The 143,730-nt window shown below is 46.6% G+C and overlaps 3 protein-coding genes and 1 non-coding gene across 5 annotated transcripts; 2 read left to right on the top strand and 2 right to left on the bottom strand.

The window, feature by feature from the left end:
* The first annotated feature begins 13,023 nt into the window (after positions 1-13,023).
* Dhc64C (dynein heavy chain, cytoplasmic) lies at positions 13,024-95,823 on the top strand. Of its 2 annotated transcripts, none has more exons than XM_084582355.1 (77): positions 13,024-13,402; positions 20,442-20,541; positions 21,643-21,816; positions 22,537-22,792; positions 24,202-24,609; positions 25,261-25,481; positions 26,655-26,823; positions 30,498-30,589; positions 31,061-31,364; positions 31,556-31,837; positions 32,992-33,126; positions 34,440-34,511; positions 36,307-36,390; positions 37,163-37,342; positions 37,901-38,218; positions 39,603-39,838; positions 40,768-40,840; positions 41,404-41,514; positions 42,128-42,247; positions 43,278-43,641; positions 43,730-43,875; positions 45,655-45,765; positions 45,959-46,168; positions 47,401-47,547; positions 47,793-47,959; positions 48,524-48,697; positions 49,278-49,443; positions 52,680-52,865; positions 53,536-53,739; positions 54,569-54,851; positions 56,631-56,882; positions 58,833-59,070; positions 59,214-59,400; positions 60,029-60,241; positions 60,907-61,059; positions 61,540-61,625; positions 62,053-62,641; positions 63,382-63,549; positions 64,546-64,782; positions 65,029-65,203; positions 65,856-66,009; positions 66,210-66,375; positions 67,076-67,239; positions 67,543-67,729; positions 68,015-68,110; positions 68,236-68,708; positions 69,873-69,966; positions 71,079-71,273; positions 71,690-71,869; positions 72,274-72,339; positions 73,066-73,153; positions 73,355-73,550; positions 76,335-76,452; positions 77,222-77,437; positions 79,096-79,335; positions 80,122-80,306; positions 80,466-80,535; positions 80,946-81,092; positions 81,765-81,854; positions 82,008-82,068; positions 82,219-82,472; positions 82,749-82,883; positions 83,332-83,426; positions 85,778-85,952; positions 86,703-86,942; positions 87,974-88,146; positions 88,680-88,917; positions 89,560-89,730; positions 89,826-89,927; positions 90,264-90,388; positions 90,810-90,913; positions 91,301-91,563; positions 92,502-92,598; positions 93,028-93,170; positions 93,666-93,776; positions 94,234-94,428; positions 95,271-95,823. In XM_084582355.1, exons 1-77 carry the CDS (start codon positions 13,159-13,161, stop codon positions 95,406-95,408), a joined length of 13,980 nt encoding a protein of 4,659 aa, XP_084438481.1. In that variant the 5' UTR covers positions 13,024-13,158; the 3' UTR covers positions 95,409-95,823. The 2 variants fall into 2 exon arrangements, with proteins under 2 accessions (XP_084438481.1, XP_084438482.1); XM_084582356.1 differs by lacking the exon at positions 73,355-73,550 and adding an exon at positions 74,636-74,831.
* Positions 95,824-103,461: 7,638 nt separating this feature from the next.
* TRNAT-AGU (transfer RNA threonine (anticodon AGU)) lies at positions 103,462-103,535 on the top strand. Its single transcript has one exon. It is a non-coding gene; the product is annotated as a tRNA-Thr (tRNA).
* A 3,918-nt stretch (positions 103,536-107,453) lies between these two features.
* Positions 107,454-112,658, bottom strand: LOC146176010 (neprilysin-2-like). The gene is made up of 2 exons (XM_084581237.1): positions 112,629-112,658; positions 107,454-109,457 (listed from the first exon to the last, which is right to left on the bottom strand). Exons 1-2 carry the CDS (start codon positions 112,656-112,658, stop codon positions 107,454-107,456), a joined length of 2,034 nt encoding a protein of 677 aa, XP_084437363.1.
* A 6,307-nt stretch (positions 112,659-118,965) lies between these two features.
* Positions 118,966-132,809, bottom strand: LOC146176011 (uncharacterized). Its single transcript, XM_084580899.1, has 7 exons — positions 132,598-132,809; positions 128,121-128,277; positions 126,544-126,665; positions 124,162-124,279; positions 122,099-122,272; positions 120,904-121,014; positions 118,966-119,173 (listed from the first exon to the last, which is right to left on the bottom strand). The coding sequence occupies exons 1-7, from the start codon at positions 132,807-132,809 to the stop codon at positions 119,027-119,029; spliced, it is 1,041 nt and encodes a 346-aa protein (XP_084437025.1). The 3' UTR covers positions 118,966-119,026.
* Between the last annotated feature and the right edge of the window lie 10,921 nt (positions 132,810-143,730).

Genomic DNA, 143,730 nt, shown 5'->3' on the forward strand with positions numbered 1-143,730 from the left:
GGGCATGTTAATAGGCTTATTTTCTTCGCATGTAAAGGTTTTACATCCATTTTTTTTTGCTGTTATATAGCTGTAAGTTCTGTTGCCAGCCTTCAGACAAGTTTGTTTTGTGCATGCGGCCTTTTTTTTGTGACTATTTATTTTCTGTTACCTGTAAATTTCTTAATGCCCCACTTCATTGTTCACTTCATCTTTCATATTTTCCAGGAGGCACAAGCACGGACGCAAACTGAAACCCATGAAGAGGGGAAGGTGTTTGAAAGCTTGCAGTCCTTTTGTGAATAAAACTATAATTCACGCTATGTGTTCTGTTCAACAGCTATCCCTAGCTCCGTTGAAAGTGCATGCTTGTACATCTTGGCAATGTCCATGCAATGTCCAGAGACTGATTTGGCAATGTCCTCTAGACATCATAATGAATGTCCATGTGGACGTCCACTGTGAGGCAATAGGGACATCTCTGGAATATCCACTGGACCAATTGTGGGTATTTGTGGAGATCCTCTGAATATTAAATATTTTGAGGGGTGCATTTTATGGACATCTCCTGGATCTGATATGGTTGTCTGGGCTGATAATGTAGTGGTGGAACATCTGCAAGGAGAAAAAAAAACTATGTATGCACCCTGCTACCGGCAGGCAAGCATGTCGCAGTCATGAATACTCACCGTGTAATCAAGGTAAGCTAGCTGCTTCGCCAGAGAACGTGGCGGCGGTACAGGCCTAAGCAGCAAAGTTGCCAAGTAGAAAAAGTTGTTTACCCACCTTGGCTGCAGCGGAAACGCGATGTGCCGCAGACCGCAGGCATCGTCCGTTCTTCAGAGTTGCTAGTTGGGGCTGGCGAGAATTCCGTGCGCCGTGTGCAATCGCAAACCACATGTCGACCAAAAGGCTAATCTGCGCCCATCAGTCGACATACTGGCTTGTTAGCAACCGGGCGTTCGGAACAGGTTTTCGCTCCGTGACGCAAACGCAGCGGCTCGCATAACTAACCCCATTGAGGCAGCTAGCAAAGATAGGTCGGCCCTGCAGTGTTTTACACCAATCACAACAGGCAGAGTTCGACCTCAGAAGCCGCTCAGCCGTGCTGCCTGGAAACCGAAGCTCAGGAATTGGTAAATACGGAGAAATAGCTGACCGGAGGAAGTTTAGAAAAGGGAAGAGACGGGCGCATACCGTCAACCAGATCTGAATACGAATACCGATGAGAGAAAAAAAAACTGGATCAGGATGAGCCAGAGTCTGTTCGGCGCTCTTCTTCCGAGCATCGGCATCGCCGAATCCCACTCATTTCTTCCATGAAGCGATCCCAGGTGGTAAGGGATGCTTCATGATTGTCAAACCATGTTAGTGGTAGTTTCTTCAGGAAAGAATACCGCATTCGCCAGCTTGATATTCGCATCCCAGCGGTTGTATTTGCTCACCCGATTGTAGTGGGTGAGCCAGTCATCCACGTCTTCCCCAGGCTCGCCATAAAAGTGTCGGGGTTCCCGATAAGGCAATGGGGTGGTCGGTTGTGCTGCTGGCATGGGCGGCGTTGAAACATCTACTTGCGCCATCTCCGTCCGTAGGGGGGGTAGCCCAGTAATTATTCTGCTTCGGCGGTGTAGGAGAGGTTCCGTTGTAATCTTTACCCAGCACCTCCACCACACTTGTTACGAGGTTTATTTAGACAGATCTTAGGATGCGCTAGAGATTAGCACACCAGAGCAGGCAGAACCAGCTTCCTCTTCTGCTTATCCCGCTAAGCCGCCTCCACTTCCAATACAGGACCGCGGGAAGTGCGTGACCGTATCATCCATCTGAATTATTTCCGAAGACGCCGAAAATTGGCGACGAGGGTAGGATATCGAAAGTGATCCCAAACGACGAAGCAGAGTGCCAGCACCAAGTTGAAAGAAGACTCGGCCTTGGGGCACACCCATGTGGGAGCAAAGACATTTCTGTCGCTCAGATCAAACCCACATAAATATGGACATTTCGTGCATTGTTGATTTTGATCCGCACGTAGACTCCCCGCAAATCGGCATGTAAGGCTGGACATGATGACATGAGATATAGGAGAATCACGTCATTGGTGCCACCATCACCAAAGATAGCAGAAGAGCGACATGGTTGAATCTTGCGAAAAGGACCTTCTCGGACTTCTTTCTGACGCTCACAGGCACGGAATGTTTCGTACGAAACTGCGATTGAATGAATACAATTTTCTACAAAAGATATCACCTAGGAGGCAGTCTTCGATCGTCTCGTATTTTGCCAAGCGAAGCAGAAGGAAAACAATAGATGAGTTTCACGCACGTCAGGACAGCTGGCGGCTACGTGAAAATTTGGCGACCGAGACAAAGAATTCAGTCGCAAATTATACAAGGCACTGCATCATTCAGGTTAAGATGACTCGCCTTTCGAGAGCAGTCAGGGAGGCAGTTTATAGAATGCCGAAAACAAAAACTGCCGATGTAGAGAATCATACGACAGTGGAGGTAACGAATGAGTCCTAAAGTAGCTGCAGCACAGCCGCCAGCAGACAACCTACATAACACCTAATCGTGCTATGGAGGACCGTAGCCATATACGTGTAGCATGGGGTTCCGACCCGCTACAACTACAGCAAGAAAAAAATGAATTTTCTCAGAGGGAATGATCAACGTAAGTAATGACATTTTCTTTCCTTGCCGCTGTCTCGATGAACACGGTCACCAGATCCACTTTGTGCTGAAGCATATTACAAGAGGTCGGACTGACATCAACAAGTGCGCAATCACGACCACAAAAGCAAAAGTATACGGAGTTCAAGCGACACAGCAGATAATGACAAGGTTGAGGAAGTGCATGACTGGTCAGAAAGTAGCAGCAGCACAGCCGCCAGCAGACAACCTACATAACAAGACCTAATCGTGCTATGGAGGACCGTGGCCATATACTGGTGGAAAAAAGTGTAGCATGGGGTTCCGACCCGCTACAACTACAGCAAGAAAAAAATGAATTTGCTCAGAGGGAATGATCAACGTAAGTGATGACATTTTCTTTCCTTGACGCTGTCTCGATTAACACGGTCACCAGATCCACTTCGTGCTGAAGCATATTACAAGAGGCCGGACTGACATCAACAAGTGCACAATCACGACCACAAAAGCAAAAGTACAGAGTTCAGGTGTCACAGCAGATATTGACAAGGTTGAGGAAGTGCATGACTGGTCAGAAAGTCCCCATAACGAGTGAAGTTTGCTGGGGATGGTTAACTGCTGTGGCCGATTCATCCCACATATGGAGCAAATAGTGGAACCACTTCGTTCGCTCACTCGAGAAAAATCACATTTCAACGTACAAGATAAAAGCGAGGGAAATAAACGTCAAAAAAGAATTGGCTGCATGAGAGCCGCGAGCAAAGAAACCTGCCACATCACAGGCACGGAACCGCAAGAAGTAGGCGCAATGCTCAGGCAAGAGCCTAATAGAGAAAAGCCTAGTGTCCTCGTCGCATTCAGCAGTAGAGCTTCGACTCCTGCGGAAAGGCGCTATCTTAACACCGACAATAAAATTGGCGATCTTTAATACTATCGCCGGCATTTCCTTGTTAATTCTGGGATATAGCCTAGGTATATTTTGGAGTGCACCTGGCTGGATGAGCTCTGACAATTAAAATTATTCACAAACCGCTCGCTCCATGCTCCAGAACTGACTATAGGCAAGACTAAAGAGCCTAAACCTACAACTCCAAAAGTAAGACTACAAAGCGGAGCACGTGCCGTAACAAGGCCGCCCGGCAGCCCATTTGTCAAAAACAAGCCAAAGATACCAGCACAGGAACCATGGAAGGCCAATCCACTCAAGAGTACATATTCTTCGTCAGCCTGTCAGCTGTACCAAAAGCCATGACAATAGCCGAAGTGGAATGGGCCGATATACCAGGATGACGCCATTCTCGTGAGGATCCAAGAAGACAAGGATGCATCAGACAAAACATGGCAAACACATACAGTGATACTTCTTGCTCAATTTCGTCAGAAGTTGACAGCAATCGAGTCATATGAAGAGGAACTCAATCATTCCTCCCAGATATAGCGATAAGGTACTTCAGCGCCTTCCATCGCGTTCGAGGTGGGGAACATTGGCGTCGATTTTTTTGGTAAGTTTTATGTGGTTAAAAATTAAGGTCACCACTTCACTTTTGTTGAACTGAAGAACTCGACGACCGGTGCACCCGGATACATCAAAAGTCTCAATGGTAGGCCGAGTTAGAAAATTTCAGAGCGACCTTGCCGCCGGTGAGCGGCGATACCAAAGGGCGGCATCGGCGGCCATGAACGCATAGGCTCACAAGCCGACAGAAAATGCTCACAAGTAGAACGTGAGTGCAAGCAATGTATGTCCGAGAAGGACCAAACTAGTATTTCGATTTCGTTTGATTCATGTACACAAAAAGGTACAAGGTTGTGGAGCAAAATAAGGGTAGAAAGCTGCATATGAAGCAGCTTGACTGGTCCCAAGTTCCGTTTAAAATTAGAGGAAGAAAATGGAAAAAAATGGTCAACGACGATTCTGGAAACTGCCACGACTTCGTCGTCGAAAAAGGCAAGGAGCAAGCAGCCGGCCCGAGCAAAAGGAACGAAGAGCGATGCAGTCGAGCCCTCGTTCAGGCAGCGCAAAATAAAAAACACTAATAAATAGGACATGGTTGGGCGGGAGACGGCGCGGACTCGACAGGCTTACTAAAGCAAAGGAGCCAACTTTTCATAATGTGTCAGTCATCTTCCCCGCGTCTGTTTCGACTCGACCTTGATGCGCAGTTTGATGACGCACCAATACAACGGGGATGCGCCATCTTTGTCGAAGACGCATCAGGCCTAGAGTACCGGTGGCCGCCATATTGCACGACAGCGGCACTGAAATATTTGCGCTGTTAGCGCTGGCAGGAATTTGACTCCTACTTGCAAGCTTTCTCTCAAATCGAGGTGCTGCGACGGTCTTTCGGCGTAACGAGAGCAGTACACCACGCGTAAATCTCGAAAATGCCAGAATGGACAAGCAAGCACCCGCAAGAAGCAGGGGCGGTAGCTTGGAAATGGCCGCCCATACGAAGCAAAAGGGCTGCATCCAAAATACCAACACACGAATTTAAAAACTCGAACCCGACCGAGCATCCAAATCGTAAGTATATTCCGTTACCAGAGTCAGCGACGGTCTTAAAGCAAATGCGAGGACTGACAGAGGAGTCCATAACGCAATCAACACGCATGCAGCGGCACCCGAGGACGTCGTCCGGAGAATTTTGAACGAAGAGTCTTGCACGTAGAGGATAGACTAGCTGTTTAAACCAATTGTCGTAATTTGGAATAACCATGAAGGCACCGCAGGTCTGCCCCATTTTGCCAGCTGTCTCAATACCTACACCTACCTGCCTACAGTGCGAGCTAAACCCCTACAGCGTCAGATATCCTTGCTCACCGCGCTTCCGTCACGGAGAAAGAACCCGATGGCGATGGCCCAGGAAACCTCTGCATGTCGGTACTTGGCATTTATCGAATTCTCGGCGAAATAGCTCAATGAACCTTAAATTTTTACTATAGTAACCAACAGGAGGTTTCCGCGGACGCAAGTCGCCCTCGCCGCGAGAACTCAAGTCTCGCCTCACCTTAGATGCCGACGGCCTGGCTCGTAGTATCCCTGGGGAGTTGCTGCACCGTCCCTGTGTCGGTCCCGAGTGGCGTAGACGACCCGAAGGCGAGGATGGCTGCACCACTTTGACAACACACGGTAGAAACCACAAGTTCGGCACAGAAGTACAGTCACCGGTCGAAAACTTTCAATTACAGTCATATTGTCCTGTCAATTTAGACGTCAGTGCCAAATGCTTTCATAGCGGCCGAAGAAGGGCTGACTGAACTGGAGCGCCATTTTGTTTTTAGGGCAGCGGCACCCAACAGGAGCAAAACTTCAGCGCAGGACAGAATTCGAACTAACTGCGGCGAAAATAATGCAAACGTCGTTTGCATGGTGTCTCCGGCAACTCGGAAACCTACGCACGGGCTGGCACTGCATACATGTAAAGGAAATAATGATTCCTGAACATTAACTTCCCTCCAGTCTTCAAGTGCGCAGCATGGCGACAATCAGCTTCGAGGTATGCGAGTTCTTCTAGCTCGTCTTGCCCCGTAACGAACTGCGCAGTTTCTGAGTGGGAAGGCAAGCTGCTCGCCCGTTAGGCCCGACAGCTTGCGCATGCGCGCTACTGTCCCACACAGATTTCTTTTTCTTTTTAAGGATGGCTGTCTCGTCTGACTTATCAGCGACAGATTATTGGTGCGCTGGCTAGAGGCCGTGAACAGTGACTGTGCACCCCGCCACGCCGATGCTCCTGCGTGCCACAGACGGTCGCCTTTACTTAGGCCAGGCATTTTGTTTTTGCTGTTTTGTCTGTCTGGCGAAGTGCGACTCAAGATATCAAGATCTTGCGCTTCGCATTGCTTGCTGCATGCAGGTGCGCGCTTTAACCGTTCTTAATTTTGAACGCTGCGTCGAAGCCTCCGACGTTCCGTGCGCTGCATTTTTCGATTTCATGGCGAAAGGATACGCCTTCTAACGAGTTTTATTTTCAGACATTAAGTGGAATATAATTTAATATGGTCTTGACTGTTGTCTAGGGTGCCGCTCGGTACTGACACTGGCATCCAGTGATGCCAAGGTGCGAGGAAAAACAGCAGAGACATATTGAATATAGTTTAGACTGACCACACTCTATTTGCCGCAGCCAACGTAAGCAAGGATTGCGCAGAAGGCTTGCTAAGAAAAGCAAATCGGAGGAGGCTAAGTTTCTCTATTGAACGCATATCTCGATGTGGGGTAGAATCAGAGGCGAACCTTGCAAAATTTCGAACACGCACCGATTTCATCACAGCGCCTGCATGCTATGCTTAGAGAACTACGAACAAAAAATACTTCCTCTAAAAACAATTCAAATGACACAAAGCCTATTTAAAACCCGCCGGGATGGCGCAGTGGAATTACCGCGCTCGACTACTGCTCCCAAGGACGCGGGATCGAATCCCGGCCTCGGCGGCAGCTTTTCGATGGAGGAGAAAAGCAAGCGTCCGTGTGCTGTGCGATCAGTGCACGTTAAAGAACCTCAGGTGGTCGAAATTTCCGGAGTCCTCCACTACGGCGTCTCTCATAGCCTGAGTTGCTTTGGGACGTTAAGCCCCACAAAACCAAACCAAACAAAGCATATTTAGCATAGCATACAGAAATCGGCGTAATGCATAAACTCCACCCAAAACTGCCCTCACTTAAAAAAAAAAAAGAAAAGCACTGCTAATACCGGATTTATGTTTTTAGCTGCACTGAGTGTCATTGAAAAGGTGGCTTCCACCGTGTATTTCAAAATTAAGAAATATATTTCGTTACCTTTTAAATAATTCACTTTAAGGTGCATGCTTCAATTCAGCGAAATTGGAAAGGAGGGATAGCGTGCGGATGCACCAGCTGCACTATAAAATGAAAGGAAAATACAGTTTCTTTCTTCTACGCCAGAAATTATTCCACCGCCTGCAACTGTTTTCAAACCTAAACCGGTCGGCAAAAAATTTGGGGGACACTTAAGCTCCCTCTTTAAGGCTATGAGACGATACCTTAGGCAGGCACTCGACATGCATATCTATATAGCCCTGTTTTATTCAAGCTAATGAACGTTCCTGCGTGGTCTAGGAGTATAGTGTCCCTGACTAGGCATCCAAGGGCGACTGAAAGGTTGATTCTTATTCCACCTTCCCACCTCAAAAGAGCAACCAGAGTTGGCAGCCCCTCCCGACTTCCTGATACCATATATGGTCTTCTTAAGCCGCACAAACCATAGAAGAATCAGAACCTCGGCCATATCAGCTGCTAGCGCCTTGCCATGACTTTTGCTCAGAGCACCGACGTCGGATTTACTGGTAAACGGGGCCTTAACGTGTTTAAACATTGGCGGGGACGTCGGTGCCTCCGCCTTAAATAGTGACGCAGCACGGCATCACCCGTGATGCAGCCATAATTGACGGGTGTCATAATGACAGCTGCAGTGTCCAGAGTCCCGTTCGCCACCATTGTTTTCTCGGCCATTTCTATCAGTCGGCGCTGGTTGGTCGGCTTCGTCGTCTATGGCCAAGTAGCCAAGGCCAATGCTTGTTCCCGAGAGGACAGAGTACGGAGACATATAAGTAGAAAGCCGCTGGGTTGCGTTGCAAGGCCCAGATTTAGTTATATCGTGTAGCTCTGTATTGTTTTGGCCGCTGGGACATTTCTGTGGCCATTTCTCTGGGTGGAGATGTACAAGTGTTTGCGGTATAGGTTAGGATACGTGTTGGTCTATCGTGTTTGCATGAGGTGGTAGCAGTGTTCTTCTTTGTGTGCGGCAATATTGCGCGATGTGAGTATAAGAGTAGAGACTACAAAGCCGCGCAGGCACTATTTGTTTCATATACCATTTCAGCTTCCTTCGACAGCGCCCGGGAGGTTGTCGACCACCTAGTAATTGTAAGGGGCGGCCCCTTAAGGCCCGCTCCTGTCCTTTATATAAAAAAAAATATATATTTTTCATCATCATCATCTGCCTCGTCTGCCGTGTTGTGTAGGCGCAGAATCTGTCACACTTGTTCTGTGGACACCTGAACCGCGCCGTAAGGGAAACTGGTTGCTTTATAGGAAGGGAAAGGCGCGGTAACTGTCTCACTTGATTTCTGTGGACACCTTAACCGCGCCGTAAGGGAAGGGAGGAAGGTGGGAGTGAAAGCGGAAAGAGAGAGAAAGCGGAGCCGTAGTGGAGGACTACGGGGTAATTTCGACCACCTGGGGATCTTTAACTCTCTCTCTCTCTCTCTTTCCACTTTAACTCCCACCTTCCTCCCTTCCCTCACGGCGCGGTTCAGGTGTCTGCAGAAAACGAGTGAGACAGTTACAGCGCCTTTCCCTTCCAGTAAACCAATTATTATTATTAATATTATCTTTAACCTGCGCTGCGCCGTAAGGGAAGGAATCAAAGTGGGAATAAAAGCGGAAAGAGAGAAAGGGGTGTCGTAGCGGAGGGCTACGGAGTAGTTTCGACCACCTGGGCATAGGTTTTGGGGAAAGGAAGGCGCAGTATACTTCTGGTGGACACCACGGAATCGTGAGCATCCACATTTCATTATGTCAAGGTCATTTGAAGGTCAAATTAGTGCCACGCGAAGACCGACTCTACCTAACGTAGTAAAGGCGCAGTATCTGTCGAGGTCGCTTGATGGTGAAAACCTCCGTGACGATGACGGCTCGAAAAGCTGCTGCAGTGAAGCTTTCGCTTCAAAAGTTTGATAGATACTGCGCCTTATTTTTCCTGTAAGAAAAAATTAACAAGTGAGACAGTTACCACGCCTTTCCCTTCCTATAAATAAATCAGTTTTTTTTTTTTTTATTTAAACTGAGCGGTAGCCCTGTGTTGTGGCTTTCGCTTCATAAGTTTGGCAGATACTGCGCCTTTCCTTTCCTGTAAAAAAAAAATAATAATAACTGAGAGGCAGCTGTGTGTTGTGCAGTGTCAGCGCACGTTAAAGAACCCCAGTTGGTTGAAATTTCCTATCTTCCACAGCCACGTGTCTCATAACCCGAGTTGCTTTGGGACGTTAAACCCTGAAAACTATACCAACCTCTTTCACTCTTTCCGCTTTCACATCCCACCTTCCTCCGTTCTCTGAGAAGCGGTTCATGTGTCCGCGAGGTCTGACAAATATTTCGCCTTTCCTTCCTTATAAACCAGATCACAATTTACAACAAAAATATGAAAACGTGACCGGGTCGAAGTCGTGGTTTTTTCAACCATAAGCCAGCTATGAACGGCGTGTCCTTTCGTGTACATGCCCGTCCTCCGGAGCTATTAAACAAAATTCCCTTTAGTGTGGAAAAAAACAAAAAAAAAAACATTGGTTACAATTTGAAGGGGTGCCTTCCGAAAAATAAGGAAATGTGTACACCCTCCCCTTGCCCCGCCGGGGTGGTGCAGTGGTAAGACGCCCGACCACTGTCCGGAGTTCCCGGGTTCGAACCCGACCACAGCGGCTGCGCCTCGATGGAGGCGAAAGGAAGTGGCGTCCATGTGCTGTGCGCACGTTAAAGATCCCCAGGTGGTCGAAATTACTCCGTAGCCCTCCACTACGGCTCCCCTTTCTCTCCTTACTCTTACACTCCCACCTTCATCCCTTCCCTTTTTTTTTCATCCCTTCCCTTACGGCGCGGTTCAGGTGTCCACATAGCAAGTGTGACAGATACTGCGCCTTTCCCTTCCTGTGAACCAATTATTATTATTATTATTATTATTATTATTATTATTATTATTATTATTATTATTATTATTATTATTATTATTGTACATCCTCCCCGAGGAGTGGGGTGGGAAGGGCTGTATGGATGTCCCTGGCTGAATTTAAAATAGTCGAAGAAACACCTAGATAAACTGGTCAAAAAGAACTAGAATATCCTGGTTCATCAGTTACAACGCCTTTGGCCACCACTGCTACATGCTATTCGTCGCCTGTCCAACCGGCACGGCGGTGCGCGGCAGCATGCCTGCCGTGCGATGGCCAGAGCAGCGGCGGTCGGAAAAATCCTCTATGGCACACCGGTCCTCCAACTGTCGAAGACTGACTTCGCTAAGGTCGAACGCCTTCATCGAGCAACACTACGCACTATTACCGGTCTACCTAAGCACACTCCTATAGCCGAACTTGAGCGTTTGGCCGCTCTTCCACCGCTCACTACCATCGTTACCGAGTCACAGACGCGTCATCGAATACGTCTAGAGAACACTGTCCAGGGGCGTCGCCTGCTGGCCTGGGATGAACAGCGTAACGACAAAACACCAGCCCTATATGCATCACTTCCCCCTTGGGAGAGGCCAGTAGTCACACGCGTCCATCGCCGACCTATAAACCGCGATTTTGTCATTCCCCGGGAGCTCCTAGCTGCCCATCACCGACAAGAGCGAATCCCCGATACGACTGACATATACACCGACGCATCGATTACAAGCGAATTCGCATCTATGGCCTGGGTATGCGATGACAATCCTTCCCTTTCAGGCGCTTATGCCTGCCATCTACCTCAGGGTACCCCTCTTCACGCTGAACTCCTCGCGATTTGGGGAGCCTTGTCAGGATTGCCTTGCACCGGAACTGGGTCACTGCGTATTCTTACTGATTCCTTTGAAGCTTACAAGGAAATCGCTACTCCGGGTTCACAAGATGCAACAGCTACGTCTATACAGCGCCTCCTTAAACGCCACCAACTGGCGACCAGAACTGTCGCTATTCACTGGACCCCAGGTCACTCGGACGAATCAGGGGGCAATGCGGCGGCACACGCCGCGGCTGCCTTGGCAGGTGGGATGTCCACATTTACTTCCCCACCCCCCTTGCTTCATCCTTATTCGACCTTGGGCGGGCAACTCACCCCTTCTCTTGCCCTTATGCACTATACTCGGACCAGTCTTCGTAGCCTCAGTCAGCATCGCATGCAGGTGGCCACACCAGACCCACCTTTTACGAGAAGAACCCACCTCACCCGAAGTCAAGAAGTATTTTTGAATAAGCTCATCGCCCATGCGGCTTACACGCCACGTATTATGGCCCGCTGGCGTCAGTATAAGGAGAAAATGATTACGTGCCCCCCCTGTACGACTCTAACCTGCGGCGGCATATCTCATTTACTTTGGGAATGCCGTGCTTTTTCTACTGGACGCCCCGAGATCGAACCCTACCGCCTGAACTACCGTTCCCTTCTAGAAACTGATGCTAACACACAGATGATATTTGCCAAGTATGGCTCGCTTAGTGGCCTGGTTAGAGCAATGTGATTCGAGTGACGACCTAAACAATGAAGATTATGTCTACTCCCCTTTATCCCCATCCATGGCCATGAGCCTTCCCATTCAATAAAGGACATTCAATCAATCAATCCTGGAACCATGCTATGCTGAAACCGTCGGGCTTAGCTGCGATCATACGAGATACTACATCTCGGCGCGTATTGCGCTACAATAAAGTTATAAGCCATGTTTTGGCAACGCTCTAGGACGCGTGATTCCGTTCTCTCAATGGTAGGGTCCTCTGAGCAGCGTCACCTGGCGACAGATAGTGGAAATATTCTAAAAATGAATAAAAGCACCTTTAAAGCCTGCCGTACTCGTTGCCTCAATGGCGCAATGGATTAACGTTACCTGAGCACTTGGCGAATGAAATTTATGTTCGAATCGTGTGTTTGTAATTTTTTTTCGAAATTTGTTTTTTTTTTTTTAAATTGCAACATTAAAATAAGCTACTAATATCTTTCTGGAGGGTGTTCCCCTTTAGGTTGCATCATGTGATGTTTTTAATTCTTAACACCCACAAAACCTGCAATGAACACAACCGCAAGACAACAGAATGACAACGCTTACACTATTTAATAATTTTCAATGTAATCATTTCCTGCCTTTAGTGAGTGTATGTTACTTTTAGGTTGCGTTCAGACACATGTCTCAGTAACAATCGCCGTTTAACCCGCTCAGAGGCAACCAGTGACGAGAAAGAAGTTGCGGGACCCTACCGTTGAGAAGACGGAATTACGCCTCTAGGACTCTGGGCAAACAAAGAGCACAATATAGTTCTGCGCGGTACAAGCAAAGTCATAAGGCGGCACGTTTCCTGTTTTTCTGAACCACAACCGCCACAACCATGTTCAAATTCACCGCCTGCCTATGCAGTCTGCAGTCTCCCACAGCCTATTAGTGGCGCTGCAAATGCTACTGATGCTGCTCAATAATAAGATAAAATAAGATAAAAAAAAACCAAAAGTGAGTGCTGTGCTACTTTCAACACCTGGCTAGCCTAGACTAGCGTCAGGCTCAGCACACAGTGGTCGTAGGACCAGCAAAACACCAGTGGTTGTAGCCACTGGATTGCGGCGGGCGGGCGCATGCGCGCCATGCGCGCATCGCACATCGTGGCGGGTGTCGGGACTGGCAGTACAAAACCATGGGCGGGACGTGCCAGCGCGTCACCAGCGTCACTTCTCACATGATCGCTGGGCGCTGCAGTGCTCGGGCTGCAGTCCAGTGGTAAGGTGTAATCATGTATGTTAAATCGTCGTAAGAACATCGGCGACTGATTCAGAACTATGGCGGCCGAGGCCGCCGAAGGAGCGGCGCCGCCAGTCGCAACCGAGGACGTCGAGCTCGCCGACGTCGGTCTGCTCGTGAAGTACCTCCGTCGCGTGGTACCAGTGCTTCTGGAAGAGGATGAAATCGTCCAGCCGTCGCTCGAGACTACTCTCAACGACAAGGCTAACCTGGAAGTACTGCGCAAATTCATCGGTGATCCCCAGGTCAAGACGTTGCTGGTGCAGCGGTCGTCCAGCAAAGGTGGGCTGACCGCTCCCTAAACTGCCTTGCTTGGGTTAAGCCTAAGGTTGCCGTCGCCACAGTCATTCATTGCCCACGATTGTTCAATTCGCATTCATTTCCTTGGCGACAGGTCTAGCAGTCAGTGTTCCAAGGTACCCGGTGTTGTGGGCTGCAGGTGCCATCACCTGTCTGCCACACTTTTCATTCATTTTCGTCGCTGCCTATTCAGAGACGTTTTGTTGCGGTAGGCGTGCCTGTCAAAGATGCCGGGATCCTGCTTTCCAGAACCGGTTGCTGCGAAACGAATGAATGGGCAGTCACCGCGGAGAGGGGGCGGGGGGGGGGGGGGGATTAGGTAGGGGTAGGGTTCATACTCCCTTGTTTTTCGAAGCAAATGTCATCCGAATACCCGCATTTTTGACACTGTACGGGGAATTTTGTTTAATAGCGCCGGAAGACGTGCATGATCGTCCGTAGTTGGCTTGTGGTGGAAGAAGCCATGCAGAACGCAAGCATTAGGGGCTTGCTACAAGACTGCCCTAAACCGTGTTTGATCGTCAGAGCGCAGCCGCCTTTCCCCTCCCTAACCACGTCAATGAGCTCCCGAGAATCATCACTGAAGGCGCGGAACTGCCAAGCGCTTGATGCCACTGGCAGCGACCGACGTGTTTTCACATCGCTAAACTGGTGTGCAGGAAAAGTCCTAGCGCTGGCCTATCGCTCTAGAAAATGAAGTTTCCGCCCCTAAGGCGGCCGAGACGTAATTTTTCAGAACTGTTTGGTCGGTGCTCGAACCTTTCCCGCCGTGAACAAACCGGCCAGACAGGTTTCCATAAAGCCCTGGATTTTAAAGGGCTGGGATGTCACAACAGGCCGATGTAACGTGCACATTTATTTCTGGCGGTTTAGCTTTATCAGTAGGAAGAACATAGATGGTCACATCTTCATTTAGACTCCTTTTCCTAGTTTAGTTGAGTGAATGGTCAGGGTGTGCAAAGTGCCTGTGCTTGCAGTTATTTTACCATTTCTTGCGTTTAGCAGCCATAAATTCAATATCTGTGGATGTCAGTGTCATGCAGGTAGTTGGAGCTGATATCAAAGCTCTAATATAAACCTTCCGTAGTTATGTACAGTGTGAGCACGAATTTGGATTCCTCATGCACGTCTGTTCATTTGTTGTGTTGATCTGTTATACTATAATGCAAATGTGCAGTTTTACAGCATTTCCACGTCTGTGTTGCACTTCGCAAGCGATGTTGAACAGCTAGTTTTTTGAATAATGTTTATTGCTATAGGAGCCTGTACTGCCACCTAGTCTGTCGACACATTATGTGCAGTCCTTGTTCTTTAGTTCTTTAGGTTGTCCTTTTCATAAATACTGCCTTTGTTCTTATGCAGAGTGAAGTAATTATTTTCAATCTTCCCCTTGAGCCTTGAGCGTAACACTCATAAAATTTGCTAGCCCTATGTGAGACATAGAAAGAAATACGAAATTAATGATGACAACTTCTCTAAATATGCATTCAATTCTTGAGAAAACTTGTGAATAAGAATATCGTCATGCTGATCAGATGCTTTTTCTAGCCTTGCCTACCATTGGGGATCTGTGTTCATGCAAAGGCTGCCAGCGTATTGCTCCCTGGGGAAGAGTTTTGCTATAAGTGCTAATTTTTATGTACACGTCTCAAGCAGCTCATAATTAAATGACTGAGTGTTCCTAAATTTTTTAGGAATTTTACTTGAACCATCGTGGCTGTATGTAATTAAAGGGCAACTCCGGGGGATTTTTGACATTCAAATATTCTAATAAAAATTTTACTGTAGATTCTCCTCTCCGTCCTGACGCATTCTACAAAATTTGGGCGCCGTACGATAATCCGTTCGTGCGCAACACGACTTTAAAATATGCTGTTTTCGTGGCTTAAGATGAGACTATTTCTGCCCGCAACACTGAGTTTCTGACGTCACAAACAGTATACCGGCGTTACTGTCCACTGCCCGCATGATTATGAAATTGTGAGCCTTATATTGAACTACCTCAGACATTTTATGCAATGCTTCACGATTTCCATACTTTATTTTCACCATCCAATGCACGTACGAGTGTTTCTCTAATACTGAGTGTGACGTCACCATTTCGTCACCTGGGACGTCGTTTCTGGCCGTGAAAGCAGTTTCGGTTTCGATTTGCTGTTTTTTTCTTTTTAAAAATACTTCTAATTGGAGTTTCGAAAAACGGTTTTTTGTGTTCGAGTCAGGACGTGCCGAGAAATGTAATTCAACCAAAAACACAAAATGATGGAAAAACCACCGGAGTTGACCTTTAAGCTGTTGGCAAATCTGGCCTAATTGCTCTAGCTGGTTTTTAAGCTGCTTTAATGCATGACTAGCACCTATTAAGCCGATTGGAAATGGTGTACTCTTTTTTGACACTTTACACAATTGTGAATGTTTTTTCGTTAATGTGAAACAGCTCTGGCTGATGCTGGGTTGCTGCGTTGCATGTGAAAGCAAAGTTTCTAGCGTGATTTGCGGTTAAGTTTGTATAATTTGCATTTGTAAAATTTCAAACTAGTGTGCACTGCCAGTCCACGGTGAGCATCTCGCATGATCGGAAAATGTGAAAACTTATTTAGTATGCGATTAGCATCATCTTGGCATTGCTTTCATGTGGCTTTACGTTTGTTTGACCGTTTTTAGTGCTGGATGCTGATGAGCAAAGTAGTATCAAAGCTTTGTGTGGTACTACGACTACTGCTAAACTTATCTCTATAGTTGCTGCTATCTGACATCTGGCTTTGCCTCAGATTTTACTTGTTGCCCTTCGATGCCTAACAAATTGTATGAGAGTTTTTATCAACGGTCACATTCAAAGTAATTGACAGAAGTGCGCATATGTATAGTCTTCAGTGCGTTTTTACAAATCAGTTTTTTTTTCATTTTTGTAAGACTACAAAACCCATTGTCTGAACTTGTAATTCGAGGATTCTTGTTTTTCTTGAGCTTTTTAAGTGGAACCATTGGAGACTTACCAAATGCTGTACAGTCTACTTCACCCTTGTGTGCAGCGCTCAAGCAGTATGCACCATTCAACAAAATCTGAAATCAGAAATTTAAACAGCCTATTGTTTCCATGTTAAGTGCTCACATCCACCTTATTTGGAGATCTACAGTGCCTTATTTTTGTACTACTATTGGCAATAAAAGCTCCAAACCTGGAGATGTTGGTTTTTGTGCAAGGAAGTGTGCCGCTCCAGCACTCAACACAAGTGTGATGCAAACTGTACATATGTCTAACTGTTCTATCATTCTGGAATGTCTTGTTTGTGTTCATGGTTATGTGTTGTGTAAGAACATGCATTTTAACACTCTCCATCTTAGCTTACATCAACACACATTCTGTACCATACATGTCTTGTATCTAATTGCTGCGTATGTTTACAGCACAATTTTATGGCTTGTAAAGTTGCGTCTTACTGGCATCTTTATTATTCGGCATACACAGGCTACCGCGCAGGGGTCATCTGTTAAAAGTATGTTTGTGTGTACTGTACTAAGCACGGAGCTCGAGCGCCCGCGCTTAGCCATGCATAGCGTTGCCGTGTCTGGTGGTGGTTCTACAACTACGAGTACAAAAAATTGTCTGGATTTACTAACTTTAGGGAAATACCAGTGACTCTCACTGAACACATTACAAGGAGTGATATCAGATGACCTTAAAATAATGACCAAATTCGAACTTCAGGAATGCCTGAAGCATCATAGTGTCACCAATGTGTACCGAACAAAAATGCGGCAAGAAACACTCTGTGAGTCTGGAGTAGGGCCATCTGTTCTGCTGGTGGCAGCGGCTGGCACTGCGCCACCACCTGTGAAACAAACTACTTGAACCTCCAGACCAATGGCCCCCAAAGTCTCCGTACGTGGAGAGAGCAAACACTGACCTGGCCGCACGGTCTGTATGGATGTCCGGCATTTTGAATGATGCAATGGACACAAGCCAATGTAGTTCCCTGCTGTCGATGTCAGACAGACGGCAGGACTCCTTGGATCGAAGGAAAAGAGAAATAGCTTGAATCACAGGACCTGAAAAGACAACCTAAAACCTAGCTCACTCACTCGACTTATATCATTGTACATTGGAGTTGCAGAGGACTTTTGCATAACCCTAGTGATATAAAGGACACTACATTCCATCTAGTGGCCTAGTGCCTATAAGAAACAAACCTGTCTTCTAAACACGAAAATGCTCGGAAAATGTAAAGACTTCTGCTGTGACCGAGAGCACGCAAATAGACTCTCGGATGGCGTTGCCATCATAGTCCAAAGTAATGTCCCAGCTCATGAACATAAGCTTAAAACCAGGCTTGAAGCAGTGGCAGCCACCTTATATTTCAAACTATTAGTGAGCACTATATATTCGAGCCACAATTGAAATTAACCCCCCATGAATCGATTTTAAGTCTATTGCCGGAGCCGTATCTCATAGTTGAAGATTTTTAATGGCCAGTCTAGTTTTTATTGAAAAGAACCAACAGGCGTATGAGGTAGGTTATAAAGAATTTCATTCTATCTAGCAATATTTCTTTACTCAATACAGGCAAACTGCTCCCCAAGCGAATGTAAAATGAGTTTTTTTAGATCTATCCTTTAGCTTGCCATATGTTTTTAATGGCATTAGATGACTGGTTTTAGATAATGCATGTGGCAGCCATCATTTGCCGGTATTAATAACATCATCTGCATCATCAATCATTCCAAATAAATCACGTTGCTATAAGTTACACCTAGCCACTAGATGTAAGCCGACTGGGAAATGTTTCAAGAAAAGGCCTGTTTTTAAAGTATTTGTTTGGACAGTAATAATGATGAACTGAATAAAATATTCAGCATCCTTGCAACTGCACACTTTGCCGTTCCTCGATTGTTGGGAGTGGTAAAACAAAATCCCAAATATTGGTACACACAGGAATGCAGAGCAACCAAAAAACAAAAAGCATGAGGCGTCTTCCGTAGATAGCCAACATACAACTTGACACTTTTTAAAAAGGCAAGAGCTAAAGCTCTGTACATTCATCATGGTTCAGAAGAAACTTCCTGGCTCTATAAATAGCTAAATATCATCGAAGGAAATGTAGGAACGGGTCCACAAATTAAGTGGCACCTCTTCACCCTTTTGACATGTGCAAACAAGCATAGGTGAACAGGCAGATATATTGGCTGAACATGTCTCAAGTTTCTCACACTAACAGAATCCTCTTTAACATATAAAAGAACAGCTGAAAGACAAACACTTCCAGAATACGGCAGTGGAAGTGAAGAGTGCAATAGTTTAATTACAGTCCAAGAATTAAATGAGCTTTGCCTGCAGGTAAACAAGTTGCACCCGGTTCCAATAGAATCATCAGCAGACACATTTTTAAAATTTTTTAACAAAATATGGATTGCTTGAATATTCCCAGATGCTTGGAAGGAAGCTATAACTGTACTGTTCCTAAAACCAGGAAAACCACAGACATCCCAATGCAGTTATAGGACTATTGGCCGCACCAGCTGTCTAGCCAAATCATTTGAAAGCATCCTTAATATTAGAATAATGTTGTGCTCCTGAATCGCGTATACTTCTGGACATCCACCAGTGTGGTTTTAGAATGGCATGTTCAACAGCATACCATTTGGTTCGCCTCTGAAAACTCCATCTGAGAAGATTTTATATACAAGCAGTACTGTCTTGCTGTATTCTTTGATCTTGAGAAAGCACACGATACAACTTGGTTCGGAATCCTGCTCAACTGAGGAATCCGAGCCATAATGCGGAAAGTTCCAATTGTACATTTAAGGCCAGTCTCTGTACTACTCTCAAAAAGCTTTACTCAAGTAAATGGTGTTCCACAGGAGAAAAGAAATGTAAAAATCACAGAAAAGTCTTGATTCTAAAACAGATAGTTCTAAAATAGCTTCTTATGTAGGTATAGGTGCAGTGGGAGTATAATCCACATCGACTCCCTCAGTGTAATCACTGTGCTACTCTGAAAATGCAACAGAGTTCTTAGTAGCAAATATTATACATTGCATTACAGCAGCCAATAGACAAGGACAAGAAATTTAATTCTGGGTACCTAGCCATGTTGGAATCAGTGGTAGTGAGACAGCTGATGCATGTGCTGCAGCTGCCTGCAATGCTAAAATAGAAATAGTAAAGATAAAGTTTGTACATAGATAGCTGAAATATTAGCAAACCTTTTGGAACAATGAAAAAACAGCAAGCTACACATTGTGAAACCAATCATTGAGGAATGGAAATTGTGCAGTCATCAAAAATATTTCATCAAAGTAGTCATATGTCACATTCGCATCGGATAGACATCTGATACACAACTTTATTCTCAAGAAAGAAGATAAACCAATATATGAAGGTTGGGGACATCAGCTTACAATAAACTATGTTTTATTCTCTTGTAGAAAACTTGAAAAGCTGAGGAAAAATAAGTTTACACAGTTTTACATTTAACATAATACCGTTCCATCCCTCATTGCTCCTAGAAGAGAATGCACTTGTTAATACATCCCATGTACTTTGTTTCTTTGAAGATGCAGTGTTCCCTAAAAAGCTACGGCATTCTAACAATAATCTTCTGAAAAGAAGACACAATACACTTTGTGCTTGGTGCATGATAACATGAGATACTTATGCGCTGTAAAACAGAACAAAACACGCATACAGATTAGCAGCTGAGTTTACTCAGCAACATGGCATGAGCATGAAGTCATGTTTGATTTGGTAGAACATTGTGTTGGTACATATTGGACAGGATGAAACTGGGGTAAAAGATGCTGGCATAGTAAGGGAACGTGGAGCTACTCTGGCAAAATAGAGGCTGCTGCATACTGAAATTTCGGTTTGGTTTAAAGATTCGAGGGTAGCAGTAGTAGTTCTCAAGCCTTCTTGGCTTTCAGGGGGCGAGCAGGGGGGGATTCACGTAACATACACGCGGCAGGAACAGCCTGCACAAGTTCCACCTGGCAGCTGCTTATTGTTCTTTTGCACTCTGCCCAGATGAGGAGCTTGTCGGCGAAGGAGGCGGTGACGTGGAAGAGGAGACTGTCTCCTACACAATTTCGAGTGAAGTTCACTTCACGAACCCCAAGATTAACAGGTGAGTTGGCTTGCGTACACAGTATGTTCCCTAAAGTACCTCAGATGGTATAGGTTCTTGCCATACTATGGTTATCTTTGCCTGTGCAGATTGGCTACCATGCTGTTTTTGGACAACGGCTTTCTGCTGTGTTTATGCTGTGCAGAGTATTGTAGACAGTTTGCTGTTTAGAAGCGGGGTATTGCTCGCAAGCTTATTAAGTGACAAACATGTTATTTAACTGGTGTCACCTGTATTGGCTAATCCTAGCTGTAAAGGTGGGTTTTTCTTCTATTGTGGTGGATCTTGTGTAGCAGACTTCGGCCTGTGTGTTCTTTTCTGATATCATACAGGAGGTGGTGGCCATTTTTTAACCAGGATGGTGAGATTCTTGTTCTGGCTAGGGAGTCAGTGTCATTGACTGTGGTTGCCAGGATCTGACAGCACCCCAGGCTTGGTTAAGCAATTCCATCCACACGCAAATTGTTATACTATTTTTCTTTTCTGTAGAGAATTCCACTGCACTGAGATTCAAACAGCGGTCTCCTTGCATGCAGTGGGTGTAGCCGGGCTGAAGATGAGTTTCTTGGAAACATCTGATTAAGCTCAACTTTTAAGTGACAATAGTCTAACTTGCTTTTACTGAGGCCACTAGTGTAGGTTACATAAATTCCAATGTGTTTGCCACCTAGTTGTGTTAATGAAATATCACCGTCTCGAACTTGGCAGCAGTTTGTGATGTCGATTATTGCGTGTGATGTCATTTGAGACTTTATCGCATTATTACCATAGTATTGTTGGCCGACATTACAGACCGAGACAGGTGCGGATGGGTCGCGTATGAGCATAGAATTATGGTAATGGGGTGGTTCTGTACTTATACAGTTTGGTGTGCAGTTCAGAGCTTTGCAGAAATGATAATGGAGTAAATTGTGGCACAGAGTTTATACAGTTCCTTGTGCTCGCTTCAACTGATCTGTAATGTTGATAAAACCGTTTAGTTTACATGATATTGATTTTGACGATTGTGATCAGGTTCTCAGCAAGCCATCAGGAGTAACATATTGTCGGCAATGGTTATTTACTAAAATTTTGTGATTGATTCTGCCTGTTCCTGCGCAGTTTGGTCGTCATCAAGAAGTATGCGGTCATCGAGGCAGACAAGAAGGTTGCCGCGCAGCTGCGAGTGATGAACCTGAATGATGCTTCACCGTACGAGACGCTCCACTCGTATGTCAGCAGCGCTGTGGCGCCCTATTTCAAATCGTACGTCAAGGAGACTGGACGAGCTGAAAGGTACGTGCCGGCTTTGCATAACAGCTGTATCTAGGATTTTGCATCATTTGGTTGACCTTGCAGTTCATTGTTGTATGAGGACTCTGTAAGGCCTCTGTTGCATAAGGATGCCTTCTGTTGTAAACATGTTTTTGAAAAAGCAAGTGTTACTGTTTACTTCATTGTTGACAGCATCTGCACGCAGCATTGTTTTGGATCATTGTGCTCTATGATGATGTCTTCTGTGGCTACTTGCTTGTTTTTCATATGAATCTAACATTGTATCCGTGTTAAGGAATGCGGGCTGAATGCTTTATTATCCTATTGGGGTACTGTAATGATGTTTCACACATAATTTTGTAGCTGTGTAAGTGCAACAAAAAGCATTGGAGAGCTCTTTATGTTCAATCAAGCACTATTAGCTCTGTGCTCATTTCTTTCCTTCTCAGAGGCCTGGACACGAAGTTTTCATTGCTCAGTTTTGTAGGAAACTGAAAAATTTGTGTGGCAACTTCTGCTGCTCATTGGACAACGATCTGAAAACTTTCATTATGATGAATTCTTGTTTTAAGTAATGTTTGTTCAGCTCACAGGAGGATATTGAAGTGTATACGTTTGGTTGTAAGGTAGAGTTGTTGACAAGCAACCGCATAATCTAAGTGTCTAAATAAGCAGAAAGTAAGCAGACGTGGTAAACTTTGCCCAGAAATGATTTTTACTTTCTTCATTTTTCCGTGACAGGGACGGAGACAAGATGGCTCCCACAGTTGAGAAGAAGATAGCAGAGCTGGAGATGGGCCTGCTGCATCTGCAACAGAACATCGACATTCCCGAGATCACGTTGGCCGTGCACCCGGTCGTGGCCGCCACCATCAAGCGCTGTGCCGAGGAAGGGCGGCGCGCCACTGCTGCAGACTTTGGGGACCGCACCGAGGACTCAAGCTTTCTCAACCAACTGCAGAATGGTGTCAACCGCTGGATACGAGAGATCCAGAAGGTACGCAGAGAGGTGGCGTTTTTTTTCTGGTGGCTGAAACTGGACGTGAAAACAGCTTAGTTTTCATTGTCATTTTCAGTTTTGTGTTGCATTAGAATTTGCTGCTTAGCGCTTGGTTAGAATCTGCTTTGAAACTTTTTTGCCTGCGTTGAGTTAGCTGTTAACTTTCAGTACAGTCTTGTTGCAGTTGTTTCATACTCATGGTGGACAATGCTGTTCAATTAATCATCGTGTAGGGTTAATTGGACTATGGCTATGCATGATTAATTGGAGAGGGCTGTGGAACGAAAAATGGTAGGTAAGATGATAGGAAGCATGCATACTCGGTCAAAGAAATAACTCGAGTTAATGACATTTTACGGAAATCAAGAAGAAATGGGCATGGGCAAGGCGTGTAGTGTGAAGAGAGGGTAACCGACGGTCACTTAGGGTAACAAATTGTATTCCAAGGGAAGGAAGGTGTAGCTGGAGGCGACGGAAAGTTAGATGCGTGGATGAGGTTAAACAGTTAGCAGGGGTCAAGTGGATGCAGCTAGCGCACAGGGCAGGGTTAGTTGGAGGAACATGGGAGAGGCCTTCGCCCTGCAGGGGGTATAGGCTGACTGATGATAAGTGCAGGCGTTAAGGGTTTTGCACACTGTTTCCTTGGACCACTGACACAGTTTTGGTCAGTCTAGTACTACTCCTAACAGACTTGTAGAATTCATTGTAAAATTTTAACGAGGGCTTTTATAGTTCAGTGTTTTCTTTCCGATTTTATATGTCCATGCCTTTGATTATTGACTTCAGTCATACTGGGTGCCTGCCATTGCTGGAGTTAAGCGAATAATGAAGAGCAGATAGGATGTACTGCCATTGATGAAATGCGAGAAATTAGTGGAAATAGTTTCATAGTTGTTGCATGTTGTCAAAGCTATACTTTCTTTTACTTCAAAGCAGCTTGCCTTTGAAAAGCATGAGACTCTTGCACCTGTTTCTAGTCAGGCTTTATCATATTGTTCTTCGTGTGCAGAGATTTCGATGCATAATTATAAATCTTTTGAAAGTAATATGGAGGCTCCCGTTTCAGTGTTCCAAGGGTTGTATCTGATAGACCTGCTCATTTATTGCGTGCATAAAAATTTGAGTAGTAATCAGTCCGTTAAGTGTTTGGGTGATGGTGAAGGGTTCTGCGACAACAAACCTAGTTGTGTACAATGCCTCAGGATGGTGCTATTGTAGTTGCAAGAACAGACTTAGCAAGACTTAGGGGTAGGTAGGGTCGAAAGACAGTGAAATAAAGGTTGTCGGTGAGAAAGCCATGCCAACAGCATTTACACAGCAGCAACCTTTATTGAAGTTTGTGTAACTGCTGAAGCACGGCATGTACTTAGCGGATTCCGTCTCCCCTTGTCTACTCCTTGTGGCAGGTGACCAAGCTGGACCGGGATCCGTCATCCGGCACAGCCCTGCAGGAGATCAGCTTCTGGCTGAACCTGGAGCGGGCCCTGCTACGCATCCAGGAGAAGCGCGAGAGCCTTGAAGTGGCCCTCACACTGGACCTGCTCAAGAAGGGCAAGCGCTTCCATGCCACGGTCAGTTTTGACACGGACACGGGCCTCAAGCAGGCGCTGGCCACCGTCAACGACTACAATCCCCTAATGAAGGACTTCCCCCTCAATGACCTGCTGTCAGCCACCGAGCTGGACCGCATTCGGCTCGCCCTGCACGGCATCTTCTCGCACCTCCGCAAGATCCGCTCCACCAAGTACCCCATCCAGCGGGCGCTGCGACTCGTCGAGGCCATCTCTCGAGACCTCATGGCCCAGATGCTCAAGGTGTGTGCGTCTGCTCATCTATCCATTGTACTGAGGTAGCAGTGCCACCCAGTAGCACCAACAGCAGAATTAACACCGTTTTATGCTCACTAACTGAAGAGAAGAAATCCACCGTCTTTTACATGGTGCCTTGAGAGGAAAGAGGGGGTGGGGGGGGGGGTATGATGGGGAAGCATTTGAGAACTAGTTGCAGCTATGAGCTTTCATACGGTGGATCATGCATTTCTCAGGCACACTTTTTTGTACGTTCTTAGAAAACATGTACTCTTCGTTCTTCATCCAATGTCGATGCTTGCACTGGATTCTTTCGTCGAAGTAAGAACTTGAGCTGAGCTTTCTTCTGATTTTCTCATTTCCGGGTGTGTCAGATATTTGTTTTACTTGCTCTGAGCAATAAATACAGTAGTACTACTAATTGTGTAAGGCTGAGTTTCTCCTAAGCAGCCAAAGCTGCTGCCAGAGTTATCTTTTAAGAAAATTTTTGCAAACATGCTGTTCCAAGGGTTCAATCAGCTGTTTAATGTTAGATAACAATAGCTCTGAAGAATTGATTCACCCAATCAGGCATGATAGCCAGAAGTTCAGAAACCATGCTTCCCAACACTCGACAAGACGAGTTGCGGCTAACCTTTCATGCTTGTGTGGCCGCAGGTACTGGGCACTCGTCGCCTGATGCACGCTCCCTTTGACCACTTTGAGTCCGTGATGGGTGCCTGCCTGGAGGTGTTCAACGCATGGGACGAGGAGTATGACAAGCTGCAGTCGCTGCTGCGAGACATTGTCAAGAAGAAGCGTGACGAGCACATCAAGACGGTGTGGCGCGTCACACCCGCCCACAAGCGCCTCCAGGCACGCATGGAACAGATGCGCAAGTATGTGGGCCTGTGTCTTGCTTTGTTTACTTGTTTGTTTCTTTCTGGTTTCTTTCTCTCTTTATTCCTTTCTCGTTTATCAAAGGTCGTTTAAATGCCTAAGATATTGCATGCCTAGGCATCCACCTTTTACGCAGCAGGTCTAGGCTTGTACTGATCATTTAGAAGTAGGAGTTTGCAAACATTCGAAATTTTTAATATGAATTGAATATGTTTGTTGGTCGATTCGTATTCGAATAACTGATATTCAAAAATTGCCGAATATACACTGAAAAGTTTCGAATTCACCGCAGTCTCCCCCATGCTGGGCGCTTCATCACAAAGCTTGACCAAGTTGGGTGTGGAGTGAAGCATCCTCAAAACGCGAAGGGGTCTGTTTAGTGAAGAGGGACCTTTCTTTTGTGATGAAGGCCTTCCTAGTGTGCGCAAAGTGAAGCAATCAAGAAACAAATGTTCTTTACACTGTAATGTGCGTGGAGAAATAAACTTTCAGATCAATTCAATTCAATTCAATTCTTACTTCGGTTTCATCTCAAATGCAGACATTCATCGCACGGGTGTTTATCAGATGAAATTATGGTGATGCCAACAGCTTTTGGCAGTTTTTCAGGTCCATTCGATAATTCGAGCCTTCAGTTAATTCCGGAGCTTTTTTTCTAGTCCCTTGAAAGCTGAATTAACGAGAGTATATAGCCAGCGATTTAGCAGCTCCAACCCGTTTTATGCAGGTCCTTCCTGTACAAAAAAACTGGTGCACGGAATCCTGTGCAACCCTTATACTGGATTTTTCAGTATTGTATGCACTTCTGTGCAATCCTAGTTTAATTTTGTTTGCAAATGTAATGCGAATTCTAAGATAGAAAGGTGAACAGTGTTTGCTATTTTTTAATTTAAAAATTTTTTTCACTTGGTATTTGAAAGCAATTTTTTTCCCCATATTCGTATTCGATTCACATTGAAAAATTACAGTATTCGCGCTCTTCTTTAGAAGAATTGCTGCAGACTGTCTCACTGGCCTAGCGGCGTGGTTTTCAGATTTTTCATGTTTTGGCAGTATCGCGGCGTTTGGTTCCATTCAACTTTTTCTTTGGAAAATGTGATCTCTCTTCGTAGTGCAGTTTGTGGATGGGGAGCTTGCTGACATGGGGGCCCCTTTGGCTTTCTCTCGAGCAGGTTCCGTCGGCAGCACGAACAGCTACGTACTGTCATAGTGCGTGTGCTCCGGCCGGTGGCAGCACCACGCGCACTTCTGCAGGGCAGTGCCACTACCACACCCGATACTGATCAGCCGGAGCTGCCCGAGGCAGCTGTGCTGGACTCCGCAGACAGCAATGCCATCGAGGTGAGGGGCAACGGCCCTGCTCTTGGCAGTAGGACCTCATTGGGATCTGATTGGGATCTTGTAAGACGCAGAATATCTCAAATCCTATTGCTTGACTGGAAAGGGGGCTGCTGAGCAAGAAACGGGTGGAGTTGGGAGCTCCCGATTTGAGTATTTGCCGTCAGTTGGATGCAGTCTTCAGTATAAGGCAGGCCTATAGGTCCAGGTCTATTATGGAACTGTTTTTATTACTGTATTCAAATGCTTGCAAGTTGACTTGAATGTAAGTTGATCCCCCCCGCAAATCGCATGTCCAGAAAAGAAATAAACATAGCGGCGGATGCTTTCCACGGCAAAAATTTATTGCCTGGCTGGACTACTCATTCCGACTTCAGATCGCTTATTTCGGTGATATACAGTTAAACCTCGATATAACGAACTTCAATATAACGAAATCCTCAATATAACGAAGTTACAAGGCATATTCAACTTATTCCCCATTGGAAACCATGTATATTTTGCCTCAACATAACGAGGTAATATTGCTGCAATTTCATTACAACGAAGTCGCGTATCCTAAAAAAAATTACCCGGAAGGAAAATGTCGCCGTGACGATGACGGCCGCGGGGAAAGCGGTGCTAGCGTGAGTGACTTGGGTAACCCACGCGGATGGGCCTCATGGGGTGCAAGCGGGAGAGAGAGAGAGCAACCCTCTCTCTTCCCCCCGTCCGGGCCCGTCTTTATTTTTATTTTTTTGCTCGGTCGCCGGCGACAGCGCACTCCTCTCCCCCCCCCCCCCCACTCCTCCCAGGCTTCTTTGCTGTGCATGCGTCAGCTTACACGCCCGTCTCTCATTGGATCTGCCAACCCATGTGATTGCTTGCGCACATGCGCGGCCGCCGTCGCCGCCGTACTCCCTTGTCCGCGTTGTTGCGTTGTTCACTCGCTGCTACCACACGTACTGGATACATCGCAGGCGTTGCTTTGGTTGCCCTCGTGTATGCCCGCGTGCGTCGCCGCCATGAGTGGCAAGCGGAAAGCTCTTTCGCTTGAGCAAAAAGAGGCGATTCTGGACGCAGTTTCGAAAGGCGAAAAGAAGGACGTAGCGGCTCGATTCAGCATATCCATGAGTACGCTTTCAACAATTTTGAAAGCCAAGGAGTCTATCCTCAGCTCAGTGAAGTGTGGAACGAGCGCCCAACGTAAGCGATTGAAGCCTGCTACGTATCATGACGTAGATAAGGCTGTGTTTGCCTGGTTCATGGACGCCAGAGTGCAGAATGGGCCGGTAAGTGGCGCAATTTTGCAGCAAAAAGCAAAGGATTTCGGTTGCCTGCTCGAGAAGGATTCATTCAAGGCAAGCAGTGGTTGGCTCCACCGTTTTAAGGCCCGGTACGGGATCGTCGGACGGCTGCTGTGCGGGGAGTCAACGTCGGCTGACGCGCCTGAAGCCGCTAGTTGGCTGGAGAAGGAAATGCCAGCAATACTGACGCGATACCAGCCATCGGACGTTTACAACGCGGACGAAACTGGATTTTTTTATCAGATGCTACCGAATCGGACGCTAGCACTGAAGGTGATCGCTGCCATGGTGGCAAACAGAGTAAACTGCGCATAACTGCTCTGCTGTGCGCCAACATGGATGGCAGTGATAAGAGAATGCCGCTTGTGATTGGCAAGAGCAAGAAGCCGCAGTGCTTCAGAAACGCTCGGAAGCTGGAAGTGGAGTACACTTCTAACACGAAAGCGTGGATGTCCCGCGACATCTTCCGTGACTGGCTCCGGGCGTTCGACAAGGATATGAAGAATGGCGGCCGCAGCGTGTGCCTCTTAGTGGACAATTGTTCCGCCCATCACGTCGACGACCTAGAGCTTACCAATGTCGAGCTACGGTTTTTTCCACCGAACTGCACGTTGCTGCTTCAGCCGCTCGACCAAGGAGTCATCAACAGCGTGAAGTGTGCGTATCGTCGCCGGTTGATCGACAAGCTGCTGCTCAATCTCCGCTTAAAACGCCCCACTAAGGTGGATATTTTTCAAGCCTTAGAGATGTTTTCCGCATCGTGGAAGGCGACATCAAAGGAAATTATCAAGAACTGCTTCCGGAAAGCCGGGTTTGAGAACAGCGTGGCAGCAGCAGCGAGTGCCTCCGAAGACAACAGCACGGAGGCTAATGAAAGGGCTCCGTTCGATGGCGAGGAAGGCGATCAAGCCGGCCTTGAAGAAGCATGGAGGTGCCTGGAGAGTGACGGGGCCGTTCCTGATGGTTTCGCTCTGGAAGACTTCCTCTACGCAGACTCTTGCGTCGTTGCCACCGAGGAAGTTACCGACGACTCCATCGTGCAGGATGTGCTAGGAAGCACGCAGGAGGACCCAGGCAGCGATATCGATGCTGAAGACGACGATGCCCCGAGCAGCCGCGAAGTGCTTGACGCAATTGATGTTCTGCGGCGCCACGCGAGTTCGATTGGGCAGCAAGATGCAATGCAATCCTTGTGGGCCTATGAATGCAGTGTGAGGCCATCTCTGATTGCAATGCAGACGCAAAAGAAAGTCACTGATTACTTTCAGAGAAAATAAAGGATGAGTGCTTACAACTGGCAAGTGATTTGGTAATGTTTCCGCATGCTAGGTACGAAATTTCGATTCATTATAACGAAGTAAAGTGCCGATTTTTACGACTTCGTTATATCGAGGTTTAACTGTATACGCTGTAAGCTTGGCCTCCAGCTCTGGACGGACTGTATCCCTCGGAAGCCTCCTTGTTTGGCATCACAGTTGAAAATTTTGCCACCCTGTCACCATTGCTCTCACAGGACTCAATTAGAAGCTTTGAACTTGCGGCCTATTGCATAGTAGTTTCTTCAGCATAATTGATGCCTGCCTTCTTGCATGCTGCTGTGAATGAGCGCCGAGTGCTTATTGGACTGGATAGCTCATGACGAAGCATGTGGCTGGTGGTCAAGTCATTGAAAAATGAGCGAAATTCAGGCAGCACTTAAGAATTGCAGAACAAATGATCAGTGTCTGCTCTTTCATCAACCATCGACATTCCCTGGAAGGGCTGCCATGTCACGTGACCAGGTGGGGCTGACATGCAAAAAGCAAATGTGTCCGCATTTGAAATAGCGGCCCTTCCGTAAACTGTCGACACTCCCATAGGTGCGGTGTGCGCAGTAAAAGGAAACAAAAATATTAAACACTCTTCCTAAAAAGCGTGCACAGTAACTGAACGTTGCACCTGGAGCCGTAGAGAAAATAAACTTGTCACAGCCTCCCTGAAAATTTTCTGTGTTAGTCTTATTCGCAATGCCTTGCTCTGTTTCAGTTGTAAGTTTGCCCTCCCACTTCTGACCTTGAAACTTTATAAAGGAAGTCGACCTACTGTCATGTAAATATGGTAAACGATGCCACTAATGTACTCTAGCTGCTTCGCGAGTTTCACTTCTGAACCCTATTTCTGGCAGTCACATGAAGCCTAGAGTCTATTGATTCTCATTCTTACAGCCATGAGAAAGTGGTTTCACGAGGGTGTGAGAATAAAGAAATTTGTTGTGCTTTTAAACATGTGGCACTTATCGGATTCCGCAGTTGTCTAACTCAACTTGGTGTGTTTCTTTGAGGAGAATGCACCTCTTGCACCTGTTGTCGATTTCTTTTCCTAGAGGTGCGTCATATTTTTATTTCCACGCAGGAGGTCAACTTGGCCTACGAGAACGTCAAAGAAGTTGATGGCCTGGACATTTCTAAGGAAGGCACTGAAGCTTGGGATGCAGCTGTCAAAAGGTGCTAGTTTCATCTGGTGTATGGTGGCGAAGTTACGCAGCACGTTCTTTTTTTTTTTATATATATTTCCTGGAAACCGATCATAAAGAACTATGGGACAGAGTGGTTCTGATGTCCCTTCATGTCATTCTTTTTTCTCCTCAGCCCCGTTGCTTAGTTCATGAATTCAGTCTTTGGAACATACTAGATTTACTTCTTTCTTCAATTGATGTACTATCATGAGCAATATGAGAGGGAGCAAAGTTTGAGCATCGATTTATTGGTTACTCTATAATTATATGTGGCAAGCTTTTTTTTTTTTTTTTTCAGTTTTCTTGCTAGTTTTCCTCTGAATGCATCATATCCAAAGGTCATTTTCATATCTAATAGAGGAATAACGATAATGTTCGCAGTTTTGTGCAAAAAGTTAGTTTCTTGTCATATTGTTCATGACTGTACATGTGCTGTTGTTTGTGTCATGCCTTTCTCCAGATATGAGGAGCGCATTGACCGGGTGGAGGCTCGCATCACGGGTCGCCTCAGGGACCAGCTGGGCACGGCCAAGAATGCCAACGAGATGTTCCGCATCTTCTCTCGCTTCAACGCCCTGTTCGTGCGGCCGCACATCCGGGGCGCCATCCGCGAGTACCAGACACAGCTCATGCAGCGCGTCAAGGACGACATCGAGGCCCTGCACGAGAAGTTCAAGGTGCAGTACACCCAGAGCAAGTCATGCGTCATGAGCAAAGAGCGTGACCTGCCCCCGGTCGCCGGCTCGATCATCTGGGCCAAGCAGGTTAGTGTTGAAGACATTTTTGCATTGTGATCGATATAGCAGCACAGCTGTTTTGCTTGTGCAAAATTTATAAATTTTTTTTTCCGTTTGAATGGCTTGGGGCATGGGGCATTATAAATTTAAGCCGAGTTGTACCAGACACTGAGAAACCCTGCCACACAGTATGTGATGCCACATGGTTACTCCTGCAGATTGACCGCCAGCTGTCAGTGTACATGAAGCGGGTGGAGGACGTGCTGGGAAAGGGCTGGGAGAACCACGTGGAGGGCCAGAAGCTGAAGAGCGACGCGGACAGCTTCCGGGCTAAGCTGTCGACGCAGCCCATTTTCGACGAGTGGTCGCGCCTGGTGCAGCAGCGGCAGCTGGGCGTCACGGGCCGCATCTTCGCCATTGACAACCAGCGCTCACGCACGGGCAACCTGTTGCGCCTCAAGGTCAACTTCCTGCCCGAGATCATCACCCTGGCCAAGGAGGTGTGTGCGCGGGCGCTGACCCCAGATGAAAATTTCGACCACTGAGGGTTCTTTAATTGAGTTAGTGCGCGTTAAAAACTCTGGGTGGTCAAAATGTCTGGAGCCCTCCACTACAGTGTCTCTCATAGCCTGAGGCACCCTGGGACGTTAAACCCCGTAAACCAATCCAAACCAGACTGTTTTTTCTTTTCTTTTTTTCAACCATGAAAGTGTTCAAGCATCCCTCTTTGTTTGGCAAACCACTGCGCTTTTTAACGGCTGAGAAATAAATTGCTGTTCTTCCTCGAATCACTCGGGTGGTTTTCGCGCAGCATACTCCTTCTAAGTGCAGTTTGAATGATCCATAAAAATTTTCTCGTCAAAAGTCTATCTTAAAATTTAAGTGTTTCAAAATGTGAGTGAGCATGTTAGGTGAATCAAAACATGCAAATATCATTATCGTTAAAATGAGTTTGGTTAAGATGAAAGCTGTCTTAACCGAGAGAAAACAGTCTTGCGCACCTGTATAACAGCTTTTGTTTAGTTTAGTACGAAAGTATGCAGAAGCCAGCTTGTTAAGGTCACATTTATTTTTTGCACAGAACCAATTTATTCATTTCTTTACAGTAGTCACAGATACACACACACTATGAGGCAGGATAGCAACTTGGGCATGTTGGCGATGCAGTTGCGACAGAACAGTGCAGAAAAAAATGGGACAAGAAGAAGACAAGTTCTTGTCTTTTCCTTTCTGTCCCATTGTTTCAGCGCTGTTCTGTCACATATTCCATGAGTAGCATTACTACACCTAATTGTTTTTCTTTCATGGTCACTGCGAAAATTCATCTTACCGAAAACGGTTTCTCTCAAGCTGATTCTTCTTTTTCTTTTTTCATTGAGTTTATAGGAAACCAGCCAAATGGTCTGGCATTGTCTTATTCAAGAATTCGACGTAACCGAGTTCACTTTAATGAGGGTCTTTAATTAAGGGTAGAAGCGTTACACATTTCTAAAACAAAAAATAGAACTTACATTAGATTTATTTAGTGATGCTGGCATGAAATTTCCTTGCGAATACACTTCCTCAGTGGTTGCTGAAATTTCAGTTTGGGCAGCTTTCTTTCGAGCGGTCAGCTGTAGGCGTGACTTCGTGTGTATCCCTTGTCCCTTTCTAGGTCCGCAACCTGAAGTGGATGGGATTCCGTGTCCCTCTGGCCATCGTCAACAAGGCACACCAGGCGAACCAGCTCTACCCGTTTGCCATCTCCCTCATTGAGAGCGTCCGGACATACGAGCGCACCTGCGAAAAGGTGCTCGCACTTTATCCCTCTGTGATATTTTCTTCAGCAGTGTGGTGGGTGGTCACCTTGCAAGCCGATCGTTCATGCAGGTCCATTGTTAAGTGCGGCGTGATGACTGAGACTGAACTAGGCTTATCATATTAGGAGAATTGAAATCATGTCAACACCAGGAACGCCTCATCGAAGTGTAGTCTTTTGTCGTCTACGTGTAGGACATGCACGTTAAGCGCAATTTTTTTTTTTTTACTGACAAAGAAAGGTAAACCTATATGTGAATTCTGTGGTGATGAGCTCACTGTAAATCACATTTTAATCACATGTATAAAATTCGAGAAGACCCGTGAAAAAAAAATATTTGACGTTACTGTACAGTCGTCGCATCCCATTTTATCCAGCACTCCTTTTGGGGAAGAATGTGCGCTTGTCAGTTTTTCGCATGCTTGAATGTTTCTCAAAAAAGCCAGTTTCTTACGTCAACTGTAGTTATCTAGACATTTCACCTTGTGTTTAGTGCATGATAGCCATAGTTGCTTATTTATTTTTATTTTATTTATTTATAGGTACTGCGATCTGGTACAGATCATAGCAGGGTGGGAAAACCAAAAAGAAATACAAGCAAATAAACGCACTCAAATTCATAAAATTTGCAGGCACTTTTCAAGCATTAGTAAAGAATTCTGAGTAAAGAACTATGCATCATAAGACCCCATATAGCTAACTGAACTGGGCTTCACTGTATTCGCTCACTGTAGGTAATATGCACTGCAGAAAGCTAGCACTTAAAACTGATGAACAAGACAGGAACCTAATGTTGTTCCTGTGTCGTTCATTTTATGCGCTGCTTCATTGTGCTCTTTCCGCGCAACTAAGCTGCTGTTTGTCAAACTATGCACTGATGGGTCATCATTGGCCTTTTCCTCCTAGTGGAAACGGGTCTTGTTAAAAGACTGTCAATTTTATGCTTTTAACTTTCGCAAATCATTGTCTCACTGCCATTAACGTTGCCGCTGATGTATGAATAGCCGGCAAAGTGGCTTGTTCATCACACCTTTTGCGGTGTTTTGCATATCTTGCTTCAGCAGACTTGTTCGTAAACTCCATGTGTGTGTGTTCCGTCAAGCGTTGCATTTTTGTGGCACTTTTTCTTTGCTCGTTATTGCCTACCAGCTGCTACCCATCATTACTTTCAGATGGCACGCACTGTTGTAAGTAAACACTGTCTTGGTGAGGCATCTCTGCCATCGCATGGCTTGTCTCCTCTGTGCATGTCATTGTGATGCTCGTTCACATAGTTATCTCCCTCTGTGACGACGTCCACTCAGGTCGAGGAGCGTCCCTCCATCACCCTGCTCATCGCAGGCCAGAAGCGGGAAGTGCAGAACCTGATTGCCGAGGTGAGTTAATTGAGAGCTCATGCGGGACTTATGCTCTTTAGGGGCATGCAAATATTGGGAATTTCGAATGCAAATTGGATATGTTTGTTATCTGATTCATATTTGAGAAACTGATATTCGGGATATCCGAATTCTCAAATTACTGAACGCGTCGAAAATTCGCTGCAGTTCTTGCTTTGGTTTCATCTCAAATTCAGACATTCATTGTACAGGTGTTCGTCATTTAAAATTAGTGATGCAGAATAATTTTCGACAGTTTTTTCGGGCCCATTCGATAATTTGAGCTTTTGGTTCATTACGACATTTTTTTACTCTTGAAGGCTGAATTAGGGAGAGTTTACTGTTTCTGCAGTGATGTCACAGCTCCACCCGGTTTCATGCAGGTCCTTCCTGTGAAAAAACCGGTATACGAAATCCTGTATACAATTTATAAAATTTATACTTGATATACACTTGTAGTTTAATCTTATTTGCAAACACCGTCTGAATTCTGGAATAGGCACGATGAATTAGTGTTTGCTATTTTCTAATTTTTAATTTTTTTTCGCTGATGAGATTTTCGATATTTCGCACACCCCTACTGTCATCTTAGCTGACCAACCCTACCACGGTGTTTGTTTTTTTTTTTTAATTCGATGCCACTTACTCGTTGCAATTAGAAATTGAGTGACATTAGAAGCCACAGAGAAACACTGTGTGGCCTCGGCTGCTTGAGCACAGCTGTAATTTATCTGCAGCCAAGTTTGCGTAGTGGTATTTCGAATTTCAAATACACGCATGTAGGGCACACAATGAGACCGGGACATTAGCATCAGAATGCAAATCTGGAGACTTCTCAGGTAACGGTAATCAAAAGCAGTTGTGCATAATAATCGGGTATTTTACTAATTAATGTCAGGTTTTGTAGTCTACGCTGCATTCTGTGAAGCTAGGCTCTCTGGACTTGCATCTTTCAGGTTAAATACGTTAGAGACTTACAAAGTCGCCGATCGATTTTTCGGACCGTCAACAGACCGAGAAAGCATTCGAAAAACTGGGCAGTCGGAAAAAAAAAAAAACGAATTCACAATAAAAACTTCACTTTATTTGCTGAACAGCTTTAAAAGCTGGGCAGTCTGCAGTTTTCTCATTCTCGAAGCAGGTCTCCTCTCCGGCACGCGTTGATGATGGGGAAAACCACGCAACGGTCGGAGCGGTGCGATATTCAGATAAAAGTGACAGCAGCTGAGACCGTGCCGCTGGACTGAACTATGTACCAGGGGCCGCCTGATTTCGGGAAGTAACGGGTGACTCTCCACAGCTAGCAGTGCCGGCCTTCGAGAGTATGGGGGGTATGCGGGATGCGTGCAGTGAGGGTTTGAGGTTACAGAAAAAGCTAAAATTGCAGCGATGCTATTGCAATTTTTCTTAGCTTTTGACCTCTGATCGAGAGAGTAAGTCTGGATAAACGAACGAGAAAAGTTTCAAACGCCAAAATTTTGGTCGGTGTTATACTTTGACTCTGTATAGAGCGCAGTGACGATGCATCGGACAGGTGCAGGAAATTGGGCGCCTGAAAAAATCGGTCTGCGACTGCATTGATTGTGGGCTTTCAAAGAAGGGCTCCGGAGGCAGATAGATGGGAATCTGTATGCTGGTTTGCATTTCAGGCATTCTTGTTGAAACGCGTAAGTTGTAAAGCTTTAAGCTTGTATAAAGCTAAAGGATTGAACAGCTTTGATTGTCAGTGCTGGCTCACTTTCCTGATTGTGCGGTGCATTCTTTCTTTTTTTTTTTTGCTTTACTCACATTCTAGGGCATCGGACTTGTGTGGGAGTCCTACAAACTGGATCCGTATGTCCAGAAGCTCGCAGAGACAGTCTTCAACTTCCAGGAGAAGGTGAGGAAGGGAGAAAGCTTGGCACTGTGCTCCATTTTATGCCAGTAGAATCAAGCTCTTCTGCTGGGTATTTTGGAACGAAAGAATGCTCTAGGGCTGTCCGTGCATCCGTGGACAGTGACATCAACAGCGAGACGTCACTGAGATAACTCCAAGACTGGATGTAGAGAAGGGCACCTGTAGTATTGCTGTTCTCTCTAGATGTGAAGAACTCAAAGAGGATTGCAGAATTGCTGGATAATATTGAGAATTCAATGCATAAAACGTCACAACAGAGCACCTCATCGGTAATATGGACGCTTCATGTGGTACACTTCTTGCATTGACATGCTGCCCGCCAGCATGCCGAAGCGCATCCCCCCCGTGCGATGCCGCTAGGCCTAGTTAGGCCTAGTTAGGCCTAGTCATACTCAGAATAGCTGGAAATTATTGATAATTCAGTGCATAAAACGGCACAACAGATCACCTTATCAGTAATACGGACGCTTTATGTGGTACACTTCCTGCATTTACATGCCAACAGCACATTCCCCCCATGCGATGTCACTAGGCCTAGCTAGGCCTAGTCATACTAGTGGGTGGTGCTTTAGGAGCAGCTGCCCCACTAATCGTAAGAGGCTTAATTCTGTTGGTTAAATATCTCAATCGCATTTGGGATCCAACAGGATAGTTTTACTCATGAGCACAGGGAACATTTCTTAGGAGTGTAGGCATCGGTATTCGTAAGAATTTCCCTGCTTCTGATGCTTCTGGATTTCTGGTTGATGTTCAGGTTGATGACTTGATGGCCATCGAGGAACAGATCGACATTGACGTACGCTCGCTGGAGACCTGCGCCTACAGTGCCTCTACGTTTGCCGAGATTCTCAACAAAATCCAGCGGGCTGTCGATGACCTCAGCCTGCACCAGTACTCCAACCTGCACTTGTGGGTCAGCAAGCTCGACGAGCAGGTAGGTGTTGCTATGCCAGTGGTGGTCACAAGTGCATTGGGAGACTTCTTTGCAAAAAACTAAAAATCTGTGTGTGATTGTGTGTGTGTGTGTGTGTGTGTGTGTGCACTTTCGTGTGCGTGTGTAATGTCTATTTCTGCTGTTCTACAGTGATTTTTAATATTGCAGTTGAAGCTTGATTAATTGGTTATCTTCATCTATGTACTATACGGCACTTTTTAGAGAGAACTGCTGCGGCCCTGTAATTACTCATGTATTGCCCATTAATAAAAGTTGCTCATATTTAGTGATTTTGAAAGGCCTGTTTCATATCTTTTCTTAAATCGAAATTGCCACACAGTCGTTCGTAAGTTTGATACAACAAAGCTATAAATATCTGACAAATTTGACCTAATGTGTCATTTCTAGCCCTGTAATTTCATCAGCCACGGCTTGGCGGCAAGTTCAACATCAGCAGCTCATTTGCAGTTTGCAATTTCACGTGTTTTTGTTTTTGAATTTTGTCATGGAGGCATGGTAGAGAATTGCCAAGGTGCAGTTTCTATTGAATTGCTACAGGTGGAGGCTAAGCTGGCTGGTCGCCTGGAGGCTGGAATCCGGGCCTGGACCCTGGCCCTGGAGGGCAAGAAGGGTGCTGCCGAGTCAGAGGCGGACGCCTCGACTACCACGCCGGGCGAGAAGGAAGGGAGCACGGTCCACCACCCTCCCGGGGGTGAGCCTCAGGTGCAGACACTGGTGCATGAAGTGCGCATCACCAACCAGGTGATGTACCTGAGCCCCAGCCTGGAGGAGTCTCGCTGCAGCCTACTTCAGCAACTCTTCGCCTGGCAGAACATTGTGCTCTCCCAGACTCGCATTCAGAGCACCCGGTACCAGGTGAGATTCGTTCATTCATTCATTCATTTCATTTTGGTAACTACCATATTTCCGCTATTATAAGCCGACCTGCTTTTCTAGCTTAAAAGTGAATAGGGTATGAGTATTTCAGTTAATGCGAAGGGATGGGTCGAGGGGGGTCCCTTTCAAAACATTTCTGTCTCACCATTCAGACATGTCAGCAATGCTCCCTTAGTTGCTTTTGAAGTGAAACCATCACTAGTACTAGGCAAAGCCAAGATCACCGTGGCCGCGAGTTTGACCTTCTAATGACTTTCAAGTGTGACCTTGACCTAATTGTGGCTGTCCATAATTCTGTGATTTCCACCCAAAAGTGTACTGTGTTTTCCTTTCCCCGAAATGTAACTTAAACTGAGCAGCAGCCCTGTGTTGTGGGATGTCAGCACCTGTTAAAGGCCCCCAGGTGTCCCAAATTACTCCATACCCACTACCAGACCTCTTTTGCTCTTTCTGCTTTCACTCCCACCTTTCTTACTTCCCTCTTAGAGGAGTTCAGGTGTCTTTAAGAAGTCTGACAGATACTGTGCCTTTCCTTTCTTGTAAACCAATTTAAAAAAAAAAAATGAAAATGTGACCTTGACCTGGTTAGGTCAGGTGTCCACCCAAAAGTATAAGGTGCTTTCTTTTCTCCAAAACCTATCTTGGAGAAAAATTGCGAAAAAAACAAACAACCACAGCTTGAAAGGCGATGTTACAGGGGCTATCAATGCAACACTCACAGCTTTCACTTCATTACTAGTTTCAAGCCATGCTACCCCAATAATTTTTAAAAATTGACATCCTTCAGGCTTCTGGTGCTGATTTTTTGTCGTATGTCACTGTAGAGGTGCACAGAGCTCCTATCGAATTCTCTAAGCCCACTTATTTTTATCAAGCTAGTCGGGAGGGGCCTAGGGGTTGTGACAGTAATCAGGAGGAGTGGCCTACTTATGCAAATGGCTTGTCGTGTTTGGCTTAGGATCGCACATGTAACTTATAACATGTCAGTAACCTTCTTCTAGCATTTCTTGTACTTGTCAAATTCTAGACTTCTAATTGTTTTCATTAGTAGTATTAAATGAACTCTTGCGGTATCACCACATTGACCTTTAAACGCTGCATGTTTTCTAAAATTTCAATACAGACGATTTCAGTTTGACTCTGTTGATTTATAGAGTTTAAAATTCCAAAATTACTGAGGCTACGGGGGATGCCTTAGTGGAGGCATCGGGAAATTTCTACTACCTGGCATCTCTCAGTACACGAGTGCCTCGCTTTCCTTCTACACCAAAAAATAGCTGTCCCGGATCCCGTGTTTTGGATTATTTCATGGTTCGAGGGCTAGAAGTTTGACTCTTTCCACTCGGTGGGCATCTTCATTCAGGTGGGGCTGGAGAGGCCTGCGGCACAGACCTACCGCAGCCTGCTGCGGGTGATGCAAGATGGCACCAATGTGCTGGAGAAGTGCTACGGCTGCATCGAGACCTTTGTGAAGGATGTGGACACGTACGTCAGTGAGTGGCTTCGCTACCAGGCCCTGTGGGACCTCCAGCAGGACATGCTGTACGCCCGGCTGGGCGATGACATCGGCCTCTGGATGAACACCCTTGTCGAGATCAAGTGAGCAGCGCCTGTCAGCCATTTTCCTTTTGGAACAGGGGTAGAAGTAAGGGCATCGAGTGACTGTACCGAGAATGGTGTGAAAGAAAAGGCCCGAGATGGAGCAGCGTGCCACTTGTTGTGCAGGGCAAGCTACTTCAATCTTTTGAGTCTGTTTCTTTTAAGGCGAAAGCCTTTCTTGGCTCATAAGTAGCGTCTGAAGAAATGTGTCAAGCGAGACAGATCTATAGCCAATCCAACAGTAGCCACAAACAAGGCAACATTGGCTAATTTGGCTCAAGTGTCTAAACATCAGGTAATCAAAAGCCCTAGACAAATCCAGAAAAGCCATAAACAGTTAAAACCCAATCCAGTAGCCACATAACAAGCCAGCATTGGCTAAATTGCCTGGAGTATCTAAAGATTGTGTAACCAGTAGCCGAAAGCCATACAAAAAAAGGGGAACAATTAAAAATAAAATAATAAAAAAGGCTCTCGCTTTACTGCACCTAAGCAGTCTTGACTGCTTCCTAGAATTTTTGTCCTTTACACGAAAACAGACTGATGATAGTGGAAACCGCAACTTTCATGTCAGTGGTTTGGCTGTAGTTTGTTCAATTGTAAGGCACTTGAAAAGCTGGTCAATAAAAAATAAATACTATAGAAGAACAGGCAGTTCTTTATCACGTCTCACGGGGAGGATGCCCTCCTGCATGTGTTCAGAAGCATTTAACAGATGGTGTTGGTTCTTGCACAACACTGTACTAGTTCAGATTCAGGTTGGTGAAGTGGTTCGATGAGTACCTTTGCTGGCTTTCTCTTTTTATAACCAGTTTCTGTAGATAATGTGTTGAGAGTAACAACTTTCTTCTTTGAGAATGTTTATGTTCCTGGCAGCTGGGAGTGATTGCAAGCATCTATTGAAATTTTTCCTCTTGCCTGCATTGCAGGAAGTCTCGCACCACTTTCGACACAACCGATGTCCGGAAGAAGATTGGTCCAATCATCATTGACTATGCTAAGGTATGTTTTAGTTTCATATCCCTGTTAGAGTTTTCTACCTGCCAGATGGATAAGAGCTTCTTGTCCTTGAGGGACTGACGCCACTGTGAAGAAATAATCAGACATGAAAGCTTTCATATTTGCTTCACGATAGCTTTAATCTTCGCATAAATTAGAAAGGGAACCGAAGCAATTAAAGCACTCGATCTTATTACTACCCTACGCAAAGTTTTGTTAACATGATGCAAAAGAGGCAGATCTCTGAACGTCAGGAGTTCGAACAGTTGTTACAGCACACTGGTGAGCTCTGTCCAGCATTTGAAAACATAAACACTGAAATGACGGATTGGTGCTCTGTAGGGTAAAAATTTGTGAGGAATATGTTATTGCCCACAGTCACCGTGCATGTATGTTGTGTGTTTCCAAGTGTAAGCATGGAGTAATCTTTAGCACCTCCCTGTTATTGGTTGCCCCCTGTGCTTGTTATGTCTGACCACATTTTGCCCTTGATGGCACCTCCCTGTTATTGGTTGCCCCCTGTGCTTGTTATGTCTGACCACATTTTGCCCTTGATGTCACTCTAGGTCCAGTCCAAGGTGACCCTGAAGTATGACTCGTGGCACAAGGAAGTTCTGGGCAAGTTTGGCCAGCTTCTGGGCAATGACATGGCCCAGTTCCACACCGCCGTCTCCAAGGTAACATAGCCCTCCCTTGTTTGGCTGGAGCTCTCAACACCACGTCTTTACTGCTGTTGCTGCTTGCCACATCATGACTTTTTTTTTTTTTGGTCTGCCCCGTTTCCATATATGTATTAGCTGCAACTTCTTCACTCACTTGATCCTATTGTATTCCTGAGCTGTGTTCTCACTTTTTCTATTTAGTCACATCTCTTGATGCGCGAGCTGTTTTAGCATCCTCTTTCACATACTGAGACTTCTGGAGCAGACCACCTTTCCAGGCTTGTTTTTTTTTTTGTTCTTATTTAGCCAGAGTGCCTTTCATGTATTTGATTTCATGTAATTATAATTCCTGAATATGGAGCCTTTCTCTAGCCAGCTTCTTGAGTTTCTTTGTAGTTCAGCTAGCACTGAGCCATCTCAGGTTTCATATAAAAAAAGTATCTTGTCATTTGTGGAAGCCACAGCAGAAAAAAAAAACTCAATGACTACATTTCATCACCTCAATTCAATTCACTATAATGGATGATAGCTGTAAAACATTTTGATTTGAGTTAGTCAGGGTTGTGGCAGGAATCCCTGTAGAGTTAGTTGTTGGGCTCACCGTGCCTTCTCTTTGGTTCGCTGGCAGTCTCGAAGCGAGCTGGAGCAGCAGTCTATAGATACGGTAAGCACATCGGATGCAGTGGCCTTCATCACCTACGTCCAGTCGCTGAAGCGTAAGATGAAGACGTGGGAACAGCAGGTGGAGGTGAGTCGACAACCTGAATTGCCAGTCATAGTTTGCTGCGGATGCATTGCTATGCGTCTAGTTATGGTTAAAGCCAGCGGGGCAAAATACCTGTAGGGAGGGCGGCACCCGACTTCATAAGGGTTATAGTACCCGTGGATTATAGCTGGCCAAAACGTCATTTTTGTTAATTGTACAGTCTAGTCTAATTAGTCTTTTTATGGCTATAGAATGAAACGTTACTTTGGTGCTGCCTGCATGAACTGCAGAGATAATGTGCGCAAAGGGCTGGTTGAAGTGCAGAAACACTGTAATAGTGTGGTATGTGTTTCCTCTCTCGAACCCTGTCGCGTGTGTAAAGGGGACACTATGTTTTTGGATAGCTTTTCCTAACTATGCAGCCAAGGCTAAGGGTTCAGAGGAGCTTTTGTCATGGTGTAGTAACACGATGTAGTAGTTCTGGTATATCTGGTGCCAGTTACGGTTTTGGTTTGGGTTCAAATTTTGTTTGAAATTATAGTTTTCAAGCTACCAACTACTCGGCAATGTCTTTCTTTAGACTGCTTGAGGCCTAAGTGAATGTAAATTCGCGGCTAACGAGTATCACATGCTGTGTACGTTGCTGAAACGAGCATTATGAAAGCATGCAAAAACCAGTGGGTAAACCCAGCTGAAGCATCCGACATACTCTTTGGGAGATTACCTTTGCTCAGCCTACTATACTGATTTCAAAATGCGCTGAACTAACATTGTACTGGCTTATGTTGTACAATCGCGATGTAACAATAGCATGCATATTTCCTTAATGGTGTAATATTCCAAAGCACTATCCGCGGGCTATATTCTGCAGCGCGGTGAAGTGATGCATTTCAGCTCTGTAGCTCTAGCTGCGTAGTCAGGAAAGGTGATGGGCCATTTGAACGGTTCTGTTAGCTCTACCTTCTTTATGGGCTGCTGAACCCGTCTCTCGTGACACTGTTGACAGAAGTGAAGTGCAGTCACACTGTTCCTGACGGTAGTCATCTACTCCTTTTGACCCTCCCCTCTGCAGCTGTACAAGGAGGGCCAGCGCATTCTGGAGCGGCAGCGCTTCCAGTTTCCCCACTGGTGGCTGCACGTGGACAACGTGGAGGGCGAGTGGTCAGCCTTCACGGAGATGATGCGCCGCAAGGACACGGCCATCTCCTCCCAGGTGGCCTCCCTCCAGATGAAGGTGGTGGCCGAGGACCGGTCGGTCGAGGCCCGCACGGCCGACTTCCTGGCCGACTGGGAGAAGAGCAAGCCTGTCCAGGGCTCCCTGCGCCCCAGCGAGGCCACATCCCAGCTGGCCATCTTCGAGTCTAAGTTCAGCCGCCTCAAGGAGGACCGCGAGAACCTGGTCAAGGCCAAGGAGGCCCTCGAGCTGCAGGAGCCAGGTACGGTCCCTCACTCTTCTTATGTGGTTCATAAGCGTTGGCGCCTTTTTGTCTTGTATAAGAGCTTCTGTTCCTTCCTTGCTCTCAGGTGTAATCTCACCGGGTGACGAGCGGCTGCACGTGGCTTTGGAAGAACTGCAGGACCTCAAGGGTGTCTGGTCAGAGTTGGCCAAGATCTGGGACCAGATCGACCAGATGAAGGAGCAGCCCTGGCTGTCGGTGCAAGCTCGCAAGGTAGGGGTACTCCCTCACACTCTTTTTCAGTCGCACATTTTGCACATTGTGTACTCTTTTTATGCCCTTCATGTGTATGGAGGGCATGGTGCGGGTGGAGCTTTCATTTAAATTATAAACGGTCTTATAAAATGACACCTGTTTTGCATGGTGCATACTTGGTTCTTTTTCGGGGGCTTTTGAGTTTGAGTTTATTTTGATTTAGACAAAACTGTCTGGGTGAAGAGGGCTAAAGGTGACACGCGTGGTCACCTGACTGGGCCCTAGACACCCTACATTCATGCAGACATAGTTTGGAACACAGCAAGAACACCCATATGTCTGTCAGCAGGGTTTATTTAGTGTCCTCAGGTTTTGGATCTGCACTTTTAAAATTGTGAAAACATGTTGCATTTTATATGTTCACAAGCCAGAGAAAGTATAATGTTCTTCCATATCTACATGACGTGTCGCATAATCTTATGAATGTTTTAGACAAATATGGTGTGGATGCTTTATGTTTGTTTTTGTTTTTTTTCCGGCACCCTGCAAGCTTTTAAACACTTTTCACCTGGAAAAGAACAAGAAGCGTCTACGATACGCAGCGGATGTCATTTATAAGGCTGTCCTCACTTGTAGTCCTACTTATAATCTACAGACCAGTAGCTGCTTAAACAATCATTTTAGAAGACTCATGCATACCTTGGATGAGGTCGAGAAGGCGAATCTGCCAGTTCATTGCCGAAGTTGTGAATACTGTCTCCCTAAGGCCAGTGAAGCTGAGATCACAGGAAGAAGGGGACAACTTAAATAGAATTATCAGGACTGCTTCCATCTTTCACTTGTAGCTTAATTAATGCGTTACTTCCTCATATGTTATCATCCTTCAAAAATAACTCAGATTCCTGTGCGCATGACTTTTGTGTTGCATTTTTCTTTTTTCTCCTTCCGTGCGCTAATGTATGCGTCTATTCTGTGGATTTGCATTTAATCACTAGTAGAAGTTTTCATTGTGGCTTCACCTTTATCTTGCACTTGATTGTACGATTACACATGCATTCGGTCTGTGCAAGCCGTAGTGACAACTAGTTTTTCGGACTCTCTCAGGGCTGCGGAAACGTCGGAAAAAATTAAATTTTTCAAATCAGGTCAAAACTAAGAAAAAAAATTGCTTTACATAAAGTTCTGATTGCAACTGTGGCGGAGGAAGGGGCTGGCAAGTGCTTGTTCTGTTGCCTGACGGTCTCGCCGCGCAGTGCTTACAGAGACGACTGGTGGCAACAGACATTCAATGGTCATAATGCCTTCGGAACGTTACTGGCAGTGAGGTCCAAAATATGAAACAATCAATCGTGATCCATCTAAAATTTGGGCTGCTCGTATACATAATAACTATGGAGCATTTCACAGTGCCACAAAAAAGTTTGAATAATAAAGCATGTGCAAAAAATCGGTGGTCTCTCCAATTGACCCACACCAGCACCCTTTTAAGTTATGTATACCTCCTTCTGTACTTGCTCTTATGACCATCCGTTTCATTAGTGAGACAGGAATTCGATCAGCATGGGCTTACATTGCAGACCAGCACCATTCTGAGCATAGATTTATCATCATGCTATTTTTGGTGCAGTTTGGAAAAGGTGAACATTTGCACTGCTATCATTTCAGTTGAATGGTCGTTTGAGTTGCAGGGGCAGTAATATGCACTTGGGTCATCTTTTGTTCGCACCATCAGCGTTCAAAGACTATCTGCATTTTAGTAAACATCCTTCACCAGCGTATTTTTCTTTTCTTCCTCAGCTGCGCCAACAACTGGATGGCCTGCTGAACCAGCTGAAGGAGCTGCCCGCACGTCTGCGGCAGTACGCCTCGTACGAGTACGTCAAGAAGGTGCTCATGGGTTACACAAAGGTGAGTGGTACCACTCCTAGCAAATTATTATTGTTTTAGCAATATTATTTTTGTCTAAGAAATTGCTTGTAGAACTTTTGGACCTTTATTGTTTTTAATGGAGGGGTACCCGAACCACTTTAATCTTTTAAACTGTAGCCTCTTCACTGTCCTCGTGACGAGTGTTGCCAAGAGGTTTGCGTTGCCTTGACAGGTGAACGTGATGATTGTGGAGCTCAAGTCGGACGCCCTGAAGGAGCGCCACTGGAAGCAGCTGATGCGGCAGCTGCGCGTCAACTGGGTTTTGTCCGAGCTCACCCTGGGCCTGGTGTGGGACATTGACCTACAGCGCAACGAGGCCATCGTCAAGGACGTCATCCTGGTCGCCCAGGGAGAGATGGCCCTCGAGGAGTTCCTCAAGCAGGTTCGCTGGCTTTGGCACTTTCGATTGAAATGCACTCTGGATTTTGGTACTTTAATAAGCAAATTAGTCCTTTTCTCACTTAGAACAACCAAACTTTACTACAACTGCTTTAATGTCCTGATTGGTATGTGCCGTTTCACCTCTGAAGCAAAAATCCGTACCCTTTCATGAAGGTTCTAACCAAACAACCCTCTGTCTGAGCTTTGCAGCCTTCCCAGCTGCATAACCTTAACTTTCAAGATGTCTATGGCTGCAGATCTATCATCGGCTCACTCTCACTGTTTGGGGCACAAAGTATGCTAATTGTTCTATTTTTAGAAGCCGGACGGCCCTTCTTCGTCCCGTTAAAACCCCTTTGAGCAGACTTCCTTCCACCAATCAAATGCACAGGAACACTAAACATATTCATAGCTATCAAACTGCCGTTTCCTCCACATGCAGACCACCTTTTGTTTTTATTTTTTCACCTTGATTGTAACATTCACATCAATTTTATGCGAAATTTTCCAGAAAAAAGGTGTGGGTTAGAATCAAGTGAATAGGGCAGCCGAAAAGCACAACTTATGTCTGATAACTGCAGTCAGCTACATAAAAAAAAAAAAAGGGGAAGATTAGAGCCTTTCCTGTGGTGGCAGCACTTCTCATTTGCCAGAGGGAAACCTGGAACATTTAAGGCAACTGGTCGTACTAGCGTCAGAAGCTTTAACTTCGTTTCAAGCTTATAATTGAGGTGTAGAGTGGCTGCTACTGGAAGCAGGGACATCAGGCTGGCATAGCTTTCAAAATGTTACGGGGAAAAGGAAGAATAGGTTTCTGAGCCATGGCTGGGATTTACATAGTAGTCTGTGGTCTTGTCCTTTGAGGGTAAAAAAGAAAAAAAAAAGACGACTGCATTCAAAGATAACAGTGGTGGTGTCAGTTTGAGGCCCGCAGCCGTTTTTGTAATCTCTGGACTTGCGAGTTCTATTTAAAGAGGCATTCTTTTCACCAGAGCTCTTTTCACTACCACAGTGTTTGGGTGTGGTAAGGTAGTGTGCAGGATTTTGTGAATTTGCTACAAGTTCGGCATGATATTATGTGTTACATCCTCTGGTTTTTCACGTACCCAGCTGTGGAGCCAGCATATGTACCAGGCTATCTGACCTAATGAAATTACGCTTGATGCAACAAGGTCTGGTATGCAGTGTTCAGGCTCGTAGATCGTGCCCTAATGTTTTAACGTACGTATGCAGGTGCGTGAAGCCTGGCAGAACTATGAGCTGGACCTGGTGAACTACCAGAACAAGTGCCGGCTCATCCGCGGCTGGGATGACCTTTTCAACAAGGTCAAGGAGCACATCAACTCGGTCGCCGCCATGAAGCTCTCGCCCTACTACAAGGCAAGGCTTCCTTCCACATTGCAGTTAATGAGCCTTTCACGTCCTTTGATGCAGTGTGTCTCATGGAAATTCAAGATTATACGGAATTGCCATTGCTAGTGTGAATGATATAGCCCCTAGCCTTATACACCAGGAGATGTTCATTTTATTTTACTCTCGCCACTTTTTGGAGCCTACAAATTTCATTTTTTGATATTTCGTTTTTGGAAATGGTGGCTGACTTGTTTCACTTTGTTTTATGACAGGAGTTTGAAGAAGATGCTCTGGCATGGGAGGAGAAGCTGAACCGCATCAACGCCCTGTTCGACGTGTGGATCGACGTGCAGCGGCGCTGGGTCTACCTGGAGGGCATCTTCTCCGGCAGCGCCGACATCCAGACCTTGCTGCCCATGGAGACCTCTCGCTTCACGAGGTATGCGCAACTCTAGACTGCGCTTGCCGTTTCTGTTTGAGAGGCTTGTCTGTTGTGTGAGCCTATTTGAACAATCTTGTGCATTGGCAATTGTACCCAGACACGGCAGCTGTAGACCAGAGTATAATAAGTACATTAGGCTCAAATTTGTTTCTTCACTGGTTGGATACGGATCAAAAATTCAGCAGGAAATGCTTATCCTTTAGAGCAAGAATTCCCAATCTTTCTTACCCTGGGGAAGCCCAAATGGCTTTAGAAAGCTGTTGAAGAACTCCACATGTGATGGCTTCAGCATTATCCTGCCTAATGTGCCCACAAAAGAAATGCCAGTGCACAGGCCTCAAGAAGTGTCAGTTATATTGACTGCCTGAGTAGAGAAATAGTCTGCTCTGAATAACTAGTCTGAAACTAAAGTAGGTAAAACGCTTTCGACATCAACACAGTAGGTCGGAGGCTGGTTTATAATCCTTCATGCTTGAGTTAATGTGGCTCTAGCTTTGCTTTTTAGTTTTTCCTCACCTGTATAACGTCCTGCTTGTCTCCCGGTCTTGTGTTTCCTTTCAGCATCAGCTCGGAGTTCCTCACTCTGATGAAGAAGGTGAGCAAGAGCCCGCTGGTGCTGGACGTGCTCAACATCCAGGGGGTGCAGCGTTCCTTGGAGCGTCTTGCTGACTTGCTGGGCAAGATCCAGAAGGCCCTCGGAGAGTACCTGGAGCGGGAGCGCTCATCATTCCCCAGGTGAAGACCCACGTTGGCTGTAATCATAGTGTCTACCACCCGCTGGAGGAGTTGTTGCGGACCAGGGTTGGCATTCAGAGTTTGCGTCGTTATCGAATCGAGTCATATGATCGGTCGAAGTGTTAGAACCGGGTGTTGCTACCACATCCAGTTCCGGCATTTCCTCCAATCAGATGATTTGAGGTTTGGGAGATAGCGCCATTTTTGATAAAGGCACAAACTCTAAAACGTACCCTGGTATATCAGGTTTAGGCATCTTTAAGTTTTTTCCATGCAGAGGCCGCGAAGAATAAGTTCTTATCTAGATAAGGGGAAGGCAGCATCATCGCCTCTTTACCGCACTGAAATTGATACAAGCGAATGGTAAAAAAACTGGTGGCCTGATGTCCACTTGGAAGCCATTCAAAGAAGCAGATAGGGAAGAAAAACCCTGACTGCTTGAGTGGCTGCGTTACTAGCACATTAAAAGCTGCTTCATAAACGCTCTTTTGCGACTGGTCACATATGTGCAGTTCAGGGTGACTTCTTCTACTGTGTTCGCGCGACCCACCTTGGTTTTCATTCCGTTTCTCGCCCACAGGTTCTACTTTGTGGGCGATGAAGACTTGCTGGAGATAATCGGCAACAGCAAGAACATCCCCCGGTTGCAGAAGCACTTCAAGAAGATGTTTGCCGGTGTGTCCTCCATCATCCTCAACGATGACAACACTCTCGTCACTGGACTGTCTTCCAAGGAAGGAGAAGAGGTCTGTCTGTCTGTCTCTCCCCCTGGCTTTGTGTGTGCGACATGCATGTCTATCTTTGGTATTTGCGCCAGCATGTTCTGTTCTCGGCTGGCAGGTCCCTGAGTGCTTTAAAAAAAAAGATGTGCCACATAGCACGTGCTAATACTGGAACCATAAATGTTTCAGGGGGTATGAGGGTTAAGGGGGGACACTGGTCTTAAAGCCATTTTCTTTAATTTTTGAACTAAAGTGATGAAACTTGGCACACGTGTGCAGTTCCTGGTGCTGATTCCAAAAATATAATTAGTTTTTCTCTGAACCAATTAGGCGTTGAGATAATTAAGAACAATGGTGCACTTGCTGTGAAAACAATAGGAAAAAAACCACTTCACAAAATCTTCTTATTAGCATATAGCTATATACTAGAATGAATAAGGAACACAATGTTGCAAGCAGATTTTTGATTTAATGATTATTTTTCATTTTATTGCACATTGAAGTTTAGTAGTTGTAACATGGAAACACAGTGGTCACAAAAAGTGCCATTTTAAAAAATTTTAAAGCAATAATTAAGAAATCTGCTTGCAACATTGTGTGCTCCACATATTTGGCTTAATGCTGAAACAAAAATCATTGCTGTATCTGCAATGGGTGTTGAGATATCGCATTCACCAACTTGACAGGAGACCAAAATTCACATCTTGAGAAAATGAGAAAAACAAACGGAAGTCGTTTTTAATCACTAAAAGTAAAAAATATGTACATGTCAACTACCAGACATTGTTAATATGCCCCAGGGGCATAGTCATTTTGAGCACTACCACCTTTGTGGCGCTTTTTCAGAGCACGCTGCAAATTTTCTGCCGATGCACGCTTGCTTGTAGATGCAACGGACCGAAGCTTGTCCTTTTCTACCATACGCCGCACACTTCTTTGGCCAGGATTCAAACACAGCTCGTTCAAAATTCCTACCGAGGTCCTTTGGTACCCTATATTAAACTTCAAGACTGCTTCTGCAACTGCGGCCTCAACACTGAAGAGGGATGCGTGCCTTTCTTTTGGTGCCAGTGCCCATATGAGAGAGTGCAGGCTCTCATTATTATTTTGGGTTTTTCCCTTTGCACATCGCTCAAGGAGCTTCTTGTCAGAGAGGCACTCATAAATTGGTCGCAATGCCTTGCATACATGACAACGTTCAATTCATCGTACAGCTTCCGGACTGACTCCGCGCATTCAACGGTCACTTTCTCGGCTGCACGCGTCGCGGCAGGCGTCAGCTTTTCTTTTACGTAGCTCTGCCACGTTTTCGTGTGCAGTCCACGATGGGAAATATTCATCGCGGCAAAGATGTCGTTGAATGCAGTCCGCCGGTTGCCGGTACTTTGAATCGCGCGCGCAGCCAGAATGTTCACAGCGAAAGGATTTACACTTTGCTTTCCGTCCACACGCGGCGAACTCCACGCCGATGCCTTGTCGCCGCAGTTGACACATGTCAAGAAAAGCTTGACAGCGAGGCCGTATCCGCGATCACCTCGGCCGATTTTAACACTCCCTCCACACGTTTTACACTTTGCACCGTCAAGAAGGCTGTTGATCGACTCGATGCAAATCATGGCGAAGCTCGTCTCATCAAGCGGGCAGATCGTGGCATCGCTGGCGGCAAAGTCTGTCTTACGTTTCGTTGCTGGCGTTGAATCCAACTCCCACAGTTTGGCGTCGGCTTTTCTCTTTTCACTTGCCAGATCGGAAGGCGTCAGAAGCGTTGTATCGTGACGAACGCGGCTGACGACGTCTGAAGTGTGCTCGCTTGACGGGCCCGCTAGGCCTAGCTGATCCGTAGGTTCGTCGACACGGTCACTGGACGCAGGAATCTACTCGTTTTCGGCGTCTCGCAACACCAAAGCACCTTTCTTAGCATTGCCGATGGACGACTTTTTCCTTTTTTTTGCCGTATTTATGACGCATCGCAAACTTTCTCGTTGGCGTAGACATCGCTGCGAGATCTCCGAGGCGTTCGAGGCTGACAGCACTAGGCAAGATGGCGTCTAAGGGCACGGCTCCGACTGCCCTGACGCGCACAGCAGACGACGCGAGACGCGAACGGCCAATCACAGGGTCCCTTTTTGTCACATGCACCGAAGCAACGAATAGGAACGTGTGCTGCGGCTTTTTTTCTTTTCTTTGTTTGTATCGGACCAATGAGCAAAACGACGCGCAGGAGCGCGAAATTTGAAGGCGAAAAGCCACTCTTTCGAAAGAGACCAAGATCGCCGTGAGCGCGGCCGTGGAACGGAAGCTATACTTTTTTGAAAATGCGCTATTTTAGTGAAAACATCAGCTTGAAATGAGCCAGCCGACTTGTTATAAATTGATATTACGCCTCAAGTATTGACACGAGAGGTGAGAAACTTGGTGGAATCAGAGAATAATAGTTGTAGATTCTAATACTTCAGTTTTCTAAAAATTGATTTTTGGGCGATTTTTCCGCCTTCAAGACCCGTGTCCCCCCTTAAAATTGCTTTTATTTTCCAACGTACCTTGTTGAAACTTGGCATGCAAGGGCAGAATAGAATGCTGATTTCAAACGTGCTCTTAGATTTCAAATATCTTGTCTCGAAGATAAGATATAAATGACTATACTAATTAGGTTGTTTCTCACAGCCTATAATGGTAATTTCAAGTTTAAAAAGGCCTCTTTTAGGAACATACAGGCATTCCAAAAGGTCTGCCGCACATCCTAAAGCTTTGTTGTTATTTTTTCCTAACTGTGACATATTGTTAATTACACATAATTTTCGCTAATTACTTCTACATACTTTTTTGTTTGCCAACATTAATATTTATTTATGAACAAGAAAATGAAATTATATGAATTTCCTTATATGTGCATGTTCCTAAATAGAAGTTTTCTTTAATCAGAAATTTCCATAACGGCCAGTAAGTAACGGACATGTTATTGCTCCATATAGAATAGTCTTCCTAATGATGTTTCATAAATCTAACAGCAAATTTGGAATCTGCATACTGTTCTACACTTGCATGGTAAGTCTCAGCAAGACATGTTAAAAGAATGTTTTCAATGCCCTCATACCTGCTTAAATGTTTTGAGACAGTACTGTTCTGGGCACTGGGTGCCTTGTGGATACAAGTTGCGTGATGTGCTAGAAGTGTTTGTGACATGATTGCATCAACTGGACAGTGAATGTTCTCTTTCTGCACGATTGGCTGTGTGCTCAGAAGACAGCTCTGTCGTGCAGATGGTGTTCAGCACTCCAGTCTCCATTGCCGAGAACCCCAAGATCAACGAGTGGCTGACACTGGTGGAGAAGGAGATGCGGGTGACGCTGGCCAAGCGGCTGGCCTCGGCAGTGGCTGAGAGTGCTCCCTTCAAGCGGGGCACCATCGACCAGCAAGAGTACATGGCCTGGACTGACCGCTACCAGGTGTGTACAAAAAGGGCATGCGGGCTATTCAATGCAAGACAGAGCGTTGCCACCCAGAAGAGTGTATGGGTTGACGGGAAGAGGACGAGCATTATTTTTTATCACCAATATTGCCAATGTTAATGGAGCTAGCGCAAAAACTGTTGTGATGGAGCGGCGTATGATGGAACACCTTATTACCCTCCTGTTTTAAGCTAGGGATAAGTGGCATTTCCCGGACCCTTTAACAATGGCTCAACTGCAGCAGTATACGGTTGCCACATTTTGGTGGAGGTGAAACGCAAGGTGCATTTTGTACTGCGCGATGTCAGTGCACACCGAGGAACTCCAGATGCTCGAATTTATCCTGCGCTGCTCATAGCCTGAACAGCACCCCACAATCCCCATAAGCCCCATAAAGTCCCATAAGTGAAGCTAAACCTTCATTTCCTTACTCCTTATAAACTTTAGCTTTAGATGCTTCGATGAATATTAATGCAGTATTCCACTTTGTTCTCATAGTGTTGATGTGATGCAGTACTCCTGTCATTTTAACCGCAACAGCACTGCTGTTAGCGTTCACTTCCAAGTGCTGCATGCCCCTTGCACCTAAGGAAGGTGATCATCGAGGCATCAAGGAACGGAGGCGACGGTTGACAATGGTAGATCTCGTGGTTCTTCTCCCATGCAGAGCCAGATAGTGGTCCTGGCAGCCCAGATCTCCTGGTCAGAGGATGTGGAGGCTGCTTTGCAGACGATGGAGAAAGCCGGTTCGGATGCCAGCAGCCAGCCCCTGGAAGAAGTGCTCCAGTCGGTGGAGCAAACACTCAATGTGCTCGCTGACTCCGTGCTCCAGGAGCAACCACCACTACGACGCAAGAAGCTCGAGCACCTGGTGGGTGGTGCCAGTTTATTTGTTTATTTATTTATTAGAACACTAGCAGCTGTAAGGGGCATGATTCCTTGTTCAGCTGCATCTTTGGCACAACATGAAGGCGAAACTACGGTAACAACAGAGGAGGCTTGCATCACAGATGTGTGGCGTCTTCTGTGGGTAGTGGTGTGCACTAGTGTTTGTGCCCTTAAGCTGTGCATGCCTGTGCATATAGAGGGCAAGGCAAACAGTGCAGTCGGTGCTGTGAATAGTTCTAGTGCAGCCGTAGTTTAGTAGGGTCAGTATTGTAACACATTGCCATTGTTACCATTTTGAACGCTTGCTGAGCCACATTTGCTGTGCTATTGTAGTCACTGTAGTTAGCATATTTACAGTACAGTAATAATAACCGTCCCTGAATTGAGCATTACTTCGATAGAATAACTGGCAATCACTTTTCTTATTATTATTGGTTAACTCATCTATTCATTCATTCCTTTCTGTACAAGACAAACGAAAGTCTCCAAGGAAGGCACATTTCAGCCTTTGTCACACTGCTAGGTTATGTAGTTCCTGCAATTTGCTTGTGTATGTTTTCGTTCCATGCAATGTCTCTTGGTTCACCTTCTTAGATAGAAGTAATATTCGCTTTTTTACTCATCAAGTGAGGTGTAGTTAGTGGAAAAGCAGTACTTCTTACCCTTGTGTCGAGAAAGCCAGCAAACAGTGCACAACAGTGCCAGCGTCTGTCATGTTCGTTCACACTTTTGCTGTGACATCTTGCATGCCTTTGACGCTGACCTGAAGTTTTGCTGCTTTGTTTTTTTTCTTTTCCCTCTCTCTTTTTCAGATCACCGAGTTTGTGCACAAGAGGGACGTGACCCGTTCACTGCTCAAGAGTGGCGTCCGGGGGCCCCGGGACTTCCAGTGGCTGAGCCAGATGCGCTTCTACTTCGATCCGCGCCAGGCCGAGGTGCTGCGCCAGCTGTCCATTCACATGGCCAATGCCCGGTTCAGCTACGGCTTCGAGTACCTGGGTGTGCAGGACAAACTGGTGCAGACTCCGCTCACCGACCGTTGTTACCTCACCATGACACAGGCCCTGGAAGCACGACTCGGAGGCTCACCCTTCGGTGAGGAGACAAGAGCATTTGCTGCTGCATTTGGGGCTCAAGTGACGAAGTATCTTGCCTCACGGTGCAAGACACTGCAGTTTTGGAAGAACTGGAAATATACAATAATAATTAATAATCTTTTATTAAAAAATGATCTAAAACAACATTAAGTGGCATGTTGCATTCAAATCTTGCCAATGTTATGGTGTAACTGGTTAATTCGGAAACCCAGTTTATTCAAGCATTTTCACGGTCCAAATGCCTGTTATCTGTGATGTTGCAGCGTAGACCCATTATAATGTAGGTCGCTGGGGCATTATTTTGAGTTCAAACTACACGCCAGATGAGTAGCACCCCTTTAAAAAACGCCTTATTAATCAATCAACGAAAAGCAACCCACTAAGTGGATCCGTTTCACGCTTAGATTAGTGTTAGAATACAGTGCTCTGTGCGACCACGAAAATAACCATGACCACTGCTGCGGAACTGCATGTGCGCTTCTTGTCAGCGCATACCCAAAAAGTGGTGTGACGCATATGCATAAAAAGGACAAAAGCAAAATATCTACAGAGGGGAAAGAGTAGCTGTTGAGCAATCTTTTGCAAGATGGGAGCAGTGTGCAGAAACTGGAGGAGAGGGAAGCGAGCGTGTCACACCATAAACACCTGATGTGGCAGGCTGTGCCATGCAAGGAGTGCACTTGCGGTTTTTCACTGTCACCAAGACGATTTCAAAACTGCACTATGACTGGTATTTCACATAATAAGCGGTACGGCTTCACATAGAGTCCTATGGGAGGCAGACCGGTTGCCGGCAGAAGCCACGTTGCAACTGGTCCCGCACTGTAATTGCACTGTAATTACATCGTAATTACATTGTAAGTGGTCTGCACTGCAGTGCGGTAAAACCTCGATAATATTGACTCGGTTAATTCAAAACTTTGGATCGCTCGATGCAAAGTGAGGCCGAAACTATGTGATCGGACTGCTCTTGGAGGCCGGGTCATGCTTTCATCGTAATGCCTGCTGTCATGTGCACTTCAGAGGTGCTCGAGGCCGTTTTGACAATCTCTTGCTGTGCTGGTCATACCTGCATGCAGCCACCAAGTATGGAGCCCTTTCGAATTGACACAGTGTCTGAATTGGCAAGCGTCCGAAGCCATAGACGAGTTAGCGTTTGGGCAGGATCAAGCTGGCAGTTTGAATTATCCAGATTATTTAGTTAACGGTGCTCAAATTAGAGTTCTTACTGTATTGTGATGCTCCTATTCATAACATTACGGTGTCCAATGTTCTCGATTTTGCAATGTTTTTTATTGCACTGCACTGGAGAACGCTGTGTTCTTAAAGTTCAGTCAAAAGAAGTTCCTTTCCTAACAACATGCGGTTTTGCGACATACGTTAGACTTGGAAGGGAAAATTAAAGCAAGCTGTTGGGCATGCGTAGAAATAATAATTGGTTCACGGGAAGGGGAAGGTGCAGTATCTTTCACACTTGTTTCTGTGGACACCTGGACCGTGCCTTAAGGGAAGGAGGAAGGTAGGCATGAAAGCGCGACGAGAGAAAGAGATCACCTGGGAATCTCTAACCTGCACTGATATCGCACAGCACAGGAAGGTCAGTGCAAAAGATCCCCAGGTGGTTGAAATAACTCTGTAGCCCTCAACTACAGCTCCTCTTTCCTCTTCCAATTTCCCACCTTCCTCCATTCCCTTACAGTATGGTTCAGGTGTCCACATACAGATATCTTGTTTGAGACATACCATACCTTACTGTTCGTTCTCCTTCTGTGCACAGGACCGGCCGGCACTGGCAAGACGGAGTCCGTGAAGGCCCTGGGACACCAGCTGGGCCGCTTTGTGCTGGTGTTCAACTGTGACGAGACGTTTGACTTCCAGGCTATGGGGCGCATCTTTGTCGGCCTCTGCCAGGTGGGCGCCTGGGGCTGCTTCGACGAGTTCAACCGGCTGGAGGAGCGCATGCTCTCGGCCGTCTCTCAGCAGATCCAGATGATCCAGGAGACCCTGCGCAGCCGCGAAAGTGGAAAAGGTGGGTGCCCGGCACCTTCCCGCCGGTACACTACCTTATTTGAATGATTCTGAATCTATTCGAATGTAATTCGAGTTCCCCAAATTTATAAAAGAAAAGGTACACTGGTAGACACTTTCCACAATGAAAGTACATTTGCCTAGCTGGACAACTCGACCCTGCTTCTGATCATGCATTTCATTGGTATATGCCGCAAGCTTGGCCTCCAGCTCTGAAAAGCATCCCGACTGCAGTCTGCAGAAGTGTCTTTACTTGGCGTCACGGTCTAAACATTTACCTTGCTGTCGCTGCCACTCACGCATAACCCGTTAAGAAGCTTCGAACTTGCAGCCCACTGCGCAGTTTGTTTCATCGGCGCAAGTGATGCCCGCCCTCTTGAACGCTGCAGTAAATGAGCGGCGAATGGTTTGTAAACGTGGAGAGCCTATGACGAACCATGTGGCCGGCCATCAAGTCAAACACTACGAATCGAGGCAGCACGAAAGAATGAAACCTAGCGATGTTTGCTCTTCCATCAAGCATTGACACTCCCCAGAAGCACCATCGTCTCACGTGACTGAACGGGCCTATGTGCAAGAAGCTGATGTCTCCACGATTGGAGTAGCGGCCATTGCATCATCTGTCAAACTCCTTTAGGCCCTGTGTGCACAGTAAAGGTAAAAGAAAAAAGAAAAATATTTCCTGTGAAGCATGCGCAATAACTGAATTCTGCTTAGAGATGTAGAGCAAAACAAACTTGCTGTCGCATCCCTGATACGTCGTTCACTTCGCTTTTATTGGCAGTGCCATGCTTTGGTGTCGATTGTAAGTTGATTGTCCCTGCTTAAAATTTTCAAATTAAGAAAAAATCTGGTTGACTTAGTCATGTAAATACGGTACTGTGTCTCCTCTATAGCACATCATCAGGACGATATGGCAGCGCTTATGCAGGAAGCTACACTTGGGCAAACAGCACATATCTTATGGTCCACGGATATAATGAAGTTGATTCCGAGGGAGGGTAACTGCAGCAGGAAGCAGAAGAGACATAGTTGGACATACGAGAAAAGCATTGACATGGGGGAGACTTTTGTTTTGTTTTCTCCAGTTGGGATATTGACTGTGAGCCTTGGACATACGATTGATACAAATTTTATGAAGGGCCCATAATGAAAAGCTAGTCCTTCTCGCTGTGATCATATATACTCTGTTTACACAAATATGACGCAACTTTTTCCCGCACGTCATCGGCTTCAGAACTCCTCTCGCCTTTCACTCGAAACAAAGCTGCATTATGACGCAATATTTTGCTTCTTGCTGTCCAAGATGATTACAGCAAGCTTCACCACGATACTCTCAAGCTGCTAGGAGAAACCAGCCTATAGTAGATAACATTGGTGCCATGCACTGTGCACAGAGAAAGTAGAGCATGGAAAGAAGGTGGCATGAACCATTCAGAATAGGGAAGGCACCTGAAAAGGAGAAGTAGGTCACTGCTACGTGGCATACTGCGCAGGTTGTGTGTGAGAGTTTGCGCGCATTTCTGGAGAGTCGCTTCTCAAATAATATCGACATAAGTCATAGCTGCTGTATTTTTGCTCATTGTCCCCATTGTTTTCGAGCCTTCGGCTATAGCTAGCTTGAAAAGGCGGAGGTCTCTATTTTGTGTTGTTGTCGTGTGGTCTTGGACTCTCTCCTTGCACCAAGTTCGTAGTTGCGCTGCTTACTTGCTGCTAATATTCTAAGTGCCCGACCTACATCACTCTTCCTCATAAATAATGTCTTTTCATTTTACTGTTTGATAATGGTCAAGGCACACAACTTACTTTGGATTTTCTGTCTGTGAGAAAGAGAGTATAGTCACTCTATTAAGGCACCAGACACCGCATTGTCTCTACTCCCTCTGAATATTGCCATGGTAATCTTTTTTTTTTTTCATCACTCCATCATCCCCTATTTTTTTCATTGCAGAGCAACTCTCCGTGGAGCTGATTGGGAAGCAGGTGCGGGTGAACCCAGACATGGCCATCTTCATCACCATGAACCCAGGCTATGCGGGCCGCTCCAACCTGCCCGACAACCTCAAGAAACTGTTCCGATCGTTGGCGATGACCAGCCCTGACCGTCAGCTCATTGCCCAGGTCATGCTCTTCTCGCAGGGCTTCCGCTCGGCCGAGAAGCTGGCCTCCAAGATAGTCCCCTTCTTCAAGTGAGCAGCAGCTCTCTCTTTTTCCCTTCCCAACTACCGAACGAGCTGCTTGTACTCGTCTAAAAAGCTCGCTGCTTCATCCTCAGTGATGTGTGTTGTCATACCTGCTGCGTTGCTAATCGTGCCTTCCGGTCTTGTTGCAGGCTGTGCAACGAGCAGCTATCCAACCAGTCCCACTATGACTTTGGCCTGCGGGCACTCAAGAGTGTGCTTGTCAGCGCGGGCAACATCAAGCGTGACCGCATCCAGCGCATCCGAGATGAGCTGCGCGAAAAGGGCGAGAGTGGCGTCGAGGAGAATTCCATTGCAGAGCACCTGCCCGAACAGGAGGTGCGTGCGTGTGCAGACAGCTGTACACACGAGTTAGTGTTAGTGCATCTTTTTGCGCAAAAGTGGGACAACGGGAAAGAAAGACAATGTGAACGCTTGTGCTGTCTTTCCTTCCTGTTGTTTTGTTTAGGGGCTTAATTCTAGAGTGCATGTTTGAGAAGTCTATTCTGGTGGGAACATGTGTAATGGGGGTGCACACCATCTCAATGCCTCTGGAAGTGTTTGAATTGCTGAAATTGATGTTTGCTAGCCTCTGAAAGTACTTGCTAAAGGCTGCCTTTACTACAACATGTATGTGTTGGTGCAAAAATGTAAACATATTGAATCTTGTTAAAAGCAGCTGGCAGGCACGAAACCTGTTTTCATGGAACCAATTTTGTTGATTAAGGACTGGAAACCAAAAGTTGAGCATAGTGTTGCATTCCATTTTATTCTCCCGCACATTGTTGAGAAAGTTATTTTAAACAAAGGCTTTGCTTTTGACTAAATCTATTTGACATAGTTTTTGTTGCATGTCCCAGAAAGGCGCAGACGTGGCCGTGAAGCTCTGCGTAAAGACTGTAGGCACGCTCCGGAATGTGACAGCAAAGGGTATTCACTACTACTTGTCCACCGTGTCCCAAAACAGATCCTGATCCAGAGTGTGTGTGAGACTATGGTGCCCAAGCTGGTGGCCGAAGACATCCCTCTGCTCTTCTCGCTGCTGTCAGACGTGTTCCCCGGCGTGTCCTACACCCGGGCTGAGATGCGTAACCTCAAGGAGCACATTGTCAAGGTCTGCCAGGAAATGTTCCTCGTGGCCGGCGAGGGCGAGGAGCAGGGCGGAGCCTGGATGGAGAAGGTGCTCCTTTCTCTCTCTCTCCTCCCTTTTTCCGCTTTTGCAACAGTGAGTGTTCTGTGGCAAATTGTGGTCAAAGGAGTGGCAGACAACTTGATGATGTCTTCTTTTCATTTCAAAGAGGTTGCAAATCGTTTCCTTGCGATGCTGAGAGCACAGCAGTGCAAAACACTAGTGCAAACAGCAGGTGGTCAGCCTGCTCTGCATGATAGGATGGCCTTGCACACACACACTGCAAAAACAAAAATGAACGTTGCTTGTAGGAAAGGAAAGAATCCTGGGCAGCACAGACCATTGACCCAATATTGTACTGTGTTGGCAGTGTCCGGCCCAACATAGAAGCAGTGAACTGACATCATATTACCAACATTGGGCTTACATTGGGTCCACGGTTTACGCTACAACCCAATATTATACGATGTTGGCACTCTCCGGCCCGTCATAGAACCAGTGCATCGCCATCATATTAACAATATTGGGCTTACATTGGGTTGTGGTTCGGGCTGGTCAGGATATGCACACATTAGCGTTCAATATCTCCGCCCATTGAATAAGGGGTTTTTGCACCCCCCGCCCTAGCCCACACTGTGGCGTGGAGTAGCGTGAGAAGCCCGTACTAAGCCTCTCGGTCGGCTATATGTTGTGGATGGTCTTTGTGCACGTTGCAGGTTCTGCAGCTGTACCAGATCTCCCAGCTGAACCATGGCCTCATGATGGTGGGCCCCAGCGGCAGTGGCAAGTCGACTGCCTGGAAGGTGCTGCTGAAGGCACTCGAGCGCCTCGAGGGTGTGGAGGGCGTGGCCCACGTCATTGACCCCAAGGTGAGCGGGTCACTTTTCCCTGCCAAGACCTTTCATTGTTTTTGAACAAATGTGTTCACTTTGGGCTCGGAGGCAGAAAGGCTGAGGAAAGAAGACACCCGTGACAGATGACAAGTTTGCCACTTCACGTTCGGTTTCCTTTTTCTGTCCATAGTCGTAAATCAACCTGACCAGCTTTTTCTTTAGATTGTTCCACTTTTGAGTATGATCAAGTGCATATTAACTGCAAAGTGTGACTAGAGTTTACGAACTTAGTTAAATGCTGTTATCATTTACCATCTCATGGCCATAGAAAATGCAGTGCGCGTGGCTTATTTTAGCGACAGCATTCCTTCCTATTCCTTGAAAATAATGGGCATTTGTCGTAGCTACCACTAGTTATGAGTAAGTTGTTTTTCATGACTTTATCCTAATCATAGCTAATCATAGCTGTGATCACTATGTTGCTGATGATCATAGCTGCATTCTCGTTTTTTGCAGGCCATCTCTAAGGAGGCACTCTATGGAGTGCTCGACCCAAACACCCGCGAGTGGACCGATGGACTCTTCACCCACATCCTGAGAAAGTGAGCAGTGGTTTGCTTGTCTTCTAGTTGGTGGCTTTAATTATCACTTGCACAATATGAACTCTATGAGATTTACAGTTGACAGCGTGCTACAGTAGCCGACCGATATTTTGCACTCTAGCGATGCATGACTTGCATGATATTTTGGAATTGGAACTGCCGCGCACCTCATAGGAACATGTACAGGGTCTTCCACTCTTAGAATGTTGCTCCATGCGGCCGGCGCTCCGGAGCGACATTTTAACTAAGGTTGGACGACCCTGTACATGTTAACGGCCAATATTCGCACTCTGGACTAAAACAGTCAGCAATATTGTGAGGATCATGCCGTGCTAACGTCGAAGAGAAGTCCATAAGACAGCGTTGAGCAGTGTAACAATGTACCTTTGTCAACAAACGCCAACCTTTCCCTACGCTCTCCTCTTAGGATCATCGACAACGTGCGGGGTGAGATCAACAAGCGCCAGTGGATCATCTTTGATGGCGACGTGGACCCCGAGTGGGTGGAGAACCTGAACAGTGTCCTGGATGACAACAAGCTGCTAACACTGCCCAACGGCGAGCGGCTCAGCCTGCCACCCAACGTGCGGGTGATGTTCGAAGTGCAGGACCTGCGCTTCGCCACGCTGGCCACGGTCTCCCGCTGCGGCATGATCTGGTTCAGTGAGGACGTGCTGAGCACCGAGATGGTCTTCGAGCACTTCTTGCTGCGGCTGCGGCACATCCCGCTCGAGGAGGCCGAGGAGGAGCAGCATGCCTACCACCGCGGCAAAAAGGACGCCAAGGATGATGCTCTGTCCCCGACCCTCCAGACGCAGCGGGACGTCGCGCTCATCCTTCAACCGTACTTTGGCAGCGAAGGCCTGGTGGTCCGAGCGCTGGAGTGGGCCTCGCGGCAGGAGCACGTGATGGACTTCACCCGCTTCCGTGCCCTGGGCTCCCTTTTCTCCATGCTCAACCAGGCCACGCACAACGTGCTTACATACAACCACGCGCACCCTGACTTTATGATGCAGGTAGGTCAAGCATAGCAGGGTTGCAGCATATCAGCATAGGTTAGGTGGGCAGGTGTGGTTAGGTAGCCTCTATGGGACGGGAATTTTCGGTAAATGCCTTTGTACTTATTTATTAAGTAATTTTTCATTAGATCTTGCATTTTCTTAGATTGTGCACTTTTTCCATTCTTTCTTTTCTTTAGCAAGCATATGAATGAGTTGGTGGCTTTAATTATCACTTGCACAATATGAACTCTATGAGATTTACAGTTGACAGCGTGCTACAGTAGCCGACCGATATTTTGCACTCTAGCGATGCATGCTGAGAGCACAGCAGTGCAAAACACTAGTGCGAACAGCAGGTGGTCAGCCTGCTCTGCATGATAGGATGGCCTTGCACACACACACTGCAAAAAACAAAAATGAATGTTGCTTGTAGGAAAGGAAAGAATCCTGGGCAGCACAGACCATTGACCCAATATTGTACTGTGTTGGCAAATAAGTACTTCAGTATTATCCTCAGCCCTCCAAAGGTGAGTTGCTGCAATGTTTAGGCAGCTGAGGATTGGCATTGAGAGTTCTATTTCAGTTTTGTCATGTTTTTATCAATGATAGCAGAGATTGGAAATACTCGCCTAATGCACTGTCTTTTTAGATTGTGAAATTTAACCTGGTATTGATGGATTATTCTTACTTGATTATTATTATTGTTCAAAGTGGCCGAAGTTAATGTACTGATGGAGTTCCTCTCGATTCTGCAGCAAGACCAGCTGGAGAAGTACATTCCCAAGTGCCTGGTGTACGCCTTGCTGTGGTCATTTGCTGGTGACGGTCGGCTGAAGGTGCGCTCGGAGCTGGGCGACTTCATCCGCAGTGTGGCCACGGTGCCCCTGCCAGCCAACATGGGGCTACCCATCATTGACTACGAGGCATGTGTCGGGTCCCCAGGGAGGGCCCCATTTGTTTCGTTCTTTCCTTTCTTGCTCCTTTTGCACTTTCTAGCGCGATCCTTCTAAAGTCTGCAGAAGTGGTAGCTGACACGTACTTACCGGCATTAGTGCAGTGTTATGGTTATGTCTAGGAATGCTAAATTTTTCGTATTTTGTGCACTGATGATTCTAATGATTAGAAGTAATGTCTCATGAAAGTTAGCTATGTGAACAGGTTAAAAGGCCATTTTGCCTCATTACTGTTTTCCATTTAGTCAAGGGTTAACGCAGTTGTTGGCAGAGCTGTGTTGTGAGACTTCCCATAAGGCCTATGTATCAGAAAATGGCAGTATTGATTGATCAAAAATTGGGTGTTACGAATAGTGGTGGCACCCGTGGCCATTAAAGGAAACTGTGCCTAAATTGCAAACTTTTAGATTTTTGATAAATATACAACTGCCATGAAAATAAAATATGTTGGAGGGTTGCAGGAGCGAAAATACTTAAAAATAAAAGCCATAGAGGTAATTAAGGTTTAAAAAAGAAAATGAGATGATTTTCAGAAGGCAATGATGGCTATAGCAGAAAGCTTCTTATTGATGAACATTTCCTGATGGCGCAACAATTTGTAAGCACCCGAAAAGTGCATACTAAAACCTGGCACTTTTTGAAGCGAAGTTTCCAAACTGGTATAATCCTGAAGCTCTCGTTGTTGGAGGACAGTGTCTCTTCTTGTTCTGCCTTGCGAGTGAACAGTACCCACCAGTCTCTTGCTGTTGTGAGCAATATTCATGGATAGGTGCGACGTTAGCATTGTTCAGGGCCAGTATACACAGCTTGTTTCGTGACCAACTTTCTCAGTTGACAGGATAGGAATGCTTTTGGATTTGAGCATGTGAGATTTGGTTCTAGTTGTCTCTCCAAAGCAGCAGGTTTGAAATACCTGTTGCTTACGAGACAGGCCGTCCCGCAACTTGTTTCCTCCTCATTCACCAGGTGTCGCTGGCGACGGGCGAGTGGGTCCCTTGGCAGAGCAAGGTGCCCCAGGTGGAGGTGGAGACTCACAAGGTGGCCGCGCCAGATGTGGTGGTGCCCACGGTGGACACCGTTCGCCACGAGGCCCTGCTCTACACGTGGCTGGCCGAACACAGGCCCCTCGTGCTGTGCGGGCCACCCGGTTCGGGAAAAACCATGACCCTCTTCTCAGCCTTGCGCTCCCTACCTGACATGGAGGTGGGTGGCTGTCTCTCTCTCTCTTCCCAAACCCTCTCCCTGTGTGCTAGACGTGTAGCATGTATAGTGACCAAAACTAGGTGTTGTCACGAGGTCATGTGAAGGAGTAGGTGCTGCATACAGGATTTGTGAGGAAATTCTTGCTGGGACAGGCCAATCGGGGAAAGGCTGAGAAACGTGCCCTCGCGTCCCCCGTTTGTTTTCTTTTGTTCCCTTCCACCTGCTCAACGATGATTCCTCTGACAGGTGGTAGGCCTGAACTTCTCGAGTGCCACCACCCCTGAGCTGCTGCTGAAGACCTTTGACCACTACTGCGAGTACCGGCGCACCCCCAATGGTGTGGTGCTCTCCCCGATCCAGTTGGGCAAGTGGCTGGTGCTCTTCTGCGACGAGATTAACCTGCCCGACATGGACAAGTATGGTATGCTCCTTTCACCTTTCAACCTTGAACCTTGGTTGGCAGAAGGCTTTGCAGAATCTGCAGCATTTGCAGCTTTTCTTTAATTTTTTTTACTTGCTTGGGTTGTGTGGCATTGATAATTATATTATTTGCCGAGTTTTGGCTGGGTGCATTGAGTTTACATGCTGACAGTTTTCTATCCACCCGACTTCAGGTATCATCACTTGTTGTTTCTACTCTTCAGAAGTTCGTGTTGGTGCAAAAAGACAACATCGTGAATACCGGTTGTAACCACGAGCAGAAATGTACAACCATGAGCAGAAATGTACAACCACGGTCAAAAGCCTTCAATTTATAATAAGGTTTTGCTTTTTGGGCTAGTAGCATGGAGCTTATGCTACCTGTGAGGCTTTGAATCTTTGGGGGAGGTAAGCCTTCATTGTCACCATTAATGTAGCTTATTGTCTGTAGTGGTGCCTTGAGGGCACAACTGTACGACTCACAAGTGGGCTACATGGCCCAGATACTTTTAATTGAGCCTGTACATGGCAGTGTATGCTTTCCGGCTTTAAAGTGCATCCAGTTGTGTTCACAGGGGGAATTACAGGTATGTCTCTTTTGGTGACTAGCTATCACCATCTGATTGATTCACTTTCCTTCCTTGTTTGTCCAGGGACGCAGAGAGTGATCTCCTTCCTTCGCCAGCTGGTGGAGCATGGAGGCTTCTACCGGACCACCGACCATACCTGGGTTCGGCTGGAACGCATCCAGTTTGTGGGGGCCTGCAACCCACCCACAGACCCTGGCCGAAAGCCACTCTCACACAGGCAAGTTTCAACAATACTCTGTTTAAAACAACTGATCTCCTTGTGTATTAGATGAGATGTGAAATCATTAGTTCACAGTGTTTGCTATCCTCTGACCAAAAATGTCATTGTTATTGGACAGCATTATGACCGGCATTAGGACAGCATTATGGACCAGTGCTCAGGCAGTTTTCAAGGTAGTGTCTATTTCTTGAAACCAGGTTCCTGAGACATGTCCCGGTGGTGTACGTTGACTACCCGGGTGAGACGTCCCTCAAGCAGATTTACGGCACCTTCAACCGCGCTATGCTGCGCATGGTGCCTTCGCTGAGAGCCTACGCTGAGCCACTGACGGCGGCTATGGTGGAGTTCTACCTCATGTCCCAGGTATGACAACCTGTGCAACTTACTCTGTGCAGCTGTGGTGGCTGCAGTGGTTGTAACAGGCTAAAACATCTAACATGTTGCTATGTTTTGATTCTGGTGTATGCCTGCACACCATGTTAACATTTCTGGCTAAGGCCACAAGTTGCTGTAAAGTAGCGTACAAAGATAAAGAAGATAAAGAAAAAAAGCTGACAATGCCTACCAACATCGACATCCGTGCCAAGCACTAATATGCTGGAAATTTTCGCTAGCCGAGTGTCCTCCAGGACCCCTACTGTGGGAAATAAAGTTTTACCAAACCAAACCAATAACTGCTACTTGTAGGGGTTAGTTGTGGCAGGTTAAAAAGCCGTGATGCTAAGTGGGAAATGTTAAGCTGCTGTCAATAGTGGTAAACAGATATTGAGTAGGCTTCTGGCAGGTTGATTGCAATGTTCGTTTTCAGTGTGCCTTCAGTATTGCACAAATACCAACAAAAGAGTGTTACGTTGGCTTTGCTGCCATAGTTCAATAATGTAGAGTGCATACTGCTTTCCCATCAGTATAATTGTATGGCAACGTTATGGCAAAGTTTATTGCCATCGCTTATGACAACGATGCTTTGCAACTGCAAGACTACAAACTTGGCAGTGTAAATGGCATAGATTGCAAAATGTGAGTATTTCTGAAGTGTGTCCCCTGTGCATCTTTCTGTCTGTAGGAGCGCTTCACGCAAGACATGCAGCCGCACTATGTGTACAGCCCTCGGGAGCTGACGCGCTGGGTGCGGGGCATCTGCGAGGCGTTGCGGCCACTGGAAACGCTTCCCGTTGAGGGCCTGGTGCGCATCTGGGCTCATGAGGGGCTCAGACTCTTCCAGGACAGGTACGCAGGGAGGGGTTTCTGCACCAAAGGGAACAACTCGTCCTTGTCTCTTGAATTCCTATTTTCTCCTCATTCTGGCCATGGCAAAACTTTCTCAGTGTATGGCGAACAAATTTTCTTAATTTGTTGCAACCTGTAATCCTCGTAATTTTCTGGGAATTTGGTACCAGTACACCTACTAGACTCTACACATTGAAATCTCGAGAGGTTGGGTGTATCAGCGAGAAGTCACTTCTTCATTAGGCCGTGTGCATGATATTGTTCTGCTCCTGTAAACACGGTCTCCTGCTCTGCTGCATGCAGACTGGTTGAGGACGAAGAGCGCACCTGGACGGACGAGAACGTGGACGTGGTGGCACTGAAGCACTTCCCCAACATCAACCAGGACGAGGCCCTGGGACGGCCCATCCTGTACAGCAACTGGCTCTCCAAGGACTACGTGCCCGTCAAGCGGGATGAGCTTCGCAACTACGTCAAGGCCAGGCTCAAGGTTGGCGCACCCCGCTCTTAGCGACCCTTGTTCTCGGAGGCAACCATTAGCTTGAGTGGGGAAACTCCAGCACAGGTCACTGATTCGGCGGATAGGTTTCAATGGTTTCTCACTCATCTTGTGGCATTTGATAAATGTTTCCGCTGCTTTTCTTGAGCTGGTTTAGGAGCATTTGCTATTGCACATATTAGTCCTGTTTGAGTGGATTTTTCTGGTTTTGCCATAGCTGGGCACATTGCCTTCATTTGTTCTGTGTTCGTAAAATCTCATTTGACAACCTTTCAGATTTTCTACGAAGAGGAGCTGGATGTGCAGCTGGTCCTGTTCAACGAGGTCCTTGACCACGTGCTCCGCATTGACCGTATCTTCCGGCAGCCACAGGTGAGAGAGCGATTAGCATTTCTATAATAACATGGACTCCCCTTGTTGCTGACATTTGTTTTTTTCTGTGTTCTGCACTTGTTTGAGTCACCTGTGGTCATGATTGCACTGCCCACCTTCCACAGGGCCACCTCCTGCTGATTGGCGTGAGCGGTGCCGGCAAGACGACTCTGTCCCGGTTTGTGGCCTGGATGAACGGCCTCAAGGTCTTCCAGATCAAGGTCCACAACAAGTACACCGCAGCGGACTTTGACGAAGACCTGCGGTCCGTGCTGCGGCGCTCTGGCTGCAAGGGCGAGAAGATCTGCTTCATCCTGGACGAGGGCAACGTGCTGGACTCGTCCTTCCTGGAGCGCATGAACACCCTGCTGGCCAACGGCGAGGTGCCGGGCCTGTTTGAGGGCGACGAGTATGCGGCCCTCATGACCCAGTGCAAGGAAGGCTCGCAACGCGAGGGACTCATGCTGGACTCGAGCGAGGAGCTCTACAAGTGGTTCACGGGGCAGGTGATGCGCAACCTGCACGTGGTGTTCACCATGAACCCGTCTTCAGAGGGACTCAAGGACAGGGCGGCCACATCTCCAGCACTCTTCAACAGGTGGGCTCTCACTGAGGGCGCTGCTTGTAGTAATGCCCACAAAAAATATACCGTGATAAGAAAGTAGAAATTGCATGGGAAAGGATAAGTACGGATGACTCAAGGTATGCAAAGGATTAAGGCTGGATTGTCCTCTATCACCGCTGCTGTTCATGTATGATAAATATAGAACAGAGGCTACAAGAAAGTAACCTATGTTTTAACCTGTCCTATAGATCAGGCAGAAAGGTCATAGAGCAGCGCCTCCCCGGTTTAATGTATGCAAACGATATTTCGCTGTTAGCAGATAGCCAGGAAGACTTGCAAATTCTTGGTTAAGTATTGCGGAGATGAAGGGGACGCTCTAGGCTTCAGTTTTAGTTCAGTTAAAGGGGGACATCCTTCTTGGAACCATTTTTTTTTATTTACGGGCAGATTTGCACCAGATTTGCACCATTAGTGCATTTTCTCATATACTCATTCCAAAGCTGCAAACTGTGTTTTTACCTAATGAAGGTAGTTTTAGATATATTAAGGAAAACTGATCTTTTGTTTGGAGGAAGCATGGTTATTAAACATCGGAACTTGAGGAGAAGATTTTGAATAATCTAGAATCACAAAGGAGTGCAGTAAAGCATAAATGAGCATTCTAGAATGATTTGGAAGGAAGTTGTGGCTTGTCAAGCTCGCCGAATAAAAAGTGCATTTTTGTGACTGGGACAAATGATTTATTTTGATATTTTTGGCAAACAAATAGTGGTTAAAAAGCAGCGTTATTGCAGGACTTATGATTTTATATTTCTGGCAAAAAATGAATTATAGTGATATCTGCTATAGAAGCCGAGATACCACTCCTCCAAAATGGTCACTGTGTCCAAAATTCAATTTTGAGAAATCGGCAAGAAATGTTTTTGGCATATTTTTGAATTACCAAGGCTAACAGCAACACAATAAAATGAGTTATGACTGGTTTTTGGTGTGCATGCACCGTTTCCCATCGGGATGATTGCCCCTGCAACCCAGAAGGAAGCCTTCTAATTCAAATTACCTTTATGCTATATTTTTTTTGGTAGGGATGCTTATTAGTGTATTTTGGCGCATTCTTATAGCCCATGTAATCTGAGATTGTTATTTGACCCCCTCCTTTTTGTACGAGCAGCATCTGATAATGCTGTTTGCACACAGGTGTGTTCTGAACTGGTTTGGCGACTGGTCAGATGACGCCCTCTTCCAAGTGGGCAAGGAGTTCACCTCAAAGCTGGACATTGACCGTACCAACGTGAGTGCCTCAAAGGAAGTTTCCGCGTTTAAGGAGAAACATTTTGAATTGTTAATCACATTCCTTAGAGCCCCATCTTTTCGGCGCAAAAGTTATTCCTTGGAAATACATAGTGAGAATTGTTTTAATGAGCGAAAACTGGGAAACTGAAACCGAAACTGCATTCTGACCAAGCTAGGAGGACATCACAGCAGGCCAACTTATGACACCACAGACGCTGTCTCAAAACCCATTGTGTGAGCATTCGTTGGCTAACTGAAAAACATAATTGACAGCTTGGGCCATTGTTTGTCTGTTGATCCTAAAGAAAACTCGAAAATTTTGTCCTTCGGCAAAATCAGAATGAATGTACATGGCCATGCTTCCAACAATGCGACAAACACGCAAAAATGCACGTAGAAACCTCTCCGATCGAAGCTATGAATTCAAAAATGTTAATATTTCTTTTTGCACTGAATCGGAACGCAGTCTTGCTGCAAAGTTGATATAGAGAATCGGGAAAGTGCGGAGGACGTACTGTGTAAATTTTAGTAAATTCTGATGAGGTAGGCAGACAGCAGACTCGCTTTTTAAGTTCGCTTGGTGCTTAAGATGCATGTTATAGGATGACTTCTGTGACAGGCTGTTTGGAAGCTAGAAACCAGCAGCAATTTGTATAGTACAAAGCTCTAGAGCAGTGTAATCTTGGACCTGCTACATATGAGAGTGAGACTTATTGGGCTGAAACCTGTTTCTTACTTAGGCCAATCACTTATTCATGCTCCAATGATTTGGACTCGCAGAATAGTTCAGACTTGCTGGCAAACTGTTCTGCACCTCATGAGGACAACTGCCTGTTGGTGGTGTATGTTTCGGACTGCTTGGAGTCGAAAACGTCGATTTTGAGGCTGAAATAGATACTAGCAGTGTTGGGGGGAGTCACTGAACAAAGGTGCGGATAGGCTTCTCTATTCCAACCAACTGCCCTTCTTTGCTGTGAGAGAGACCAGCTCGAATTTTTCACGTTAATCGTTTGTTTGCCCTCGCTCGATGAGCATGTGGTGCTTTCTTCAATCCCTGTTTGTTGTTTCTTATGGTTACATGAGTGGTTGATGTCTTCTTCCCTTGTGCAGTATGTGGTGCCCGCAGAGCACTTCCCAGTGGCAGTGCCAGGCCTGAGGCTGCCTCCCGACCACCGGAACGCCATTGTCAATGCATTTGTGTATGTGCACCAGACGCTGCACCGCGCGAGCAGCCGGCTCGCCAAGCGCGGCGCCCGGTCCATCACAATCACGCCCCGTCACTACCTTGACTTCATCAACCATTATGTAAGTGGCCTGTACTCGCTGGGTATGGTGTGCTAGTCATTGTTTGTAGCTTTTTATTATTTTTTCTTTTTTTCAGCTACTGGAAGGCACAAATGCAGACATTGTTCTCAGTTATTCGCTGTTCAACTTCAGCCTATGTTTTGTATGCAACACGTTTGGCCGGACGTGGATTTTACATGTTAGCCTCTGAATTGAGAGGCCATGCTGTGAAACTATGTTAGGCCTCACATTAATTTGCATATTAGTTTTCATAGGCTGTGTTAGGTCCTTATCAGGACAGTTGCCCATGCTCATAAAAGTCCTTCCTCATGTGTTGTATCCGTGGTTGCGTTATGTACTTGTAAATACTCAATGAACCTAGAAATATTTTTAACTCCTTTCCTTACTAAAAAAAGTGCACCCCCCCTTTTCTCCAGGTGAAGTTGTTCAATGAGAAGCGCTCTGAGCTCGAGGAGCAGCAACTCCATCTCAATGTAGGTCTGCAGAAGATCCGCGAGACAGTCGAGCAGGTTGAGGAGTTGCAGAAGTCACTGGCACTCAAGTCACGTGAGCTTGAGGCCAAGAACCAGGCTGCCAATGCCAAGCTGAAGGAGATGGTGAGTAGAGGAAGCGGTACACTTTTGGTGATGGTAGAAAACTTGTTGCTTTGAACTGAAGTGGTCTTGTTCGATGACTGGTTTTTGCGCATTCTTTTCAAATGCGGTCTAAGGCAGATAATGTAGCATTTAGCCTGCACTGCAATACGCTCTCTATAGCTTAAAATTAAATTTTTTCTGTGAGCATTTTCAGACAGTACTATTATGTAGGGAAGATCAATTCGTTTCCTTTTTTATAAAACTGTGTTTTTGCTGTTTTTGCCTGTTGGAATGAGAAGAAAATAGTGCTCTGTGCAAAAGCGTCTGTTTCGATATGCTTTTGCATGCGTGACACGCCGTTGTATCTAGATTTGAGTTTTAAAGGTATTTCCTTTATTCACCAATCTTCTGACTGTGTGATGCAGCTCAAAGATCAGCAAGAGGCTGAAAAGAAGAAGATGCAGTCCCACGAGATCCAAGCACAGCTAAGGGTGAGCAGTGTTTTACAGTCGCTTTCTGTAATCGTACAAGAAATACCGCTTCGTTTTTCGAAGATCACTTGTTGGATTGATCATCACCTGCCTGCAGAATTCTTTTTATGACTATTATACAAGCTTATCAACTTGAGGCTGCCTGCTTGAAAGGCTGTTTCATAAACGTTGGTGTTACAAACCGCCAGCCGTTGGCGGACGCCTGCCAACGGGTCGGCGGCAGAGCCCGCTAGAACCCAACGAAACTGATGGCTGGGGCAGAAAGAACCAGGTTTAATGTGTGGCTTGGGTTTTTATATCAAGCCAAAGGAAAACGAGAACGAAAGGAAAGCTGCAAGCAGAGGCTGCCGTGACGCTTGGTGATAACGACGAGCAGAGCGGAGGCGGGCACACGTGACGCTGACGAAGCATCTAGCAGTTCGCAGCAGTTGGTATGTGGCACTAGCACCTCGCCGGATAAGTGTGGAAGTTTCCAGAGTCCTCCACTATGCCATCCACAATAGCCTGAGTCACTTTGGAGAATAAAACCCCACTAACCAAATGAAACCAAAAGTCGTTCTCAGTTAAGATCTTGTTTTCTTGTCCACATTTCATTTGTCTTTGTGTTTCATTTCACGCCTGCACTTGCAGTGTGCTGGAGGTAGCTTCAGGTCGTTGCTTCATCTCATGTAGCATGTTGTCTCTTTTTTTTTTTTAAATTGTTCTGCTCAACTTTTTCATGTGCAGAAACAAGAAGAGATCATTGCTGAAAAGCGCTCCAGTGTCATGGCTGACCTTGCACAAGTCGAACCAGCCGTCATTGAAGCCCAACAGGGTGAGCGCACATCTCTCTACTTGGCTTTCAAACATAATAGAGCGGTCGTCTAGCTATATTAGATTTTTAACAACCAGATTAAAGCGCGCATGTGTACTGTGTCAGAGGCAGACAATTGAGGATAGGAGGGGCAGAGGGTGTTACATTAGACATGTAGAGTCTTGAGACATGACCAGGCTCTGTGACGTGGTGTGCACCCAGCGGTGAAGTCCATCAAGAAGCAGCACCTGGTGGAAGTCCGGTCGATGGGCAACCCGCCCTTCGCGGTCAAGCTGGCCCTCGAGTCCATCTGCCTGCTGCTCGGAGAGTCGGCCGCCGACTGGAAGGCCATTCGCTCTGTCATCATCCGCGAGAACTTCATCAACACCATCGTCAACTTCAGCACTGACGACATCACGTACGTCGACGCTGCCGAACGGAGCAGCAAAACCTGTTCGGGAAAGAGGTGGAAGTGGCAGCAGTGGAAATGGGGAAGGGAACATCGTCCTCGTTGTGGGAATGAAGAGAATGGGGGGGAACACTTACAGAAGGTTTTCCTCCGAACCTTTTCTTTTTCTTGGTGTGCATGGTGGTTTGTTGTGTCTCGTTGCACCCCGTCTGTTGTCGACCCCGTCCGTGACATTCTTCTCCACGTACATACTTGAGACTCTGCTTGTTGTCAACATCCTCCTTGTCACTTTTGCCTACCCACCTTAAACCCGTAACAAATCCAGTCCTTCCAAATCCGAAGTCTGACGCATTTTCCTTTTGCACATACAGTTTTTGTCTCTGGATTCAACGTCTTCGCAGTTCATCTTGAGGCCGCTCAGACTCCTGCCGTCTGGACTTCTAACTTTCGTGTCTGTGCATTTTTGCAATGTTCAAGGAACAGCTTGATGGAGAGTACTGATTACCTTATAAGCTTGCCTCTCCTTTGTCTCCTTGGCCTGCCTTTAGGAAGGAAGTCTGCTGCGAAATATCTTCGTTGGATGATTCCGCTTTTTAGTTTGGTTTTGATAAGTTTGTTTTCCTCTTCAGAAATAAGGTGAACACGGAAATCTCGGAGATGTTACTGCATTCCTAGCATCAAGACAGAAACGCTGTAGTGTGCTTCTTCTTCCTTTTATCAAAATGGGCAGTTTTTCAGGTACAGATGAAATGAAATAGCATTAGAAGTTTATATGCGTCCTGGCCTGTGTTATCTCCTCATCTGCATCCAGTCTTAACTATAACAATGAAAAATTACATACTAAAGCTAGACTTACATCAGTATGGATGTTTTCAGATTTATTGGCTTATATTCTTACAGTAATATTGGTGAATCAAAGAAACATAGAAACCCATTAACCAAATGAAATCAGAAGTCGTTCTCAGTTAAGATCTTATTGATCTCAGTTAAGACTAAGGTTGCAGGCAACGCCAGCCATTTCATCCTAAGCTTATCAAGTTAGTTGCCGTCACATATTGCGAGAAATTCACGACGTGCGTCGTCCGGCCGTGTAGCGGTGCAGGGCATTAAGCGCCAGCATCTGGTGGAAGTGCGGAGCATGGCGAATCCTCCGCTGCCGGTTAAGACAACGCTGGAGGCCATCTGCCTCCTGCTTGGGGAGCCCGCACATGACTGGCGGGCCATCCGCTCCGTGCTCTTGGGCGACACATTTGTCAACACAATTGTCAACTTCAGCACAGACGACATCACGTAAGCTGCGGACAGTCACGTGGAAAGGGGGAGGGGGCCTGCACCATCCTCTCTGCATGGCAGCTTCTGCACATTGACAAGGTCAGGAACGGATGAATCGGCCCATAGCAACCAACCAGGCTTGTCAACCCAATGGTACCCAGATAATGAAAACATGGACAATAAGTTTTGAGCTAACACTGCTTCATTATTGTTGGTCTTTACTGGGCAAAATGTAGAAGCACGGGTAGAACGATGAAGAGAAGTCTTATTGTTCAGTTAAAATTAGAAAATCAAGCTATCTAAAGACAGTCGTAATCAGTATCAGTAATTGGATTCAAAGCACTTCAGTTATTGCTGGTGTATCAGCATATGAGTTAAGTTGTTTTAACTGTAGTGTTGGCTTTTGCACCTCGGGCAACTAATGCTATAATATTTAAGGGGTGCAGTCTGTGGAATGCTGCGAGGATTCAGTTAACTTTTCTAGCAGAAACAGAAGCTGAAAAAAAAAATGTTTTTGAAAACCTGCATTATTGTAGTATCCAGAGTTTTATGGGGTTAAAGCTCTGTCCACCATTAACTTAATTGTCAAACAAGCTGTTAAACAGTATGGTTACTGATGAAGTTGCTATGGTCTGGTTTGTACACTGCACTATACACGGACCTCTGACTCCACTTTGCACCATCTTTTTTTTTACCTATGTCTCTCTCGTGCACCAATATCGCCAGCTCTTTCTGTCATGTTCAGGCCTCGGTTTGGACCCTTCATTTGCTTCAGCTTTGGTTTCTCTTTTTTTTCCTGGCACTGATTATTGGTGTATGGGGTTGAAACAAGAGCACTTAGGCTTGTGACATATGGATTGGTTGTGTTTGCTTTTTTCCACTGCTGCTGTTTCCTCTTTTGCCTGTGTGATTGGATTTCAATGGGCAGATTGCAAGGGTGTGCACTACAAGGCAGTGTGGTGTTGCCGAGCAAAATGCTTTATTATCATATGAACACTTGTAGCTACATTTAAGCTGATGAACTGTAGTAAGCTAGTTCTGCTGTATTATTAAGTTTCATGGCTAAGCTGAGCTTAAAATTATGTCTGAACGAGCCATTATTAGAATTTTCTATACTGCTTAGAGCAGCCACTTTTGTTTGAAATATGTTCACAATTTTTGTCATCTTACTCGAACGAAAACTGCAGAGTTCTTCTTTTCCTCGAAAATCTCGCTACCTCAGATTGTAGTCATTCTCCTAGGTATGTGTTCTGTTTTGTAATTTCTCGTACATATATCGTACCACAATTATAAGTGTGCACAAGTTGGGCCCAAGGTGCTGAGAAAAAGTTGCCTTTTGTTCTCAACTGTTTGTTGTAAGGCTTAACTTTTAATGGTCTGGGCACTTCTACCAGCCTCGTGCCTTTGGCATAATAAAGCATGGCTTTCATTGCTTTGTTTTGAGCGTTTTCGGCTTGTGTATCTGACCAGAGGTGAGCACTTTTGTTGACCGGTTAACGTTGTGCGCTGCTCTCGACGTAGTGACGAGATCCGCAACAAGATGAAGACCAAGTACCTCAACAACCCCGAGTTCAACTTTGAGAAAGTGAACAGGGCCAGCGTTGCCTGTGGACCGATGGTCAAGTGGGCCATCGCTCAGGTAAGTCCCTCAAAAAGAACATTGTCCCTAATCATCTCATTGCACTGTCATAATTCACTTGACACATGCACTTGGCTCGGAATTCTGCTTCTCTGGCACTAGCAGCCGCAGATAATTGATCTTGACTTAAGTTTTCAATGTGCGCATTAAGGGCCCCTTTTGTCAGAAAGCCTGCGGTCTGCATTTGTCAGTTGTTGTGAACGAAAATCACGGGCTTGCCTCTGGCAGGTGGTAGTTGGCCGGCGACATCGCCGGGCACTAATTGGTCTGCAAGTTGTTTGTTGTCATAAGACCACTTGAGATGGCTGGGTTGGCAGGGGATGGGAATCGAACTTGGAACCCCTGGAGTTAGACAAGTCGCCCCTAGGCCACACAAGCACATTTTTACAGCTTGATGGGGCCTAATATCTATGCCAGGTTTGAAAATGTGGCAGCTTATGACCAAATGGTAAATAGTACATGCGAGGTAGTAGAGTGACAAATTAAGGAGTTAATGATTAAACGAGCAGCGAAGTTCTGTTACACAGAATGGTCACGGAGTCTTCAGTGTAGCCGCCATGAGTTTGAATAAGCTCGCGAGAAAATTCATAAGTGCAATTTTCTGAACAGAAAAATGTGTCCTGAAAAGCTACCAGATTGACCTTAGCTCGATACAACTTTTGCAGGCAGTGTTCATTAGCGTCTTTGGAATGCAACCAATCTTCTAAGACACCATAACGAGCAAGTGAATGCTTGCCCATGCCTCACTGGCCAATTCTTCGCATCGCAGATCAACTTTGCTGACATGCTGAAGCGTGTGGAACCCCTGCGCAACGAGCTGGCCAGCCTCGAGGCGGAGGCCGATAGCAACAAGCACAACGCAGAGGAGATTGACTCCGTCATCGTCCAGCTGGAGAAGAGCATTGCCTCCTACAAGGAAGAGTATGCCAACCTCGTCTCACAGGCACAGGCCATCAAGACCGACCTTGCCAATGTCCAGGCGAAGGTGAGGCTGTAGCTGCATGCAAAGGACCTTGATTTGCTTTCTCAAGTAAAGTTTCTATGCAATATTTTTTAGATGCTAAGCTAATTTATATCAGGTGTTTCAGTGATCAGTTTCAAAATTTTCTAAATATAATGAGTTAAAAATAGAAAAACACAATTTGCAGAAACACTCTGTCCTTGCAGACACAATTTTCTGCCAAACCCTTCTAATCTTAAACTAATTAACTTTATAATTAACATAGTTCAATCGCTAGTGCCAATGGGCAGATTGAAGCCAGGGGCAAGTCTATGGGGCAAGTTTTTTGAAGCAACGAAAGAGTAATCTCTAAAATTTCTCAGGTTTAGGAAATGAGGTACGTTTTTCTCGCACAAAACAGATTCCAAGTGCATTGAACATTGAAGGCAATAGAGGCTGACGCAATGTTCATTGCTGGTGCGTGGAAGTGATTACGGCGCCAAATTCGAAAATGCTTTCTCTTCCGTGCATTGTCATGCACCATATTTTGTTCTGTTGCTGTCCAAGTATCAACCACACGGTTGGCAGTGATGGGGGCTTTTTTTGCAGCAAGCTGCAAAGTGAAATGTCCCAGGTCGTTCACATCTAGCTATACCATGGTCACTGCTTTCAAAGCACCATGGCATCCTTCGATTCGGCCACACAAGAAGCCAAGTGGCAGGTCAAGCGAAGCGCCACCTCTGTGTCCCTCTTGCATCGCTTTGCTTCGATATGTGCCTGCGTGTTGCTTTAAAAGCAGTGGCCGCATTATAGCTAGAAGTGGATGATTTTGTACATGACCTGGCACAATACTGCTTGCAGTTTGGATTGAGCACCGCAGTGCATCGTCACCGGACGTCACATCTGCACCATGATTCCTGTGCATCTAATGCGTTCTGTTCCGGCTTCTTGTGGGCGAAAGTGTCAGTTTCTTGTGTTGCAGGACTTTAGAAATCAGTTTTTCGTTGTTTCAAAAGCCGATATGCAATCTAATGTCCATGGCTTCAAACTCTCCATTTGCACTGCAAACAGGACTGCACTGATTTAAAAAGTTGGGAGTAAGAGTTTTGCCATGAATTAAAATTGTGTCCACCGAGACAGTTTCATTCTGCAGATGTTTTTTTCTGCAAATGTTTTTCATGTTTTTCAGCGCAGTTGCCCTATTCACATGATGAACATCCATCAACTAGTCCAGCTCACCGCTCTACTCTAGAAATTCATAACTTTTGAATATTTATTTCTAAACTACAGATTCACTATATTAAATCTATTCATAAATATTTCAAATAGCCATGGTGCAGTGCAAAACAATTCGAATAGCAAATAGTGTTTAAAAAAGACTTCTAACAAATTTTTGCACTCCCTTTATTTCCCTCTTTCTTCCCTTTCTCTCCCGTTATCCCCTTCACCATGTGTGGGGTCGCAAAGTTGGCATTGCGTGTTTAGCCTCGTTGCCTTTGCTTCCTTCTGCCTCTCTCTCTCTCTTCCTCTATCCTTAATGCTGGTTGGCTATATCATCCTGCTATCCCTGTAATATATGCTCCAGTTTACTAACACAGCAGTTTAGTTTTGTTTCCTCGTACCGGCACAAGCGCTGTCACTGACGCACAGTGAGTAGTGTGGCACCAACTGCATCCTTGCACCTTGGTGGTGAATGCACACAGGTGGATCGCAGCATAGCGCTGCTGAGCAGCTTGAGCTCGGAGAAGCAGCGCTGGGAGGACACGAGCGAGACGTTCAAGAACCAGATGTCGACCATCTCGGGCGACGTGCTGCTCGGCTCGGCCTTCCTGGCCTACGCGGGCTACTTTGACCAGCAGTACCGGCAGAACCTGTTCAACAACTGGTGCAGCCACCTGCAGCAGGCGGGCATTCATTTCCGCCTCGATCTGGCACGCACTGAGGTGGGCTTCTCTTCTTCCTTTCCCCTTAATCAGTCTGCATTGAGACTTACAAGGTTAGGCTAGTTCGTTATTTAACATATTACACAGAAGTATGCATAAGATGGAGGAAATGCACAGGAGAGGGGGTCGAAGCTAGTACCTCCTCGCATTCGGGAGGTACTAGGTTCAATCCCCAAGCGCTGCTGGATAGCAACTGGTTTTTCAAAGGATACGAACTCTCCACCCCTTCCCTGATAGCCCCTGGTCCCGATATCCTTTGAAAAAACGGCCACAAATGGGCTTTACTGTACTAGGTGGGTTTAAGTTTTTGACAGCAGAACGAATCACTGACATGTTAGCACAGCAATGAAGGAAGTGCACTGATCTCTTTTTTTTTTTTTTTTTTTTTTTCTTTCCTTATTCGTCATACGTTGTGTAGCTCTCGGCTGTCTACATTACTGAGTTGGTTTCTGGTAGATGCTGTTTAGTTGTCAACTCATAATGCGACTCCATAAGCATTGCACGTTCACGCGTGGTGAAATTCCAGGATGCCTGCAAGCCCAGACAGCACGGGATGCTGCTGTTCTTTCAGTCAACCATATTTCACGACTTATACGGGATCTTTTCCAAAATACACCGAATTGAACGTACAATGTCGTCTTGTATTCTTATGCTGGCTTTGTTGTGCGCGATCATGCACTGGCTAGTCCAGTGTACCTTACTCTTCTGAGCATTACATGTTGTTGAAAATGCCCACTGTATTTGCTTCAGCATATCTCCCTTTTCTTTTTTTCTTTTACGTTGCAGTACCTTTCTACAGCAGACGAGCGCCTCAGGTGGCAAGCAAATGCATTGCCTACGGACGACCTGTGCACGGAGAATGCCATCATGCTCAAGAGGTTCAACCGGTACCCGCTCATCATCGACCCATCTGGGCAAGCAACCAAGTACATCCTCAACGAGTTCAGGGAGAGGAAGATCACCAAGACCAGGTGAGGGATATGGCTTCATGCTAATTCAGAACTCTCGCTGTTGTCACCCGCATCTGTTTTTCTTTTCTTTTTTTTCAATACTGCGCTGCTTTTATGCACTTCGGCTTTATGCACCATTGTCTGCTTGCAGAAAAGTAATTTTTTTGTGTGCTTTTACAGTTTCCTGGATGACTCGTTCCGCAAGAACCTAGAGAGTGCTCTGCGTTTCGGAAATCCATTGCTTGTCCAGGTATGACGTTGTGTTTAACATTTAGCTGACTAAGACACTGAGTTTATGGAGCCACAGTTGGAGAACCATGTTGTCTCAGCATCACATATAGCTGTACATACTTGGTACATAACTAATTTTGATATATTTTCTGCCTAAACCCTCTAATATTGCATCTCAGATAATCTGATTAAATGGGCATTGACAGGGTGGTTCTGGGATGACATTAAATTTCTACAAATGTGCTAAGTGCAAAACGTAACAGCATTGATCTCCCATGATAGCAGGGCTAAGACCAGGCGTAGCATAAAGGACCTTTGAACTGGACATCTTCATTTCAGAGGTCTCGTGTGCGCTGGCAAGCATGTCTGCTTTGTTCACTGGTCATTCACGAGTTCTCATGCTGATGAATGGTTGCTCTGAACTTGCAGGACGTGGAGAGCTACGACCCGATCCTGAATCCGGTGCTGAACCGAGAAGTGCGCAAGACAGGTGGCCGTGTCCTCATCACACTGGGAGACCAGGACATTGACTTATCACCTACGTTCTGCATCTTCCTTTCCACTCGGGACCCAACGGTATTTACCACTTAAAGTGCTTCGGACAATCATTCCGAAATTTTGGGGGCAAATTTTTACTTTGGGGCACCTGTTATGTGCGCTGATCATCGCAGTTGGCCCATATTTGTCATACGGACAGTTTCAGTGTTAGCTTTGTGGGATACTCATGTTGTCTGCTTCTAGCTTGAAGGCTTAAACCTTTGCTTGCCAGCACTTGTTTTGGTCTGGCATGCTCCGAAACGTCACCGTATTGCCGAGGTGTGCCAAAAACCTCCAGAATGTTTATTAGTGTCAGAACACGTGCATTTAATTTTGTCTTGCAAATGATGGTGTAACTAAGCGCACATAGCAACCGGTCGCTGTTGTACAGGGCAAGGCAGTTTTGCTGAATGAGTGCAGATGCTGCCTAGCCAAAAATTTTGGGAACCAGCTCGAATTGTGTTCAGTTTTTCAGCGCCTGCACCTCAAATGTTTGAGGCATGTATCTGCATTGATGCTTTTCTCTTTTCTTTATAAAACTTTTCAATCTTTGGACGGTGCTCATTGCTGATGCAGCACATTGTGTACCATTCATTAAACCCAGTCCCTGATTACTGCCTTTCCTTCTTCTCTGGGCTTGTGCATTGCCATTTAACTTCTGCGCTTCTGCGTCTCTGAAGTAGTCTTTCCCACGGTGTCCTTCTCGGCCAGGTTGAGTTCCCGCCCGACCTCTGTTCAAGGGTGACCTTTGTCAACTTCACGGTGACCCGAAGCAGCTTGCAGAGCCAGTGCCTGAATCAGGTCAGTCGTTCGATCTTTTCCACCGTGGAATGCTTTGAAACCTATACTGGTTAAATTCCATAATTCCATTCAGTGCAGAAAGCAATGGCCAATTCTTTGTTGCATTTGCGATACCCTTAGCTATTCGTTCAGTACCTTGTTTTCTTTGGGCAGGTCTTGAAGGCGGAGAGAGAGGACATCGATGAGAAGCGCTCGGACCTCCTGAAACTTCAAGGCGAGTTGACGTACACCCGTCACTTATTTTAATTGTTTGTTTGTTTGTTTGTTTGTTTGTTTAATCCAGTCTTTCTGGACTGGAGTGTGTCTGGCATTAACTGAGCGGGATGTGACCATTCGAGTGTTCCTCGATTTATCTTCCCCGCAGGAGAGTTCCACGTGCGGTTGCGGCAGCTGGAGAAATCTCTCCTCCAGGCCTTGAATGACTCGAAAGGGAGGATTCTGGATGACGACAGCGTGATCAGCACGCTGGAGAAGCTGAAAAACGAGGCGGCCGAGATCTCGCGCAAGGTGGAGGAGACAGACAAGGTGATGGCCGAAGTCGAGACCGTGTCCCTGCAGTACCAGCCCTTGGCGCAAGCCTGCTCCTCCATATTCTTTACCCTCGAGGGGCTTCACCAGGTAAAGGCTGCATCCGTCTGCACGGCTCCACATTGTTTGAGCGCAAGTGTTTGCATGACAAGGGTGTTCCGCTCTGGTTAGACGCTTAAATCTTGTTCCTAGAAAAGAGATGAATCCGGCGGGGAAAAGAAGGGGGAGTGAATCAAGGGCAGCAACACATGCCGCATTTGGTCTGGGACATGGAACAATTGGAGGACGCTTGTGCTTGCGACCATACTGTTGCAACTTTCCATGAAGGTTGTACTTAATGCGCTTGTGTGTGTTGTTGGCTTCCAGGCCCACTTCTTGTACCAGTACTCGCTGCACTTCTTCCTGGAGATCTACAATGATGTGCTCACCAACAACTCGCATCTCACTGGGGTGGTGGACCACACTGCACGCCTCGGCATCATCACCAAGGACTTGTTCCAGGTGAGGTCACAACTGCTAATCATCATTGATAGATCAGTCACGTGGTAGGCTTTTCAGTGGCATATTGGACATTGGTGCTTTGTTCAGTGGCCCGTTGGCAACTCGGTCATTTGCAGATCGATCATTGGTCGATCAGAGATTGCTTATTTTGTACTGGCCTTATTTGCATAGGAGAGCTAAGCTGCTCAGCTTGCTCTATTAACCCCTCTGTAAACCAAACCAAACCCCATTGCTTTTCTTTTTTTCCTCTCCATTTTTCTTTTACCATGCTGATTGCAGTGACGCGCGTTATGTGCCTCTCGTAAGTTTGCTTTACGTCTAGTGCACAGAAAAGCATGCAGTCTCATCATTGCCTGAGCTTCACCTGTTTGAGGGAGAGCGCGGCATCTGTTTTCATTGCTGTCAAAGTTTCGCCAAAGTTTCACCACCTGCCCATCTTTTTGTCCAGGTCGTGTACACCAGGGTGACTAGAGGCATGCTTCATGAAGACAAGCTGGCCTTTGCCTTGCTGCTGTGTCGAATCCACCTGAGGGGATTCTCACAGTGAGTGGCGTTTGTTACTGGTACATTTGCAGAGCATTGTAAAGGTACTGGCTGCGGTTTAAGCAAAATTTATCTCTCAGCTGGCGTACAATGACTGACACATGGCTTGTGCCACTCATTGACCGGTGTTCAAGCATACTAGTTGTTATATTCAGGAAGATCCAGGAGGCACACAGAAAAGTATATGGATGTAAAAAGGGAATGGGACGAGTGCCTGTCCTGTCCTCTCCTACATTCGTGTACCTCTTTTTGTGCTTCTGCATCTTTCTGAATATGTACGAACATGCCCACACAGCTGAGGAGGACAACTCTCTGTAACTTCATCTGCAATTGTAAATAGCTCATCCCCGGTAATCTAATGTTGGTGACATTGACACAAAAGCTACACTTCTGTTTCATCTTCTCTGTGCATTATTCTTCTCAGGAAACTCGTCTGCACGGTAATGGTTCCATCCATGCTTTGCAATCTGCTGATCCTTTTTAGAGCAATGCCACAATGTTTTCTCCTCTGTGAAGTCTCCACTAAACCTACAGGAAGTAAAACTAAGCTGACTGGCTCATGGAGCAAAGATTATTTTTGTTTTGGCAGTACAATAATATGTTGTTAATTTGAAAGTCATTAGAATCGTAAAAGTCCCGCCGGGGTGGTGCAGTGGTTACGGCGCTCGACTACTGTGCCCAAGGATGCGGGATCGAATCCCGGCCTCGGCGGCCGCTTTTCGATGGAGGCGAGAAGCAAGGCACCTGTATGCTGTGCGATGTCAGTGCACGTCAAAAGGACCCTAGGTGGTCTATATTTCCGGAGTTCTCCACTGCGGCGTCTCTCATAGCCCGAGTCGCTTTGGGACATTAAAGCCCACAAACAAACAACAAACAAACATTAGAATCGCAAAAAAAATGTTCTAATTAACCATACACAGTGAAAAAACTATTGACGGCAACCCGCCCTCAGCATCCATGATTTTTAATTCTAGTGATTTGACATCCCCGCAAAAGAAAGTACAGTCAAATCTCGATATAACGAATCCCGCGGGACCGCGAAAAATCATTCGTTATTTTGAAATATCGTTGTAATGAAAAATCTGCGATTATAAGCCAGTGGTCAAACCTAGGTATGAAAATGACGTACCTTGGCAGTAGGCACATGTGTAGACTAGCAAAACCTCAAGTGAAAAGGTTGCACTAACTCCAAAGCTGATTTATTTGAAGAAATTCATTATTTTCTTCTGCCGCGTGCAGCAAACACGACCGCGCACTACATTACACCACTACAGCACATACACCTTTCGCTTTCCGGAACACCTCATCGCGTGCGTGATTGCACCGAGCGATAAAAGTACGGACTTTGTCCATGTGCAAAAAAAAAAAAAAAAAAAAAAAACCCGGAGTTTTTTATGACCCCAATCTTCAATGCTCCCTGAGCTTTGAAAATCTTGTCTCGGTCTTTCATAATGATCGCGGTAGTCGATGGGGCAATGCTAGCTGTCTGTAGAGGCCGAATCGCTTTTCCCTGCGTCGATTTCTTGCAGTGAAAGCAGCTGCGTTCATATCTTCTTGGCACTTCGCTGGCTAATATCATCGTCAATCTCGCACAAACTTCGCAATAAGATAATCAGCGGCAAAAAAAAAAATACTGTCCCGCACGCGCGAATGCACGAACGACCGAGTCGCGTACGGCACACAACACAGGAAGAAAAAAAACGCAGGCAGCTAGGCCTGCTGGCTACTGCGTAATAAACCATAGCTTCATGGTGGCGCTAGGAGCTGGTCCTAGATGTCCTGATGATGATAGCTACAGCCTACGGACCATACACACAGAAACGGCGGTTTCTGTTTCGTTTCACGCGAGTGTTGCAAGCTGCGGTGCTGTTAATTTTAGCCAAATTCGTAATACTGATGTTCCAAAATTATAGAACAAGAAATAAAACACATTCGTTATTCTGAAATATACGCTAATTTGAAATTCGTAATACTGAAATAGTTTTACATTGAAAACATGGCAAATCTGCCGCGGATTCTTAAAAAATTCGTTAATTTGAAAAGTTTGTTAATGTGGTGTTCGTAGTAACGGGATTTCACTGTATAGCTTAAGAGTACTTATTGGGCAAGTTTGTAGTTGTCAATTATAACTAATTCTAAAGGCACCGAGAAAACACAGCATACAAGAGGGGTCAGCAGGACAGAGCACCTGCTATATTGTCCTCTCTTGTGCACTGTATGCTTTCTTTTTTTTTTTTTTTTTTTTTTTTTCATCTTTTAAAAGCTGCAGTGATCCCCATAAGCCTTCGTGTACATTCGTAGTGCAAGGCTGTATCTCTGACAGTGTGCCTCGGACATCATCCTCTTTGCAGAGAAACCAACTTTGAGCATGAGCTGAACCACCTGTTGCGTGGCAAGGAAGGCATCCTGCCAGGCCAACCAACCATCCATGTCGCTGGTCTGTCGCCAGATCAGCTCGAGGGCGCCACTGCACTCTCTCGACTACCCGCCTTCCGCAACCTCCAGCAGCGTTTGGATGAGCACCCTGTAAGCACTTCTCTGGCCATTGGCAAAGCAACTTCATTGTCTGACGCCATGGCCAGGTGGCCATTGGCTGCTAATGAACCTTGATGATCGTTTCAAATATGTTCTTTAGGTGCTGCTTTGAGCCCTGTGTTATGTCTCATTTGCTCCTTTGTCATTTCATATTGCTCATGTTGTGGTAGCAATGGTTTTGTTGTCATCGCACCGAAACCTATCTGTCATTAACAAAATGTTGCATTAACATATGATGTGGAGTACAGATAACTGATGGGCTCTTGTGGTAGAAGAAGGAACTGCAAAAGAAGGGAAGTGTGGGCAGCTAGTTGATTCATTTGCCTTGCTTTCATTTTTTTTATCTGGCAGTGGTTCTGATTAGCAAAGGATGTATCGGGGACCCCTTGGGGACCATTGGAAGTGGCGGGGGCGTGGGACCCCTCAAAATTGGGGGGGGGGGGGGGGGGGGGGGGGGGGGGGGTTGATATAATGCGGACTGCTTATAGTTCTGGGAACAGGTTATGGAATTGAGATTGGGTCAAGGCTGAAACTTGAAAAAAATATGCACTTGATAAGGTAGCGCGCCATGGCCTACGGAGGTGTGGGGAATAGGTGACCCATTTTTGCTAGCATACATGCTATTAGAAAGGGTTCAACTGCTCTCAACACCGCGCCGAGAACCTCGTACTTTTAACCCTGTAAAACTTTTTCTAGCCAGGTCAGAGCTATTGCATGATCTTTCTTTTCTTCTCGTTTCAGAGCTTCCTGGGCTGGGTGGAGAGCAATGCCCCTGAACGGGAAGTGCCTGTCCTGTGGGAAGAAGGTTCACGGCCGCTCACCGCGGTTGGGCAGGCGATGCACCAGCTGCTGGTGATCCAAGCCTTCCGACCCGACCGGGTGATCGCCCAAGGCCACCAGGTGGTGACTGCGGTGCTTGGCGATGACTTCACCACCGCAGCCGAGACTGAGCTTGACCTGGCTGCTGTTGTTGACAATGAGGTGGGTGCAGTGACTCATTATTCTTGGCTTGGCCAACGACCTGCGTGATGTAGCTTCAAGCATTTAATCTTTTTATACTACTTGAAAAATAACTCCTTATGTGCACAGGGGGCCCTCCTCAGCTTCTTTAAATGTATTTTGGGGGGCAGAGACAATTAGCTGGAATGGCTTTATGGCTCTGTCAATCAGCTGCTGGACACATCACGGGGTCATCTAGGGATGTTCTTTGCTTTCAGCGCTTGTAAGAAAATTGCTTTTTGTGACTGGGGGATTGAGTTTACAGGCCACTTGGTCATTAGTATTAAATGGTGCAGCCACGGTTTTTCATATTATTCTTGGTACAGTACCATATAGCCTTCGTACATATACTGGTAGTTACACTCTTGTTCATTGCAAATGAGCATTCATTTCAACTACAACCTTTACGAGTGGGCTTAGACTGCGTTTTGATTTTTTTCCTGTTTGCTGCGATGAAGTTCAGCTAACTAATTAGTACATGTCTTGTAAGGCACACTTTTTCTAAATTAACCCCACATGTCATGCAGTGCAGAGAGGGGATGCTAAAACTTTCATTTGTTTAGGTTTGCATGGAAACAAGTTTAGCACAAGCCCTGCTGCCGTGGTGGTGCAGTGGTTAGGGCGCTTAACTACTCTGCTCAAGGATGCACGATCGAATCTCGGCAGCGGTGGCCTCTTTTTGATGGAAGCGAAAAGCAAGGCCTCCGCGTACTGTGCGATGCCAGTGCACGTTAAAGAACCCCAGGGGGTCAAAACTCTCGGAGCCCTCCACTATGGCGTTTCTCATAGCCTGAGTCGCTTGGGGACGTTAAACCGTACAAAACAAACAAACAAACAAACGCTTAGCACAAGAAAGTGAAGGGCACACTGGTGACAAGACTTTCGCAGCTTCAACTCTTCTCACAGTCAGGACGGCGAAGTGTGCCGCAGATACTTCTCTCCACCTGCCTAGCTCCTGCTCTTCTGCCCGGCCAAACCTCTTGACACGCCTGCCCTTTCTTTGTCCCGTGCAGGTGAAGGCCAGCACCCCGATCCTGATGTGCTCGGTGCCTGGCTACGATGCCAGCGGTCGAGTGGACGACCTGGCGGCCGAGCTGGGCCGCAGCATCACTTCCCTGGCCATGGGCTCGGCCGAGGGCTTCAGCCAGGCTGAGAAGGCCATCAATGCTGCCTCCAAGAATGGGCGGTGCGTGTGCCTCGTTGTGAGAAGCAATCAAAGAAGGGAGCAGAGGAGTAGATTGTAAAGGCCTAGCTTATTCATAAGCAAGCAGTCGGTGAGAGCCTTATGTTACACTTTTGTTAGTGTGAGATTCTTGTCAGTATTGGGTACTTTTTGTTCTCTTCACCTTCTAGTAAAAGATGCACCACCCGCTGGGGTGGTGCAGTGGTGAAACGCCCGACTACTGTGCTGGAGTACCCGGGTTCGAACCCGACCTCGGCGGCTGCGTTTCGACGAAACGAAGAGGCGTCCGTGTGCTGTGCGATGTCAGCGCACGTTAAAGATACCCAGGTGGTCGAAATTTCCAGAGTCCTCCACTATGGCGTCTCTCATAGCCTTAGTTGCTTTGGGATGTTAAACCCCACAATCAAACCAAGCCAAATCGTTTATGCCTATGTGAGGAGGCAGGCTTGTGAAGCGTTTAACATGTAGAGACAACGGGAATGTCTCATTGCGTGTATTTGGCTGATTACTTGTGTTTGGGGGTTGCCCATCCACAGGTGGGTGATGCTGAAGAATGTGCACCTGGCCCCACAGTGGCTGGTGCAGCTGGAAAAGAAGCTGCACGCCTTGCAGCCCCACCCGGCCTTCCGCCTCTTCCTCACTCTCGAGGTGCACCCCAAGGTGCCCGTCAACCTGCTCCGCGCCGGCCGCGTCTTCCTCTTCGAGCCCCCGCCGGGCATCCGGGCCAATCTGCTGCGCACTTTCTCCACCGTGCCCGCACAGCGCATGATGAAGGTGCGTCTCCTCGGTGAATGAAGCCCAAGTGGCAAAGGAAAGGGGGAAAATGTGGACTGCTCACAAAAACTCAACATTGTGGAACTCTAAAGTTGTGATTAATGTAGCTACTCTATTCTCACGTACCCCGTATTCTACTTGCAGCATATTTTGTTTATGTTTGGGAAATCTATTTCTGCTTTCAAGTGAAGACTTGATTCCCTTGGCCATCTCTTTTCAGCTGCTTACATAGCAAGACGCAGCGCTTTTTAAGTGCTTTAACCATTTTTGTTCCTAAAGAGCAGTAGGGATTTCTACTCAGCTTCCGACAAAGGATAGCAAGGAAAGAAAAAACACTTTCCACTTATGAAAAGGCCAGGTGCCAGTTCAAAAAATTCTAACACCATCTTGTGGTCACGTTGGGACAACCCTCATCTGCGGCTGGTTTTAATGTGCTTTAGGCTTAACGTGTGACTTTAATACATTCTGAGGTGTAATTCTGCAAACTACATGTGCGGTTTCTTGCAATCTATGGGAACTAAGCTCCGAGCGAGGTAGTTCTCATGACGCATCAGTGCTTTCGGTGTTCGATTCCCAATACTACGTCTGTACTATGTGATCACGCGTCAACCTTCCTCTCGCCTATGTTGCACGTCCTTGCAGGCCCCGGGAGAGCGAGCACGGCTCTACTTCCTGCTGGCCTGGTTCCATGCCATCGTCCAGGAGCGGCTCCGGTATGCTCCTCTGGGTTGGGCCAAACACTACGAGTTCAACGAATCAGACCTGCGGGTAGCTTGTGACACCCTGGACACCTGGATTGACACCATCGCCATGGTAGGTGTCACCAAGCAAAACCATGCTTTCGCTTCGCCTAACTATGTTTAGCAGGGTTAAACCTGTCATCTTTTTTTATCCCCTTTTCCATGCAGGGACGCACCAACCTGCCCCCGGAGAAGGTTCCCTGGAATGCACTGCGAATCCTCTTTGGCCAGTGCATCTACGGAGGCAAGATTGACAACGAGTTCGATCAGGTGGGTGGTTATGCCAGAGGTGAAATTTTTAAAACTTGAATTTACTAGCTCATTGGTGAGTAAATGGCTGAGTTTGGGCAAGTTGGTTAAACATGTTAGCGCTCATGTGTCTTTTGCTGTTGTCCGTGTGTTTTTTATGCGCTTTCCAGGTTTAACATCATTGGTGAGACTGAATGTTTGCACTATTTTGAGAATGGGACCTTCAACAGGTGATGTCACACCACATTAAGCTATGTGAGGCTTGAACAGTTTCGCTTGGGGGCTGACAGTGAAGAAGTTTGTTGTTGCTGCTTTCCTGTAAATTTATCCTTTCTGTGCTCTTCCTCTTCTTCGTAGCGATTGCTGAACTCATTCTTGAACAAGCTGTTCACGGCCAAGAGCTTCGAGCCGGACTTCATGCTGATCGAACCCAGCCCATCGGACAATCTGGAAAAGGGCATCGCCAGTCCAGAGGGGATACGGTATGCTGGATTTCTGTTTTCTGTGTTCCTCCTTTTCTTCTCTTTTTTTTCCTTCCTGCCTACTTCTCTGCCTCTTGTCGACAGTTTTCTGTTGCATTTTATTAATCGTTTTTATTGATCTTTTTCATTGATTTTTTTGTGCGTTTCTTCAGTGTAGGACAACCTTTTGGTTCATTGTACGCAGTATATTTGAGGGTTTTCATTTATGACGACCTTTCAGGAAGCACCAAAAATGAAAAGATTGTGACAGAAAATGTGCAATTTGGCATAAGAAGTTAGTGCATGCAGAAAACAGTGAACATACCCCCTTTTGTGGCTACAACAGTGGTGGACCTGTAATGGAGAAGTAGAGCAGGGACGCAGCAGCGACGTGACGTTTCCTTCTGTGTCCTCATAGACTGCCCATTCTTGCTTACTGCAGACGGGACCAATTCCTGCACTGGGTCGAGTCGCTGTCTGACCGACAGACACCATCGTGGCTTGGACTGCCAAACAATGCTGAGAAGGTGCTGCTCACAAACCGAGGTGAGAAACACATAATTATACTTTTTTTAGGCCCTGCCTGGGTGATGTAGTGGTTAGGGCACTCGACTCCTGTGCGCAAGGACGCGGGATTGAATCATCGACTCCTGGACACTGTGGCCACTCTTCGATGGAAGCGAAAAGCACAGTGCCCGTATGCTGTGCAATGTCAGTGCGTGTTAAAGAACCCCTGCTGGTCGAAATTTCCGGAGCCGTCCACTACAGCGTCTCTCAGAGCCTGAGTCACTTTAGGACATTAAACCCCATAAACCAAACCAACCTAAACAAACTTTTTTTAGCTCTGAGATTATGAAAGTTAAGGTAAAGTGTTGGTAAGGATAGATCTGTATTCTCCTCAAGCTGACACCAAGGTTGGGCTTCTGCTTGCAGGCAGCGACCTGATTGCCAAGCTGCTCAAGATGCAGCTGCTGGAGGACGATGACGAGCCCGCGTATGCGGCGGAGGAGGGCGAGAGGGCCGTGCCGGGCGACGGCCGACCTGCCTGGATGGCGACGCTCCAGCAGTCGGGCTCCACCTGGCTGCGGTTGCTCCCGCCTAGCCTCAACGGCCTGCGGCGCACCAAGGACAACATCGGTGACCCACTCTACCGGTGCCTCGAGCGTGAGGTCAACCAGGGAGCCAAGCTGCTCAAGGTGAGTGCAGCTACCTCGTAACATAAGCATCTAATGCTCCATAATGTCGAGCAAAAAAGAGTGCAGGGACAGTTTTAAGTGACTGGCAAACTGCGCGAATGTATTCTCCTACCCTTTTCAGTTAAGAATCCAGGCCGTGGCTGCCCATTAAACTGAAATCGTTCATGCCTTGAGGAGTTTGTGGGACACAGTTGAACCTCTGTGTAACAAACCGCCATGTAACAAAATTCTCAATTTTAGAAAAGTTCTCAATTCCCCGCTGACGGCAGGTTGCTTGTCAAACTCTGCACTCTTCACTGCTTTCGCTTTTGGAACGTAGCACTACAGTAATCCACGCTCACTTGCAGCAGGGAAAAGACAAGGGGAAACCGGTGTGCGCCCATTGCCACCAACGTGATTGCCCGCAAGAACGTTTCACCGCTTTTGTAATTTGAACGGGGAGTAGGGGGAGTTACCACATACATTTTCAATGTGATATCTCTTACATAAACCCGTTAAGTATTGACCTTTTCAGCCTTCATGCAACAGCTGCATAATAACGGAAACGTGCAACAAAGTTGCAACTTTCAGCAGCTTCGTTTTAAGCAGTTTTAAGTGTAGGACATTCTGAGTCATCCAGGGAGCAAGGTAATCTTAGGTTCGTTGCAGCCTATTTCACGACCTGTCACCGCAGGACGGCAGTGCATCATCTGTGGGTTCCAGGAGCATCCAAATGTATACCTATCCCCTTTCCCACTACCCACCGTGCCTAATGCTGAGGTGCCCATGAGGTGTTTTCCATTAAGCCTGTGTAGAGTTCCCAGAAACAGGAACTTGACAATTTCTGGGTGTGGTGACTTGCCATTTCCCGAGGAACCATGAGTTAGGTAGATTTATGAGAGTTTTAAGACAGCTGCCTGTTCTTTATTTTTTTTTTTTTTTTCCTTCATTCTATACAGGTGGTGCGCTCGGACCTGGAGGACATGGTGCGCATCTGTCGTGGCGAGCGACGCCAGACCAACTACCACAGGACCATGATCGCGGATCTTGCCAAAGGTAGGTCGGTTGTGGATGCCCTCTAATATGGCCGCCAGTTGCCCAAGACCTTGGCAGCGGCAAACAAATGGGTCGCTTTTTTTGTCGAGGTCTAGCGTCGAGTTGGCTACCTCTAGCGCTTCAACGTGCTAAAGAAGGTCAATAAAACCAAGTTTGGTGTGTATGAAATGCTTTTTGTGTTGGCGCTAACTAGGGCTGAAAGTTAGTTGCATAATAATGTTGTATTGAAGGAAAGACAGTTTTGCAGAATGTATAGGGAAGGACAACCATACAGCTAATTTATGGTTGTACAGTAAATAAAGGAGGCAAAGTGCTCTTTGCAACTTGTGATTTTCTGGGGAAAAATAGGGGGCAGGTTGAAGACATCAATGCTTTTCAGTACAGGAGATAGCAAATTCAAGAGTTTATGCTCTGCCTTTCCCTCTTCAGGCATGCTTCCGTCCCACTGGAAGAAGTACACGGTGTCCCCCGGATGTACTGTCATCCAGTGGGTGACGGACTTCTCGGACCGCATCAAGCAGCTGCAGAGGGTCTCCCAGGCGTGCACTTCGGGAGGAGCAGCAGCCCTCAAGGTCAGTAGAGTAGTGGGTTTGATAATTTCAGAATATTCTATGCTCGATTTGATCCAGTTGTTTTACATTCAAAAGAGTGCATGTTTCTGGAACGCTTGATTTTAGCGGTCTTGGTTCTAAACACTATGTGTCAGTCTCACTTTCTACTGTAATATATTGCCACGCGTAAATCAACTCTTGAGTATAAGTGCTCAGTTGATAATCCTCATTGGTTAATGACCTTGTTCTCTAGAAAGACTCGTTATTGTTGGCTTTGTGTGTGAAAATGCCCTGGGAGGTGGCAAGTGACATATCCTGGCACTCGTTTGTTGGTGGGTTGGGTGCGACGTCACGAGACCGTGACGTCGCACAACACGGCCGTCTTAGAGGTGCCAAAATATTTCCAAAAAATTTGTCCTGTAGCAGAAAACATTTCTGCTCGTGCCCGATAGCAGTTTATGGCATCTCGCCCTTTTCAACACCGACTTTTACACATGCCTAATTTACACCCCACAGTCCCTGCACATCTGGCTGGGCGGCCTGTTCAATCCGGAGGCCTACATCACGGCCACCCGCCAGTATGTGGCCCAGGCCAACGGCTGGTCCTTGGAAGAGCTCTCGCTGGAGGTCAGTGTCACCACAACTGTGTCACCGGTTGGTCTCAAAGATTTTGTTTCGGCACATAGCTGGTGTAACTGTGTACAAGATCTTTGCCAGCCATCTTTATTGTTGAGTGGTCACAGTTCTAGAAAATTGATTCAGAATGGGAAAACTACTGTTTGACCATAAACTTGTTCATTGGGCATGCCGTACTCATATTGATCCTAAGCAAGTCTGTGAAGCTTGAGTAAATTGAACTGGCAGCTTCAGGCATTGTAAGCATCAGGGGCATTAACCGCCTAGCAAACTTTAACAAGCCAGGCTCGTCGCAAGCTATCTGTCATTTCTTGCTCCTGACAAGTGCAGCCTGTAGTGTGTTTTCTAGTGGCCGAGCAGTGAGGGGGGCTCATTTTGTCTCTGTGCTTGAAAGTTGCCACCACTGACAGTGACGTCCTTCTTTGATGCCGCAACACAACGTGACCAGGTGCGGGTGTCTGACGCGGACGAGAAGCCCGGCCCGATGGACGAGTACAGTTTCGCCCTTGCCGGCCTGAAGCTGCAGGGTGCCAAGTGTGTCCAGAGCCGGCTCAGCCTAACTTCCACCATATTCACCGAACTGCCCCTAACCACCATCCGGTGGGTCAAGTACCGCGAGGACGACACTGCCGGCCAGGCCATGGTGAGTAAGAGAATAAGTGGGGAGCCAAGTTTCTTAAATGGCGACCGCAGTGGGTCGTACCATCGTCAGCCTGAAACGTAACGTGAATGGGGCAGCTGGAACACTAGGGCGAGAGTGCATTAGTACTCGGTCTCCTTTGAAAGATCTTGTTTTGCCACATGCATTATGGATGTCTCGTTCATGTTTCACTTATTACTCGCTGTACTACATGGGAGTTTGACGAAGGCTGTACATGGGCTGTACATGAATCCATGTGCAGCTTTGCATTACTAAACGTGGTGTAGTTAAGGCTAGACTATTAAATGTGAATGAAGGAAATTGTATGGTTGCACCTGCTTTATGGCCTCTGAGGTTACTGTTGCCTGTATAAAATTGTCGCCCATAAAATGTGGCATACCATTTCTAAACTTAGAGTGAAATTTAAAAAATTGGAGTGTCCTACACAAAAAAGGCCTGGTCAACTTGTGGGTGTCCTGAAGCTATTTAACTGTCACATGAGCTGGGAACCTCGCAGGAAAATATATTTGCACTAATTTAATGAGAGTTTATTTACCTCACTTCATCGGTCTCAAAACGCACCTCACAATATATTCGGAATCGGGGTATGTATGTAGCGCAAACTTCTTTCTAACTACTTCTCAAGATGTTGCAGTAGCCTTCACCATATGCTGGCAAGCTGTTGGAAGCCAGCTTTTTGATGGCCATGAGGATGTGCGGTTATTTGCATTTAACTAAATAGTATTTGATTGTAACTACCATAATAAATGAAGCAATAGCCGCTGCCTCTGCTCAGTTCATCACCAATACCATTTTGTCCTCATTGTTTCCATAATTTTGTGCAGGTGACTCTTCCGGTGTACCTCAACTCCAGTCGCACAGACTTGTTGTTCACCGTCGACCTTCCTGCGGCTGACCCGCGGGAGTCACACAGCTTCTACGAGCGGGGCGTGGCTTTGCTATGCTCTACCACACTTGGCTGAACATTGACTTGGCTGAGGATATGCGAGTTAGCTGGCTATCTCTGCTGTGTATTGCCAGCTTATTGAAACTGTATGTGCCGCACTACTCACAGAAGCACATTTTTACCTGTGTTCTGTGACAGCTTAACGCTGTTTTTTCCTAGGTGATGTCAAGGTGGTAGCTTTTATACAAGACTTTTGGACTGGAACTTTGTTTGAAGGCAAGCGAATGAATGGTACCTTAGCTTTATCGAGGTCCACTTGCCAGTCTACTGTGGCTGCATTGGAAGCTTGGGACAGGTCTCTCTCCTTTGGCAGCTTGTTCATTATTTTCCTATTGGTTGTTGACGATGTTGCATGTTATATGCGCACGTGATTTTGAAGAAGATTTTGTTGCTTTGTCGTGAAATAAAAGTGTTTACAGGGCACCCCAGAAGTTACTGTCATGCACTCGTCTATGTCTTTGTGTTCGAGAAGAGAGCAAAGCAAAGTTTTGGGCAAGACAAGTAACACGTCGATCAGGAAATTGATAGTATGCAAATGATGGCAAAGTTGGCGTGGTGTGTCTCATGGCTAGCCTTTCTGTTTGGTAAATGGTGTTTTCGGTAGGGTATCTAACTGGAGCCGAACCTGAATTTTTCTGCCATCTTGGAACTGAACACGGACCGGAACAAATTGGAGAAACTGTTCCGAACTGGTTTGCGGTACGGTTCTGATGCACTATTGCTAGCACTTGTCTTTTTTTTTTTCACTACTGCTTGTAAAGCGCTCCCCTCGCTTATTTCCTAAGCGCCACTGCACATCGCTAATATCGTAACTGAAAAATCGTCCCTTGCAAAAAGATGGCAAGAAAAAGTAAAAATGTATTGCCACGTGCGTAGCTATCATTTCGTCCCGAACATGGGTGGCCGCTGCACTGCGCAATGGCTCCGCTCATGGAGAAAGTTGCCCCATGCGATAGCCTTCCTAGGCAGGGAATTAATAGCAGATAATTCGTAGGATGAGTTATATATTTATGTGATGTCACGTTCAACCACAGACTTACCGTTGTGCTCCGAACACACGTCTATCTCAACTCTCTCCTTCCCGCGCAGTCTTTCCAGAGTCCCTTCTTTTCACCCATCTGCATGCATTCGCACCATCTCATTCACTTCCCTGCAACTGCCCACTCGGCCTCCAAGATCCGCACCCCCACACACGCGCACCACTCGGCCTCCAAGATCCGCACTCCTACACGTGAACACATCCCCTTCGTCCTCCCCTCGTGGCATTGGTCCGCTTATGCCGGCACTCCTCCCTCACAGTGAATAAATATATAATAACCATATGCAACTGAAAAGCGATACTGATGAATCAGTTAAAAATATGTCACGCAAATCATTTTATTATCGTTCGACGTTGCTTCAATGAGTCTCATGGCGCATGCATAGCAGCCATATGCGATGAGGCACCAGCAGGTGCAGTTTGGTTATAATCCGACGCTGATGGTAGGAAGGCCTCCGTGAGCATAAATTTACCGGTCTCTCCTTGAATTGTATCTGAACATAGCATTCCATAAGCTGATTTCTCCTTTTGTCTTCTCTTTTTTTTGTCCCTAGTGATGACTGCTTGCTTTATTTCCCTTGGCAAGTTAAACGATGCCTGGAATGAAGCTCCGATATTCAAATGTGAAAACTGGGAGGAGCAAGGAACTGAATGGGATTACTGGTAGGAGTATTAATTCACAAGCTTTATTTGGTGTGCTATTGTTTCGGCCTTTACAAATACGGTGTCGAAAAATAAGTTTCATTGCTTTATCCACCAACACTGATGTAAATACCTAAGGCAGTTTAGAAAGTGGCATTGAAAGAAGTGCACTATTGAGAGAAAACTTATCGAATGAGTAACCTGGTCTACATGTTGCGCAGTGACGAGGGATGTCTGTACAAAAACCTTGAAAAGCAGGGAAAGGGACGAGGTCAAATGGACCGAGGGAGCGACTAGGCCCTAAGAGAATAAAAATCAGAAGAGGGAAGGGCAGTAATTGCGCAAGTGGTGAACTGCAGCGTGAGACCCTCGATGCCACTTTACGTTGACCAGCCAGGAAAGGGGCCCACCAAATCGGCATTTGTTCACCACATGGAAGCGGCTTCATAGGATAGCCAACGCCAATCGAGTACCGGTACAGGCAGCAGCAGAATCTCCCCCTAAGAGCTTACAAGTTAAGAATGAGCTTGAAGCGTTTCTTATGGAAAGAGAAGATAGCCTGCAAGGACTCTGAGACAGTGGCAGTTCTCTCAAAATTGAAGTACAGAGCCAGCTCTACACATTTGAAAAGGGGCCCAGAATAAGCAGACTAGAGTGCTTTGAATTTTGAAAGGAGGAGAAGTTGCGGCTCCCAGAACTGTATTCACTAGCTACAGTAGCACTTGCTGTGCCATCTATACAAGTCGGCGTCGAGGGAGCATTTTCTGAAATTAAGTAAATATAAGTATATATCCTTTCTTGTCGTTGAACTCGGATGACTTCGACAATCTCTCCGGACAAAACATTGTTGTACATGTAGTAGAGGCTTCACTCCAAGCTAAAATTTGTGTGGCGGAAAAGTGCAGCGTGAAACTTTATTTTCATATAACTTTCGGCACGTGTCAGCTTTAGTTATGTGCCAATGAAAATAATCACAATTTTCCACATCCTGCTCTAATCGTCGGTTACTGATTATAAACATTTTGCTGAAGTCTGTAAAAAGAATTGGAGCCCGTCACATCTGACAAGAAAAACAATAGACAGACTACTATTTTGTTACGTCTTGTCCTGTCTACTCTGTATTTTGTGTCCCATTGCTCTGCACTTAAAACCAACATTAAAAAATGCACCAATTAGCCTGAAATAACATCCTTGCATAATATATGAGTTTTTAGCTTTTATTTTGTAATGGAACAGGAAAGAAAGCTCAGTATTAAAAATTTGTAGTAAAAAATGCACCCGAATTTTTTAAGCGAGAGCTTCGACTATGCCAGGTTTTTAAGCCATCGGCATGGAAGCAAATTTGGCATTGAAAAACTGAAGGTTCAAAAACAACTGTTGCCATGCAGTGCCGGTTCAGATGTCTACAAGAAGTGTGATTGATACTATGCCTCTACTTCCCTGTGAAACAATTATAAGAAAAATTATAAAAAGACCACAGACTGAAAAGGCGATGTTACAGAGGCTATCACTGCAACACTCGCAGCTCTCGCTCTATCACTAAGTTCAACGCATGCTTAAACCCCTGCAATTTTGAAGTGATAGCTTCACTAAGTGAAAAATTCAAGGCCACCGTGTGCTTCCGATGGCCTTTAAACATCTACTAGGTTAAGTTCGAACTTAAGGCACAACCACTTTGGTTAGCTACGTTTGCACCAAAAGTCAAGGTCAAAGGTCAACTGACATGGCAAGTAGCTTAACACGTAAGTAGCTGCGTGACGGGACACATGATTGCTGACGTCAATAATTGGTGTGCAGCCACGCCACGAACTCGTACGCAAAGTTCAAACCAAGGCGTAGTTTACGGATTTTTGGGGGGGCTTTGTGAGATAATCACAAATTGCCAGTGTTTTCAAACCCTCAATATTCCTTTAGAGGTTTATTTTTGGTTGCATGTTTTCTTCTTTGTAATGATGCATAAGATGTACTATACAGGGACAGCCGCATGCTATTTGCTGTGGCAGCTAAGTAATTTATAATCAAATTTTTTTTCTCACTCGTTTGGCTTCGGCAGCCAAGTGATGGCTGACATGATAGTTAAGTCCAGGTCACGTGAGTGATGAAGCACTCCGTCATTTATATTAGTTCACTACAAAACACCTGAAGAATATAGGAATAAAGACAAGCAAAGCAGCCAAATTATATCGGTATTTTCATCCCTATCATGACTTGAAGCCAGACTCAGCCATGACTTTGGCATCTTAGCCATCGCTCAGCTGTTGAAACTGATAGAGGTGTGAAAATAAAGTATTTCGCAGTTGTATGCGAAAACCCGCCCGTAGTGATCCATGTGCAGTAAAGCCTTGAGCATTAAGAAGAAAAGCCCAATTGCACGCCCTTAGCGGCGCTTATTGAAGACACATGACTAAAAATGGCGGTGGCACGTGCCCTGCAAATTTAGAGCAATGCTGCCGCGCAGAACCCACGAGTGATGCGACAGGTGCTTTACTTTCCCTGCTTGTGTTTTGCGTAGCCTTTACGGTTGTCTAGGCCGCAGAAGGGGCCGCGATCGGCATAGAAAGTGTTCTAGATCTAAAGATTGAAATACCCGCGCGAGACCACGTGATTGCGACCTCACGAAACATCTTACCCAATGAGAGTAACTGCATAAACGGAAAACAATTTTGCGAGGCTGTGTAGGAGATCTGGCAAGGAGACCCTCCCCCTGGCTGAACCCCTCCGAGGTCAATGTCGGTGTAAAAAGTCTCTCTCTCTTCTATGCCGACGAATTGGTAATCTGCTTAGCTCTGATCCAGGCGGCAACACGCTATCACGGCCTGGGCCAAGGAGCTAGGTCGCCGAGCGACGACCACCCCTGGGGCGGCTTGAGATATCTCCTCAATAAAGTTTCCTCCTCCTCCTATGCCGACGATATTGGACAGCTACGCTATAGAGGCTATATAGCTATAGCTACGCTGCAGCAAGCAGCAGTGAAGCTAGAGACGAACAAAATTGCCTTGGAATCAAAAACACCGACTTAATCCAAAAACTCCGAACGATAAGTGATCAAACATCTCGCCTTATAGACCAACGCCGATCTAGGATGTAAGCACGATGCGATGGCGCTTCTGTAGCCAGGCTGAGCCTACTGGGGGTGAAAAGTAGGCCTAGCACTAGCACCCATAGGAATACATGGAACCGAAAGATTTCAAAGCAGATTTTTTATTAATTTCGCGGGACACCTGTGATGTTTTTATTCGGTACAGCACAACCATGAACATCTTAGAACAGATAATGAAAGGATAAAATCTCATTACCGCTGCGAAGCATTCTTAAAACACCGCGAAACGTATGTGGGAGAGGGGGGGGGGGGGGGACACATAGAAACCCACGTAAACGCAACTTACCGCAACATTTTTGTCGTTTCGCAGAGCACCCGAAGCACCACGCCCGGTCGTTAAACGTTGTTCCGCACATTGAAGAAATGTGACTAAGTGTGCTGCGGAGGCAATCTACATTTGAAACCCCTGGTTGTCTAGATTGGTTGGTTGGTTTGTGGGGTTTAATGTCCCAAGGTGACTCAGGCTATGAGAGACGCCGTAGTGGAAGACACCAGAAATTTCGACCACCTGGGGTTCTTTAACGTGCACTGACATCGCACAGCACACGGGCACCTTGAATCTGAGTTAGAAATGCACTGCGGTAGCGAGGAACAAACTATAATATATGTAAAGAACGGTTTGCAATGAAGCTAACTTTGCGCCTACGAAAGCAGTCGTGTGTAAAGAGCTGGTGCATTATTTTAAGACCATGAATATACGTATGCAACAACATTTCGCGTCTAACATCTCTGTAAAGCATATTTATCATAAATATCTGCGGAGCGTTTCGAGACGACCCCCCCTCCCCCGTCTAGGAGGTGCGTCGCCCAGGCGTTTTTTCTTTTTTTTTTTTTTATGAACGTCTTGTACCACGCCCCAACATGTTGCATGGCTAAGTGTGTGTATATATATATATATATATATATATATATATATATATATATATATATATATATATATATATATATATATATATATATATATATATATATATATATATATATATATATATATATCGCGAGGGCGGTGACACGCACGGGCCGCGTAAAGCAGTATAAGACACGGTTCATCTTGTAATTTGAGATGAATATATAGAACGCAAAATAACGGGCACTATGTTCTGAAAACATTGATCGTGGCTAAATATAGGCGGTAAGTATTAAAATAACTGAATATGTAAGTAGTGTCGCAATCATAGAGGATATATACCATACAGACGAGGCTCTGTGGCAGTGCAGAGCTGCGTGTCTGCCCCGCCGGGGTGGTGTGGTAAGACGCTCGACTACTGTGCCGGAGTACCCGGGTTCGAACCCGAAGGGAGGAAGGTGGGAGTGAAAGTGTAAAGAGAGAAAGGGGAGGCGTAGTGGAGGAGTACCTGGAGATTTTTAACGTGCGCTGACTTGCACAGCACACGGACGCCACTTTGTTTCGCCTCCATCGAAACGCAGCCGCCGCCGCGGTCGGGATCGAACCCGGGAACTCAGGCACAGTAGTCGGGCGTCTTACCCTTGGTCTTACCGCTGCACCACCGCGGCGGGGCTGAAAGAAAAGGAGAAACTAAAACTTGTGCAAGCCTTCGTTCTCAGCCGCATTATATTATATTCTTCCTTAATTGTAGATACTGTAAACATATACAGACTCGTACAGGACTGGTTCACAAGACAAAAATTTAGGGATGAAAGGACAGCAAACTACAATCCATTTCAGCAAGGATAACCCAGTAAAAAAAAAATCAATGGGTCAAATTGGGAAGACCAGTCAAATTGAATTGCTTCTGCCAATCCCAAATGGTTTGTCCAATGGGTACTGTCCAACCCAACTGGTTTCTTCACTCCCAATTGGGAAGCCCAGTTGGTTTCTTCACTCCCAATTGGGACGCCCAGTTGGTTTCGTGACTCCCAATAAACCAACGGGGCATCCCAATTGGGATTGAATAAACCCATTGGGCTAATGGGAAGCCCAATGGGTTAGTTCAATCCCAATTGGGATCCCTTCGCTCCCAATTGGGACGCCCATTTGAAACGAATTGGGCTTCCAACTGGGCTTCCCATTGGTTCTAATTGATCCTAAGCAAACATTCCCAATTGGGAAAGTCAAGTCAGTGATATCCTTGACTGAGAGGTGCACAGATATACGTACATACCTCTAAAAAGACAACAGTGAAAAATTTAAGTTCTTATAAAAAGTATATGCCGCTTAATCTTATTAATTGATTATACCGTGTTCACTCTAAGTGCAGGCATAATTAGAGAAAACATTGAAATTGCATCTCCATTCTTTTTTTTTTCAGCTATGTGAGTTCAAACCATTTGGGCTCAATGGGTATGACATTTGAGTTCAATTGGGGAACCATTTGGTCTTCATGGGTGACCAATTATTCCCAATTGGGAGCACTAGTTCATATGAAATGGTCAGGCCCAACGGGTGGCGAAAACACAATTGGTTTTTGACCAATTCATTTCAATTGGCAAATTCCCAATTGGACCCATTGAATTTTTTTGACTGGGTACGGAACAAGCATGAATTCCGCATGAATTTCATAGTACAGTCTGTGAAGTTTTGTAGGTTCTTCGTTAAGTGATAAACGCGTGTCATTGTGTTTGATTATTGAGTTTACCGTCTATTTGCCGTGTGTGTTTATTATGTTGTGGCCACACCTGCCATGTAGTAAGGGAAATGCGTGCACTGTCTGCTCCGCACCTGATCAACTAAGGTGTTTCGTGATATCGACTGATCTGGACCGGTTGACTCTTGAGGAAAGTCACCTAGCTGTTGCCACATTAGTGCTTCATAACGTCTGCCTTAAGTCAACAGCAAAGAAAACCTGCGAATTTGTGTCGAAGGGAGTACAATTGACAAATTTTAGGATTTTTTTTTTAAAGCATTTTGAGGAGTTTGGTGGCGTCTTGCTGTCAAATTCCGCCCCTCGACCTACCCACCTTCTCCTGACCGCAAAGAAGGGAGCTCAGTGTGCGCAAGATGGATCGCACGTTCACCTTGGCTTTGCCCTCACACGATCTGCTTTCTTCGATCCTACTCCGTGTACGCTAAGTAGCGCTATAAAGGCAAAAAAAAAAAAGGAAAGCTTAACAGAAAAAAATGGAAATATTTCAGGTCAATAAATGGGCCAATTGTTTGTATTATATGCCACTCCATATACACACTAACGGAGCGAGAGCGCAGTGTCCTCGGAGGGCGGTAACTTGGCAAGGTCGAAGGCAGCGTGCGCAGAACATTAATTAGATGCAGAGAGCCTAGCGATATTTAGTTGGTGCTTCGGATGAAGTGAGTTTTCCTTTCTCTTGTGCGGCGCCGTGGCTTAGTTGGTTAAAGCGCCTGTCTAGTAAACAGGAGATCGTGAGTTCGAATCTCACCGGTGCCTTGTGCTTTACTTTTTATTTGTTTATACTAACACAGAGTTTCTAATGCAACACTCTGTTAGAATGGGAGTGAGATGCTTTGCGACCAATTCGTCTGTCTCTTTTCTTTGAGGTGAAGTAGACCATGCACCATACTAATAGTAGAGAGTTTTAGCTTACCGTGAACCGCGATCCGCTACCGTGATCCGCCACCGCGCGTTTCACTGCGCATGCCCAGATCACTTTGATGCCGATAGATGGCGCCACATACTGGATGTACTGCTGCTTCGGGACCAATCAGCTTGAGCGCCCCACCCACGCGCGATAGAGAGTCACGGTGGCGGATCGCAGATCACGGTAAGCTAAATCTCTATAGTGTCCAGATGTTTCCTTATGGCTGTGCCAAGGGTGAATGGTATGCGTTGTCTGAGATACCATGCTGGGCGAACATTTTAATTATTTTTCTTACTTAATAACTGAAAAAGGTTGTTGATGAACGTTAATGGCCTCATACTCGTTACCAGGTCGTTTTGAGAAGATACACTGTCACGCGAGACAGCTCCCGTGGCGGGACTCCTGGTGACGATGTCGGCGCTTTACCTCGAAAGCTTTCTACTCGATATACCCGTAAAGGACCTCGATACGGCAGTAAAGTGTAAAACACGCAAATATAGGCAAAAGAACAAGGACAAGCACAGTTAAAAATAAGATGACTATATATACAAATACTAGCGAGTACTGTACAGGAACGTTGATGATAATGGGAAATACAAATTGGCAAACAAATACAACATTCAAAGAACAGGTATGTCGAGGCCACACCGTACCACACCATAGCACTATACCTGACTATATACCATACAAAAGCAAGCCTTACCGTACTGCACCTTGCCCCACCATTTCATACGACGCCACTCTATCATACGTACCAAACTATATTCCATACCATGCCATACCATACCATACCATACCATACCATACCCATACCCATACCATACCATACCATACCATACCATACCATACCACACCATACCCATACCATACCATACCGTACCGTACCATACCATACCATACCACACCATACCATACCATGCATACCGTGCAGTAGAGGTTCTTTCCCTTTTTTCTTCTTGATTGGCATTGAGCGGAAAGGATGACGACTAAGACTCAGACGTTATACAATGAAAAACTATACGTATATATAGAAATAGCACAGTTAGAATGTAGACAGAGAGAATCTTAGAGTACAAATTACATGGAGCCGCTGGTGCTTTCCCAGTCAGAGGCTCATGACGAGAACCCTTAGATTCTCAACAACACCCCTTTTTAATGCCGCTCCGCTAAATTCAACGATGTCACGTTTACTTTCTGGCTGATAGTACACAGCGAATCATTCTGTGCTACAGTAGTCCTTGTTCGAGTCCGCACTCATACTCAACTTTTATATTTTCTATGTTCTTCGTCTCTTCCCTCGTCAACTAGAAATCAATATGAATTTTTTAACCAGGAACGTCCACTCGTATATAGCTTCAAAAAATTGCAGTTCTAGTGGAGCTCAGTGTTCAGAAATAATTTTATTCTTAATTTATCAATATGGTTAACCGGCTTGTGCTCCTTCAGTGAATATTGCCTGGTCCTAGTTATGTCTGTGCAATCACACAAATGACTGGTCGTTAGGTCGTGTTCCGATTTAACCTGGCAACGCATAAAATGGCCATAATTCTCCCGCTAACAAAACGCGACAGCTTCTAGGACGTCATCTCCGAGATGCTCCGAAGACGATAATTTGTCACAAGTAATTCGCAGATTACTTGTAAAGACTAAAATTGGACCCTGCGTCACCTATTTGATGTTACGTCCACATCAAGATGACCTGACGAGCGAAGTGCGTAATACAAAACTGTGAAGCTGGAACACTTCATTCGTTACTTCGCTGTACCGCTAACCTATCACCAATTACATCAATTTCAGGCAAATTGAAAATTAAACTGCGCTGCCAGAAAACGGTCTTTGGCTGTTCGATGGTTGCTTCTAGAGCCATCTACGAACTGCAGTCCGCGTGGCCCCGTCTGTACTCAAGACCCACCGACTCGCCGTCAGCCCAGTTCTGCTGTCCGCCCGGCCAGCGTTGAGGCTGTATGCGTACTTTATTCACCACATGAATGACTTGCTCCATGCGCTTCGCAAGCAGAGCCGACAAATTTTCCGCAAACTTTTTCAAAGCGGTTACCAAGATCATATTTGCCAGATAAATTTTGCTTTATCCCGAAAGCAGCCTAAAGGCTGCTGAATAGCCGAATCTACTGAGAAGAGACATGCAACATCGTGTCCTTTGCTCAGAAAGCCGAAAAGGTCCACTGCGACCTTCTTACTGATTGTGTGCTCTGGTTCTGCCAATGTTTCCAGCAACACTTTGTCCTACCTGGAAAGCTGCTCGGTTCTGGCTGACCAACATGCTGGGTCATATACGGGGATCAGGTAATACGTGCGCTGCCCTGCAGCGTTACCGCGGTCGATATTCATCCCCGTATTCCACAGCTGCGCGATGTTCGAACGGCTCCGGAATGGCTGTGGCGTCACAGCTCCAAGAGTATTTTGTTGGTGAACGGACGTCAAAGTTGACGAATCGAAATGGCATTTGAGAGGGAAGGTTACAAGGATGCAATAGTAACAGTCTTCGCGATCAATGTTTTCCAATTGGGACTTTGTAACGGGTATTTTCCATAGAATGTGGCCGCCGGGGCCATAAACACTGATGATCTTGACGTCAGCAGTTGCCTCATAAGCTCCCGTTAGCGCGCCTGGTCGCAGCGCTTTTGTGTTTCGAAAACTGTTCACTGACGTGGCTGCTGTTAACAGCTGGCTGCAACATTCCTGTAACTACCGATCGCCTAAAAGCGAGTATAACCAGTTTACTTCAATAGCCAGTTGGTTTACATCCATATAATGCAAACGTAAAAAAAAATTTTTTAATGAAAACAATATTTCAGTTTAGACAAGAGCAAAACCTAAAATACAGGTAAAATCATTCTCCAATCATCGTGACACAGAAATGGTTACAAGTCTGAATTGTAGAGTGGGTTTTTGTTTGTAACTTATACATGCTCTTTTATAAAGCAAAAAAGACGACCTCAATGTTGAAGGCCAAAGAAAATCTATACTTGCCTGCTCGGCAGCCAGTCCCGGTTCGGTGCACCTCCGTTTCGGTGTTTCACGGTTATGCGTACACTGGATAAAGTTCGTCTCGGCAAGCGAGTTCCTTATAAAAAATCCGGCATGACATTTATTCACGAATGGGCATAATGATTTACTGTACAGAATAAAAAACACTAAATGAGAAATAAACGACAACACCTGATCAAATTTCTACCATAGTCCTTAGAGTCCCACCCATATGCGTGGGGCTGCATAGTATTTCACAGTGATTTTCCATGCTTCTCCTAGACGTTCAGCAAAACAGGCAGCTAATGCTGAAGAAGCAAAGGCCACAGAGGAAGCGCGGCTGGCGAAGAGGTCTTTCAAGTCCTCTTTGGGAGCCCAACATTTATGATTGCTGTGTAGGTGCTAATGTGTCTAGATATTTAATTTGTACGGCATTTGAAAATAGTTTACTCCATATTACGATTACCAGTTCTAAGCAGAGAGCTCAGTTAAAAAAGCAGATTACATATCCTAAACAGAATTAGAAAAGTATGTCGTGACATTGTTTCAAGAGGTCGATGCGGCTGTACAAAAGTTTGGAATAAAAATCGCTGTGCATTACAGTAATAAGAATACGAAATCCCCGAGAGCGGAAAAATGAAAAGCAAAGAGATGTAGATAAGCAAAGCGTTATATAATAAAACAACATCAGAACTAAACGAAATATAGATGTGGTAAGACGTGTCGCGTGAGAAATTGCCTTGCTTAGCCGTTAAATACTATTGCATACCCTACGCAAGTCAACGGTTTATACGGGAGCTCTGTTTGCAATGGAATGCGTCCACAAAATTTGTTGCTCCTCGCAATGCTGCGTTGCAGTCGAAGGCCGCCCAAAGCCGTGTCTGTGTGTGACAGTACACGATGAAGAAAATTTGGTCGGGCGACAAGCCGCGAATTCTGGATGGGTCCTGTCTGTGCGCTTTGAAGACTTGAAATGCAGGGAGGAAACTGGGTGTGCCAAGATCCAGACTTTGATATGAGACCCCCTGGTGGTCTCTTTGCATAATGCTGTTCCTTGTTGCCTCTATGAAACTTTCGTTCCGTGATGCGGGCTTGTTTCCAAGGCCTTCTAAAATGGACCTCGCGAAGGCAGCTCCAAGGCCTCCATAATTCACCGCCCAGTCATCACCATCGTAGTAGAAGGGCTCGCGGACTGCCAGCATCGACATGCTAACAGCGTTCAACAGGCTGTCATAATAGATTGGGTCCTTGGAGTACGCATGCGGAAGGCGCTTGTCCTCGAAATAAGCATCACTTCCAATTAGGCCAGCGCTAGCTCGACGTTCTGTGATCCAGTGGTAAAGCATGCTCGTCCGGTTTGTGTAGTGAGAGGAATAAACACGCTCAAGTTCCGCTTGCGTCTGGTACTTTGCGCTTGGCCACAGGTTGACGCTCATGTTGCGCAACATCTGCACTGCTCGCGTCTTGGCCTGTATGGACATGTTCGACTGTTCGTACATGACGGCCGTCATGTTTCGAACGTTGTTGAGGAGTCGTTGGACTCCTTGCCGCTTTTGCTGCGGGAAGTGTAACGACGCGTGGCTGGAGAGGAGCAGCAGCTTGAAGGAACTCTCCGTCTGGGTCTCGCAGAAGAGAGGCCGCAGAAGAGTCGCCACTTCCTCGCTCCCGTACTTCTGGATGAAGAATTTGGCGTCGGCAATGGGCGCATATATCTGGAGCATCCACCACCCGAGGTGGCTGAGGACCATGGTAGGAGCGTAGCTGGCGACGATGTGACGGGCAACTTCAATCGTGCTTTTCTTCTTTTCGATGACAATGTCTTCCTGCATGAACGAGACCTTTAGGTGGAAATGCTCGTTCAGCAATGACGCGAACCGATCCGGTTTTTGACCGAATGCTCTCGCCGCCGAGTCTAATGTCAAGAATGTCGATGCCGTATTCTTGTGGACCTCAGCCAAAATGTACACCACTTGCTTCGTAATGTTGAACACAGCGTTGTAGTCCACTATTTCAGCCGAGCTGCGCGTGTCTTCATCGTAGAAGTACGCCAGGTACTGGTCAATGTACCGCTGGACTGCCGAGTCGCTGTCCATCAGCCGGTACTGGCCGGCCCAGAATTGGGCGTATACGCTAGGACCGATGTAGATGGTCTTGCGGCCTGCAGTTCCATTGTCCGGAAGCAGATCCATGTCGAACCATAGCGGCATGTTCCATCGGATGCATAAATTTAGGTGCACCTCGAACGGGTCAGCGTGTCGCGGTGGGAGGTGGGGCCATGGAATGCTCAGGTTTCGCATCAGCTGCTTGAACAGTGTGCGTGTTTCGTCTGCATTCTCCAGACTCCGGTTTTCGCAGGCCTGAAATGACGTGGTTATCAGACCTCTGAGTGACTCAGGGAAGTGCCGGCCATTTCGGATCTCGTCGGCGAGGTCGCGCATCCAATTATACTTGACGTGCCATTGATACTTCCACCGCTCCGAAACTTGAGCATAAGGGTCGGGCAACCAACGCGAGGTGACATAGGCCTTGAAGTCGTGGCACGGGTCGACGCTGGCGTTGAGGGTCATCGTAAGCAGGCCTTCGAACCGAAGGCAGCCCGGGCTGTGGCAGGCGAGATCGACGATATCCTGCTGTTGAGTAGCGCTGTTTATCCCTCTTGCCAGTACGTAGGAGAGCACGAACCCCGAGACTATGACCACGGCGCCAAGTCCAGTGATGGCAACGCACGCCAAGGCCAGCAGGCTGGGGGGACGGGTCTGGTCCTCTTCGCGTAGCGGTGATGGCTGCGGTGTGGAATTACGGCAGAAAAAAAAAGTTTTAACTTATGGGAGTTTAGGACACGTTCATATGGAAGTAACCCATGGCATTAATCAATCTCATTCTTGAAGGCATAAACCACGGTAGTGCAGTGGTAAGACACCCGAATTATGTGCCGGAGTACCCAGGTTCGATCCCGACCGCTAGCGTCAGCGTTTCGATGGAGGTGAAACGAAAGAGGCGTGCGTATGCTGTGCGATGTCAGCGCACGTTAAAGATCCCCAGGAGGTCGAAATTAATCCGTAGCCTTCCACTACGGCTCCTCTTCTTCTCTTTCCACTTTCACTCCCGCCTTCCTCCCTTCCCTTAAGATGCAGTTCAGGTGCCCACAGCAACAAGTGTGACAGATACTGCACCTTTCTCCTCCTGTGAACCAATTATTATTATTATGAAGGCATTAAATGTACTGGTGAAATTATCTTTAGCAGTTATTGGCTGAAATACGATATCATTTAATGGTCTCGCCGCTCATTTAAAAGCGTGCTAAAACCAGAACGCAAATACGGTTCTAGGTCTAGGTAGAACGCGGGCAATATTCCAGAATCACGCTTACCCATTTGTGTTGGAGCGCTGAAAGAGGCTGCTATACATATAATACCGTGGATACGGTACGGTGGCGCCGCCTGCCGCATCCTGTTGCGTAATAATGGGAGACCAGTTTGAAAATTTTCACTCAGCAACATCAAAGCGGAATTTCGGGGAGGTTTTGTCAGGTTAAAGTGGTGAGTTAGCGTTACGCGATAGCCATTATGTAAAGGGTAAATAATATTCCACAATCTAGAAAACTGTGTAAAAGCAAATACTCGGGACGCTATCACTGGAGAATTACTGTTGGCATCCCGAGTGACGTCAAGTGGCGTAAATATGAGAGCTCTATTTTCTCGTCTCGAGGGGTAACTACCGTGGAAATACAACAGCAGAGCGTCGGTCATATAACAGACTGCGAAGTGTCATACTTTAACCGGCGCTTAACTAAAGCAGTAGGGAGACGCCAGACGCGAATACGTGCTCTGAATACTGCATGTGGACGTGTGATATGACCGAAAGCTCTCAACGGCGTTCACGGTTTGTTGTGTTGGCAGTCATGTGAAGTGGTTTCGCCCTCCCTTCAGCTTTTGGAATCGGCTAGTTTGGGCAGGCTATGGGGTTGATAAAATTGCAGAGGGCAAGGTCCCACTACTCTTGCTGTTTGCCGTTTATTATGCTCACGCCCGCTGGCTGAAAACTCCTCATGTGCACCTTAATTCAGTGGCCTTGGCGGGCGCTCATGGGGATACGCGCATGCGTCGTCCACTACGAAGCACGATTCTGGTGCGTGGTCTTCCACGTGTTTGCAGAGGGTCAACTATACTCCAAACGACTTTCAAGAGCGTCCGGAGCTGCCATCGGTGCTGTCGCTTTGACCCTAGCACGCTTCCGCGCTTGGTAAGATTTTTAAGGGGGGGGGGGGGGGGGGCTTACAACACTGTGCGTCAAACCATACGCCTCATACGCCGCATTGCAAACCATGGCATGCGCGAACACGACCATCACCGCCTTGTCCAGGCCTTTGTTCCAAGCCGCTTCATATATTATCTTCGTTATCTCTTTCTCGTAGGACAAAGTCAATATCCTCATTCGCCAAGTTTATAAGTTTGCCCTGTTCCTTCCCACATCAACATAGACGGTCGACTGCTCTTTATGGGCGTCCATAACCCGCTTTTAGAGCTTACAGAAGTCCATTACACGACTCAGCTTCACCGTCTCTCCCCCACCCGTCCGGGTCGTGCACTTATATCCACCCTTAAGCTCTCCCCTCTTATTTCTCTTCCCACTTCACTGTCCATTCCTTCCCACGTCTTCTCCATCCTAACAGTGAACCCCCTGAATAAGAATGCGCATCCCGAACACCACTCCTCCCGCAGAGAAGCGCGAGCCTCCGCGTCCTGGCGTTGTTAGTACGGACGGCAACAAGCAGGGGCTCATGTGGATGCCGCCCCTTAGCACTGCTACCGAGCCCACGCCTTTGCAATGACTGATAATTCTCTTAGGCCTATTCAAACTGCATCCGTCTACACTTCGACTTCGGTCGAGTCCTAGGAGGCAGCTATTGCCCTCGCTATAACTCAAACCTCCGCCGAATACATTTTCAGCGGTTGGACGGGTGTCACCCACGGCCATCGATATCTTGCGTTTCAGCATCATCCCTTCTCGCCCTATTCAAACAATGTGGGATCCCGCTCACACGGCTCATCCTGGCAACGAGGCGGCCAATTCCATCGCTCGCGATTCGACCGACCGATCAAGCCCGCCCCCGCCGGGAATAGATACGTGCGACGCGCTCCTCACGTGCCACGATATCACCTTGCGCTGCCGCCTTTCTTGTCTCACCTTACTCCCTCCGCACAAATCTCTTTCCCAGCACCACCAACACTTGCGGCGCCACCTTAAGGCTCACACCTTTTCTTTTTAACTCCAGCTCTTTCCTCCACCCCCGAACGTACTCGCCGGCCTACCGTTTATGCGAAAGCTCCCCCGCCGATTTTACTCGTATAAGAGAGATTTAGCTTACCGTGATCCGCGATTCACTACCGTTATCCGCCACCGCGCGTTCCACTGCGCATGCCCAGATCCCCTTGACGCCGATAGATGGCGCCACGTACTTGATGTCGGCACATAGACCTGCCGCGTCGGGACCAATCAGCTTGTGCGCCCCGCCCACGCGCGGTTCAGGGCCACGGCGGCGGATCGCGGATCACGGTATGCTAAATCTCTCTATACTCTGCTCCTGAGCGGTACACTTGACTCCTGCGTCTTGGCACCTTAGCAGGCCGCAGAAATGGGAGGCTGCTTTGTTCAGCCCCGAGCCGGACGTACTACTTGAGCTCGTGACATGGGCTGGGGAATTCGCGACTAGGCACAACCGGCAGACCGAAGGCCACCCGGAACGCTGATTTATAATTTCATTTTATTTTGCCTTTTTAATAAGTTTTTCACCATCATCACTGGCATCGCAGAGCTCAGTGACGCTTTCACGATTTTCCTTCGCAGGTACGCGGCCCCATGGCCGGGTTCGAACCCAGGTATTCCGGTTCAGTAGCCAACCGTCTTAACCGCATAGCCGCCGCGTCGGCTAGTGTGTTGAAGTATATACTCACCGATGACAGCCTCTGCTGGCCGGCTTTCATGGCAGAAGCAAACCGCAGGGGCTGAGAAGAGAGCACAGCTTGCAGGCGGCTTGTAGTCACGCTTCTTCTGCTTCTTCTTCTTCGGTGGAAGCTGGCACGCGCTTACTCGAAAAAACTGCATGATTATACCCGGTTTGGAAGCTTACAAAAACGGCCTATATTACGGAAATGAAGGTCGCATTTGATCCTTTCGTTGATTCACAGATTTATCGGATGATGGAGTCTGATTCGTTACTCACGACTGTAAAAAATACAGTACAGAAATTTCATGTTTTTTGATTGCGAGAATACAAATAAAATTTCAACAACCAAAGCTGTGCCAGAAAACTGTTTTGGATTAGGCTTCAAAAAAAAAAAAAGGTAGAAGAGACTAGAGTGAATGTCGAAATAATTTTTACCTTTTAATTTTTACCCCTACAGGCCTGTTCTCGCAACCTCCCGTTTGTGCCAATATTGTGATGAGGCAGAAACAATTGAACATTTTTTGCTCTTTTGTCGCCGATATACATACCTAAGGAGGCGGTTGTTAGAAATGCCATTTAAGAAAGTTACCTTGCGCTTGTCATCAGCGTTTTTTTTTAAATAACGTTGTTTATTGCCTCAGGCTCAGGGAATAATGAAATATGTAAAAAAATTAAAAGGTTATAATAAATGAAAGAAAAAAGGTTGGCTGTTCTAATACAGTTCAAGAGAGAGCGATGATAAGGCCCTTGTGTCCAAGCAATGTGCGAATATGGGTTGTTCGGCGAAAGGCCCACTGCCATCAGGTGCCGAATTGTCGTCGGCTTCAGTGCCGGGCAAACCCACAAGTGGTGAATATCTGCCTCATTATTTTGCGGTTTGCAGACAGGACATCCTGGACGTTGGTATAGATATCGGTATTGAGGCCATGTTCGTGTTACAGCAGGTGTGAGGGCAACCCCGACCCGTATTGTCCGTAGGTGGGACAAGAGCATGTGTGCGGCGCTGGAGGTGCTCCTTTCTTGTAAGAAGCAGAGTGACATCATCCGTACTGAGGAAGAATGGCATTCAGGAAGATAGAGTCACCTGGCGGGTTGCAGAATCACAGAGGTTAGCGAACTGAGTAGGTCACGTGGGACCCACTCAATTAGAACTGTTTGGGAGATGCCAGCCGCCAGACGATGGATATTCTGGCAGATTTCTCGACTGCGACTGACGCGTCGGAGCAGACGTGTTGCTTGAAGGGCGTCGGTGCGGATGATAATTTTGGCAATAGGTAGTAAGGTTGTGACGGATAGAGAGCGAAGCTCGTCTTGGACGGCAACCAGCTCAGCACAGAAAGAAGAAGGAGGTTCTGCAAATTGATATCTGGATGTGCTATGAAGCGCCGGCTTACAAGGACAATTCTGTCGGTTATTCTGTCTCTTGGCGCCTCTCTGCTGGGACGTACCGACGGGATGGTTTGCTCTGCCAGAGAAAATTTTCTTTAAGAATTAAAATGTTTCCTATCATATCTGGCTATTATCCTCGCTCATTACGTTCAATGTTTTTCTTATACCTAATTATTTTTTTTCTTTTTCTTTATTCTCCCAAATTTAAAGCTCAGTAAGTCCCAGTACCTACTTCGACCATCTCTGCCAGTGAACCTTTCCTGTACTCAAATTTCTAATCTCAGTTCAGCAGTATGGAATCTAAAACTATAATCACTGCCTGGCCATGGCCAATTTCCTCCTTTTGGGAGTGTGCTATTTTTATGAGGGCAACAAAAATATCTTTTGCAAACACTCTGCACCAGCGATTTAAAAATTTCCTGTGAATTGTAATTTAACTCATGCTCAGTAATTTTAGCAGCCATAGCCCTTGTTATGCAGCAGGCGGAGGTTGTGGTTGAAGTGTGATCACTCAAAAAGTGTGTGACGTCACATTGTAGCTTTGTGAACTGAGTGTAAATTAACAATTTTGTGTTTCAAAACATTCTATTGTGAGCGCAACGCGTGAACTTTCACCTCTTTCATCTGTATAGATCCATCATCATTATCATCATCATCGCTGACTGCTGCTCGGAGCGTCGCGCGCTGTGTGCCAGCTGGCTCTGGAATAGAACAGACGTTTTGTGCAAGTGCTGTCTCACAAGTGGCGGAGGTGCGATTCGTATTCCCCACCTCTCGCTTTAGACCCGCCTACCGTTCTCCCTGGAGCTCCGTTCAGGCCTTCGCTTGCGTCCACGGTCCTGTGCTATGGATGAGGGCAACGGTGCTCGCTCACCCCCGGCGTCTCCTCCTACTGCGGCTGCCCCTGCCTGGACTGTCACCAGCCGCCAGCGCGATCCCCAAATCTTTGCTGGCCTTCGCGGTGAAGATGTCGACGACTGGCTCGACAACTACAACAGAGTCAGTGCATTTAACCGCTGGGATGACGCTCATAAACTGCTAAACGTCGTCTTCTACTTGGCTGACGTCGCCAAAACCTGGTTCCTCAATCACGAGGATGACATCGCTGACTGGCCTACATTCACGGACCAGCTAAAGAAAATTTTCGGCACTCCGGCTGGTCGCTCAGAGCAGGCAAAGAAAAAACTTGAAGCTCGTCTCCAGCAGCCCGGCGAGTCCTATACGTCGTACATCGAGGACGTTCTGGCCCTTTGTCGCCGTGTCGACGCTGCTATGCCTGAATCTGAGCGTGTTCGCCACTTAATTAAGGGCATCAACACTGCTGCTATCAATGCCTTCGTGTTTAAAAACCCGTCGTCCGTATCTGACATCACATCCACATGTCAACGTCTGGACCAGCTACAGTCCTGCCGCCTCGTGCAAGACCCCAGTGATGGTGGCTCCCTCATAGATGGAAATTTGCGGTCCCTAATCCGCACCATGATCCGGGAGGAGCTCTACGGCCTCACCAACCCCTCTGCAGTATCTCCAACTCTTCCGCCAGCAACGGTGAATTTGCGCAGCATCATCAAAGATGAACTGACGAATTTCAACTGCACTGTGGCACCTGCCCCACCTCCCATTGCCTCCCAACCTCCCTCGCCGCCTCCCAACGCCCCCCAACATTCCTTGCCAACCTATGCCGAGATTACTTCACGGCAACCCACTCCGCCTTCCCCGACTTGTTCGGCACCCGTGTGCGGTCACGTCGCGGCAATGGCGCCATATCCTACAGTGCATCGTCCTGTTACAGCCTGGCGCCCCTCCCGCCCTGTGTGCTACTATTGTGGGATACGTGGCCACATTGCCCGTGTCTGTCGCCGCCGCCAACAAGACGAGCAACGGGGTTATGCTCCCTTTGAACGTGCCCGCGTGCGCCAGCCTGATGATTCTGCACTGCCCTACTCAGACTTTTACCGGCGTTCTTCCTCTCCTCCGAATTCCACCAATGTTTCACGGCCCTCGCGTCCTTCCCGACGCCGATCCCCTTCGCCTTTTCGCCGCACGTCACCGCTTCGTCCTGCCTCGCAACCCTTCCAACCTATAACGGAAAACTAACCGAAGCAGTTTTTGGAGGGAAAGCTGCTTCGAGTTCGAAATCTACAATTCCTCCTGGGCGACCGTCGAATATGTTAGTAGTGATTGTTGAAGGATTGTACGTTGAGGCCCTCATCGACACCGGCGCCGCTTATTCCGTCATGCATTTCTCTCTGTGTTCTCATCTGCGCAAAGTTATAACGCCATACATCGGTCCGCCACTTCGTGGAGCTAATGGAACTCTTATGAAACCCACCGGCCAATGCACAGCACGTGTCCTCATCGATAACCAGCGGCATCATATCGAATTTATTGTGCTCCCCACGTGCGTTCATCTCATGATATTGGGGTGGGATTTCTTATCGTCGGCGTCCGCCCTCATCTCTTGCCGTGAGCGCCTTATTCATCTTGCGGACCCCGATACATTACCGACTTCTGATTGTTCACCACCACACGTGTTCGCAGCAGTTGATTTCGTTTTGCCCCCAGGACGCGAGCAGCTGATCATCGTGGCATTGGACTACCCTCTCGATGGCGAAGCCTTCGTTATGCCCGCTCCTCGGTGGACCTCCGACGGCCTAGCTCTTGCCTCGTGCCTCACCTCCTTCACCCGCGGTTGCGCGGTCGTTGCGGCCCTTAATACAACTCTCCAGCCGTTCTTACTGCCCAGAGGAGCCACAGTTGGGTTTATTTTTGACTGCGATCCCGTTCCCCTCAACACACTTTCCAGCGCACCACCGCCTCCTGCCAAGCCTCAATTTCCGACATCCTCTGCGCTCGCAGCCGCCATCAGCCCTGACCTTACATCCGAGCAGTCCACAGCTCTGCTAGACGTCCTCCTGCGGCACCGAGAGTCTTTTGATGTGTGCGCCTCAGCGTTGGGGAAGACCTCCGTCACCTCTCATCGCATAGAGACGGACGGCTCTGCTATTGTTCGACGAAGGCCGTATCGCGTTTCAGCAGCAGAACGCAAAATCATTGAGGAGCAAGTTGCTGACATGCTTGCTCGAAATGTCATCCGACCATCCACGAGCTCTTGGTCCTCACCTGTGGTCCTCGTTCGCAAAAAAGATGGCTCAGTCCGCTTCTGCGTGGATTACCGGGCACTTAACAAGATCACGCGCAAGGATGTTTACCCTTTGCCTCGTATTGATGACGCATTAGACTGTCTTCAAGGCGCTGAGTATTTCTCCAGTCTCGATCTCCGCTCGGGATACTGGCAAATTCCTATGCACGATGCAGACAAGGACAAGACTGCCTTTTCTACCCCCGACGGTCTCTACGAATTTAACGTGATGCCTTTCGGACTCTGCAATGCGCCGGCCACCTTTGAGCGCATGATTGATACCGTGCTTCGCGGCATGAAATGGAAAACATGCCTATGTTATCTCGACGACATCATTGTCTTCTCGTCAAACTTCACTCAGCACTTGCAGCGTCTCACTGATGTCCTCACGTCCCTTGCCCAGGCGGGGCTTCAGCTGAATACCAAGAAGTGCCACTTTGCCAGTAAGACCATCAAAGTACTCGGCCATGTCGTCAGTAAGGCAGGAATCCAGCCTGATCCCGAAAAAATTACGGCTGTCGTTAATTTTCCTCGGCCCCAACGTCAGAAAGATCTTCGCAGCTTCCTTGGCTTAGCCTCCTACTTCCGCCGTTTTATTCGGAACTTTGCAACAATTGCTGCCCCGCTACACAAGCTCGTGTCTTCCCAAGTGGTTTACACCTGGTCCACTGAATGTGAAGACGCCTTCAAAGCTCTCAAGCAGGCACTCACTTCCACCCCTGTGCTTCGCCATTTTGACGCTGACGCGCCCACCATACTTCACACAGACGCCAGTGGCCACGGTATTGGCGCGGTTCTCTTGCAACGCAACGCAGTGTCTGAAGAGCAAGTTGTCGCATACGCCAGTCGTACGCTTACTGCAGCTGAGCGTAATTATACTATTACCGAGCAAGAGTGCCTCGCTGTTGTTTGGTCGGTTCAAAAATTTCGACCTTATTTGTATGGCCGCCACTTCACCATTGTCACAGACCATCACGCACTCTGTTGGCTGTCATCGCTGAAGAACTTATCGGGTCGACTGGGTCGCTGGGTACTACGTCTTCAAGAATACACCTTCACCATCACTTATAAATCTGGGCGAAAACACCTCGACGCTGACGCCCTCTCCCGCTGCCCATTGCTACCTACTGACGCGGCCCCACATACGGTCTCCTCTCCCTGCTGCCATCCGAGTCAGCCTTCTTCTGGCCACCTGAATGTTGCACCCATCACTATAGCTCCACTCGACAACAATGCTGATTTCTCGTCCCTGCAGCTGACTGACCCTTACTGCCGCACAATCATCGCTCGCCTCCGTGGAGAATCAGTTGTCCCAAACAGTCGCTTGCGCCGTCAGCTTCGTCGGTTCCGATTTCACCATGGAACACTTTACCGCGACGTTTATCACCCTACGGGTCAACGCTGGGTACCCGTTGCCCCTCGCTCCCTTCGTTTTAAAATTATGGAGGCTTACCACGACGACCCCACTGCTGGACATTTAGGCCACTTTAAAACTTACGACCGTATCAAGAGCCGCTACTTCTGGCCTGGGCTTTCTGCCAGCGTCGCCAAATACATTTCATCATGTCCGTCTTGCCAGCATCGCAAGCGTTCAACATCCCCTCCTGCTGGCCTACTGCAACCTCTACCTTGCCCATCTGTGCCTTTTGACACGGTCGCCATTGACTTATTTGGTCCTCTCCCTTTGACGTCAGACGGCAACCGTTTTGTTGTCACTGCCATCGACCATCTAACGCGGTACGCTGAAACCGCACCTCTTCGCTCCGGTGCCGCCTCTGAAGTCGCCGACAGTGCATGGTGAAATCGGTTCTCTTTTAATATTTGCGCGAGGGTTGGTGGCTGCCTGTCTTAAGGAGTCGATGGGCATCGGGACATCACAACACAAAGGTGCGCAGGTAGTCTCTCAGCTTCATCTCTCGCTCTTGGGCCGCTGTGCACTCCGAGGTGGCGTCCGACAGGTGTGTGTCGAAGAGGAGCCACGCGATCTTCTTCCGCACCGGGAGCCTCATCACACCGTCCACCTGCCACCAAAGAGAATTGGTAGTTCATAATTGAAAGAATGGACTGGCTGGTTTGGTAGGTTGCTTCAGAGTTAAGCGCGGCACTATATTCGGCGCAATGGAACTCAAGACAGATGAAATCCTATTAAGTATTTGTCACGCTTACCATCTAATCCCCCCCTCACACAATACTCCAACGCTTGGAGCCTGTGAGGCAACCTGAATAAATAAAATAAATAAATAAATAAATAGGCGTGGACATTAACAAATTATCTTGAATTTTCTAGACGAGATGGCTGTAGCCAGTGCCCCGGTTCAAAGCTGATGTAAAAAACAGAGCTTGTTTGGACGTACCCTCCTGTTAAGCTTGCAGATTCGGAATAGGATTTAATTTTATGGACCTTAGCTGTGCCTCTTCTTGTGCATTGCTGCGGGGTTGAGTAGGGCTGAGGCCTCATAAGGCCCCATAATTAAGTCGGCTGCTACAGAACGAACATGAAGAAGTAGTGCAGTTTCAGTCAAAAGCATTGATGTCAAGGCGCAAGTCACTGGAGGAGTGCAATGAGATTTTACTTTAAAACTACGCTTGTCACTACGAAGTAGCATTTCCGCCGTTAAAATATATGAGTGCGGAACAATCAAGGTTGTACCAAATATACCAGCGATAGAGACTATGACACAGTACTGCACGTTGCGAACTATACGTCACGATGGGTAATGTGACAGCAGTAATCTGAAAGACTGTAGTCATGCAGCTCTTATGCTTATAGCATGTGTCAGGGAGTTCTGTAAGTGCAACAAATAGGGTAAGCTGGTGCAGCTTATGGGCGGCCAAAAATCTCGAAACGTCGCGTACATATGAAGCAAGAAATCAAGGAAATAATTGCCTTTATTTACTAGGTGTTATTGAGAATATTTCGACATGATACCCATGTTTCTTGTTCCCAACGTAATAACAGGACTGGTGTGTAACGAAGGTGCTAGCGTAAAGTAAATATGACAAAGCATATAAATAAAGAAGGTCGTGTGATGCAATGCAAGTTTCAGCTGCATGATTCTAAAGACGACGAAACGCAAATACATTAAGCACGATGTCGGACACTGTGCCAGATCACGCTAAATGAATATAGTTGATTTAACTAATTCAGAGTGCTCCACAACGCAGAATCTGCATTCTTATTGCAATTCTCTTCATGGCTAGGCAAGGAAAGTCAGCATGAGGAGTTTATATAATAAGGGAGTGATTACTCATTGCCATCCACCCGAGTAATACACAATGAACAATTACTCCCTTATTAGATATCTACTCCACCTTGGGGGTTTCCCCTAAACATTTGACCAACTCTATTCCCACTTCGAGTTACAGATGAATTCGCTCTCGCCCTGCCATCTGATCTGCTGGCCGTCATGGTTAGCTCAGTCGGTAGAGCGACTGCCCCGAAAAGGCAGTAGTGCCGGGTTCGATCCCCGGATCAGGACGAATTCTTATTTAACTACAAAGTTTCTGAGAAAGCTGTATAGCTTTCCTTTGTAGCCGTTTGACTGCGCTCGGGTAGATGACAATGAGTAATTACTTCCTTATTAGATATCTACTCCACCTTGGGGGTTTCCCCTAAACATTTGACCAGGAGTTTATAGCTGTCCCATCGGCTGGATATACCATAGATACCATTGCTCGGATGTTTGCAACGGAGCGTGAGTATACAACCACGAGATCACTTGGTATGCTGTGTTCTTGCGTCTGAGCATACCTTCCTCTTCATGGTCTCCCAGCTGTCGTAGAAGAACACGGAGGATGGTGTGTTTCCGAACTCTGCCGGTAGGCTGTCCATCCTGGACAGGGTCACGTGAGGGTCGCACACCTGCACGCAGAGGCAGCGCCACAAGTGGTGAGATTGTAAAGTGAACTAATATCAGGAGCAGTCAATGCGTGTACCCACAGCATTTCGTGAGAAGAGCCAACACTGATCGCAGCCATCTGGCAGCCGGATTTGTTTGCGGTAGGTATACCACCACACAAAGAAAAAGCTTAAAGGATTTGGATCATATGACTGAGAAAGAGTGGTGCTTTCAGTCATTACTTGGGTTTGATTTATTTCCCATCTCACGTTCGTAAAATAAAATATTCTATATGCTGCTGCACATGAATTGTTTCCCTTAAGTGCCTTTTCTGGTCAACGCTAAAACGCGGTTTTGTCGCTGCCATTCCCAGATAATTAAATTAGTTTTTTTCCTTATCAAGTCTAATAAATCAGGTGTCCATTTGAAAATAAAAACCACGAGATATGCTGCAGTAAGCAGCTGCTAGTAATGCCACAGAAAAAAGTTTTAACTTTGGATTTTACTGCATAACGTCGACTAAAAGGGGAGCAAAAAGGCAGCGAGCGCTCGTTTAGTTATCTTACGCTTTTTTCTGCCTTTTTGTGTCCCTATGAGTCGTTTGTAAATGAACATAAAGTGGATATTTTAATTACATCATAATCTGAATAGAGCCCCGGGGCGTCTACGGTTAAGCCATTCGGAATGGCAAGCTTTGAAACGTTGAGTGGTTGGTTTATAGGGCTTGACGTCACAAAGCTACTCAGGCTGAGGGGCACCGTAGTAGAGGGGTCGGGATAATTTCGACCTGCTGGAGTTCATTAAGTTACACTGACACCGGCCAGCACACATGCGCCTTGCTTCATCGAAAGCGGCTGTCATTTTCGGGGTTGAACGCGCACCCTATAGATGAACAATAAGTTCCTTAACCGCTGATCCATCGCGGCGGGGCGGTTTTTAAAAGGAATTCACTGAGCTATAACACTGTCGCTTACAGCGTAGCCAACTTTCTATTCCGTTTTACTCTTCCAGGTATCCTTTAGTCATTCACATATGCATGCCATCTTGGCATCACTTCAGTGATTATTTTAAACAAGAACCAAGTGCAGCACTTTTCCTGCAACGCACCTGTGCATAGCCGACGAGCGTGAACTGTGTGCACGGCGCGTACGGGACGAGATGCCGGGGGGTCGCTGTGTCCTGGAGCTGGTACAAAGTGACGCCCATCTCGAAGGAGAGGCCCACGTGCAGCTCTTGCCTGGCGTATTGCTCGGAAGCGAGCAGCAGCGTCGCATGTTTCTCCTGCAATGATAGTGATCAGGAACTTTTCGTGAAAGATGCCGCGAAACACATTGCGATTAGATGAGGTTTGCTAAATATTGCTGACCATGGGTACGGGTTAGGACTGGTTGAGGTTTTTTTATCTGTAGTTACGTCTATATTTGTGTTTTAGAGTTTATTTCTTCGAAAAACGAGATGCCAGTAGCGACAATAAAGAGTTTTAGTTTACCGTGATCCGCGATCCGCTACCGTGATCCGCCACCGTGCGTTCTATAGCTCATGTCCAGATCCCCTTGACGTCGATAGATGGCGCCACATACTGAATATCGGCACATAGACCTGCCGCGTCAGGACCAATCAGCTTGTGCGCCCCGCCCACGCACGGTAAAGGGTCACGGTGGCGGATTACGGATCACGGTACGCTAAATCGTTCTAATTTCGAGCAATAGCGGAGTCTTCAGATGCCGATGTCACACGGCTAAAGCCTTTTCTCAATATGCTTGTAATCTGCTTTTAACCTCGATATGCTCTTAAAAGTATCTTGCTGTATTTCACTGCTGGCCCATAAATATTAGAAAACGGACACATTGCTTTTTCATGGCGTTCCAAAATATGCTCCTTGTGAAAGTAGGACAAAGTTTAGAAGCAAATCGTTGTCACGAATCGGAACCTGCGGCAATGACTAAGTAACTATGTAACTATAAATGCGCTCGTGAGTAGCGATCCAACTGTTTACTGTATTTTGTACCATATTTGCATGCCAATAATTGCCCTAATCAGTACCGCAAAATAATTAATTAAACTATAGGACTATACTTCCTCTAGCCAGTAGCTAGTAGCTAACCAATGATATAGTATAGATCATATTTTAGAACGCACATTTATTGCAGTAATTACAACTAATTACTAACTATTATGTCACACTCGTTCTCGTCAGCAGTGATCCAGGGATATGCCACATTGTCTATGAGTTATATTTTACGTGTTTAATTATACTTAACTATTAATTACTCCGTCACCAAATAGTGACTATGGAACATACACTCAACGCTAACTACGCAATCATGCACTTACATACAACACACCTGGTTTAGTCAACTTCACTGGAGACTGAGTTCGATTTAAATTCTACCGGGCAACATGCAGTTCATTTTAGAGTTTGTAACCATGGAGTAGTCTTACACTCTAATATATTTATATAGATATTCAATGTTCCAATATTGCCCTGGATTATTTAAAAAATAAAACCTATTGTTTATTCGAGCAAATCTGACTACTGGATGGGAGCATGAGAAAAAACTTTAGAGCCAAATTTAGCCACGGATCATAAGCAGACTATTTCTCTTAATATCTACATACAAAATCAAATGATTCCCAGAAAGAACCAAATATGAGCGTTGTTTCAATTTTCGGTGCCGGCGGGTTGCTCCCCATTTCCACATAAGCATATTCTTTGTCAAAAGTTTAGATCCGAAGTGGTTTGCTTCCGAGGACAGTGCTGTAGTGTTCATGGGCAACACTAGGTGCCCTTAGTTAATAAGTGTTGTCAATAACCATCAATAGATGGCGCTAAGATTTTGTATATAAACTGCTGCACGCTTGAATAAAGAGTCTCGTGTGGCATGAGCTGAGTGATCTATTCCCGCGGTCGTGCGCCGGCCAACACAAGTGCGTGGTATGTAAGTAAGAAGCTTTTTTTCGTTTGACTTTGGGACTATATCTGTATACCTATTATTATGTACCTTTTAACATGTTCCCAATAAACTCTTCTTCCTACCTCCTCCAACGGGTAGGATGCCGACGAAGGCTGCAGGGGCCTAACTACAGAGCTTGGAAGATTACCCCCTGACTTCTAAACTTTCGAAAAAGATTGCACATCTGCACTCCGTGAAACGTAAAGCTCCACTCACCAAGCCAGCGAAAGCGACGCTTGTCGCGTTCCAGACGGTCGGTGGCGCAGCGAAGCAGATCTTGTCTGTTTCCATGGTGCCCACACTACTGGTGCTGATAAGGATGTCCACGTCAAGCCTGCTCAAGTGATAAGGGTATTCAAAGGAAAATAAAAGCGGGAAAATAGCTCTAGCAGTTACCTCATGACCGTGTCAAATAATAGTCGGGCTGTAATAGGCGCACCGTAGGCAACATGTAAACAACTTTTATAGCAAATGATTCGATGTTGGGCGCGGTGATAACGAAATTTCCCATGAATGGTTTTAATTATTGCTGGCATTATTCGTTTATGAAGAAGAGCAATCTCACATAAAAATTTGTATAGCGCTGACAGCTGACAAACTGCACGATATAGTTTAGAACATGTTTTCCTATAATTTACCTCAATAGTGCACCAACTATTGGATTGCAGCAACAAGACCTGTCGCCTGTATATTCTATATTTTGTTTGTAATACAGGCTATCGAATGGAGCCACAAGAAAATTCATGACAGCAATATAAGCACACGGTTAAGACTAATAGTTAGCAAAAGAAATGGCTGATACTTTAGGCCTAGTACATATGTGCAGGTGCCGAGAATGCTTCGCATCTGAGAAACATGAAGAAAGCTTAATTATTCATAAGGTTAAAAAGTGGTGAAGGATAAATCACTGATGTAAGTTTTTTCATAACCTTAATGGGAATTCTTTTCCTCGACAAAGCAAGTGATGTTCTGGATATATCAGGATGTGACGCCATCAATCAAGAGGGGTAGACTGATGCTGCAATTGTGCCTTGTATGCGTATAGAAAATAATTTCCATTAACTGCAAATGCTAATGAAAATTTTGTCTCGATGAAAATGGCAAAGCACTCTGACCCTGGGTCCAGGCCGCGGCGGCCGCTTTTTGATGGAGGCGAAAAGCAAGGCGCCCGTGTGCTATGTGATATCATTGCACGAAAAGAATGCCAAGTGATGAAAATTTTCAGTGCTCTCCACTACGGCGTCTCTCATAGCCTGAGCTGCCTTGTGACGTTCAACACCATAAACCGAAGTGAAGCTACACATGGGATGTTCACATAAAAGTATTCCTCAATGCAATTGATGCAGCGTTAATCCGTTAGCATTAGGCCGCATTCTCTTTGAGTTGTCTTCTTTCTGCTTAGTGTCCTCTCTAACGCTACCCACTCTCACCTCGTTTTCCACACTTCCTTCGCTGCCACACTCCTATTTTCAGTCTTTCGTGCTTCCATGTTAATTAAGAGCGGTATTCGGCTCTCTCCATTTTGTTACCTGACAACCCAGGCTTTAGAAGAATGAAGGGGAAGGTTTTTGAGGCATGAGACTCACACACAAAAATTATAGACGACACTTTAGCTCCATGTTTGAATGTATTACGAGAGAGCGGTAAAGGCTCCAGTCTACAGCTCCCCTCGTGGATCCTTATTCGCATTCATGCACTTTGCAACCCGCTTTTTCGTTAACTTTTTGCCTATATCTTAGCCTTTATGTTGTGCCTCTATTATCTGACACGTAGTCATCACAATGCCCTCGTAAGCTACCCCAATACATGTGAGAGTCCACCCGATATAAAGTCCCGCTTTAACCTATCTGTGCAAAAGTCCATGTGCAGCTATAGGATAGGTACCTGACGCGGGATGCAAGAGTCACGGTTGCGCGACTGCCATCTCAAAGCAGCTGCCAAAGTTACCAGCTCTTGCAATCTCAGCCACGTCAAGAGGTTTAATGACGTCACACAACCCGCCAACCAACCGGTGACCGGGTATGTCATTTAATTGTCAAGAACCACACCCCAGAGCCGTGGTCGCGGATTTGACGTGATAACGTTAAAAACGTCGTTCACTGTAAACGGCGTTGGGGTTTTGAGCGAAACATCACGAACACGGCACTCGCAGGCGGTAGCTTGCAGCTGACATAGACGCGCACTGACTGTATATAGGGTTTCCATCTGGACATACTGGTGCGAGCTCCTTTTTAATTTCTTTTACGTTTTTTAGTTTGTGAGGCGTCATATAAAAGCGTAGAAGGATTCCGAGACATATGGTTGAATGATGGGTCGCTCAGCACCCCTATCACTATGACTATACTGATGGAGGAGGCCTTAGGCTATCACGACTGGCAGAGCTCACGTTATTAAAGCGGGCGTTCCTGCGGCTACAGATCTCGTGTCCATGTGACCTATGGAAACACCCCAAGGTCAATCCACCTCTGACGTACCTGCAAACGGCGAGCCTCGTGACACGCGGCGATATCAACTGTGGATCTAGTTACGTGCGGTGAAGCAGTGGCCTCATGAAAGGAGACAATCACCATTCTAGTGCTTGAGATTTGCATTACGTACCCAGCGAGGGCCTTAAACTGGGCCTGATAGTAGGTCCAAGCATAAGCCTCGTTGTAGTTCCACAGGCCGGCAGCCACCACAATTTGCCTGGAGCGGTCGTCACCCTGAAGCTGGCGTAGCTTCTGCAATCAAAGAAAATGCGACCCACATTGACGAATTCAGGCTTTCCTCCTGTGATCAACCGGGCACTGCTTGAAAGCGTTCAGGCAGGAGAGCATGCGCGTACCGTGCAACTAAACAGTTGTTGTACTGGAAGACTTGAGTAGCCACAGCGAACAAAGCGGGGACGGGGAGTACCCAGACATTTTCAGAAACACAGTCGCCATATTAAGCACTTCATTTCATGCTCAGAACGAAGAAGCTTCTTACTCATATCTTTTCATGCAAAAATTATTTCCAACTTGCACAGTCGACATTGGCAACATCATTTTGGAGGCCTCTAGTTGAAAATACCATGATTGGGGCCCAGGCTATGCTTATCTGGATAGCAGTAAGACTCGCATATGCCACTTAATTGCATGCGCGATATACATGACTCTGAAAAGGTGAAAAGTTTCCAAAATTGTCCGGCTAAGTAGGAACAAGGACAGTAGCTGGCAGAATGAAGACACCTTCAATTGAAAGAGGGCATTTCATGGGAGCTTCCTTGTGAAGCCTTAGAAGAGCAAACGGTAAGCGTAGTCAAGCCATCAGCAGCGAAAGCGCGGAGGCGTGAATAGACACGCAGAAGTAGGACAGGGCGCTCGAGAGCGTGTTCTCACATGCCTTCATGGACATTCTGCTATGACTGGCACGCCCTCGGCGCGCCAGGCAAGAATTGGGCAAGAATTGGAGAGAATGTTCAACACTCTCGTCCGACGGGACGCAGCAAAATATAAAGATGGGGCAATGGTGAAGATGTACTGATGAACATGCAGCTCGCACACAGAGCTGCACGAGCTATATAATAGGACTCAACAAATTTGGTCATAACTTGCGAAATGCTTTGGATAAATTCCAACTCACAGTTTAACATATATTGCACCTCTACAGAGAGACAGCGCTAAACGCTCGTTACTTAGACATTTAGGAGTCGTCGGCGCCACGAACTAACAATTACGAACTTAAATCTGCCATGTGATGGTTGGCGGGTTGCATGGCCGGGCACTGACTGTGCCTCTGGCTCTGTGATGTCATTAGACGACATAACACGACAAGGGCTATTAAGTAGTTCCTTTCAGATGAGAATCGAATCCATGGGGCCTCTTCGGTCGGCAGACCACTGAGGCCTAGTCTTACGGCTTGATTAAAGTTCACATTATTACATATCCGGTGGTCTTCGTTTTCATCTGGTAGATAACCAGTATGTGCCAATGATATATGGAGGCAATAGAGGTACACTAAGGGATTATTGATTAAGAGGGTAGCAAAATAAATGTAGTACGCGATAGAGGATCCTCAAGAGAGGCAGCAGACTGGAGCCATTACCACTGCCGCTTCATGTCCGTAATGTGCATCAATTTTTTTTTCTTCGTTTCATGCCTGAAACTGGGATGCTTAATCACGTATTCACGCTTAGTGAACTTCGTCCTCCTCACCGCAATCACGGGTGCAACGAAGCCGACCAGGTGCGACATGTAGGCCCCGCGAGTGACGACGTTGAGGATTCCGTAGTGCTTGATATTGTTGGCGGCCAGGTCTTCCAGCTCCCTCTGTACCGCCGTTACGTCAAGGGAGCCCTGTACGTTGGCGTACCTGCAAGAGAAAAAAAATGTTTTAATTTTGCTTTGCAAAGAAAGGAGAAATGACAGGAATAGCTACACCTAACCAATTGCGAGCGCTCCTGTTCGCATTTCCACCAAGATGATCCGTTCCTTCTGCTCTACACTATAGGAAGAGAGAAAAAGGAAGGAAAAGAGAGATGGTGCCCATGGAGTGGAATGGTGTCATTATAAATGAAGGCCAGGCAACCAATATAATGAAGCATAAAATGAAAAGAATTGGACATTCTCTAAGGCACGAGGTAGCCTCAGGGCAGTCATAAGAGAACTAGGCTTAGAATGTATGCGCTAAGCGAGAAGGAAGATCATGTTATTCTCACATGGACAATATGTTTAAAGTAGTCGAGGAGTTCCCTATAGACCCACAAAGTAGCGGAAGGCATAACAAGTATTCAGGGAGAGGCAGCTATGAAAAGAAACTGGACGTTCCACCGATAAAGGAAGTGGGAGTAAAGTTTAAGCCTTAGAAGGAATTTAAAAGGAGAAAGCAGCTGGTAAGGCTGCCATCGCGTACAAAAGCCGGCCACGCGGCAAGGGCAAGGCATTCCCACATCGACCGTAGCAGAAGTTAGGAAAAGCGGTAGCGTTACCTCAGGTAGTAAATTTACATAATTACCGACCAATCAGGTTGCTGTCTGTTGCCTACAAGACATTTACTAAATTATTCACTCGTATATTAAGGTTAGCCGGGTATTTCGAAGAGGCAGAAGACCGGGCAGACTTTCATAAAACTTTTCGACAACAGACCTGGCAGACTTTCATAAAGACTTTTCGACAACAGAATATAGGGCACCTATGCCGGCATCGACGAGACGCTAAGATCGGCGCTTAAAGATAGCGGCTTGACGACAGCTGAGAAGTTAAAAAGAGCAGAGAAATAAAGGTGAGTGGCTCATGCTCTGCGGACATGTACGGTACCAATAGTTCAACTCTAGATGCACAAAGCTTTGGAAACCCGGGCGATAGCCACTAATGCTTTAAACAAGAACAGAGCTTAAGGACGGAGACGAGAAAGGTAAGAACAGAGGGCACTGCTGGCACCCGTCCCTCGCCAATGTGGCGCGTCGCGCTTTGGCGCCGGTGGGACGAAACCCGCGTGCCCGCAGCAGCTGGTCTGCAGCAATTGCATAGCCTGGACATCGCCGATGACCAGCGCTTGCTCACCAGCATTCGGAATCTCCTGGGTTCGTTTGGTTTACTTTATGGGGTTTAACATCCCAAAACCACTCAGGCTACGAGACGCCGTAGTGGTGGGCTCCGTAAATCTGTGCCACCTGGGATTCTAACGCGCACTGGCATTCTGCAGCGGCCGGAAGCCTTGCTTTTCTCTTCCATCGAAAAGTTCCGCCGCGGTCAGGACTTGGTCCTGTACGCTTGGGAAAATACTCAACGTCCTAACCTTTGTCTGCCGCAGTCCGGATTTGATTATGTACGCTTGGGAAAATACTCAACGTCCTAACCTTTGCATCACCGCAGAGCAGCAACGGATGCTCGAACGATGCGCTTTTTAAAGGGTTCGTTCTGCAGCGCTTGTGGTAGTCCACCTACTCCGTTAGGACTCGATGAGTTAGCCGACAGGGTCCATGACGCGCTTTCCTCATGTACGCTTCCCTTTCCAACCAGAGGCCTGCTCTGTGCCACGGTCAGAACATAATCTCAGGCATCTCGTCTCCTCCGTCAACACCTTTTAGGTTTCCTCACATGGCACTGCGGGCTTTATGTTCAAGCCCCCGTTCCTGCTCTAGCGGCAACCGCCCAAGCAATGCACGCAGCTAGCTACCACCAGGTATCACCACATCATCATTTACGCGTGCCAAGACAGTGCAGCCTTCACAGTGCAGCTGAATGATAAATGCGACGGCAAATCCCCGATGGTGGCATGTGATTATAAACCAGACTGCCTATTTTAAACCAAACAAATGATTTTCGGCTAATGCTTCTGTAGACAGGGTTACTGACATCCGGGTTCTGTAATTCCCCAAAGCATGACAGCAGTTGTTTATTATCGGCACCTAGGCAGTTGCTGAAAATTCCTAATCGTCGCCAACAGCTATCATCGGCTCTTAATTCCTGACCCACTTCGACCTGAGCGACACGACATGAGCGATATGAGTGTGCGTCGACATGGCACCATCGATATCATTACGTTCCTTTTTATCACTGGTGTGATGCCAGCCGCCTATCCTACTGGACCCGACTTTGATTCCACCTTGTATGTACGCCAAGATCCTTGAGGACTTGCCAGATGTCAATCGAGCCTTGCCTCAATGAGGTCTTCACCGAATATAATCGAACGATAAAGGGCGGCAGCTTTAATAACCTTCCACAAGGAGCTTGCGGGAATGTAGGACGTTATATGTTCGCCTCAGTGAACGACTGAAAAGCTAGTGAACGGTGAAGATTAGGTTACATCGAACGTAAATACTGCGCAAAGCAGAAGACGAACAGCCGCCGCCATACCTCAGTTGGCATAAAACCGTAGGTGACATACGGATGTCGCAGGCTCAGACGCTTTGATATATATGAAGTTGTTTACACTGCTCAATAATTATCTCTGCCATAAATTGAGACCAGTCGCGATATCTCTGAAGAACATCATGCAACAAGAAATAGAAACATTTCTCTCTGCTGGCCTTCATGATGTGTATACCATAACCAGCCACTTATTTTCCCACTAATGTCTGCTGAATAGATGAGCGAGGGCCATCGCCCTGGCAGCCTTGGTGCCGTACGAAGCAAAAGAGGGTTATGGTGCAGCTTCGGTCCTTGCGCTTTATCATGAGGCACTCGCCGTAAAACAGGACCTTCTTCGGTAGCCGCCATACGGACGATGCCGGCGCGCAGGATCGAGGTTATGTTACATTAATTTGCTAGATGACGGCACCCGATATATGCCAGGTGTTTGGGACGATAGACTTAAGTTTTAAAAATAGGTTGTTCGAAGTATGAACATGCTTCCAAAGCACCACAATACTAACGTTAGCGGACAATAGAAACAAACAAAATAGAACATGATGTTAACTGGTATGCTGTGGAACTAATTACTGAATTACTCTAATTACTATGGTTAGGTTCCTGGTTGAAATTAGAGGGTTGTACCTGGTCACTAGGAATGGTAATATCAGCTCCTAGAATTTTGATAACACGATACGCTTCATAGCTGTGGCTCAAGAAATGTTTGCTATCGAGTGCTAAAGACACGCAATTTCGAAAGTGCTACGCTTTACGTCGCGTCAGTCAATGACATCATGCCAAATACCTTATCTGCCCCGCGTCGATTGTAACAGGGAGAAGCCTCGAGCATGGCAGCGCAGGCTAGGTCATTGGGCACTGGCGGTATTCATTGACGTCACTGGGGCATTTCTGAGAGCGGGGGTCTTTCGAAAATTCCGTCGTTTGGCGCTTGACAGGCAAATTTCTTTTTGAGCGGCAGCGGCTAGAGAAATTGCGTTTCAGGAATCTTAAACTCAATATGGGAACTGGCAATGGCCGGTTACAAGCATGTAAATGCAACTATGCATTAACTGCATTTGCTACAAGTTAATTATGCAAAATTAATTACCCAGGTTACTAGTTTACATCACTGACCCCTTCCGTTCCGTCATGACTGTTATTATGGTGTGGCAGAAGCCTTCTTCATTGCTCAAAAATCATATGTTCGAAAATGAGTTAGCGGCTTCCCCGAAATTGCTGGAAGAGTCTGTGGGTTTACATAGTACTGGCGGAGCATGGTTGTTTCTAACTACTTTTCTATAAATTGCCTTCTAGTCACAAAATTATTACAACGAAGAAAACCAAATGCATGACAAAACATTCACTGAGCCTTCATTACACTCGGTGAATGTTGGCTTTCTTAATACGCATGCCACATGAACTCTTCATTACAATACCCTTGCTTTCTCACGCAGCAGATATGTCGTTTGAGGCGAGGTTAGAAAATATGTTGACAGTTTGGTAAAGGAGTAGTCAGTGCTTCTGCTAAACAAAGTTGAAATGGGTAAAAAATAATTGCGGGAAGGTCGTGAGAAGTTGATTTGGCACGACTGCAAGTCCTGTGCATTTGCGCTATATTAGGAAAACAAGCATAGACCTAATCACACCAGACGCACAGTCTGAAAAAAAAAAAAAAAAAAAAACCTAGTGTGTTCGTAAGCTATATCAAAATGAGAAGTAACTGGTTTTTGCGAATGTGAGTGTGTACTAGAAATTCCACGGTAAGAGTAAAGGGCATAGTAGATGCCGATATTTGCTCCTGTTGAGCGCATTCTACATCGTCTCAGCTGCCCCGTCCGACCTTGCGTCGAAAGAGATGCCGGCAGGGTAGTCGGCGAATTCTTCCCCGCGCATGGCACGCACGAAGTCCTTCCAGGCGTCGCCGTCATCCGAGGCGTGCAGAGTGCCTTTAGACACCACGACGTGGGTGAAGAACACGTGACTGCACACGCCCGGCTGAGGATATAGGCTGAACGCGGTGCCTTTGCTACCCACGGTGCACACCAGAGGCATTCCGGTAGCTGCACCGAAGGAAAATCATACAGATACTCGGTAACTGCACCATCAACTAAATGAGGGTGCCATATAGCCAAATTTTCCGAATCAATTTTTTATTTCTCGGGGTTTATTTAATACATCCGTGAAAAACAAACCCCAAGGGCGCTTTTCGTTTCTGCATTCGTCAGAATGCGACCGCCGCAACCATGTGTCGGTCATGGAATACAAGCGCCAGAGGGGACTTCGCGAGATAATCGACGATGCCCCAGCAGGTATCCTTTCATAAACAGGAATATGGTTGGAAATAACAAAGAAAGGCACACGAAACCTACTCCCGTTTTTACGCTGCGGGTTTGTTCTTAGTTTCAACCACGCTTACAAATTATTAGAGTGCGAAAAGCCTACGTTATTTGTCAGCGGATGTGCTTTGCAGTTCGAAAATAAACGGGGGTACTTTTGAGATTCGAATCCCGTTTTTAAAAAGAATTACTACTTACTGCTAGTCGGACCCCTGGTATTTTTGGTTTTGCCCTGGTCGCCGACTGTTTTGGCGCCGGGTGGGGAAGACCTTGTCCTGGGTTTTATGGCGCTTGGACGCGTAGGCTTTCCCGGTGTGGTCATTGTAGAGGAAGTGGTCGTAGTCGTTGTCTCCGTAGTCGTTGTCTTCGTTGTTGTAACTTGAGATGTTGTCGTCGTGCTCGTCGTCTGTGCAATCCGTGAATAACACAAACGCTACGGAAATAGTTCAATAGGAGAAAACGCTGAAAACGCTAATGTAAGGTAGATACCACGTACCCAAGGTGGTTGCAAGCTACAGGAAATATATACGCAAAACAAGAGGCTACGCTACCGCTATTAGCCCTCAGCAATAAAGCCCGAGGAAGTGCTCATGCCCTGGTCTTTCAGCTGTTTTTGCTTCTACCGAATGAAATAATGGGCCTTTGATCTTTCGAACGGCTTCTTGTTAAGTTGATGGTTTGGTTTGGTTTGTGGGGTTTAACGTCCCAAAGCGACTCAGGCTATGAGAGACGCCGTAGTGGAGGACTCCGCAAATTTCGACCACCTGGTGTTCTTTAACGTGCTCTGACATCGCACAGCACACGGACGCCACTCCGTTTCGCCTCCATCGAAACGCAGCCGCCGAGGCCGGGATTCGATCCCGCTTCCTTAGCTAAATCCTTCTCTTTTACCCATAACCCCTTCCCCTACCCGAGAGGACTGGGAGGCGGCCCTGCTCGGCTGCCTGGATCTAGCGGCACAACAAGTGCTGGTCCAGCGAGCTCGTGTGGCGGCCCAGACCAATGGGGTCCCGGAACAAGGGACTCCACCTAGTACTGTAAGGGGAGCGGCTCACGAGGGGTGGCTCTCCAAGGAACCTCTCCTTTTGTATTAAATGCTTACCACCCCCACCATCACTTTGGGCACAGTAGTCGAGCGCCGTAACCACTGCGCCACCCCGGCGGGGCCCTTGCTGAATTGAGTTTTTTTTTTTTTTTTTGGCACATAGGCAACTAAGGCCATCAGGCGCCAAACAAAAGGTTGCTGACCTTCTTTTATGAGTGAAAGTGAAAAGTGTTTAGGAAATTACAGCTTGTTCAGGATCCCTAATTCTCTAAGAAAACTAAGAAGAGATGAAATTTTAACAAGTGGGTTGTCTCCTAACAGTAAGCAGGGGTGGAATGGTATGTGTTCACTTAAGAATGGAGTAAAATGTTTTTTCCTTAACTGCTCAAGTTCTGTGCACGAGATAAAAATGTGGTTCACAGTTAGCTCGCCTGCACATTTTCCGCATCGAGGTTTTTTCTCTTTTGTGAGCAGAACATTGTGCGTCATGTGTGTATGCCCAATACGAAGCCGGCACAAGATCACCTCACTGAACCGCGGTCCTTCTGTTTTAATGACCTGCATTCTCCAACTGTAGGTTTTATTGCGTGTATCTTATTTTTCTCTTAATTATTCCACTTATTCTGTTACTTACTTCTCAAGCTTCTCTTCATTAACCTGATGCAATCTTTGTAGGGGATGTGTATTTTCTTTATTTCCTTGTTTCGAGCTTGTGCAGCACATGAGTCGTCTCTCTAGTTTCCATCTATCCCAACATGGCTAGGAACCAACAGAATATTATGGTTTGGTCTTGTATGTTCATGTAGCCTCATGCAGAGCAAGTCTCCCAGCCCCACTAAACACGCCCGAGACGGGCAGGGTGATCCTTGCAAAAGTAGGACTTCGCACAGAGAGAGGCATCCAAAAAAATAGTGGTTTAGCTCTGGTCAACCCTACTTGAATTGCGAAAGGAACGGCGGAGGCTTCTTTTGCCTGCTACATTACTCCCCTATCACGCCATATCAGTGTAAGGGGTTACATTATTGGGGATACTTAAGCTCATCCTTTAAGGGTATGGCCTTACAGCGTAAAAGTACCAGCTCACATATAAAGTCACGCTTCAGTCAAGCCGTATGGATGTGCCTGCGTGTCGTAGGGGTAACGAGAATGCAAACGGTTTTGGCAGGCTGATTCTGATATCACCCTCCCATACGAAAGGAGCGACCAGAGTGTGCAGCTCCTGCCCATGGCAGGCTGATTTTGTTATGAGGAGACCGTAGCTACGCCTCTTCACGATGTAGCTGCGGCCACCCGAGGTCTTGAAAATCTGCCGCAGTGTAGCTGTCGCTATATTAAAGGCAAAATTAGTAGGGAAATTGGTAGGGTAGTCCCCCTTCCCTAGAAACACGCATCCAAAATTTAACGTCGAAAGAAGGACCAAATGAGCCGAAGCTCTAGAGCGACGGTTCGAAAACACGAAAGCGAAAGAAGCAGCCCATGTCGATGCGGCGAGTGGCAGAACAGGTGCGGCGGTAGCCTCGGTAGTCGATGGCTGTGGGGCGCCGGTATCCACCGCAGTAGAGGCCACAACATAGAGACTGCGGAGAAAGTTGCGATAGCACTAGCTTGCGTAGGAACGGAAGCCAAGGTCATAATTAACGACAGCAAAACTTTCATCCAAAATTTTGGAAAGAGTAGGATATCGCCGGAGGCAGTCAGAATCCTCACCCAAAGAACGCTGAATAGGAAAATTCAGTTAATTTGGACACCCACGCACGCTGCTGTTCCTGGTAACGAGGCGGCTCACGAGCTAGCCCGAGATCTCTACTTCCGGTAGCCGTCGAGTCACCCGCACACTGAGCATACGACGAGCGTCTACAAAATTACGGGGAAATTATCGACCATAATTTTGACGTAGACTGGTCCCCCCGCCAAATGTTAGCCTAAATAATAGAGAAGGTATCGCGTGGAGGCGGCTACAAACTATTACCTTCATGAACCCGGTCTGGGTGTTCCACGCGTTACCAGACCTTAGGGACAATGATCAGTGCAAACACTGTAGGGCGAGAGGGACCCTCGACCACATAATTTGGGATTGCCCCCAATCTCCAGGGATAGGACTAAATATAACAAGTAGAGAAGCCTGGTATACACTGCTGCGAAGCGTGGACCCTGCGATCCAGCGACGCACCGTCCATCTGGCAGAAGAGTCCGCAACAAGCCAAGGGCTACCTACCAGCCTCTAATCCGTGGGCGCACGACTCCCTGTCTTCCTCGGCCTGCCTGCCAGGGGCGGGGAAGACGACGCCCTTTTCCGGTGGAAATAAAACTTGTCGGCCTATACCCTCAGCCAGCAGGCACTAGCGGCTTTTAAAATTGGTTTACGGGAAAGAAAAGACGCAGTATTTGTGACAATTCTCACCCGCCTGCTCCGACCTGAAAGCTCAAAAGGCGTTGTTCAAACGAGCATTGGCGGCAGCGGTAGCCACTTGGGTCCCGTACTAGGGACTCCACCTAGTGGTTGTGGGGGGAAGACGCTAAGCATGACCCCAGAACAACCTCTATGTAACTCTTTTTAATAAACGTTTTCACCACCACCACCCGCGGACAGCTTCATCATGCAGTAAGGAAAAGGAGGAAAGTGGGAGTGAAAAAAGAAAAAAAGGTGCCGTAGTGGAGGGCTCGGACCACCGCGCGATGGAGGCTTTCGCCTCATCGCATTTCAGTGGTTCAAAGTGCCCTCTAGAAGTTTTATGTATTTCTTTACACCATGCAGGAAGGAAAGAACTTAGGAGAGGCCCTGACGTCATTTTTTTGAAGGCGGCGCGGCCGCGCCGCGACCGGACACTGCAATGTCTCTCCTCCTCCTTTACCCTGCGCATTTTCTTTCACGCCGTTGCTAATGGCCCGACTTGGCTAACCCTAAATTTTGACGTCACTTCCGCCACACTTTCTCCAATGCATTGAGAATGGCAAGGGCCTCTCCTAAGTTGTTTCCTTCCTCCATGCTTTACACATTCCAAATAGGGTACAGTTGTCTCCCGAGGTTGCCGCTGTCGAAGACCAAGCGCTAGGTAAATGTAAAATTTTAAAACGACAGCGTATTTAACAAAGCTCACCACAGAATCTATCCTCCGTAGTACTCTAAGTTCGGTGAATTGAGGGCAAACTCTGGGTAGTGAAAATTACCAGTGATGTCTACAAAGTGTAGGTGGTTTCTTCAGCACCCCATATCTCAATAGAAATTTTGATGCCGGTCTCCACCAGAAAATTCAAAATTTATTGCCAAAAAAGCATTGTATTGCAAGATCACGAAGAATATGCAAGTTATATAGAATTTGGTTTTCTGAGCATCCTATTGCTCACTAACAGGTACTGCAATGTACTATCAGCATGTTACATCGTAAACAAGCCATCAAGAAGTTACAAGGATGAAGCGGTGGTCTAAAAAACTGCAAAAAAAGTATTTAGCGCGCATATGGTTGTAGGTTTACTTTACAGTGTCCTTTTAGGTGATTTGTGCTCTTTAATGGAGAGCGCTTGGGGGTTAAATTCTTCAGACATGGTGCGACGATCCGCTCATGCGACTTGCAACTATCCCATCTTGTCTGCTGTTGAAAACAAGCGCCCTAGTTTCTTTGAGACAATTTGTCATAGACGTAAATGGACTGGACCTCTCACCGTCAACGGTTGCGTGCTCTTCTTCCTGTCTCCAGGCCTGGTGCGGCAGCGCCTCCGAGTGGTCGAGTGTCGTCGCACCTCGTCGCACCAGGGCGTTCTGCCACGCGTCGCGCTCATCGAGCGGGGTGGTGTGCGGGACACCCTGAGGCGAGGAGTGGTGTGAATCAGGTGGACGGTTGTAGCTTTTCGCGTAGCGTTAGGACAGGCCGGTTCTTCTTTCTCAGATTCTGCCCCGAGTGCCCCTGCCGATGCACCACCTGTAAATCAGGCCAAAGTTAAATATTGAGCAAGGGAAAGAGAGGATTCGCCCATTAAGTCCTACGAACCGTAAGAAAAGCGTGGTGAAATACGTGTTTTTCTGCAGGCAATTTCGTCTAGGAATTTTTAGTTACGGCTGCTTCCGCTATGACCGCAGCGAACGTAGTGCTGCCTGGTGATAGCAACGGCCGAGAGTGAATATAACTAGGCTAGAACGTGGGCGTGTTCCACGCCTCCTCAGTTCGGACGAAATGCCTCCCTTGCTCAAGATGACACCTTATCTGGCCATTCAGTAAGAGTCGGAAACGGTTGTAGAGGCTACGATAAGGTACGTCCTCTCCGGGCTTCACTTAGAATGCCAGATAATCTACGTTTTTTCAACATTGGTAGCTTTAAAATCATGTCCTGGTGTTTACTGATGGGTTGTCGGTTGCAATGAACGCGTCTTTGTCACAAAAATTGTGGAGTTCAGAGGCCACCACATAGAGCACTGGAGTTGAACCACCAAGTGACATAGATGTTGCTGCAGGCTACGCGCGGCGGTTGCCTCTCGGCTCGCATGATTTAACGGCAAGCTTCTGACAAGCACCCTTCTGACAGCATGCTTTTTTGGGCCACAGATATACCAGGACGAGTATGGGGCCTTAATATTCCTCCCTCTTTGGATTTCTATGCAAGAAAAGTATGCATTACGTTCACGTTTAAATGCTGCGTACCTTCAGTCTTATTTAACTGGTACGGGTAAACGCAGTGCAGTTCTGCATAAGGACTGGATTTTGTCCGCGCAGTAAAAAAAATTGCGTTTTCGGAAATTGCTCCTATGTAGATTTTGTTGATGTATAAGTGTTAAGAAGTTTGGTTTGGTTTGTGGGGTTTAACGTCCCAAAGCGACTAAGGCTGTGAGAGACGCCGTAGTGGAAGACTGCGGAAATTTCGACCACCTGGGGTTCTTTAACGTGCACTGACATCGTACAGCACACGGACGCCACTCCGTTTCGCCTCCATCGAAACGCAGCCGCCGAGGCCGGGTTCGATCCCGGGTATTCCGGCACAGTAGTCGGGCGTGTTACCACTGCACCACCCCGGCGGGGAAGTGTTAACTAGCACAAGCGTAGCCCAAAAGAACTGTCCATTTACTGACAAATTGGCGGACTGTGCATGAGAGTTTGCACGTGTAGACAAGTCCATTACTGGCGATTATATTTATTGCTAATTTGCATCAGGTCCGCAGTATGCGAGAGCTAGAACAGAACTTCGCCATTTTAGCGCCAGATAACCTCGCTTTCCCGCAACTTCATTTACAATAACCGTATTGCCTTTGCCCGCCGGGAAATCGTGGTGTTTAGAGATATGCCGCGGCGATGAATACAGCGTCTTAAGGTTTCAATTGCCGAGAGAGTCTTTAAGGATCAATATATTTTCGAGTAAAAACACCATCAATGCAAATTTGCTTAAAAAAACTCTTACTCAGCTAAGTCAACGACTGCTCTCGCTCAGTCAAACGTAACAGCGACCGCCTTTTGTGCACAGCACGAGTTATATGGTGGTACTTGTGTAATATCGCGGTTATCACGAGATATTATTGTATATAAAATGAGTTCGAGTTATTCAGGTCATTAAGCAGGAGATATCAACGCAGACAATGTTTTGTTTTGCTTCGAATGTTCTTCATTTCAATAGAGTTACTTACTGCTACTAGAATAACGACGATTACCTTGGCGTGTTAACTGCGTAGAATGCTTTTAAATTGATGCTTGACTCACTTGACAGAACTATCTGGAGTATACAGGAGCGCAGAACTGTACGAGTGCGGCAGTAGGTGCGCAGCGCCTTAGTGAAGTGTTTGATGTGGAACAAGAGGTGGCTGGAGTGCAGCACAGCCGGTGGACATCTGGCTTTCCCACCTCAATTCACTTTTGGTTTGATTTGTGGGGTTTAACGTCCCAAAGCGACTTAGGCTATGAGAGACGCGGTAGTGGAAGATTCTGAAAATTTCGACCACCTAGGGTTCTTTATTGTGCACTGAAATTGCGCAGCACACGGGCGCCTTGCTTTTCGCCTCTACGGAAAAGCGGCCACCGAGGCCGGGATTCGATCCCGCACCCTTAGCAACAGTAGTTGAGCACCGTAACCACTGCGCCACCCCGGCGGGTAAATTTCGTCATTGCTTTTTGTGCAACTGCTGCAATGTGTGGGTGGTATTCGTGGATGGTGAAAGTGTGCGGAGGTTCAGGGATGGCTGTGGGTTGGCAACATCAAAGTAGACTGATCTTGGCGATGTGGATGATGAGTGATTATAGAGGTGGAAGCTATTCGCTTGGGTTAGAGCCTTAATTTCAAGAGAGACCAGCTTTTCGCTGGAGGCGGGCCTGGGTTTGAAGCAGTGGCACGGACGTTTCAGTAAATATGCTGGAGCGTAGATGCTTATTTGTATTCCCTAGTACTAATGAGGGGTAAAGGTGTCTTCAGTTTAGCTTTTATTTTGGGGTGAACATATACACAAACGTCTGCTTTTATCACACATCACTTAAGATCGCACCGACAGTGTGTTTTTCTGTTCTTTTCGACGTAGTTTTCTCGTGCTTTATATAATGAAACCAAGCCAACTAGCCTAGCGCTGTCCTTTTCTGAGCAGCCTATCTCTCTACTCACCACCGCTGCGGGTGATAAGAAGGACCATGATGATTCCCACCAACATGGCGATGATCAGCAAAGTAGTCGCGGTCCAAAAGTTGCTCTGCGGCCTCTTGGCTTCCCTGGAAGATAACGGGTTATGAGTAGGAACTTACAGCAGATGAACAGCAAGCAGCAATGCTCAAGATCAGAATGTTTTCACCGAGGAACACAGAATATACGTATCTCAACTCCGACATCGCCATCTTCTTAGCAGACCCTGAGCATTTACCTGGCTGCCTGGAATATCCATTAAATAGGATTATACTATGGTCAACTTGGGTTGAAAATGCGAAAGTTTGAGCGACAAATAATTAACTTTATTCCTCACCTCCACCTCCGACGACGGTGTCGGAATTCCGGCAACACAGGACTTTAAGGCACTCGTGTAAACACCCCAACCTTGGTGGGTTGATTTATGGCAACGTCAAGTGATCTTTCGGAAATTGTTCACTGAGGTAAAAAATGCTTGAGTTTATCAGCTTGAGAGCGCATTTGCGACGGGGAATAATTGTCGCTGATGAGGAGGTTATGCTGGTTGCACTCGGCGGCCGCCAAGAAATTCGCTGTCGGCGCGTACAGTGAGTGCCGGACCTCCCGGTCGTGTACGCTGAGTGTAGAGGCAGTGCAGTCAGAGACTAAGTTAACTGAACCATGCGGTGATTAGCAGGCAGTACATCAGTTAGCCTTTAGCGTTAGATCAGTTCAGTTCAGGCGTTCAGTCGTGTCCGACTCTTCGTGACCCTATGGACCATGTCACGCCACGCTTTCCGGTCTCTCACTATCTTCCTAACATCACATAACTTCATCTGCAGTGCCTCGAGGATGCCATCTAACCATCGCGTTCGCTGCCTACCCCTTCTCCGGCGACCCTCAACCTGTCCCAACATCAAATCTTTCTCCAGCGACTCCTCTCTTCTCATCAGATGACCAAAGTAGCTGAGCTTTAACTTTAGAATTTGACCCTCAAATGAGCAGTCAGGGTTTATGGTCGACAATATCGACTGATTTGATCTTCTGGCAGTCCAAGGAACTCTCAAGAGTCTTCGCCAGCACCACAATTCAAACGCGTCAATTCTTCGGCGGTCAGCCTTTTTCACAGTCCAACTCTCGCATCCATACATCACAACTGGAAAGACCATAGCACGAGTTATACGGATCTTGGTTAGATACCTGGCGCCAATATACTCCGCAGTACGGCCGCGCTATATTCAAACAGACCAACATGAACAGCCGCCATAGTGGCAAACGTGGCTATTTCATTATTGCTAATGAAATATCGAGTACCGTAGCCCCAGCACTACACCAGCCGTTGCTAACAATCAAGGTAGCAATGTGATAGCGCAAAAAAAAGGAGATCTCTGCAGTTGCAATTTCTCGTTATGTCCTTACAAATTGCATAGCAGCACAGGTGATAGCTCAGCCCAGAGCATTCATGTCGTCAACAACGTATTGCGGGGTAATGATGGCTATAAAACTTAAAAATAAATGCGACGAAGAGGCGCGAAGAACACTAGAAGTAGTTTTGGGTGCTTACCTGACGGTAGACGCCTCTGTTAGAAAATAAAGGGGTTTAGTGCACGAACATAGCGACGGAAACAGATAAAGAATTACGTTTGAACGTATATAAACGTGTTTTAGTCACTCAAGAAAAGCCTTAAATGCGATAAGTGCTCATGGCCACTTGTAGTGCAATGCTAGTAGCTCTATGCAAAAAGCTAAAAACTGCGATATATCAGTCCAGTAATTGGTTAACGGGACGATGGAAATGGGTCAGAGTGGGCAACTGGATTTCCCGCTGCGTTGTTAAATTCGATTTGGCCATTGCTTTTCCTCAACTTTATGAAGCAAGGAAACATTCCAGGAGAGAAAATGAGAGAAGTCATTTGTTGCAACATAATTAGCCACTATGACAACGCGCACTTACCAGCAACACTTCCTTTTTCTGCAAAAAAAAAAAATGCAGGTAATATAACCTTTTATTTACATATTCTCCGGCTACACATTCATCCTTGCATAGATGTGATTCTACAAGAAATTTTCTCGTCTCGACTTAAAACTTTATCGATGTGACCGAGAGATGCCCGCTTCCGGTAGTGTTCTTGTTCTTATATGTGCTATGTGAGGTGACGTTGGACGCTCCCCAAGAGTTTACTTGTGCAAATGTAAATACTGCCTCTCAAAGCTTTATTTTATGTGCTTCTTACAGGTCAAAGTCATCTACAATTACGTTTGTTTCGCAGATCGTGGTAAAACAGGCCGTTCTTTTTCTCTCGTTATGGACGAGGGTGGTACAGGGGAACACTGTTAGAGCCCACGCAACATAAATACTGCCGAAGATAAAACATTGGACAGTCACCGTACCTCACTTAATAGAACACCACATGTTATATTTGGAAGTCATCGATTTGAATACAATACTTTCCGATTTATGAATACACAAATTAGAAGGAAACAAATTCCCGCAGTCATTGCTTGATTTGGTTTCAACCACCCTTTTTATTTTATATCGCAATCCCTTGCTTAATTTACATCATGGGCTGATCATATCTCACCTCTCACAATATGTGGCAGCTATCAGCTTTGATTCCCGCACAATTTCTGCAATCTCAGGTGTGCTGCAAGGTTCAGCCGGTCGTGTCGCCTGGCGCAACTGATTTTCTCATTGCCACTAGAAGATTATCATGGTTTAGAAGGGTGTCATTACACTGAGATCTGACCTTGACGATACGTCATCGTTGCACCATAAATGAACAATTAGAAGTAATTTATCTTTATAAAAGAAAATGATACCCCATCACTCTGTTAACCCCTTAAAAGTACTTAGCTACAAAACACGAAACCAACTTATAGGCAACCATTTAACGTTCAACCCGCCCTATGGCTTAATTCGTTTAGACATTTTCCGGCTGCAACGAGTCTCCTTCAACTTATATTTTATTTGTAGTTTTATCCGTAAGCTTGAATAATTATGTACTGATTGGAATACAGGGGCTGTAGA

This window comes from Amblyomma maculatum, chromosome 10 (genome assembly GCF_055883805.1).
Source record: "Amblyomma maculatum isolate TAMU_Amacu chromosome 10, ASM5588380v1, whole genome shotgun sequence".
Lineage (NCBI taxonomy): Eukaryota > Metazoa > Arthropoda > Arachnida > Ixodida > Ixodidae > Amblyomma > Amblyomma maculatum.

Coding starts and splice junctions, on each gene's coding strand:
- LOC146176010 (XM_084581237.1), bottom strand. CDS start 112,658: ATGAAAGCCGGCCAGCAGAGGCTGTCATCG. Junction 109,458..112,628: donor GCCAGCAGAGGCTGTCATCG/GTGAGTATATAC, acceptor TCCACACCGCAG/CCATCACCGCTACGCGAAGA.
- LOC146176011 (XM_084580899.1), bottom strand. CDS start 132,809: ATGCCTCTGGTGTGCACCGTGGGTAGCAAAGGCACCGCGTTCAGCCTA. Junction 122,273..124,161: donor GCGTCGCTTTCGCTGGCTTG/GTGAGTGGAGCT, acceptor CTATCATTGCAG/GAGAAACATGCGACGCTGCT. Junction 119,174..120,903: donor GGGAGACCATGAAGAGGAAG/GTATGCTCAGAC, acceptor CTTTGGTGGCAG/GTGGACGGTGTGATGAGGCT.
- Dhc64C (XM_084582355.1), top strand. CDS start 13,159: ATGGCGGCCGAGGCCGCCGAAGGAGCGGCGCCGCCAGTCGCAACCGAG. Junction 71,870..72,273: donor ATGCCAAGCTGAAGGAGATG/GTGAGTAGAGGA, acceptor TGTGTGATGCAG/CTCAAAGATCAGCAAGAGGC. Junction 82,473..82,748: donor CCCTCGAGGGGCTTCACCAG/GTAAAGGCTGCA, acceptor GTTGGCTTCCAG/GCCCACTTCTTGTACCAGTA.